Source organism: Colossoma macropomum, unplaced genomic scaffold (genome assembly GCF_904425465.1).
Source record: "Colossoma macropomum unplaced genomic scaffold, Colossoma_macropomum, whole genome shotgun sequence".
NCBI lineage: Eukaryota > Metazoa > Chordata > Actinopteri > Characiformes > Serrasalmidae > Colossoma > Colossoma macropomum.
This window is the reverse complement of record NW_023494799.1, coordinates 13,559,812-13,703,990: the sequence shown is the minus strand read 5'-3', so window position 1 is coordinate 13,703,990 and position 144,179 is coordinate 13,559,812. Positions and strand designations below refer to the sequence as shown.

Here is a 144,179-nt window from a genome sequence, read left to right as displayed (position 1 = left end):
TTTTTTCAAATCGAACTGCCAAAAAATGATGTTACAAAGTATCACTCTGCTCCTTATAGACATTACATACAGACTCACATACACACTGGCACATGTATATACACATATTAGCAACCACCTGGGATAATATAGCAATAGCCAAACAACACCTTAGTAACCACCTGGGATAACATAGCAATAGCCAAGTGACTCCTTAGCAACCACCTGGGACACAATAGTAAAGGCCTAGCAAAACCTAAGCAACCATCTGGGATAACAAAGCAATGGCCTACTGACACATTAGCAACTATGTGGAAAGAGTATAGAAACTCCCTTCAAAAGCCTGGCAACACCTTAGCAACCACCTGGGATATCGTAGTAATGGCCTAGCAGAACCTTAGCAACCATCAAGAATAACATAGCAACGGCCTAGCAAGACCTTTGCAAATACCTGGATACCCTAGCAACAGCCTAGAACACCTTTGCAGCTGGAATACCACAGCAACAACAAGCAACACCTTAGCAACCACCTGAGATTCCAAAGCTATGGCCTAGCAACATCTTAGTAACCGTCTATGACACCATAGCAACAGCCTAGCAACACTTTATCAGCCACCTGGGATACCAAAGCAAAAACCATCAACACAGTAGCAACCACCTGGGATTCTAAAGCAATGGCCTGGCAACATTTTAGCAACCATCAAGGATAACTTTAACAAAGGCCATTGATATGGTGGCCTATTAACATCTTAGCAATCATCTAGGACACCATAGCAACGGCCTAACAATACCTAAGCAACCATCTGGGTTCCATAGCAACAGTCTAGCAACACCTTAGCAACCACCTGGGATACCACAGCAAAAAACAGCAACACAACCACCTGGGATTACAAAGCAATGGCCTATCAACATTTTAGCAACCATCTAGGATACCATAGCAAAGGCCTAACAATACCCTAGCGACTATCTGGGTTCCATAGCAACAGCCTAGCAACACCTTAGAAACCGCTTAGCAATGGCCTAGCAATACCTTGACAGTCATCTAAGATACCATAGCAATGGCCTAGCAACACCTTAGTAACCACTGGATGGCAAAAATGCAACATTATTTTATTCAACATCTGTTCAATTTATTGCAAAATTTTACCGGCAACATGAATTCACTGCTGTTTCTGGAGTTGCATTGGCGACAACCATGATGCCACTTGAACTGTATCCAAGCATTTAGAACTTTTTACAAACGTCAAAAGGATTAGTTTGTTGTTCCCATGTGAGCAAACACATAATGTTTCAGCTCCTGAATGAGGTGATGAAACTCAGCATGCTACTTTCGCTTTTGCGAATTGGAAGGTAGCCTGCCCAGTGTCAACATTTGCCCGTATAAGAAGGAGCAAAGGATGTCTTTTTGTCACTTGAAGACATTCTGCACATTTGTTCTTAATTTTGCTCTTGGAACAACACAGCAAAATAAAAAAAAATTGCATTATGTTGGGTGTGTGTAGTTATGATGTTCTGTGTGTAAAGGCCTTATCACATAAATACTAGTAAGTTCTCTTTTTTTGGATTTTTACCTAATTTTCTCGCCAATTTAGTCATCTCCAATTCCACTCGCTAGTTAGGACTCCCCCAACCACACGATACTACCAATGCTAGGAGGGCGAAGGCTAGCACAAGACTTGTGAAGCCAGCCACTGTATCTTTTCGAACTGCCGCTCACGCAATGTCATTGGACAGCCGAACGCACTTGGAGGAAAGCGCCAACTGCCAGATCTGTTACGTCAGCTAATAGATGCCCTCATGATAGTTCTTATCACTTCTTATCATTGGTATTGTTGTAAACAGCAAATTGATGAATAAATAAGCTATGAACTAATAAATGATCAGTTAATAGCAAGCTCAATTACTGATGACTCAACCAGCTCTTAACTAGTTTCTAAGTGATAACTTATGTTCAATGAACAGTTAACTGATATATCAATAGTGGTTTACTAATATATCAATGAAGTGCTACTAATTTAAACTTAATGTCATTGTTATGTTCAAAAAATCCCTTTGGCTACATTTTTGTCAAGGACAACTGGAGAAAAGGCCGACTCAAACCTGTTGATACAAAATGCAATTTAAATGAATGTGAGTTAATTAAATTGAATGAACATGATGTAAATAAATATGTAATTGTGCAATTACATTTGAATAGTATAACAGAATGAAAGTAATATCTCTAGACTTCTATCTCTCTCTCTAACCACTCTCCAATCAGATGGAGACTAGAGCCGATTTTGAGTGCTTGTATTCATAGGTTTGAAATCCTGATGGTGGGAAATACCTGTATGCATATTTCAGCTTTTCATTTCAAACAGGGGAAAATTAGAAGGCATAGAGCAATGACAGCTAACCTTGACTGGCTTCTCACTTTGAATTTTATTCATAATATGAAGTTTGGCAGGGAGGATTTTCCATGGATGCTGCACCTCAAAGCATGAAGTACCACTGACAGCAATTTCTATATTCTGTACACTCTTCAGTGCCCTAAAGAACCATTCAACATATTGTTTAAAAAAAACATTTATGTAAATGAGATGTGGGAGTGTAAAAAAATCTGTTTAAAGTTTAAAGAACCTCTACATAATCTAAAGGTTTAGACCAATTAAAGATTTTACCTCCATCAAAGCCAAGAGGCAATTAAGAACCATCATTTTTAAGGTTGTTGGGGTTTTATTTTTGACATATTTTACACGTACAGTATGTCCCGTCACTCTCTTCAAAGCCAACGATGGGTCAATCTTATTTTACCCATCTGTGACTGCAGATCGCTTGCTTAGTATGTCAGATTTCTAAATAAAGTGAAAAGTTCATCTCCAGTCTGTTAGCTTCTCCAGAACCAAATGAAAGACGGGAGCACTTTCTCAACTTTTCAAAGTTTTCTGGCCCTCGGCTATAGATGAAAGAAAACACAATCAAAAACCGACTCAATAACAGTCTGCGTTTGTTTGGAAGTCTTTGCAAAGTCTTTGAAAGCTGGCATCCCATGTCTTGTGTGTCCCTTATCGAGCTTGGAAATGTGAAAATTGCATTATCTAAATTAATTTGCAAGGATAAAATGTTTTTCATTTAGAAGAATAAACGCTCCTCACACTGTGAGCATGTGTATGTGTGCATTCATTATCGTGTTTGATATACTGCTGTGTGTAAAGATATTTAGGTGTATTATGGTGATTTGTGCTGGATGAGAACACATCACCTTCAAGGAGACTTGTATGTAGGGCTGCAGCTATATGGGAATTCTGGGCCAGTGTTGATATCTGGTAGTTTTTAGGTACATATCTGCCAATGCCGATAAAGAAACGTTTACAAAATGTAGAAACTGGGACTACATCTACTTTGATTAGCTTTAGGTGCACATACATTTTGGGGGGCAGGGTCTCAAAGGAAAAGCCTGAATGTGAATGAAATTTAATCTCATTTACAGCATATGGCATGTACTTTTATTCAGTCTGATCATGTTTCAGAGGAAAGCAAATGCATTCTTGTCCTCAAGGACTCTTATAGGCAGCCTAAAGTAACACAGTTACATGCTGATATAACGTAGCTGTAGCCAGAGAAGGGCATCGAACCCAATATACAAGTGTTATTCACTATTCCATTTACGTGCTTAATAAAAATTTTAGTTGGAAATCAAGTTAGTTAGTGGGTTATCTCTTTAAAAGCTCCACCAAGCCTCGCACAAATCACTGTTTTTGTATTGTTTTTCACTGTTTTTTTACTGCCAACATTTTGGGGTTGTTCAAAATATCTACAAGAAGCAAAGTGGTGCACTTTTCAAGAAATTATCTACACTTATTGCAGGATGTCCAGTTCTATGATGATGAGTGTATTAATGACTGGTCGGAGTTACTGAGGTGAAATCCCCACAGGCAGTCAGTACCATAGATATACATACATAGATGCTCTGCTGGGTTCAGCCACGCACGTCAACAGCACCGCCATCTTGGGGAGGTCAACATCGCTGCCGGACTGCATTCAGTACTACAGAGCGGCAGTTTAAGAAAGATACTATCAATGTGGTGTGTTAGTGTGTGTTAGGCTAGTACAAGTGGATCAGACACAGCAGTGCTGCTGGGGTTTTTAAACACCTCAGTGTCACTGCTGGACTGAGAATAGTCCACCAACCAAAAACATCTAGCCAACAGTGTCCTGTGGGCAGCGCCTGTGACCACTGATGAAGGACTAGAGGAAGACCAACACAAACTCTGCAGCAACAGGTGAGGTGGACAGTGAGTGGACACAGTGTTTAAAAACTCCAGCAGCACTGCTGTGTCTGATCCACTCGTACTAGTGCAACACACGCTGAAACACAGGGTTTTAATCTGGACTCTGACCAGCCCAAAACCATCAGTAAAAAACATTACATTTTGGGCATTTCTTTTTCACCTGGGAGTGTATAAACACACAAATGTCACAGGTGGAAAACATGCAAGATAAGTGTAGAATATGGGCTCTTTTAACAAATGCTGTATGTTTATTTCGAACAATTTGTGTGTTGTGAGTAAATTGACCTTTAATGATGTTAAAGTTCATGACTGTGTAATATTACTGTGTGTGGCTGAAGTGTGGTTGGTGGACTGTGTGCAGCTATTACGTGCTCCTTTCTCCTGCGCTGAGACCCTCACCAGTGCCCCATGTCCTAATTGAACAGTAATTGACTCAACAGCAGGGGAGGTCAGCTCAGCTTGTCACTGAACACCATGATTCATCACCTCATTCACGGCGCTGCAGCACACACACATACACATATACATAAGTGACGCAAAAACAAGCTAATTTAAAGTGATTCATTTGAATAATTTATTCATATCAAACTTACATGATTCTCAAAGCAACATAACACATATTTCTGTATTAAAACATGTTGAAAAGCTACATTTTTACTAACAAGGGTCCTGTGTAGTACCAAAAAGGGTTCTATGACTTGTAACAATAGACCAAATCAGAATGTTTGTAAACATAATGGTTGACAGTACGTGCGGGTGGATAACGTACATCCTGTCAGCATGGAAGCAGCTGAACCCTGCTGAAAAAACAGCACAGACCAGCAAGCATTTCAGGCTTGTGACTTCTTGGGAATATATATTGTGTCATATGTACCCAAGTATGTAATAGATTTCACACACACATTGCTGTTGATTGCTGATTGCTGTTGTTATAATTATTACTTTGTAGGGAGTTTGACATAAAGGGACATCAGCTAGTTAGACAACTACAGCTACTAGCCTTTAAGCTAGCAGCCATAAAATGTGTTTTCACTCGTATTTTCACACGTGAAACAGAAAAAAATGAAACTTTGTTTGATTCTACAAATGGGTAAATGTCAGTGGCGAACAATGCGGTACATATTTCATATCAGCCAGTAAGATAATCTTACTGGTAAGCAAGGAAGCTAATTTGCCGAGGCCAATAAATTATTAATTGTGGTTATTATAAATGGCTCCAGCTGTCTCTAGAGCAAAACTAAGACTGTAAATTCAGTTGGTTTACATTTGGGTCAGTTCTTGTTTTTAAATGCAAGGTGTGAAAAGACCTTTATAAAGTGAATGCTTCCTTATTAAACCCTGTAATTAAATGTGTGGCTTGTGCAAGTTCACAATTATAATTATATGATAAAAATTAGCCACACAAGATAATTAAATTTCGCTGTTGTGGGATTAATAAAGGGTAACTTAAAAACAGAAAACTTTTTTTGAGTTACCCTTTATTAGTCCCACAACAGCGAAAATTCACCTCTGCATTTAACCCATCTGTGCAGTGAAACACCCACATACCCACTAGTGAAGGCACACACACTAGGGGGCAGTGAGCACACTTGCCCAGGGCTGTGGGCAGCCCTATCCACAGCACCAGGGGGGCAGTTGGGGGGTTAGGTGCCTCATTTAAGGGCACTTCAGTCATGTACTGTCAGCTCAGGGGATCGAACCAGCGACCTTCCATTCACAAGCGTGGTTCCCTAACCTCCAGCCCACGACTGCCCCAAAAGTATCTTTATTGAATACGTCTCTGGATGACTCCAAAATTCTGTTGTACCAGTGCAGCGCTACCTCTCTTATCTACCTGGAAGTAAATTCTTTGCTGTTGTCAGCGCTGATTTGTCTTATTAAGAAACGCTTTCTGATGATATATAGAACCCTTTTTTAAAAGCCATGTACAAGTACTCTATCATAAAAAGGAACAAAAATAAACACAGGTGCAACTTTGAAAAAAAAAAAAACATACAATCAGAGCAATGTAAAACCTTGTTTGGCTCAGTAGGTGCTACTCTATAATAATCTCCTCCCAGTATTTTGCGCTTTGACTTTTTTATAAATGCATATGCAATGAGACAAAACAGCAAAAAAGCAGTGACCACCTCTTTGAAGTTACTGTGGGTGCTAATGGGCTGTTCTGTGTATTTATCAAATCATAACCATCACTGAGTGCATTTACATGCCCTTAATAATCCGAAACTGAAAATCAGATTTTGTCAGTAATCTGATCAACGCATTTATATGCGTTTGAGTAATCAGATATTGGGAAAACTCCAGGTCCACATGAGTCAGGCAGTGACTGGCCAATAAAGTCACAGAAGAAGACGTGATGTAAATGTAGTGCAAAACTCAAACTTCATGCTGCGGCTTTAAAAAAAAACATCGCACCAATTTACCTGAAAATACAAACATACAACATCTAGAAGATGAAGAACATTTAAATCCTCTATTTTATGAAATTTTGTGTAGTTGGTTTTAGCATCTCTCCAGAAGTGTTTTGCTGCGTCTCGCGGCAGCATTACTTGCTTATTTCCGGTACAGCAGTCTGTTTTTGCACATGCGCAGACTGAGAAATCCGCAAGGAATCAGAGTAAAAGTTTACATGCACTGAGCAATTACTGAGCTAAATCTAGCTCTCTTTATCAGATTCGATCAAAGAAATTGGAGTATGGTAATTACATGACCATTTGAATAATCAACTCCAGAAATTCGATTATGATTGGATTATTGAGTGCATGTAACGCACTCACTTTCTAACACCAATATAAGGTTTGCAACAATGTAAAATGTTGCAAAAAGTAAATCTACCCCTTAGTACTGCAAATACTGAAGTATTATGAGGCTCATTTCAGACTAATACATGTAAATCATCTTTATTCTGATTGGCTGCGCTGTATTGTGCCTCATGCAAAAATTTGAGGGCCTGTTTACACCTTGCGTGAACATGTGTTTTTAGTAATTGGATCACGTTAGTATTTCATTTGACCAGATGAAAAATCAGGTGTAACCACCTCCAGACGCATCGGATCACTCAAACTACATTTGGAGGTAAACGGAATGAGTTTTTGTTATCCATATGCAATTACATGAGTGGAAATGCATCTTCCAAGCACTGACTAGCAGATGTGAGCCTAAACAATGAATAGAAAGTTGGAGGATACACAAGGCTGGAGTTCCCCAAACCAAATTCCTTCTTGCACTTTGAGCCGATAAATCGACTCAGATTGTAACAGGGAATAAGTAAACAAAAGTAAAACGAAAATGAAAGGAAAGTGAAATCGGATCACGTCTGGTCACACTGGGGATGTATTTCAGGAATGCAGCTAAAGTATATTCAGATACAATGCGGGATACAAAACATGTTAATGCAAGGTATAAACAGGCTCAGAGTTTCCTAACGAATCCTAATTGAGTCAAATTGTTTTAGTAGTAGTTATTCAATTATAAGTCTTAAGATTAAACTAAATAATTAGACTACTACTTAAGAGGTTAACCTACTCACAAGAAGAGAAGAAGCATTTTGTTGCGTCCTTGTCCTTCATTTTTTATGAGAATATTAAAATATACACCTACAGGAGGTTAATGCTGCAGTGTGTGTCTGGAAGTCCCTATCCAAGAATCAATCAGCATAAAAGATATGCATAAAAAAGTTTGAACCCCTCTAACCCACAGAATAAAGTATGGCGTTTTCTGCAAATGAAACCACCACACTGAAACCATATCACTGCTATCGGAACAAAACCTCGTATCTCCATTTTTGTCATTTTTCAGTTTTAGGCATAATATGAAAGAACCCCCTGTCCTATAAGTTGTATAAGTTGTGCAAATTCCAGGATGATTGGACCAACAGAAATGTCCCAAAATTACTTGGAAAAAAGTCTGGTTCCATTGACTTACATTAACAGTAGAATATGATTTTTCCTTCTCCTGTAAAGTTCTCAGTTTGGAGATAAGAGGTTTTGTTCCACCACAGCAATATATTTGAATTGACCTGGTAGGTAATAGACCCAAAGTTCAGATCAGATTTTTCACAAACTGACCCCAAAAATATCTCCCCAAAAATCTTCATTCACATAATCACAGCAGCTGCAGAGAATCTCCTCTTGCCACTGAAGTAGGAACAATCCAGACAACCAGACCTGGCACTCTTTAGAAGTATGTGCACGTCTTGGAAGATTAGGAAAAATATTAAACATGCTTCTGGTAAATGCGAAATACTGCGTTTACTTAGTAACTGTTCTGACATGATGAGATCAGATCTGAGCTGATGATATGCCGTTCTCTTCAACTATGCCATCCAGGTTTCTGGGTATCGTTTGTGGGTAATCTACCATGGCACTGGGTTTAGTTCCAACACCTGGTTCTGAAGCGTTTAGTGGCAGTAGCAGGTGTACTGCATTAGGCTTTAGATCTCAGGATGATAGATCTCCAGGTGTTAGATTGGACACTTGGCCCTATGATATACATACCAAATACATGGCCACTTTACCAGAAACATGTTGTTCTTTTTTGCAAGTACATTTTGCTGGTTTACAGTTGTAGACTGTAACCCATCTGTTGGTGTGAATCATTTCTGTCTAGCTCTTCATCGGACGTGAGTTTCTGACTGCAGAGCTTCTCTTGGCTGAATTAATTTTGGTATTTTGGGTATTAAGTTAATGATGTTTTTTCAAGTGATTTTGGAGCATTCCTGTTGACCCATTATCATGAAATTTCACACAGTGTAAAAGACAGCCATGTTCAATGATTTAGGAAAATAAAAACCAATAAAATTAAGTTATGATTTTTTTATATGTTTAATGGAAAAAGCTATGCAAACAAGCAAAGCTTTCAAACTGTATTTGAATTATTTGTATAGTACAGTCAAACTGAACCTGAGTCTGCAGATCTCTGCTGAACGTTTCACTGAGAATTTGATGTGTTCTGTAAGAAATTCTTCAGTTGCAGAGTGATTCCCAGCTGAGGAATTTCTTACTAGCTGTACACCCAAGTGTCACAAACTCCAAAGGAGAGAGGAATACAAGAAGAGACATGCCTTGATCTTTTCCCTTGACCAGATTTCTTAGTAAAACAGGAGAGAGAGGGAGAGAGAGAGAGAGAGACAGAGAGAGAGAGAGAGAGAGACTGCTCAGATGAGATCAGTAAAATCCACCGTTCAATTTATTCTCCTGGTGTCTAATTCATTTAGCTGACTCAGCAGCCTCTCTCCTCCCCATTCAGAGCCGTGAAGTGATTTTCTATTTACAGATTTTGTCACAGGCAAATGTTTTTCACTGCAGGGTTCTGATCAATATTTGCAGACTTCATATGATTCGGTGCGGCGCCAACCATGGATCTTATGCAGTCTCCAGTAAGAAAATGACATTTATGCTATGAAGAGTAAAGGAAATTGGTCAAAAACAGGACTTATAGTTTTCTCTTTTTTATGTTTTAAGGATGCGTTTAAATTACCGCTCCAAATATGTTACTATACACTATGGTTCAAAGGTTTGAAATCACTGTTTTCTGAAATATAAAACAAAAATGGGTTGCAAATACATGTTTAAAATTATTTTAATATGATGCTAATTCTCTACAACTTCAACGGTTTAAAATTATTAGTAGAAAGATGGTGAACAGTAATGATTTCATAATAACAGAGAAAGCTGTATAACATTGAGGATAAAGTTACGGGTAAAATTAATATCCATAATGCCTTCACACACTTCTGCACATTTTAAAGCTCTGTTTATTACTGTTTATTTGCTGGTTTTAATATATTGGTAAAGAAATGTAGCCAGTGCCAACATTATGACACATTTTATATTGTTTGTTTTGTTTTTTTTCAGTATGTTAAATTAGGCAAATAAATAGAATTTGTTCACCTAAATTAAGCAAAAATCAACAAAACGTCATTTGACTCGGGGTGTTCAAAGTTTTGCAGATGATGTTAATGAAAAATGATGAGAGGAAGGAAACTCTGAGGAACTTGGGCTGGAGTTCTGAGCAGCCTCTGCACGTTGCTAGAAGGCTGACTGCTACTGTTCTTTTAGAATTGAGTGTGGGCATGGAGAAACTGTGGGAGATAGTGTGGTGTAAATTGTGTCATAAGAAGGAGTAAAACAAGTGTATTTATAGGATGTAGGAAAGTGAGAAGGAGGACTTTCAGGCATAGTCTTTCCCCAAACTTCAGTTATTATATAATTTGATTACAAAATTAAGCACATAGCCATTTACAGTAGAATGGGTTGCACTAAAGAGCCCAATGATTTTAAACATGGCACTGTCATAGGATGCTACAAGTCAGTTCTTGAAGTTTACACCCTGCTAGTTCTGCCTCTGTCAACTGTTCTATTATTGTATAATTATCATAGGAGCAACAACAGCTTAGCCACGAAAAGCAGTAGACCACCCAAACTCACAGAGTGGGGTGGCTGAGCTCATAGCATGTAAAAATTGTGTATCCTCTGTTGCAACATTCACTAGAGAGTTCCCAAACTGCCTCTGGACGCAACCACAGCACAAGAACTGTGCGACAAGATCTTCATGAGCTGAGTTTCCATGGCTGAGCAGCTGCACACAAGCCCAAGATCACTATGCATGATGCCAACCATTGACTGGAGTGTTGTCAAACATGCTGCCACTGGACTGAGCAGTAGAAACATGTTCTCTGGACTGATGAATCACACTTTGCTATCTGGTAGTCTAAAGACCTAATGAGGGTTTGGTAGATGCCAGGAGAATACTACCTACTGCAATGCATAGTGCCAACAGTAAAGTTTGTTGGAGGAGGGATAATCATCTGGGGCTGTGTTTCAGGGTTTGGGCCCTTTGGTTCCAGTAAAGGGATGTTAATGCTACAGCATACAAAGACATTGTAGACAATTATATGCTTCCGACTTTGTGGCAACAGTTTGGAAAAAAACGTTTCCTGTTCCAGCATGATGGTGCCCCAGAATAAAGGCTCTTATAGCCACAGAGGGGGGCCATATTAATGTTATATTAATGTTTTGGAATGGGATGTCCAAAAAGCTCACATAGGTGTGATGGTCAAGTGTCCACATACTTTTGGCCACATTTTGTGTCTAAAAATACTTTTCAGTGTCTAGTTTATAATATCACATATAATATCTACCACGTATCATTACTTGACAGTTACTGCTATAACAACTATTATTAGCTGACAAGTGATTCCAAACCTTTGAATGGCGATGTATGTCTAATTTTACTCTGTAAGTATATTCAGTATGCCATTATTTAGACTCTTCTGATGACTAAGTTACGAATAAATACCCTTTTTCACTGAAAGTCCTTTCATAAACCAGTAATGATTGATATGATCTCTCGCATTTTGCTTTTTTTTACTGCATGATCTCCGCGCAGTTCAGCTGGAATGATGGTAGGCACTTCAGTGAAAGTGAATTATCTTGATAAAGCGAGAGGGTTGGGCTTTTCATAAGGATGCAACATCTGTGCTAGGGAGAGATGCAATAATGTGAGATTAATTTGGGTCTCTTGCAGGTTAATTACAACAACGGCATTAATGATGAGGTTAGATAAAGGTTGCCTGTTCTGGTATTTGGAAGTGTGAAAATGAGAGTGGCAAAAGGGGCTCTTTTTCTTCCAGGAGTTTGGCCGTGACGTTCAGCAGTGCAGATTTAATTAACCAAATGAGGAAGCACTTCAACATCTGGATGAAGAGCAGCTCTTAAAGATAAAGGTGTCCAAATGGTTCTTGGCTTGGATTTAGAATATACTGTAATTGGTATAGGACCATATTTAAATTATGTGGACGTTCTTTCAGCTTTTAAAAGGCTCTTCACACTTGCATGTCATTTACAAAAATTGATTCCTTGGAAGGTTCTTCAAGGAACCAAAAGTGGCTCTTCTAAGCCATTCCTACAGCAAATTAAGAGAGCAAGAAGGTGCACAAAGCTTCTGTGAGAATCTCTTAGTGGCCTATTTTCATAATTCATACTCTATACTGTCGTACAGTAGAAGCCTCAACAACTAAATATAACCCCTCTATTTTCAGTATTTAGCCTGTAAACCCTTTGTCTTTATTACAGCTTCCATTCTTTTCAGGAAACTTGCTTTCAGATTTTTAAAGATATCTGCAGGGATATTTTCCACATCTCCAAAGTTCAGCCTTAGAAGTTGGTTGCATTTTCTGCTTCTCACCATCCAGATATTCCCAAACACATTCAGTGATGTTGCAGTCTGGGACTCTGGGATGGAGCACCAGCAGCTTCTTTGTGTAATTTGCCAATTTGTTCTGTTTTGTCTTCTATTTTGTCCAATTCCTTTTCTCAGTAGGGGCTTCTTGACAGCTGCACATCCTTTCAGACTCATAGCGTTGACTTATCTTCTTACAGTGGATTTATGCTGAACTGAAGCAAGAGTGGAGCTTAATTTTCTCTCAACTGTCAAAGATGAAAGTTTGAAGTACTGTGTATCTAATGGTGAATGTTTTGGTGGTCTACTAGGTCTTGAATGTTTGTTAGGAGTCACATTTTCTCTATATCTTTTAACCTTATATAGACCACTGTACTGGTATGACACACTTCCGTCAAAGTGTTCAGTTTTGGTCTTTTAAACATAATTTTTATGCGTCAAATCGTGCAGCAATATGGTAATGCAATGCATCTTTAGAAAGCTTGAAATCTCAGGATTTGATTCCCGCAAACCATTTCGTCTCATTTGCAACATAAGCACTGAATAAACGCTAGCAAATCTGTGGGTCCTTACCTTTAAAGCCTTGCTGCTATCGACAGAGACATCATAATCCAAAACGTGGTCTTGACCACACGGCACGTGTCAGAGATCAGTTAAGAGGTCTATGAGTCAGGTAGAAATAAACTCCTCCATTCTAGCCTCTGTTAATCTGTGTCAGTAGTTCATAGACTTATTCTGACGGGGAGTGTTGCCTTTCAAATGAGACCGAGTTCATGACTGTAGCCCAAAGTATGTAGGAACAGCACTCCTTTTACTTTGGGTAGTCAGATTCAGGACAAAATGGGGCAACACTTAACAGGTTAATCATTTTTTGAACTCCAGTTTTGGAAACTTTCACTTTTCACTTCCTAATGTAAGTGGATTATTTTATATAGATATTTCAAGAAATTCAAATTTCCTGAAAAATGAATAATTTGTACTTAATAGTCATTTTGACTGGAAATTAAATGAATGAGGTGGTCTCTGACTTTTGTACAGTATTATATGTTTGTATAATTGATAAGTGCATTGGCATGATACTTTGCTTTGCATACAAACTGTCTTGAAGTTACCGGTATAAATGTGTATGTATACGGGTGTGTTGTAATGCTTCCGTGTGCACCTTAGAAATGAAAATAAATTGGAGCAATATTCATTTCTTCGCTCCACCCTTCTCCCCACAGCCCCTCGGAGACATTTGTTTAGAGCCTCTGTGTAATGAAAAGAATGTGTGCCTTTAATTGGTCAGACAAACTATTTAATTAAACTTTCTAACTGATACTTCCGCTTTGCAACCTTCAGAAATCAATTTAATTAAAAAAAAAAGATTGAAAGTTTTAATCAAGCAATATTTTGGAGAGGCCCAGTAGGTCTCTCTCTCTCTCTCTGTCTCTCTTTCTCTCTCTCTCTATCTCTCTCTCTCTCTCTCTCTCTCTCTCTCTGTCTCTCTGTCTCTCTCTCTCTCTGTATGGGAATGGCTCCTTGTCTGAACTGATTAGCTTTGTAATTACTCAGCCTTGGCTGGGAATCTTGTGAGTGTGTAGTCTCGAGGCATCGTGCTAACAGCCGCGCTTTAAAGCTGCGTGTCAGTCCGCAGTCTCAGAGTGATGCGGAGGCAGACTGAGATAAGGCGGAGAGCCTAAGAGAGCCGGAGAAAGCTATTACCCTCGTGCCTCGCGTCTGGAGTCCCACTCGCACTCTAAAGAACTTCTCTAATTGTGCTGCATGCGTCCATGAACAGCTCATTGAACATGTTGTTTTCATACATGCTCTTAAAAATGAAGTTCTTTGGAGAGATGCAATAGAAGAACCAAGTTTGGTTGCCTAAAGAACCTTGCGGTGGATGGCTCTTAAACCAGTTTTGGAAATGATGTACGCCAATTGACCTTACCATGCTCTGCCTACAAAAGCAACCTTCCTTCATAGCAACCGTTGCTAGGTTGGACAAGCTTTGCAGAACAAGCATCAACTACATTCAACTTCATGAGCGACTGCCTCACACTGCCTTCAATTCTTTAAGTTATGTGAACTTATTTGGGCTTACAGTGTGGTCTCAGTTAGGTCAACAAAACAGTTCAATTTGAGCTTCCTGAAAAGCTAAAATTGTTTAGATTTAATGCTTGATTTTTACTCTGTTTTCCCCACCGTTGAGTCAATGTGAGGTCCCACCCACAGCCTATAAGCAGAGGCAGGGGTTTCGTCATCTCAGACTTGCATGGAGGACTTGAGGCATCACCTGCATTCAAACTCATCATCTCTTGGTGAGCAGACAGTTACACATTTCGTCTCTCAGGAACCACAAAGTTGCTTAAAATTTCTGTCCAAGAAAGAATGAAAAGGTGAATAAACCCAGAGCAGTGTGACCTGTGCTGAAATAGCTCCTGATACTGAGACAGAGAGCACTGTCTGTGCTTCAATAAAGAACAATTACCTGTGTGAATAAAACTAGAGCGACGTTTTTCATTGTCTTATTAAACATTTTGATATCTTCTCACTGTGCCTTTCTGTAATTTCATGCCTTTCAGAGTGGTGTAACAGTCTAACTAGCTGATCATTACAAGATGAAACCATGGCTTCAAATCCTGGCAACATCTCAGCTCCCTGTGGTCAGGAGGGGGCTCTCACCCCAGCACTCTGGGGGAGTTACAGTCTGTGGGTGGGAACTGGCATTGACTAAACTGGGGGAGGTTTAAGTTTAGCTTATAAGGAGGCAAAAACATTCATGTTTTTTCTAAGTAAGCTTAACTTAAACTACATTTTGTAGTCATAACTTAGATGCAGTACTAAATGTTTGACCTTAACTAAGACACCAGTCAAATAAGAAAAAAAAACTATCCAGAAGGTTGATTTAAAGAGGACCTATTATGCATTTCTGTTTTTTTTCCCTTTCTTTTAGTGTGTTAAATAGTTTTTTGTGCAGTTAGACGGTCAAAGTTGCAAAGCTCAAAGTACACTCTAGAGGGAGTGACTCTCTCCCACAGAAACCAGTTTTCTCAGCTGCCTGAAAGTGATACGGCAGAACCAAAGCCATTGTAAGAATAGCCACAGCAATGTTTACTGCTGCTCAGGAGAGAAGAGTCTACCTGAAGACTGCAAGACAGGGGCGCAACATATAGGGGCGGAACTTGTAGCAGGCGGATGACTAGTCAGAACTGAATGGGCTCATCTGGAGGGGGGTGTTTAAAGACACAGGAGCGCTGACAGCATTTCAGACAGAGAGTGAATAGAGATGTACAGTATATTAAAAGCATTAAAGTATGTAAATCTATTCTAGTAGACCCCAAAAATAAAATGATGAACACTAATAATAAGCATAATATATTCTCTTTAAAATCTCAAGCTGACCTGGCTGTTACTTTTTTACAGTGTGTAAGATGGATTAGTTTTATGAGAGGAGGTCCAGTAAATGTCGTTTGTAAGAGATTTGACTGGTCGATTCAAATGGGATAAAGAATGTGTGTAACTTCCCCAAATTACCCCAGCATAGCCAGAGGGGTGGCAGAGGTGGCAATGGCTATCCCAAAAACCTTGTTGGCCACAATGGCAGAATAAACGCTTCTACCCATTCAACCAAGATAATTCAGTTCAGTGCTACACACAGACACACCAACAGAGAGAGACGTGAAAGTGAGTTTTTCTGGGTCAATTTTGCCTTGGTTACCCAATGGCCACCCCATTTATGTACCCTCAAAGGTACAACAGTGGTTTTAAGGTCCAGTTGTGTACCTTAAATAAGTTTTTTCCCAGGTGAAAAGTACACACTTGTGCCTTTTTATAACCTAATGTTTTAAAACAGAGCAATAAAATAAAAAGCCTCGAGATGAGATGGAGTTTGTGGAGTCAATACAACTTAGAAAATATAATTTCAATGGATTATGGTACAATTGTGTTCCCTGACTAAAGGTACTGAGATGTACCCTTGGGGGTACCACTTCAATGACAAGAGGGGTGCTGCCCCAGTGACAGCTTTGTTCCTTTTTTTCTGAGAGTGTACAGTCCTAGAATCGCCACTGCTCCAGATAGCCCAGATTGAAACTTCACAGCCTGGATCTTCTCAAATTTACATTTTTAATCATTCAAATTTCAGCACTGCCCCAGGGAAAACTAATCTAGCTCCAATAGGGCTTATCAGGAGTACTACTACCAAAGGAGCAGCGGGTTTGGCAATTTTTAGAAGATAATCCACTTCAGAATTATTACTTATTACTTTTAAAACCCGTGTGCATTTCAGGTTCATATAGGATTAAAGCTAAGGATCTCACTCAAAATACAGCACCTCCCCAGGTAAAAGTAATCCAGCTCAGATAGGGCTTTGGTTTAGGCAGTTGTGTGCAACAGTTTCTCAGAATACCGAATAGGATTCTTACCAACATTCTGTAAAGCTTGCTACAAAAGGTTTGTAGGCAGAGCATGAGCATTTCAAAGGTTTTTCCTTGAACCGTACGTCCAAGCCAAGAACCTTTTAGAAGCCTTTACTATAAAGAGTGCAGATGAGTTTAGGTGCTTTTGGAGTGATGAGAGGGCTAGAATAGAAATAGAGTGAACAAGTAAAGGCGGAAAAGAAAAAGTGGAAAAGAAAAAAAGAGATAAGGGACGGTCATTCTGAGCTCAGAATGTAATGGTAGAGCAGTGTCACTCAATGTTAGAGAAGAACAGTTGTTTTCTTCACTCAGTGTTAGAGAAGAAATGAGGTATGTAATAAACAAACTTCAGCTTTTTTTTCTAAATTATGTCAGTGCCTAATTACATCCACAAGTGTTGCTTTAGCCATGCACATGTAATGAAATGGCTATATTTCAACTAGTTTGGGCATTTACATAAGAGAAGAGAGAGACAGAGAAATACTCAGTCACACAAAACACTCTTGCATTCATTTAACTGTACATTTCTCATGGAATTCAAACATTTTACAGCTTTTCTCATAGCTGATTTTAGTACTTAGTGAGACACTTTTCACCCTAATTTGGTATATGGCTGATATATCAGCTCCTCAAAGCTGGCAGAGTCACAGTACTATCACTCCAGCACAGGCTAAAGACAGCCTTAAGCCCTATTCGGATGGGATTAGTTTTACATAGGGAGGTGATGTAACGTGTTTCTCAGTGATTTTAGCCCTGCTTGAGTGCGCCATGTCAGTCAAAAAGTGTTCTGCTATTGTTACGATATGAGCTTGTAACAATAGCAGTACCCTTTTTGATCCTATATAGAACCCTTTTCAACAATGTTCTGTATAGAACAAACTACAGCACATTCTCCATCAGTCTGAAGAACATTTTCAAGATGCAAAGAACCCTTTAATCATTCAAAGGGTTCCTTGAGTGTTCATGGTTCTATATAGAACCATTTTCTAAGCTAAAAAACCCTTGAAGAACCACCTTTTTTAAGTGTACAGTCTTCAAAATAAAGTTGCCAGAAAGGTACTTTCAAGATGCCATAGATGAAACTTTCGGTATGGCAAACCTGTCGATGGATGGTTTCTTGACAAACCTGGGACTTTCACATAATGTGAAGGTTCTAGGAAGAACCCTGAAAGCAATGCAGGACTTTTCCATTAGGTGAAGGTTCTTCAAGCCTTTAAAGGCTCTTCACACTCACACATCTCTTTTTTAAATATGGTTCTTTGTGGAACCAAAAGTTGTTCTTTGCAGTACCGTTTCTTATACAGCTTTATATTGTATGTAGCTTTGCATAGGATGAAAACACTGCCTTTTGTTTTTGACCCCCAGTGCCTTGCAGAATTATTGGCAACCTTGGTTAAAAAAGAATTTTATATAATTCATATAATAATTAATATATTGTATATATAATAACTGGTGAAACTTTGATTCTCAACAATGGTAGTTTAGGTTTAGGACCAAGGTTAAGTTTAGGATTAGGTCTGGTTTGAGGTTAAGGTTGGCGTTAGTGTAAGGGATAAATTTAAGATTAGGAGAAATTAAGGTGAATTAAACATCTACAAAGTAAACATCTACAAAGCATCTACAGGGGATTATTCACTTCACATTTCATATGAGAAAAGGTTAAAGCAATATTTTGAAAAGAAAAAAAAAAAAACCTAATGCCTAATTTACCAGTTTTCCCGCTTAGCCCAAATGAAGTCGACCAGCTAAGAAATGTTTGGTGTCTGGCGTTTGTTTCTTTGTTTTTTTCTGTGTTTTTTTTTTTGACTGGAGCTACGAGGCAAAAGTAGCTAATGAATATTTAGTGAACTGCATGCCTAAATCATCACACACTTACCTCAAACCATGTTGGGTTTTTAAGTAATCTGAAATAGACTTTCTTATGTGGTTTCTGACTGTTATCTGTAAAACTGGACAAAGATACTGACAAAATGGGGGTTTTCAGGCAGCTGCTACTACAGTTTTTAGCTATGCTCTTTGTGCTTTCAGCAGGAACACTTTAACAAGGTGAAATTACCTCTCTCATTAAAATGTTCTCCTGTGAACTGTTTCAGACTAGAAGTGCAGTGTTGCTCACATACATGAGACAAAGAACAGGTCTGACAAAGTGAAAGGTCAGTAAAAAATGGACAATGGTCCAATTTTTGTTAACAGCTAATGCTGCCTTCCAGTCATGTCGGAAATATCATATTTGTGAGACGAGCACACATGAACACCTCTACAATGACATATTTATTAGTGGGAACTGTTAGTAATTATTAGTGGGGTTTTTTCAGTGAGCCCTGAGTTTCTGACTCAGTGGAGTCTCAAAAAAAGAAACATACATAGAGATTAACTGACAAGTCAACACGATTAGAGTCAAGAATGTGATAAATTTAGGTATTCAGTTTGCATCATGCTAATTGCTGTGGTACAGTGTAAAAATATATGTAAAAAAACAGAAATGTACTTTTGCTGGTACATTTTCCATAAAGTTAACAGACAGTTCTGCACTCATTTAAAAGATAGTCATGTTGAATTACAGTTTATACTATGTGTCTGTACAGGACCGTTCCTTCACTTCATTTACGGAACATTCCATAATTTTACAGTTTTATCTGTAAAAAATCATATATGTTTCCTTCACCTCAAAAGAGGAAAATCTTCTGTATCCACCACTAGAACTCAAACAATATACCAGTTCACTGATAGTACTAGCCGTTATTGACATCCTGCAGATTTAGCAGTATCAACAGAAAAATTAGTAACTTCTTTTGGGCTGTGGCAAAGATTCAAACATGTGATATCCTAACAATGAAGCAAAACCTAAGATTGCCGACTGAGAGCCCAATTAGCCACTGCTAAGCTTAAAGTCACCACCTGTTTTCTTATATTACAGCAAGACAAGCTGTGCTGATGAATTTGAACACAAAACATCATCATGGAGAACAAAACCAAAACATGTTAAATATATCCAAACTCTGCTTTAGCGTGGGGTAACATGCTATAACACAAAAAAATGTTTTCTATGAAAAGAAATAAGAAAAAATAAGAAAGTAAGGGGTAATTATGAGAAACTAAAACCTCAAAGTTTTTATTACAAATAAAAGATAAATTCATTACAATTAAAGTTTCTTTAGTTTCAGCACTTGCCTCAATATATCTGACATTTGTAAAGCATGTTTAATGTTTATCACTGAGGCTAACCAACCGCTGTTAATTATCATTAGCTAACTTAGCTAGCTGGCTTTTATATTCCTTTCATGTCTAGTTCATGGACAAAATATTAACATTTCTGGGAAAATAGCACACTAAATAAGGTAGTTAATATTGCTGTAAAAAGCTAAAATCTAAAAAAAAAAACTGAAATCTAATTAAAAATATATATTGCTAACCTTATGTGTGTGTCTTAACAGCTGCTTTATTCTGACTTCAGCTTTAGTTCAATAATGTAGCCACATTTCTAAGTTAATACTATATTAACATTATCATAAAGTTGCAACGTTGTTAACAACACATTAGAATTTATTTAAACATTTGAAAAGTAGCTACTGTCTCTTGACGAAGGTGCAGTACTCTCCTCTTGTTTGACTGGCGTGCTCTCTGCTGCAACTGTACACGTAAATTACCCGGCATATGATGCATGCTTGGAAATACGGAAAAGTTACAGTGAAATGCAGAAACTGAAAAATTCTGTTTAAATTACACAAAGGAATAACTCATAAAAAGAACTATTTTTATACTGCATTTATACTTCCATTTCTTGGAATGGAAGGAAACATTTGGGTACCAAACATTGATGATGAACTGAATGGGGGTAAGAGAAAAACTGTGATTATGTGCCAAACTATCATTTCAGTGAGACCATGTCAGCTTTGTTGAAGCCATAGGAAGTTAGTCTTTTGTTAATTTTAGCACTTAGAAAGCTTGGCTTATCCTGGTTGAACCAGCTACATGAAACATCTCAAACACATTTGTCAGAATTTGCCTGCTGCTAGTCTGAAAAAGATTTTCTAGAGGACATCTTTTTAATGATAGGATCAGTACTTCAGTCTGTTTGTTCAGCGCTCCTGCTGACAAGAGCAAACTAAGCCTCATCATTATGTGGCAGCGTGTTGTCTCTCTCTCTCTCTCTCTCTCTCTCTCTCTCTCTCTCTCTCTCTCTCTCTCTCTCTGACCGACAGATTGGACAAGGCGTGAATGTGACTCATGTATTTTGCTGAATGAAAATCGGTGTACCTCTCTGCACTGCTCCACTCTCGCCGAGTTTTCTTTTCAGCTCCTAAATATCACCTCTCCAGCTGGCTTTTCTGCAGCAGGGCTCGAACAATTGCAGGACTACATGCAGATTGTTTTTCTCTAGAAACATGCCCGTATGTGGCTAGTCCATAATGAATCAAGCAGCTGTTTTTCATCTCTTTCCCTAAAGAGAAAGTGCAGCAGTCGAGAATCACTCAATATCCTGAGCTGCAGATTTAGCTGTTTGGGATTTGCTTTGCTTTCTTTGGAGAACATTTCTGGTATTCCTTATTGATTCATTTTCTTCATTTGCCTTCTGTTATATAATTCCGCTGAAAGTTGTCCCACAAGGGCCATTAAAAGCTAGCAAAGATCAAACTCTAATTTTGGACTCATTCATAGGCTCACTCCCTGAATTCTCTTTAACAAAGCTGCTGTTGTAGCACACTAATTCTGACTCCTGTTATTTTTTGCCTTATTGTTGTGAGGAGATCATTTTGCATTTGCTCAACTGCATTGGCTCTTGTAGATCCACCTTGCTGGTGTAGAGACTGTCACCTCTTCTGATCCTTAATCTTCTGATCCACAATTTGTGTTGGCCATTTTCTAGCCGAGGGGTTGGCAACCCAAATGTTAAGAAGAGCCATTTTGTCCTTTCAACAAAAATTAAACCACCTTGGGAGCCACAACATTTATGTCGATTTTATTGAAGTAATGTTTTACCATCTTGGCTGACAATATGCCTTAATATGTGCTAGCTAATGTCCTAGTACAGACTTACTGTGCTCTGCTTTAAGCTCAGTTATAGCCACTTATCTCACATCTCTGGCAGCAAACTGTTTGACAAAAGTAAAACAGTTTCGGGCTCCCGAATGGCGCAACCATCTAAGCGTTGGCCCTATCGTCAGGAGATCGCGAGTTCGATCCCTGGTGATGCTACAGCCATCCGTAGCCGGGAGTCCGAGAGAGCACAATTGGCCTCGCTCTCTCTGAGTGGGTAGGATGGCCCCTCCTTCTCCCCCCATCACTTAACGCGATGCTAGTCAGCGCAGGCATCTGTTAGCTGACGTAACAGATCTGGCGGTTGGCGCTTTCCTCTGAGCGCATTCGGCTGTCCAATGACGTTGCGTGAGCAGCAGTTCAAAAAGAAGCGGTGGCTGGCTTCACAGGTCCCGGAGGAAGCCTGTGTTAGCCTTCGCCCTCCTAGTGTTGATAGTGTCGTGTGATTGGGGGAGTCCTAACTAATTGGCAACGACTAAATTGGGGAGATAATTGGGTTAAAAAAATCCAAAAAAAAACAGTTTCTTGTAAAATGTCTCTCAACGTTCGATTTTTTTACAAGTTTGATTTTTTCTATGATTGTGCCTAAGGCGCCAGAAAGTAACTGCTGAACCATTTAAGGTGGAACAGGAAAATTTGAATAAGAAGCTGGCGAACGAGAAGCTCACTTCAGCTTCATGACTTTTGGTGTTTGACAGTTTCTCATTTCGGATTAAACGAATCAGGAAACCAGCTGGAGTGATTATAAATGCAAATCAGTCCATTCGTCTCCAAATTATCGATGTTTGTCTTAAATCTTTCTCTTTGCCTTTTCATTAGCCTCTAGCTAGGTGAGATTCTTGTCTGCTTTGCTGTGATGACCAGCAGTCTGTGTGCCAACCTTCAGGGTTAAACGTTGGTGAATTAGCAGTTATACATACACTCCAGCATTTCAGACCATTTATTGTTAAAACTGTGTTGAACGATCAGCAGAGCTCTGGAGCTGCATGTTGCCAACTCCTGTTCTAGCCCTTCATCAATGGTCAGTTACTGACCACAGAACTGGTAATGGCTGCATATGTTTGGGTAGTGGACCACCCTAGGAGTTGGGCTACAACTCAGCCCTGTAAAATTACAATTCTCAAGCAGTGGCTTGTCTTGTGGATTTTTATTAAATTCAGTGGCATACTGAGTCCGTTCAGTTCAAAAATATCTTCTCAGTTATCATGCTGAAAAGCTTCCTGGTACTTAAACATGTCACCAGCAGTGCACCTTACCCAAACAATTTTCCCTACTTTGAGGGAAGTCTGAACCAATCAAACCCATTCTTTATTCAGATAGATTGACTGGACAAAAAGAAGGCATTGAAATGTAATAAGAATGCAGTTATTTGCGAAAGCTCGAACACCCCTGGTCAAATTACATGTCTTGTTGATTTTATCAGTAAAAATAATTTAACATTCTCTTGAGACATTTTCCTGCAAAAAAACAATCCAGGGAAAAGCTTGACAATCCAGGGAAATCCTGGGGAGCAGCTGATAACAGATGTATAGTGGATTTACTCTTAAAAATAAAGGGGTCATAAGTGTTCTTTGGAGAGTAAAACTGCTTCTAGTTTTCTAAAGAACCTTTCAGTTGATGATTCTGGAACAGAAGTGCATTTTGCATTTTACATGTGTTCATAAATGGTCCATTTAGGTTCTTTCGTGCCTTACACTTGGTCAGAATTCTTGTCTTGTGTTGCTCTGCCTGGCCTTGTTTGCAGTATTTAAAAGTATTACTTTACTTTTATCAGCTCCTGCTTGTTCTTGGGGCATTTTTACCTTCAGTTTTGCCTCCAGTAAGTGAAATGCATGCTTGATTAGACTGAGGTCAGGTTATTGACTTAACCATTGCAGAACATTGCCCTTCTTTACCTTAAAAAACATCACTTGCTTTCCCAAAAAGCATCAGGTCATTGTCCATCTGCACTTTGAAGCACTATCTAATGAGTTTTGGAGCATTTCGCTGAATCTGAGCAAGTAACATAGCCCTCTGCACTTTAAAATTCCTCCTGCTGCTTTTTTCAGCAGTCACATCATCAATATATAAACAAGGAACCATTTCCATTGGCAGTCAAGCATGCCCATGCCATAACACTACCTCCACCATGCTTCACAGATGAGGCTGTATGCTTCAGTTCATGAGCAGTTCTTTCATTTTCCATGCTCTTTTGTTCCCATTATTTTGGTTGATCTGGTTAAATAAAGTGCATCTTGGTCTCTTCTGTCCAAACAGTGTTGTAGCAAAACTGTACAGCCTTTTTTTTTGTCCTCCTATTTTTAAGGCTTGCCAGTGGTTTACATCTTGTGGTGAACCTTCTGTATTTACTCTGGTGATGTCTTCAATTGTTGACTTTGACACAGGCACACCTACCTGCTGGAGGGTGCTTTTGATCTGGCTGACTGTTATGAAGGGGCTTTTCTTCAGCAGGGAAAGAATTCTTCTGTCATTAACTACAGTGGTTTTCCATGGTCTTCCAGGCCTTTTGGTGTTTCTTATCTCACTATTATGTTCTTTCTTATAAAGAATGTACCAAATAGTTGATTTGGCCACACCTAATGCTCTCCGATGGCTTCCTTCACTAGAAGTGACAGCTCATTGGACTTCATATTTAGAGTTAACAGCACCAGATTGAAAATGCAAATGCCAAATGCAAAAGACCTTTTATCTGCTTAATTATAAACAAAATAATGAGGGAATAGCACGCACCTGGCCATGGAACAGTTGAGCAGCCAAATGTCCGTTCTGAACCCCTAGAAATGCGGGGCTGTGTATGAAAATGGTTGTAAATCTTACACTGTTTACCTGGTTACCTATAAAATCTGTAACTCTGCACTAATTTATTTAGCATGCGTGGTAGACAGCTAAAATAACAATAGCTTAATACAAATATTTATGGACCTGACTGTATGTCCACGTACAAGGTAGGTGGACCTCATAAAGTGACCAGTGCATGAAATACATGGTAAGTATTTCTAATAAAGTGTATAATGAGTGTTATCTATTCACACTTCTGGCGCTTTGACAAAGTGGGCTTGTTCTCATTCAGGTGGTGAAAGGCTTAAAGATAGAGAAGGAAGTAAATTTGTGTCGTAGAGAATAAAGAAGCCATGCAGTGATGTAAAACCCAAATGTTTCATGTGTATCTCTGTGTCTGTCAGGTGTGAAGAGGGAGCGAGCGAGTGAAGATGTGGTTTTTGAAGCATGGCCTGGCCTTTGTCTCCTCCATCCGGAGTGCTCTGCTCTGCCTTTCACTAATGGCTGCCGTGGTGGGAGCAGACGTGCTGAAGAGGAGTCCGTTCTCATGGAAAACAGGTGAGACTTTATTCCTCGTCTTCGCCTCCATCTCAGACATCTCATACACTGCCAGAAAGACGAAGCTGGTCAATAGACAGCCGGCTGTGGAGCAATTCAAACTCTCAGCCTCTCTGTGCTGAGGACTGGAGATCTGAGGCAATTTTGGTTTAATGAGGTGCTTACGTGCTTATAAGGCACAGATCTGAAGCCGGAGTCATTTTGCATGCTTAGAAGACAGTTAATGCCAGCGATTACAAAAGCTGATGCAATTCAATATTAAATATCTCTTTTTCATAGCTAATTGAAACAAGCTGAGATATTTTATTGGAAGTGCAGACTCTTTCAATCAATACTGCATATGAGTTTGTAAGTAGAGGAGGAGATATTTTGGTATGATTTGAATTTGATGAAAAGTTATACAGTCTTACTTTTGCAGGAAGAAAAAACATCCTTTTTTTACCACAGTTTATTCATATCTTGACATCAAAACAAGGAAAAATGTACAGATTCGGACCTGACGAGACAGAATGTAAATCAAATGTAAATGCAATTCATTGTATTACTCATCATGCAAACACATTTGAGTGGCAGAAGAACAGCAATATCTCTCAACTTGTTATACTTATTCTAACTTGTTCTATAACCTAAGAATAGCTCAGCCACTTTGCGTTGAAGTCCCTGTAGTTACTGAATAATAAGCCTTAGTATGTAATAAGCCTGGGATTTTATGGGGTTAAATCATGAATTTTGAAAAATTATACCACTTTAAAGAGTAGCTATGATTTTGGAGGTATTTCAGCAACCCTATTAGCATTCAGAAGTGCCACATTTTGGAATTGCATAATTGTACTGTATGTGTAATTCACAAGTTCCATTTTTCAGTGGAGTCACTCTGTTTGGGTGTTGAGGCAGGGTGTGAATCTTTGTCCTGTTTGTACCAGACAGAAACATAACAAATCTGCTGAATGCAGCTAAAAATCTTTATATTCTATCTGGTATTGACACCTACCTTACACTTCCAGTAGTTGGTCACTTTATTAGTCCCCCTAACTTAATAGGTAGAGTGATGACTTGTTCCAGATTTCAAGGTTTGTCCAACTTCCTGCACAAACAAAACTGTGTCCTGCATTTCAAAGAGTATAATAAGAAACTGAAAATATTCTTGCTTGAGATGTAAACAGTCATTCAGAGTAGTTTGATGTGCCTCATCTTCATTAATATATTTTGAAAAATACATTTTAGACCAAAACCTCCCAAAACTATCGTGAAAAGATGTTTCAGACATCAGGCGGTGTATCCGTAGCCATTACATGTTAGAACTTTCTGTGAGGGAGCTTTCAGAGATATTAAGCTCTTGAGATGTCTGGTTTCTATCACCACAGCTGTGAACAATGCTGACTCCGCAAGTATCTTCAGTACTTGATGTGAAACTGCACTATTTGTTTGTCATTTCTTTTCCTGCAGAAGATGTGTTTTAGACTGTTCCCTATAGGCTTAGAGTTCATATTTTTCAAATATTATATAAAATTTCATATATTTCATGCATAGATTTACAGCAGGTAAAACAAAAAATGTTCTGAGTCCTGCATTGTCCTGCAAAAGCAGCTCTACTATCCTTCAACTGACCCACTTTGATCTAGTCCCCCTAATTACAGGTCCACTATATAAGTGTCCAATTACAGGTTTTAATCTATCTTGTTATGCACAATTAATCAGCCACTGTCTACCACATTCAGTATTGGTCAGTTTCTAACCACAGAACCACTGCTAACGAGATAATATTTCAATACTGAGCACAGAAGAGACACTGACATGGTAGAGTGTGTGCTAAGCTGGTACGAGTGTATCAGGCACTGGTGTTTTCACATACTGTACTGTGTAAAGGTTTTAGGCACCTGAGGAAATTAACAGATGTGATGGCTGGGGAAGTTAAAGAGAAATCTGGAACCAAACCTGTGTTCTTCTAACTAGTTAATAAGATATCAACCTCTTTTTTGAAAACAGGGAATGACTCTTTACTTACTTGCTTTATTTTTATAGTATATCTTTGCATTTGTATTTTTTTCTAATGTTATATAGAGTTTTTATAAACTCTGGTAAAGCAGATTGACTGCTGAGAAACATAGTTGTAAACTGTGGTTTTGGAGTCCAAGACCTTTGTTCAGAATTGTACCGTATGTCAGTGTGGAGTGCAGGGTTGTTGACTGGGCATGTAAAGGTCCAGGGCTCAGCCCAGTTCGTTGTTGAATAGTTTTGGTATATCATCCCCCAGAATTTTTTATTTAATATGAAGATTTACACATCAACATAAAACTTGCATCGATTTGGCAATGTTGACTGTCATGGTTTATAAACAAAAACATTAAAAAAGAAAAATTTCCCCAATAACGCCTTCAGTCCTCTGCACATGTCCTCTCTCTCCACTAGCCATCTCTTCTGCACATCTCCTCTCAAATATCCTGCTGAAACATTTTATGTGTAGTTTTTATATATTTAACAGCTGAATAAGCAAGTAAATAATGAGTTAACAGGACATAACACACATGATAACTGTTAATAACTTTAATAAATTAATATAATTATTGTAGTACAGTGTAGCTTTGCCTTTTTTACAGAAATTTCAAGCACTCATGCATTTTCTCCACTGCTCTCACATTGCATGCTCTCTCTCTCTCTCTCTCTCTCTCTTTCTCTCTCTCTCTCTCTCCAAGTTTGCGGAGTGGGTGAAAGTAGACCTGTTTTACTTTATAAGGTTTGGGGCTGGTTAAAAAATCTTTAGCCCCAAAAGCCCAGGCTTGTTGACGCCCTTGGCTTCTACCCAGTTAAATATCCAGCTAAAAGTGGCCCTGTGACCTGAAACTGACCATCAATGAAGGACTTGAGAAAATTTGTGCATCAACAGATGGGCTACAGTCTCTGTACAAACAGAGTTCATATATAATATGCAATATATGCATAATACATATGATATAAAAATGTTTGTTGAGAGAACAAACATGTTGTCACTGTCATAAGACCTTGTTTCTTTGTTTTTCATTATGATTCATTATGATTTCATGTTATTTTTCATATGATTGCAAAACACCAGTTGCCCTTTTCATTGTGCCAGAATTTCATGATGAATGGACCAATGCAAATGATCCAAAATGACTAAGAATAAGATTTTGTTTCAATTTGCATTCAAAGTTAATGATTTTTTTTCTTTCTTCTTAAAAGTTTAAAGTTTAAAGTTATCTTGTTTGAATATACAAGGTTTTGGCCTGACCGCAACAATAATTTTTAATTATATGTAACTTAGTAACAGATTACAGTGTACTGTTTCCTTTCTCCTTTAATAGAATGAATAGAATTTTAAAAAGTGATGTATAACTGTATAAGCAAGGTGTTCCTAGTGAATCATTTAATTCCTCTAAGCTTCATTTTCCAGTAAAAAGCAGACACCCAGAGTTTAAGTGAGTTCTTTTAGGATTGTGGCCATAATCGGATCTCGTTAGATGAACTAAATCATATCAATATGTGAGTATTTTAGTTAAGAGAGCCATTTAGATGCAACAATGGCTCTTAAGTTTGATTCCAAAGCGTGCCTTAACTCCGACTGGCACTCACAGAGCCCTCACAGTTGGTACAAAAGAGCAGCCGATCTGTCCTGCTAGGGTATCGATCACTGTCATCACACATTCTGGACTGGGATAAATGTACAGCAGTTGTAGAATTGTGGTTTGGAGTGTTCGTCCATCTGTCTGTGTAATCTGAGGAGCCTGCCAGCCTGCGACCCAGCTGGAGCTCCACTGAGCATGCTCCACTCGGCTCCTTGGCACCATGGAAACTAATGTGTCGTTCAAGAGTGACAGCTGTGAAAGAATGAACCATTCTGGGCCAATTAGTGTCGTTCGCTTGTGTTCCAAACTGCCATGGTTTCACTGTCTCACAGGAACATCTTGGGAGGTTTTGGTGCTTCCAAACCCTGCGATTCTTCAGGAATTCCCATGGTTGTTATAGTTTGAATACGGATATGAGTATCTTCCTTTACACATAACCACTGTAAATACTGAGTTTTTCACACCACAGCACCAATTACAGACTTCTGAAAACAATGGTTCCTAAATGGTTCTTGGCTCAAGGTTCTGCACACCAACACAGAAAAGCTTTTTCAACCTCTTAAATGGAAAGGGCCGACTGGTGGGTGCAATATTTTATTACACACTTCTATAACCCGAGAACAGCTCAGCCAGTTTGCATTGAAGTCCCTTTTTAAACTTATTTTATCATTTTAAATAAAATCTATAGCCCCTAACCTTGCTTCATTTATGAAAAAGAAACAAGGAACTTCCCACGGATTGTGTTGGAGTTTGTTCTTGAAGTTATTATGTATAAATATTGAATTATTGAAATGTTGAATACACTTTGGGAGCGCTTCAGACACTATAACTGACCTTGTGATGCATGTGTGGAAAAAAAAGTACAAGTAAAGCCTTTGGTTTCCCAACAGAATTGGAAAAAAGGATTTTCATACTGTAGCCAGGCAAAAAATGAAAAGAATGAATTTAAAAAATAAAAGAAAGTGCTTGTTGCCATATGGCCACAATGTGCAGTAAAAGACTTGATAGAATCTTTATGTACATAAAGCTGCAATGATTTGGCCACGTTCTGAAGGTTTTCTAGTGCAAGTTAATTCTTGTAATAGACATTAGCAACAACCAGTATTTGAATGATACAAAAAACAGACAACTTGATGAAAACAAATGAAACGTGTCCAGTGGTACTGCCACCTAATGATATACGTGGGTAATTATACAGCTTATGAATGAACCAGATGCACAGAAGGACCAACAGACGAAGGTCTAGACAGGTAAACAAGCCTCCTATGTGGAGAAACCGCTGTGTTTAAAGGCTTTGAAGATCAGAGTTAGCAGGATTGCACATTACAAGCCTTTTTCAACCCGAGGCTCGCCCCTCCGTACGGCTGGGGAAAGTGTATGAGGGTTTCCTGGCGTGCTTTGTTCAGATCGACAAGCAGCACTGCAGGCTAGCAGAGAGGTGATGATTCCTGGAATGTGAAATCGATATTGGTTTCATCATTAAAGAGCGGCTTCTTCCAGCTCTTGGGTCACAAGGCAGTCAGGAAACGTTCAGCGTCTCTCAGACGTGCTCCTTCTCCTCTGTCTCCTTCATCTTCCTTCTTGTCTCGTTTTTTGCCTTGCACATTTCATCTTCCCTTGCGCAGAAAGCTACACTGAAACTCCACAAAGTGCTTCTGACCTTTTCTGGACTTTTTAAACTTTTTGATGCTCTATAATAGATAATATTACTATACACATACATGCCTCTCAATTCAGTCACTATGTAGACTGTTCTTGCACTATGCACTATATACCTTACTGTCAAGAGCCTATATTATTGTAGGGTAGTATCATCTCAAATCATACACCAGCATTTTAACTGAATGGAAATGACTAATCACAAATTTCCTCTTGTCGTAGGTTAGCAGTTAACTAACATTTGCAAACTAATGTCAAAATGTTACCCTTGTAACATTTTGGATTATTTATCTGCATTCTGTAAATAGTATGCATTTGGTGGACCTTTCATCTCTAATCATTCATTCTCATTTGCTTTCTTTGCCTCCTTTCCTCATGTCGTTGCTCCTTCCTCCACTCACACAGCAGCTAAAAGTGACCCAAATCTGATTTTCTCACCAAATCCAAATTTGTTTGTTTAGCTGTTGACAGTATCTTTTAAAAGTGACCTATATGCGACATCAGTCTGAACAGATCAGCTCCTAAACTGACCCACATGCACAAAAGAGCAAAGCTTCTTGGATTGTTGGATTGATGGATTGACGTAAAAGTCAGATGAATTCCAATCTGGCTGTTCAGACCAAGTCGCATTGATCAGATACGTATCTGATTTCAATACCATATGAAAGTCGGAATTGAAAATGTCAGATTCATTGTGTTTTTTGCTGTTTATACTGCCACACAGAGAACATCTGTGTCACATATGAAGAAAAATATCAGACTTGGGCCACTTTTACTTGCTGTGTGAACAAAGGCTTTTTTACATGACTCTCCCATGTTTTACACGGCCCTCCCTCAAATGCACATGCATGATGAAGAGAAGTTTAGTGCACCAGTTTTGTACAGAACTCGCTAACCAAGTGTGTCCAATTTGGCTAAAAGACACAAAATGCTTAAAACATCAGTCTCTCCATTTTCTTTAAGCAGTAAACTTGAAGAAAGTACAACAATTTAAAACTTAAGCAATAAAGCATTATACATCACTATTATTTAAATGTAGAAAATACATGTGTACAATAGAAACTTTTATTTCTTCTACTTTTCCACAGTCATAGACAGCCACCTGAAACACATAAAATGCTCAGCAATGGCAGATTATTTGGAGTTATTTCTCAAAACAGTCAGTTTATATGACTATATTATTTAACGCTAATGCGAAGGCTTTCAAATATATTTTTTAATTTGCACATTTTTTCTGGTTTTCACTGTATAAACTCAAAAGAATTCCCTTTTTTGCATGCACTTTTTAAAAGTATTGGTATTGATTTGGGATATTAGCTTTGAAATTATATCAGATTGAGAAGAACATTAGTGGTATCGCTCATCATGTTTGGGTTAATGTGTTTTCTGGAACGTGTCCAAGTGTAATCCATTTCTCAAACATGTGAAAGCACAGTCTGAAAAAAAAACACACATTTAAAGTACCCTTACTGTAACACGTTTTACATTTGTTACATCTGTTAAAATCACAGGAACATCCGTGGCTTGCTGTCCTACAGAGATACCACACATATCCAAGTCTTAATAAGTATTTGTGCACTGTTACTAAATTCTGAGTTCCTAAATGTGCAATTAGGAATGATAAGCCATAGAGATGAACAGAACGATGTGGGCAAGCTGGCATTTGACCCAGCAATTGTCAAACCACTGGGGCAATACCCCACCACTTTTGGATTGAGTTCAGTCTGCTTACTTAAAAAAAATTCACTCTCCTTAGCCGCACAGATTCAGTGGCCTATAGGCAAAATCAGAGCAATAGTCAAACCCAGAGGCAGAAGCAAAATCAACTAAATATCTACTAGAAACACTGAAATATTTCTTACTGCTAATTTTCTAAGCTAAAATTTGATGTTCTTCACAGATGGTAACTAGTTAGTTAGCTATCTGAGCTGAACCCAGTGACCCCCAAAACACTGTTTTGAAAAGATTTGTTACAGTAGAGCTCTAATTCTATGTTATGTAAGTTTGTATTTTGTTTTTTTTATACTTCCAGTATATCTTCCAATATTAGTAGCTCCAAGTCTAAGCTGGATTTCTCTATAGCAGAAATGAATTGGATTTTCAAAACTCGCTACTATCCTGCCCTGTTGCTAACAAAATGGTTCTAAACTTGATACGCTTTATCCTACATACATTTTTCTACTGAATGTCATTGGATCCTCTGAATTATGAGGTTGTGACAAAGCCAAAATATGAATTTTGCTACTTGTGAGCTAACACTGGTGCGCGCTGAAGTGACATCACAGGACCAGCTAGTAGGGGTGCGGGAAAAATTGATTCTTAGATGCATCGCGATGCGGACGTGCACGATTCTGAATCGATTCATTCAACGTCAAAAAATTTTTGCTAAATATTTAATTTATAACGTAATGTTGACGGAACGCAAAAGGCAGAACTTGGAAGTGGGTAAGTGCAGCACCCGGACAGTCTGTGGCGGCACATAACAAAAACACTACGGGATGAGCGAGAAATCCGACCAGCTCCCTCTGCATTAAAAGCCAGGTTAGGTCAGGAGTCACAACACAAATGATAAGAAGAGCCATTTTGTCCTTTCAACAAAAATCAAACCAGCTTGGGAGCCACAACGTTTAATGTCCAGTATGTCTCAGTGTGTGTTAATGTCCTAGTATAGACTAAACAATATAAATGAAAACACGGACTTACTCTACTCTGCTTTAAGCTTTAGCTATAACACTAGCCACTTTTCTTCCATCTCCGCCAGAAAACTTTTCTTCAAAAGTTGAATAGTTTCTTGTAAAATGTCTTTCAGCTTTCGGCTGTTTTACGAGGCTGAAGTTGCTTCTCATTTGCCAGCTTCTTGCTGAACTTTCCCGTTCCACCTTAAATTCTGACTGAGATGCCGAAGGTAAATGCGGCACCATTTAAGGTGGAACGGGAAAATTAGAAAGAGAAGCGACTTCATCTTTGCAACTTTTTACTGTTTGACAGCCTCTCGTTGCAGATTTAACGTATCAGGAAACCAACTACGTTGCTTATAAATGTGAATATGTCCATTTATCTCCAAACGTTCGTCTGTCTTTCTCTTTTCCTTTTTCGTTCGCTACTAGCCAGGCGAAACCTCGTTGCTAGGTGACCTGCAGTCTGCACGCCAATTCTCAGTCGTTGAGAAACAGGGCTTTCGCGCTATGCTGCACACGTCCCATCTTGGAGATATTATACTGACACAGCGACCCCAGAACAAAGCAGCAAGCTATGTCAAGTGTGATAGTTAAGTTGCTTTGGCAGTAGTCAAGTATCTTAGGAGTAGCTGGTGTTGGTATATACTGGTGTTGAAGTTCAAAAGTAGAATTGCTTTCATGCAACTTCATTTCAGTGTGCAAGAGCATGCTATTAGCATGGATGTTCATATTTCAACTCCTAAGTGACCTCATAATTCGGAGGATCCAGTGACATTCAGTAGAAAAATGTATGTAGGATAAAACGTGTCGATTTTGGTACCTTTGTATGTACCACGGAGCACGATAGTGTCGATTTTCAAAAATCCCATTCATTTTTGCCTTAAAAAAATCCAGTTTAGACCCAGAGTTGCTACAGAATATGCTGACTACAGAATGACACACAACTTCAGAACTCTATAGCAGCATAAAAGAATAAATCGCTTGTCAAAATTTCATAGGTGCAAAGAAAAGGAACCAAATAATTAATCCTTTATACAAATAATTAGTAGTTACCTTACTCAGTCTCTGGTTCCTCTTTTCCTCCTTCTTCTTTACCTGACTTTTTTGTATTTAAGTTTTCACTCCTGGTGAGCTTGACCCCAGCTCTATCAGGAAGCCCTTGTCCCGGTAGCAGCAGGATAAGAGGACGAGGAAAAACTGCAGATGAAAGTATAAATGCTCACACCATTACCAGGTTTGTTCGGCCACTCAAGGACCTAATTTTAGATCATTTCCTCCAGCTCTTCGCTCAGGCTGATGTCATTAGCAGGACGCTGCAAATGGCCTTGTCTGTCAAAACAAAGGGAAGTGGGGGGCAGTGGGGGGCAGTGGGTAGCGGGCTGTGGCTGGTGAAGTACTAGACAAGGAGAGAACAGCACCACTTATTATTGATCTGCATGTAAAAGCAAACAAATGACCAAAACAAGGGCTCTTTTAGACATTTTCACAGGTTCTTTCCAGCATAGTTATAGAAACAAACATGATAGAAAAAGGACAGAGGGAATAAAAATTCATGTTGATGCGACCAAAACCAAAGTGATGAAATATATTTTATTATATTTTGATATAGTGGTCATCACCACTAGAAAATGGACAAAATGGCTGTGCATGGTTGCTAATGACATAAAATAACATTTAAAAGTTCAGAACTTTTCCAATAATAGAAAAAAACACTTTGTTACAAATACACATATAAAAAGTATTCTAATATGATGCTACTCTACAACTTCATAGGTTTTGACTCGAAAAAAAGCTGTAAAACAGGTCTCTGTTCAAAGACATTACTAAACATGGAAGCTAAAAGTGGAAAGTCTGTGAATTAACTTTAACATGTCTTGACAAAACTGTTGCTTTGAGATCCCAGGTGGTTGCTAGGGTGTTGCTAAGAAGTTATTATGCATGTATAAATGTGTGCTAGCATTTATGAGACTATATATGTAATGTCTAAGGAGCTGTGTGAGAGATATCTTTATGACATTATTTGTGCCAGAACTTGAACTTTCTCAACATTCTGCCATTCATTTCCTGTGGTCCACTGTACAAAATCTGTAGGTGCGATCGGTCCCAAAAGCACAAGCACACTATTCCTGTAGAGTCTATGATAGCACAAAGTGTAAGCGGTACAAAAATAATAGAACAACATAAAGAAGAAGATAATAAAGGACAGTAGGTTGGCTTTGTCAAGCCAATTTAATTAACTCACATGTTAAACCAGGTGTGTTTGAGGAGAGAATTAATCAAACTGCCATGGACAGTATAACTACTACAGTATAACTAACTATCTAAAGTTATCCTACAGTATAACTTTAGATTATATAAGTTATCAGTGTTGGGGTAGTTACTCAAAAAAGTAATTCATTACTGATTACTAATTACATATCTCAAAATGTTATGATAATCATTTAGCATGCCGTTCTTCTCACCAAGGAACAGGTGCGATTCTGGCTAACTGAAACTATACTGATGCAAGTTTAGATGATAATGACTCAAATCTGAGGGAGCAAAGTCTAGCAGCTGGTGTTGGCGTGACAGAAGGCTGAAATTAAACGTTTCATGGTGCTTGGATCTGTAGCCTCCTAGCTAGGCTAATGATAGCTGGGCTTGCTTGGTTAGCAGAACTCATTTCTTAAGAGAGCAAAGTCAAATGACTGGTGTTGGAGCGACAGAAAGCCAGAAGGAAACCTGTTTTGTTGCATTTTGAGCTGTAGCCTCCTGGGCTAAGCTAACCTAGCTTTAGTAGGCTAAAGGTGCCACCTACAGCAGTACATGTTCAATTCCAGCTAACTGCTGCTCTAATAACACACATTTGGAGGGTAAAGATTCGAAGAGCAAAAAGTTGAATAACTTATGAGAGTGAAATTGAGCGTGTTCTGTGGTGTGTGTAGCTATTAGTCTGTCAGCTGAGCAACTTGTGTGTAGTTTTTCGAAACCGGTCTCATGAGTTGACACCAGCACGGAGCAGCACAGTACAGCCCTCGGAGCCATTTGGTTCTACAGTTGAAATGAGGCCATTAACTGCAATGCAGATGTAACACATATAGGTATCAGTTACGAGTAGAGTATAACCAGAAGTTGTACATGGAGAAGAGGAGACCACTAGTGTGAAAAATATCTCTTCACCAAATTAAAGACAAGGCAATGTGTCTAATATACATAAAATAAACCACCGGCTTATTCAAAACATATAACATATACTGTCACTGTGCGAATTTGTAAGGCAAACAAGTTGCTAGCTAGGTTTTACCTTTTTGGCCCTTGGCTCACCACAAATATTACACTTTAGCCCCTAAAGGCAAAATGTTTGAGCACCCTGTTCAAGGCAGATCAGTTGACAAGAATAAATAGATAATTACAGTATATTCTTTATCATGAAGAATATAAAAATTTGTGTCTAATTTGTAATATTTCTATCTTTACTAGGTAAGTTATAATTAGGTAATAGTTAATAATTAGGTAAAAGTGCAACTGTTAGTATAACAAGTCAGTCTAAACTTTTGTAACAGCACACATAATTAAGACGTTTGATTGGTGGCTCCATTTATGTGGTCGACGACTCTTGTTGATGAAGACACACCATTCTAGCTCACTTTCTTAATCCCATGAGACTTTGTGCTCCTATGTTTCATTACCAGACTAGCCGCCTCACTACTTACAAGACATCTCCATCACCATGACAACTTTAGACAGACAGCGCCGGCCTGTCTCGTTTGATGTTAAATAGCAAGTGGTGGGTTTGATGGGTTTGACAAACTGACAGGCAGACATGCATAAAGTGGGCCTATAATGGTGGCACTAAGATATAGATTTAATTCCATCTCTCTCTCTCTCTTCTCTCTCTCTCTCTCTCTTTCTGTCAGTCTACCTCTCTCAGTACTTTTTCTCAATGCTTTTTCTATATCTTCGATTCTCTGTTTTTGTTTTTATTTCCTCCCCACCATTTCCCATTAGTTTTTCTTCTGTCTGTTCTCTTTGTTTGAGAGTGTGAGAAAGAAAGAAAGAAAGAAAGAAAGAAAGAAAGAGATAACCTATCCTCAGAGGAGAACAGGAGTGACTTCGAAATGAGCCCCTGATACAAGCCGCATATCGGGCAGTGCAATTATCTCTGTCCGTCTTTTGTTTTACTTTTGATTCATTAATTAAGCACACCCCTTCTTTTCATTTTCTTGCATGCATTAATTAATGTGGTGGCTGGGATAAGAAGTAATCAGTGCCACCTACACACACACACACACACACACACACAGTTTTTCACATGGCTTAGGGTTTGAAGTTGTTAGTGATGTTCCATTGTCTTTGTTTCCCAAATTGGGCTGGTTCAGAAGAAATTCTTAATGGACGCTGAGAACAAGCTTGTCCTTAAATTGGCAGATCTCTCCGGCTCTGTATGGCCCTGTCTTATAAAAGGTTTGAGAATGGAAATGAGGTTGAGATTGAAAATCCTCTGCGCTCCCTGGAGGCTGATTGCAACAATCTTACAGTCTTGATGTTTACTCATTCCTCAACAGCTGAAGGCCTATACTGCCCTCTAAAAGTTTGAAGATACCCCAACCTTCTGATATTTTAATTTTTTCAATGTTATGTGTCAAATAAGAATACATACATATGTTTAAATGAGATTGTTGAGTTGCATTAACATATTGAAATTTTGCTTAGTCTGTTGCCATTAGCAGCTGGAGAGAACAGCACAGGAGACAAGATTTTATTAGCCATCTTATTAACTGACAAGCTCAAAAAAACTGCACTGCTGTTGGTTTTAAATCTTTCTCTCTTGCTCATCTAACAAATGATTCATTTCAATGAATTTGTGATGCTTCCCTGATAAATGTTTGTTTGGTCAGTTTTACATTATTGAGTAAATCCTGTATCTTTCCTGTTGGCTCCTGACTCCATCTGATTGCATATTGAGCATCTCTTGGCTGTAAGAATGTGTCACCATATTCTCTATTACTGACTGTGGTTCTAATCTGAATAGGTACTACAGTAACCACTAGTGAGATCAGTTGGACCAATACATCAACACTAATCAAGTTTAACAAATCTAAATGAGCTGAGTTTGAAATATGATAGCAGATTAAGTTTATGCCATTGTAGTAAGTTATGTTGGATTAAAAAATGCAGTATTTTGAAAGAAAGCCTTTTAATTGTGTGGAAATCTTTTCCATAATTTAGTTAAGTTCCTTTTTTGAAGTGCAAGGATTTCATTAAAATGGTTGCTTACGCAGAGTATATTTTGCAGCACTCATCAGTGTTGAGCTTCATTTTCATCAGTGTGTCTTTGGTATAAAGAGCAGGTTTTGCCTAAATAATGATTTGAGAGTTTTCTTTTCTTAACTATTGTTGTAAGCAAACAAAATTATTTTGCCCAAAGATGGTTAATCGCCTGAAAGGCTTGAATTATGACATTACAAAGATAAGAAGATGAAATATGTGACAACACGCACATCATACAAGACAGCAGTGTTTTTAGTTATTTTGCATTTCAGTCAAACAGCCCCTTCCTGTCAAAGTTGGGTGGTTCTTAGTTATGTTGAGCAATGAATTTTACAAGATTCTCTAATGATGATCAGAAAGCAACTGCATAAATTGGTGTCCCCAAAACTGTTGACTTAATTGACTTTCTTTAATAGTGTCTATAGCTAAGTTGCTATCTAAAGGAGTTTTTACAAAAAAATGTTTTAATGCTTCAGAAGTTTTGCCAATGTAGGCTATGGTAACAGAATTTGTGTGTAATATTTTTTCCATTCAGCTTTAGCAGGTAAAGTGTTTGTTGATGAGAAATGTTGCGAAAATCTCATCAAATGTTCTGGAAAAAATAGTGCATTTCACATACATTTAGTGTCATATAAGATTTCCCCTTTGTACCCTTACAAGAAATAAATTATGTACCCTTATACAAATAAATATAAACAGCATGGTGGAGAGGTAGAGCTGGACTGAGGAGGAGACAAGAACATTTTTAAAAGGAATGTTTCCACCTTCAGCACTTCCATTGAGAGATATCCAGACTGCAGCTTTTTTAAATAGAAAGTGCTCAAACAGCTCTATATGGCAGAGAATTGACATCCCTTGTTCCACTGAACATAATAAATAATAACAATAAAAATAAAGTAAAATATACAAATGTTCTTGTTAGTTAATTTCTAAAGAAGTCAGGGAGGCCAAAGGTACACAAGTTGACACATGAATTTAAAGATTGAAGCATGTTAACCACCATTTTTTTAATTGACCAAGTAAATGAATGTAATTACATACACTCAGTCTGATGGAAACAAGCCGCTGGGCAGCGAGTATTGCAAAAAGAAAATGCATTTTCATTTTGTCATTTGCAATTTGCACAAAAGGTTGATGAAAACATATAGCTAGTATCATATCAAACCATTATTTGAAAACCCCAGCTTCCCTTTAGATTATGTGAACATTATATCTTGTTATATTATCTCACATTAAAGGTTAAGAACATTTTTCTTCATTCTGAAAAGCTTACAGTTGTAATGTAGAGGCTGAGGCAGGTGTCAAATGCAAAGTAGCTTTATTAGGGGCATTCCAGTACTAATTGTCCATTAAAACAGGCAGGGGTCAACACACAGGCAGGAAAGAGAAGATTAAAAAAAATCGAGAAATAAGCAGGGGGTCAAAACCAAAGGAACAAAACAAAGAAAACTCAGCATGGTACATAGGTAAAGGAAACACAGAGACTTTGCAACAACTGAACCAAACAAAGGGACATATATATATGTATATTTACATAATAATTTGGAAAAAGAAAATTTGTGATGAGGCAAATGAAGACTAAATATTCAGGATTTTCTATGTCACTTATTAAATTTTAGCAAATTTGTAACATTGTGTTTACATGCACTTAATAATCCGATAACTGCAGAAAATCTGATTTTGTCAGTAATCCAATCACATGTTTACATGCACTTGGGTAATCAGATAATGGGGAAACTCTGGGTCTACATGAATCAGGCAGTAATCGGATTTCTGTTTTGCTACCAGCCAATAAACTCACTGTTGTGCCACTTTACCTGAAAAAATTATCATGCATCATCTAGAAGATGAAGAATATTTATATCCTTCATATTGTCAAGCATGTAGTTTCAGCGTCGCTCCAGAAGTGTTTTACCTCCATCTCGCAGTAACGCTGCTTGGTCATTTCCAGTAATGTTGTCTGTTTTTGCACATGCACAGACTGAGAAATATGAAAGAAATCAGAGTAAGAGGTCACATGCACTGAGAAATCTGATTATACGTTAAAATCCAGCTCTTTTTCTGGGATTTCTTAATCGGATTTAAGAAATTGAAGTATGCCGTTTACATGACATTTGAATAATCACAGAACTGCAGAAATCCGATTATGATCAGATTATTGAGTGAATGTAAATGCACTCATTGACCATGTTAAAAAGTTAGGTGCCCCCAGACTTTTGACAGATAGTGTACTGGGTTTATCAAGAGCAACTGCTCAGATCCTTGACATCCTTGACATCTAAGCTACACTCACATTCATCTCTCCACAAGTTTTTTTTACATCGCTCTCTCTGGCTTTAAGACTCTGAACGTTCCTCTCTCTTCACCAGTCAGACATCACATTCAAACCCTCCCTTTACCCATGACAAGACAAAAGTGTCTACATCTCCTCTGCCAAAAATCTCAGCGAAAGAGAGAACACTGTAATTGCTTCTATGGCCATTACTGGGTAATTAATGTGTCATTCGCCCTATTGTTGCATCCAGCAAGTGCTGAGCCATCCTATTCTTCAAAGAATCCAGTGTGGTGTGCATGAGAGAGAAAGAGAAGGACAGTCAGAGAAAGAGAGAGAAAGAGAAAGAGAGAGAGAATTTCCAAAGATCTTCAAGCTACAGTAGAGAGACCTGTTGGTCTCCTGAAAGTTTTAATTTGTTGCTTCTGCTTTCCACCTGCTGTCGAGGGTCCTCATAATAGTCGCTGTGAGTTTAAAACGTCTTTTGCATCCCCCATCTGGGAATTCAGAGAGCTCTTCATTGTGTTTGCCAGGTCTCAATGGAATCTCATCAGCAGACAATCAGCAGCCCTCCCACGCTCTAAATAAAGGCCTTTAGTCTTGACTAGAAAGCACACAGGTTATTCAACCTATAGGAAGTGAGAACTGAAGCAGTAAAGCTGCTATTTTATTGTTTTCGACATCCCTCTATGGCATTTGATTGGTAATTTTGTTCACACTTCACAGCACTAAGTATTAAAATAATTCCCTTAAAACAGAAATCATATTTTCCTATTCTCTGAGAGCCTCTTAACAAAATTAGATTTCATGCATTCCTTTAGAAATGGGCTCAAAAAGGTTTCTGCTGACGCTGTGTATTCTGAATGCAATCGATTAAGCAGAGAAAAATGTTCATGATTAAGGATTCCTTGAGTTTCTTTGCAAACCCGCTACCCTATAATGGTCATCTTCTGAATGGTCAATTAAGAGTTGATAACAGTAAAATACAAAGAATTCTGGAAGAAGTGCACTACTGCAGATTCAATGGCTCTTATATTGGCAAAGAAGCATAAAGAGAACATAAAGACTTGAAGATAACAATGGAGAAGGTAAAGATGATAACAATGAAGGTACAGACATAGATGAATCTGAAGATGTAAATAAAGATGAAGGCAAAAATGAAGATGAGGATGTAGATAAAGAGATGAACTAGATAAAGAGGAAGTGGAAGACGTTAATGAAGGGTTTCATTTCGAAACGCATTAACAAAGGGGGACCCTCAGGGCCGTCTAGGCCTTCACAGAAAAATGATTTCTGGGAGCTAAAAAAATACATGTCTGTCATTTTTGCTTCATTTTTATTTAATAGAATCATGCTTGTGTTTGAGCTCTGCAAGTATAGCAGTACTACTCTTATTTCACTGTCCTTTTGGATGGAAACAAAAAGGGGTAAATTCTTAAAATGCTTAATGGAAAATTGGCCAATCAGGAATTCTTTTTCTCCATGATCTAGGTAGATATACAACCACATTGAAAAACTGGGATTTATTTCATTTAAACTTAAAAATAAACAACAGAACATTATTGACATTATGACAAGTGAAATGAAGAGGAAATATCTCTATATCACTACTGTCCATGTTGAGGCCTTTGTACAAAAAGGTCAGATTTTTTTAGTCTTATCTCTCCCAGTGAAGCTTATGTTCAGACGACTCTCAGGAGCATTTGATCTTTTCATCAGAGGCTTTTGTACAAGCTTGTGGAGTCCATGCCAGCTCGAGCACGCTCTGACTTTAAAGCAAAAGAAGAACATATCAAATACAAAGAAATTCTGAATTATTAAAAATGTTAAAGTGTGATGATAGAAAATGTAATGAAAATATTTCTAAAAAATTAGAAAGATATGCACACTAGAAGCATTTTACTAATAGTCTTTAGACTTTTGGAACTGACTGTAGCTAAGCGAGCTCTCCTATTGATAGAATGTAAATATAGTCCTTCATGTAGTAGAACCGAACCTCCAAAACAGAGGGAGACAGGTCTGGTTCATTGGTAGGGGTATGGGGATGGGGAGACAGGGCTGGTTCATTGGTAGGGGTATGGGGATAAGGAGACAGGGCTGGTTCATTGGTAGGGGTATGGAGATGGGGAGACAGAGCTGGTTCATTGGTAGGGGTATGTGGATGAGGAGACACGGCTGGTTCATTGGTAGGGGTATGGGGATGAGACCGGGCTGGTTCATTGGTAGGGGTATGGGGATGGGGAGACAGAGCTGGTTCATTGGTCAGGGTATGTGGATGAGGAGACACGGCTGGTTCATTGGTAGGGGTATGGGGATGAGGAGACAGGGCTGGTTCATTGGTCAGGGTATGTGGATGAGGAGACACGGCTGGTTCATTGGTCAGGGTATGTGGATGAGGAGACACGGCTGGTTCATTGGTAGGGGTATGGGGATGAGGAGACAGGGCTGGTTCATTGGTAGGGGTATGTGGATGAGGAGACAGGGCTGGTTCATTGGTAGGGGTATGGAGATGGGGAGACAGAGCTGGTTCATTGGTAGGGGTATGTGGATGAGGAGACAGGGCTGGTTCATTGGTAGGGGTATGTGGATGAGGAGACAGGGCTGGTTCATTGGTAGGGGTATGTGGATGAGGAGACAGGGCTGGTTCATTGGTAGGGGTATGGAGATGAGGAGACAGGGCTGGTTCATTGGTAGGGGTATGTGGATGAGGAGACAGGGCTGGTTCATTGGTAGGGGTATGTGGATGAGGAGACAGGGCTGGTTCATTGATAGGGGTATGTGGATGAGACAGGGCTGGTTCATTAGTAGGGGTATGTGGATGAGGAGACAGGGCTGGTTCATTGGTAGGGGTATGTGGATGAGGAGACAGGGCTGGTTCATTGGTAGGGGTATGTGGATGAGGAGACAGGGCTGGTTCATTGGTAGGGGTATGTGGATGAGGAGACAGGGCTGGTTCATTGGTAGGGGTATGTGGATGAGGAGACAGGGCTGGTTCATTGGTAGGGATATGTGGATGAGGAGACAGGGCTGGTTCATTGGTAGGGGTATGGGGATGGGGTGGAGGGCTGGTTCTTTGGTAGGGGTATGTGGATGAGACAGGGCTGGTTCATTGGTAGGGGTATGTGGATGAGACAGGGCTGGTTCATTGGTAGGGATATGGGGATGAGGAGACAGGGCTGGTTCATTGGTAGGGGTGTGGAGATGGGGAGTAGGGCTGGTTCATTGGTAGGGGTATGTGGATGAGACAGGGCTGGTTCATTGGTAGGGGTATGTGGATGAGGAGACACCGCTGGTTCATTGGTAGGGATATGGGGATGAGGAGACAGGGCTGGTTCATTGATAGGGGTGTGGAGATGGGGAGTAGGGCTGGTTCATTGGTAGGGGTATGTGGATGAGACAGGGCTGGTTCATTGGTAGGGGTATGTGGATGAGGAGACAGGGCTGGTTCATTGGTAGGGGTATGTGGATGTGGAGACAGGCCTGGTTCATTGATGGGGTATGGAGATGGGGAGTAGGGCTGGTTCATTGATGGGGTGTGGAGATGGGGAGTAGGGCTGGTTCATTGGTAGGGGTATGGAGATGGGGAGTAGGGCTGTTTCATTGATAGGGGTGTGGAGATGGGGAGTAGGGCTGGTTCATTGGTAGGGGTATGTGGATGAGACAGGGCTGGTTCATTAGTAGGGGTATGTGGATGAGGAGACAGAGCTGGTTCATTGGTAGGGGTATGGAGATGGGGAGTAGGGCTGGTTCATTGGTAGGGGTGTGGAGATGGGGAGTAGGGCTGGTTCATTGGTAGGGGTATGTGGATGAGGAGACAGGGCTGGTTCATTGATAGGGGTATGTGGATGAGGAGACAGAGCTGGTTCATTTATAGAGGTGTGGAGATGGGGAGTAGGCTTGGTTCATTGGTAGGGGTATGTGGATGAGGAGACAGGGCTGGTTCATTGGTAGGGGTATGTGGATGAGGAGACAGAGCTGGTTTATTGGTAGGGGTATGGGGATGGGGAGTAGGGCTGGTTCATTGATAGGGGTGTGGAGATGGGGAGTAGGGCTGGTTCATTGGTAGGGATATGTGGATGGGGAGACAGAGCTGGTTTATTGGTAGGGATATGGGGACGGGGAGTAGGGCTGGTTCATTGGTAGGGGTATGCGCATGTCTTATTTTGTTTCGTTTTTGAAAGCCAGATTTTTCTTTAGGAAGCTGAGACATGATGCTCCACCAAAACTCCTCACTGCAATTAATTGCTAGCAAACACCATTCGCTCCCGGTTTGGGGCCTGGACAGAACCATTTGATGTAAATAGAGGAGGTGGGGGTGGGCAATACAGACGCTCTCTGGATGTGTACTTTTTGCCAAAAATAAGAAAAGATAAAGAGTTTGTGTGTACCCAGTTTCACGGCTACATCGCAAATAAAATATTCTATTACTGATAATAGGCTAATAATTTAATATTTCAAAAAATTACCAAATGTTTTGTAAAATGTTTTAGGGCTTTTGTGAGTCACAGGCCCTTAGAATCGTCCCATAAAGCAGCCCTGCACACAAGCATGGCACATCAACCCAGCATTTGGTTTGTTGTTGTTTGTTGAAGAACGTGTTCTGGCCTGATAATAATTGTATCTGCTGTAACTGTAAGTTCCTAACCTAAAACTAAAATCTTACAAAGATTGCAGGCAGCACAGTTCATTAATGGTTCTTCCTTTAACCTCAGTTTACTGTCCACACAGCTGGCACTGGGAGGTCAGTGCACAAGGCAAGAGACAAGAGAAGCAACAGATGAAAGGACACTCATAACAGAGTTGCAGTGGCACTTTACACTTTGAGTATTTTGTATGGAGAAAGAATTCCATTTTAAATCTGCTTGATGCAAGAGGGAAAGAGAGAGAGAGAGAGACAGAGGCAGAGTGCACATACGTTTCTTTTGAATTGCTCTGGCTCACTTCAGAAAAAGCTTTCTCGGTTGGAGGGGTGGTATTTAAGGACTGAAAAGGAAAACTCAGTGAGAGCAGCGTGGCACAGCGAGCCATTCTGATTTCATTCTGCAAAATAAATGAGTCACATTCACACCATGTCGAACCTGTAAAAGACAGACTGAGAGAGAAACAGTGTGCGAGATCAAGAGTGTAACAGGCTGCCCCAGCTACACATCCATCTAGCAGTAATGGTGAACATCCAGTTTGCTCTTTTCAGCAGGAACACTTAAACAGGGGTAAAATTACCTCCTCTCTCATTAAAAAGTTCTCTGCTAGAAGAACTGTTTCAGACCAAAAGTGAGCCAACTCTGCTCACGCACACACAAGAAAGAAAATAGGTCTGACCTTAAAGTGAATGTTTTATGTGCACAATTTTCCACTTTTATCAAATTAAACCAATCAGCCAAGACGTGATCAATGTTTGAAGTTTGCTTCTTTAGTTTTCCATTGAAGCTACAAGACTAATGGAGCTAATAAATGACAAAAGCATGGTAGCATCATGCAAACTGCATGCCTAAATCATCACACGCATACCTCAAATCATGTCAAGTTGTTGATTAGCCTCTTGTAGACCTTATTATGTGGTTTCTGACACTGAATAACATACTTTAAAAATGGACAAAAGTATGTGATGTGGCTAGAACAAGTAGAAGCAGCAGCAAATTTTATCTGCTCTTATTAGCCTGCTTGTTAGCTACTAGTGCAAAACTAAAGATGCAAAGCAATTTTGGCAGAAAACCTTATGTTTGATTTTTTTGCTGAACTTGCTTTAGCCTACAGTACTGTGCAAAAGTCAGAGATCATCCTTCATTCATTTAATTTCCAGTGAAAACGGTCATTAATTAAAACACTGTTCATTTTTCAGGAGTTATTTCTAAGAAAATAAGATAATCCACTTGCATAAGGACAAGAAAAGTCAAAAGAGCTGTAGCCCACCAAAAACCTCCCCCATAGATAAACAGTACTTAAAGCTTTCATCTTGAGTGGAGAAAATCAAGCTCTACTCTTGCTTCAGATCTTCAAAAAATCTGTTCATCCTTCCACTGTGAGAAGACAACTCAACACTATGGATGTTAAAGGATGTTTAGCTGTCATGAAGCCATAACTGAGAGTAGGAAATAGACAAAAAAGAACAAAACAAAGAGACTACTGGTGTTTGGCCTTCGCAGATTCCAGACCTCCACATCATTGAATGTGTTTGGGATTACTTGGATCGTGAGAAGCAGAAAATCCAACCAACTTCTAAGACTGAACTTCGGAGCTGTGTAAAATATTCCACTATTCCACTATTCCAGTGTTTTCTTTACAAAACTGAGTTTCCTGAAATGAATGGAAGCTGTGAAAAAGACAAATGGTGGTACATACTAAATCGGGCTATCCAGTCTTATCTGCGAAGGGTGGGTGTGGTTGCTGGTTTTCATTCCACCAAAGTAGGCGCACAGATGATGAGTTGCTTGAAGACTGAGACCAACTGATTAGTGGGATCAGGTGTGCTCCAGATTATTTGGAATGAAAACCAACCACAATACCAACCCTTTGCAGATAAGATCAGACATCTCTTTACAAAATACTGGAAAAGTTGAGATTATATATATATATATATATATAGAGAGAGAGAGAGAGAGATAGATAGATAGATAGATAGATAGATATAGATATAGATATATTATATACTTATTAAGGCTTTGTGTAATTTTTATGTAAACATAATACACACAATACTCTCTGATCTTTGCACAGTGCTATATGTTAATGCCAGGTGTGAACAGTGCCTAAGTGAAACTTGACCATCTGAGAGAGTTTGTGCTTTTTGTTTCTGTGAAAACTGATGCAGCTGAAAACTGGCATGTATTGGAAAATGTTCTGAAATTAGACTAAATTGCCTCTTTTATCACCTAATTGGTTTCCTTGCATGAAAATCACTCACAGTTCAGTGAACATATACAGTGATCTGAAACGTGTGAAATATCTGGTGATAGCCCAGGTCAGACCTTTTTTTTCCTCCTTTTCTGTTCCTCCATGCACTCCATTAAAACCCAGTGACCCAACCAATCCCTCCCAGTAACATCACACACCCTCCTCTGTCCTCGGCGTAACCCCATCAGAGTGCACTGCTTTAACCCTCAGTGACACCCACTGTGGTAGGGGAACGCTCCTCTTACCCTCTCCTTCTCACTCCATCTGTCTGTTCACCGTTGCCATGACAACTGCCTGATTGACGGAGTAGAGATGGAATATCTTCCCCCCCTGAGACGCACAAGTTAGTCGCTGTGTTAGAACAGGGCCTCTCGAGTGCAGGGCTGACTTCCAGCAAAGGCTGAGCGCCAACACAATAACGATTTTCTACAAAAGACTCTTATGGGCATTATTCGTTTTGTGATTATTACGCTTCTTCCATTGTTACAGCAGAGTCCACTTCATTTTGCATGCATTTTGAAACTGCTGTTCCTACTGCTTTTCACGCCTGCGGTAATTGACCTTCCTGTAGCCATTAGTTTAATCCTATTGTCCACTTACAAATGCATAATGATGTAGGCGTTTAAAGTAATGGTGTAAAACGTAGATATTACAAACTTAAAAATTGCTTTTTTTCTGGGATTAGTGCAAAAAGTGCAAGGAGTGGAACAAGTTAGCATGTGCCTCGAGGCATGTTGAGAATTACTACACACTTCACTGTAATGAGCTTCACTGAGAAAAGGAACTGATTAAATTCCTGCAAGTAATAATTATGGGTTGCAAAAGTATACAAGTTTTTCTTAACACACTACTCAGTGATTTTCAGTATATAGCAGATTAAAGGCAATTCAGGGACTCTCATCAACAGTATAATGTGGGCTAAATCAAAGCTTAGGTACAATGGATGGAAGATTAACTAGCCTGGATTTCTCACTATGTCACCAGTGTGACCAGCTTTCTTTCAGGTGTCTTGAGTGATTCTTTTCTGAGAATGCTGTTTGTTGCAGTATTGCTCAAAAATGCATTGTGTGTACTGTATGTGTTTATGTGCACTTACTAATCTGATAACTGCAGAAAATCAGATTTTGTCTGTAATTCGTTCAATGCATTTACCTGCACTTGGGTAATCAGATAATGGGAAAACTCCAGGTCTACATGAGCCAGGCAGTAATCAGATTTCTGCTTCTGCTCTGTTTTTCGCACATGTGCAGACTGAGAAAAATGAAAGAAATCAGAGTAAGGGTATACTTGTGCTGAAAAACCCAATCACTGAGCTAAAATCCTGCTCTCTTAATCAGATTTCTAGAAATCTGATAACGGCCTTAATGTGATCTAGGAAATCAGAGTATGCTGTTTACATGAGCGCTTGAATAGTCACATAACTGCCGAAATCTGATAATGATCGCATAATTGGTGTCCATGTAAAACAAACTCACTAATGCAAAAAAAATATATGATGCAAACATGGAATATAACCAGTCAGAGCTGACTAGACCATGATTGGGCTACAGCATAGCTAAATCACAGCCCTATGTCTAAAAGATGTTTATGTTAATAAGTATTATTATATTTTTTTTCTTATTTAATGCAAAGCTATCGTTGTGTGTACTTGTTTTGTGGAAGTACTAAATCTGTCCATATACAATGTACATGTAATTAATCACACACCACCCTATGTAATTGATTATGTAATTATGTAATTACATTTAAATGGAATGTAATTACATAATATCAAAAACAAGGCATTCTGGATGTTAATTTGAACATAACTCCATTCTTAATGTGTACTGATTTCAAAACTATTATGGAATCATCTACTTTTCTGTTCATTGTCTATACAGTTTGCTTATTTTGAACCTATGAAATTATAAAGTACCACTATCATATTACCAATATTGTATACGCCATTACTAAAAACAGTGAATGTTAGTATAAATGTGTCCAAAAGTCTTCAACAGAATAAATGTCAGCACCATGTTCTCACACAGTGCCACGTAATGGATATGATGCTCTTCTAAGCTTTACAGGTCTCTATGCGATGCATGTTACGGTGATCTTTTGCCTCCTGCTAGCATTCTGAAAACAAGAGTTTATCCCCCCATTAAAATGAACAGATCCAAAGATCAGGCCGCAGGTCCCTGTATGGTCTGTCACAGCTGTGAATCCAAATGCAGTGGAAATTGATATTGGACTGAGGCATGATGAGCTTGTTAAGAGTAATTAGCAAGCTGTAATCAAACTTAATGCAGTGAAATGAGTTAAAAGGGTTAGAGGGTAGCGTGCAGACAGATAGTCACGGGCATGATGAGTGGGCCAAAGTGTCTCTGATACTGCTGTGATGGAAGATAAACCAGCCTAGATTTCTGGCAGTGACTAGCTTTGTTTAGGTGTCTTGAGTTACTATTTCTGAGATAAGGATGCTGTTTTTCATTATTTTTATTATTTAAAATTGTGCACAAGAATGAGAACAGTACATGATGCACCCATGCAGTACACACGTATCATAAGTCAGATGAGTAATTGGAGCTGATCAGACCTTGGGGTATACTATAGCTGGCTAGCTTGCTAAGTTAGCATTTTAAGGAATATATAGGGAAACCACGGCCAAGGTTTTTATGGGGTGTGGCTAAAATAAGGCTCCGCCTATGGACTAAAACGCTGTGTGTTCGATTGTGACATGAAAACGTGAGACAGCATTTTTTAAATTATTTATTAAACTTATGATATATCTAAAATCAAAAAGATATTGAAAAACATTGATAAAATACAAGCGGGAGGTGGGACAGAATGGGGATGTGATTTTATGATAACATGCATGCTAACATTATGTTAAAAGACAATAAAACAATTGTAAAAAAAAAAACACTGAAATACAAAAATAGTGAAGTATTATTTTCACAAGTTGAACTTTCAACTTGTCAGGGTTTGGAACAGCCACCTTCTAATAGAAAGTACACTATAAATATAGATTACATATATATTAAGCCTTGGTTACTTAATGCTTAATTTTTAACTCCTTAAAATCCCAGGCTTATTGCATACTAAGGCTAATTATTCAGTAACTACAGGGACTTAAATGAGAACTGGTTAAGCTATTCTTAGGTTACAGAAGTGTGTAATAACTTTAGGTCCATTGGCGGGCCCTGGCATACAAGGTTAAATAGATCACAAAATAATCCTATAAATGTCTAAGGATTCAACACATTAACTTCATTGGGTTTTTTTTGTTGTTGTTGTTTTTTTTCTGTGGGTAGTTTGATCTAATTCGGTAAAATGGTTCAAATATAACAAGATATGAAAAATGTAACTAAAAAAGCAAGCAGTGTTACCTGTTATCTCGATTCTTAGATGCATCGCGATGCGGACGTGAACGATTCTGAATCGATTCATTCAACGTCAAAAATCGATTTTCTAAATATTTAATTTATAACGTAATGTTGACGGAACGCAAAAGGCTGAACTGGAAGTGGGAAAGTGCAGCGCCCGGACAGTCTGTGGCGGCACATAACAAAAACACAACTGGAGGAGCGAGAAATCCGACCAGCTCCCTCTGCATTAAAAGCCAGGTTAGATCAGGAGTCACAACACAAATGATAAGAAGAGCCATTTTGCCTTTCAACGAAGTCAAACCACCTTGGGAGCCACAACATTTAATGTCCAGTATGTCTCAGTGTGTAATGTCTTAGTATGGGCTAAAAATGTAAACGAGAGCGCAGATTTACTTCGCTCTGCTTTAAGCTTCAGCTACAGCCGCTTTCCTCCCATCTCCGCCAGAAAACCTCCAAATGTTCGTCTTAATCTGTTTTTTCGTTCGCTACTGGCGAGGCCAGACCTCGGGGCTATGTGACCTGCTGTCTGCTGTCTGTTCTCAGTCGTTGAGAACCAGGGCTTTCGCGCTATGCTGCACACTTTGGAGCCGAGATTCAGCGTCCAGTCTCGAAAATACCCCCCCCACTCTCTACAACGAGACCAAAAGGGTGGCTGTAACGCGCTGCGTGGACACCCATTGCCTCTGGATCTTATTTCAGGGCAACAGCGCATTTTTTTGCAGATGAGTGGCAGCAGCGTCTCTGAATGAGGGCCTTCTAGTCCACTTGCCACATCACTTCCATTTGATTTATTAATAAAAGATATTTTAGATATTTAAAGCAAAGTATTTGTAATGATCCGTAATGCATTTACATTATGGATCATTACAAATACTTTGCTTTAAAACTACCAAGTCCTCAGACAGTAGGAAGACAGAAATCATGTATAGAGAAAAAAGATGCATCTCGATGCATCGATAATCGTTTTATAATCGCATCGCAGCCCTCTGAATCGTAATCGAATCGAATCGTGAGGTGCCTAAAGATTCCCACCCCTAGCTCACACACACTTTTACATTCTGTTCCTATTTGGGCGCTAAAAACACGCCCAAACAACACTGTTTATCACTCACAAATGCACGACTGCTGTAGCGATCAGTAGTTCGCCCTTAAAAAGGTTTTAGTAATGCTGAGCAAAGCCATCAATTTGACATGAATTTATAACCTATTCAGCAATAGAAACTCTGTAAACGTGCATTTCAGGCCTCATCAAAAAGTCATTTATTGTAGCAATGCCCCATCATCCAATCATCATTTCCCACTAAACTCACTGTTCTGTTCATGCTTCTATAGTGGCAAGTAGCAAAAAAAACAATCAAAGTGAAACCAAACTTCGTGACAGCTTGGGCACTGCATGCCTCATGTGCCGATGCATGCAGGAGAGTTTGCATGCATTACTTTGGGTTGGTTGCTTTGTAGGGATGCATTATATTTTGTAGGATCAGCAGACAGATTTCCTAAATGGGTAGATCTTTGCTGATTTACTGTAAATGTGGCTCTCGTATTCATTCTGTCTTGAATGTGTGACACCTTTGGACAAATCTTCCACACGGTTATTGTTACGTATTTACCTTAGCTGCTTTTTTTCTGTTATGTGTACGCTTTTTCCTGGCATGCTCCAGGAAAATGTGTTGCAACCCTAGTTCTGGACCTCATTATTTATAAGTTAAGCCCTGGTCAACTCATAAAGTGGAAAAGAAATTGTCAATTGTTCATCATAAAGATAATAGATAACAAGACATTCAGCCCGTAATTTGATTCAAATCATAATACTGGGTTCACAATTCGGAATGCGGCAAAATCCGTGGCTAACAAGGGTACGCCCGCTCTGAAAACCTGCCCCCAAATCCCACTACTTTATGCTCTTTTTACATCTGAAATACAATTACAACACAAGCCAAACAAGCTATCCAGCAAATTACTATCCTTAGCTAATAGAACTGTTTTTTTTTTTCTCGCAAGAAGAAAATGTTTATTTTTACAACACGTAATGTGTTTTTTCCACACACAAGTCACACATCTACGTACTCAATTAGCGTTTTTGGGGTACTTTTCAGCGATGATCACTTACATTACATTCACAGGCTAACAGCAGGCTTGTCATTCATTGGACGATGTTGACCAGCGAAGCCTCGTTCTCTACTTTGAGCTCTACCTTCACAAGGCACATGGACTAGTTTTACAAATTTCACACTCAGTTTGTTCCCACCTTAATAAGTCTATGTTCCCATCCACATTTAGCCCAGTTTCTCATGGTTGTCCCCAGACGGTCTTGTTACAATGGCCCAGCAAGATTAGAGTGAGTTGTTAATTAGCACTGGTTGTTTGCATGCTTTGTTGTTCAAGCAATGCAGTTTCATTATAAAGCATAATAAACAGAATATCTATGCTTTATGAAGTATTACGATATCTCAACGATGCATATTGTCAAATTTTTGCATCACAGTATCACATCGTGCAAAATATGTAATGGGTTGCTTGTTGTTGGTTTGCAAATGCTGTGAAAGGCATTGGTCTATGGTATGTTTACCATTAATGCTTTGTTGTCCAGCTTGGTCTGCTGTGTTCATGTGGTATCAGAGAATGTACTGACTAATGATATATCACTTATAATTTGGTAACATGTAACTTTCTCAAGTTTACCACTTGTATTTAGGCCATTCAAGTGCAACATATTTTCAAAAGCGTCCACATTTACACAAAACTTCTGAACAAACCATAATATATGTACTTTATATATCTAAATTGATATGAGCCCCACCTCCTTTGTCCTGCAAGGCATCATGTCTGGAAGTGGATTCTTCCTGTGGGCCTCATATGCGCAACCAATCAGACTCACTCCACTCCAGTCCCACAGTGAAGATGTCTGGCATCTGGGTTCAGTGAGGCTTGTAGCTTAAATGAGTGGCCAATTTAAGGCTGAAAACAGTGGTTTTGTATCCATATGCCTCTCTGTATCTTTTCTCCATGTTAGAGAAGACATTCAGTACCACACAGACCAAGCGGCTCTTTGATGACCTCATGAATGGTGCTGTTTTGGGAATTGGGAGTCATTTGAGGCCTGGACCTTTGACTCTCCATATGGACATATGGTGATGTCATGCTGTGTGAAGCATTCACTTTCGATGTCTACCTCATCCCCCCCTCCTCCTGGTCTCATGGTCTCATTGCTGTGACATTGATATATTAGTCAGTGTCATATTGATGTATTATTCTGTGATGATGTCACTCTCCTGTCTGTATAGTGGCAGGAAGATTCTCATCTTATCATGTGCTATTTGAGCCCTACTTTCTTGGCCTGTCATACAGTAATGAGATTGGTCTTACCTTTCATACAAGCTCCACTCCCACTGTTTGACAGTGACGTTCTACAGCCAGTGTCATCCTCCTTCCTGTTCTGAAGCTACTGTTTGTCTATGTTATACTATAATCAGAATAAGCAAGGCTTAGTGAACTGCTGTGAATGGAGATACTAGCTAAATATTATGAGGATAGCCATTGCTCCCAAGGATTTTACTCATCCTCCACCAGAAATTCAAGAGTAGTCAATGAGGTAGAATATTGCAGGGTGGAATAAAAAAAAAAAAACAAGGTTCAAACAGTTTTTTGTTCCAGCCACTAGAAATGTATTTAATTATATGTAAATTAAAAATTCAATGTGTTTTGGCCTGGCTGTGCTATCTGCTAATATTTTTATCTTCATATTCAATTAACACATGTTAGTAATTTTGTAAAAAATGTTCTTAAAAAAGTGAAAATATAGTGATTTTTAGTCTTGTTTTATGCTTCGTTTTTGTTGTGTTCTTTTTGTGTTTTTATATTTTGCACCAGTGACCAACCTTCTGAGCCGCAAAAGCAGGGGTCATCAGATCCAGTCTTGGAGGGTCGGGTTTCAGCACAGCCTGGTGACTTCTCTGCTTTAACACAAACCTGCTAAACCTAGTAACTAACTGAAGAGTTGATTCAGGTGTGTTTGAGCAACCACAATGCTGTGCTGGACTCCAGCTCTCCAGGAGTTTTAAGAGCTACACTATATCAAGAAAAGTGTTAGGACACACCTCTTAATAATTGAATTTTGGTCCCATTGTTACATGTGTATAAAATCAATCACCTAGCCACGCAGTCTGCCTTTACAAACATTTGTGAAAGAGTGGGTCGTTCTAAAGAGCTCACTTAATTTGAGCATGGTACATGGTACGATGGCACCATTGAAACAAGTCAGTTCACAAAGTTTCTTCTTTCCTGAATGTTCCACGATCAACAGTTAGTGGTATTATTGAAAAGTGGAAGCGTTTATTCCAGTGGTTCCTTTATGGCAAGGTTCTTCAATTCCAGTCCTGGAGGGCCAGACAGTTTTTAAAAATGTCTACAAGTAAATGGTTAAGATGTGAGCAAAGTCATTCAGAGTGGTTTGGTGTGAAATGTTCTGTTCTAGAGAGAATTACAGAGTCAGAATTGTTTACAGTGGTGAAGATAGGAACCAGGCGTCATCTTGGCAACTCTGCAGGGTAGTTATTTCCAATCATACAAGACCAGGCTCCTATCTCTGTAAATAAGGAATGACCAAAATACTCAAAACTGAAGGTCAAATTACCATTATAAAAAAATAAACATATTTGAAATAACTGGTCAAATCTGGCAAAAATCTGTAGCGTTTGGCTCAAATAATACACAAAAAGCATTTTTTTCGGGTTGTTCTGGCTATTGCGCTTGTGCAGATCTCCACAGTTGAGGGGTGCTTTTCCCACTTGCGGTTTTTCTTTATTGAAAGGAGGGACTCTACTCCTCTACTCTACAGACACTATGTTGAGCATGACAAACTTTCCCACTCATTTTCCAACCAATGACATGTCTCCTTGTTTATATCGTCTCTGGTTTAATGTCACTAAAAGCTGCCTCACAGAAAATTAGTACATTAAATGGTTATGAATCCGCTGCCTGATGACTGACACCATTTTACTATAGAATTTTAACATGTTTTTGACTTAAAATCGAAATCTTATAAAATGTTAAATTTATTCATGGCGGAGAGGTACATGCAGGGTGATTTAAGGCAAAATAGTCCCCAAAGAAACTTATTTTTTTCAGATTCACCCCTGTTTTACCATAGTCAACACTGCATATAATCACTAAGAAGACACTTGTAGGTTCACTGGTGGTTTAGGATAGTAAATAAAATCTCTACAACCCAGTACTGGTGCAAATTAGAATCTATAACCATCCCTGCCAAGTTATTTGTTTCACTCATTCAGAAACAGCACTTAGTGGCTGCTTGTATCCTGTGTGAGGATACTGCGACTTGAGTTTACTTCTCACTCCAGTAACTGAGACATTTGCGTGATGTCTTCACAAAAGAGCTCACATAGTTGAAGTATTAGCATTAGTGGTATTAGGAGTATTTGATATTGGCTCACTTTGACAATTTTGCCTGTCATTATTGCATTCGACTGGGAACTGAAGTGTTCCCAAACAGCAGATGAAGAGAATGACTTTGCTTCTTCCAGCTAAAGCTTGATCTCTCTGCTCACCATTTCAAACAGGTCTGATAATCAACCTTCCATGGTAGACAAAGCTGAAGTTAGTTTCTTACTCAAATTGTCCTCAGGTGCCAGAGTGTAACTGCAGCACCATGCACCACTTAAGGTTGATTAGAAAACTGGAAAAGTCTCACTTCAGCTTTGTTCAAGGTAGGCTAACCAAACCAGCTTTTTCCAGTTCCAAGCGTTAAACAGTGGATTGTTTTTTTATGTTGATGGTTATAATATCATGAATTGTGTTGAATAGAACTGTAGAAACTGTTCCTGGAATTATGCATTTCACAGCATGAAATCTAACTGTATTTGATTCACAGCGCATTTTGTCTAGCGATCCCTGTATAAAAAAAATTAATATGACAACTATTACCTACCACCTATCACCAGTGCTGTAAAGATGTCAGAGTCTGCAAGTTTCTCTACAATGAACAATTTCACACCAAACTACTCTGAATGACTTTTTTTCACCATAACCACTGAATTCTGTATCATTTCTAAAACAAAAAATAGGTGGAATTCTTCTTTTCTTGCCAATTTTAGTGGAAGTGTTTGGACGATAAACTTGGCCCTCCTGGAACCAACTCGAAGAACTCTCTTTCTCCTACTGTATTTCCTGCTTGTTAAATAAAACTGAACTTGACTCTCTCTCTCTGTAGGTGTTTGGGGTGTATGTGTAGCTCAGGAGTGCAGCTCTCCTGGCCTGCAGGTGCGATCAGTGTGGTGTGTTCACTCTGAAGGCTGGAGCACACACCAGTCCAACTGCCACCTCTCCGAGCGTCCAGCACAGCAGCGCACCTGCATAAGGGTATGTGAGTGGCAGAGGCAGCTGTTTGAGTGGCAGTTGTCCCCGTGGGGTCCCTGCAACCCGTCCCCGCCACTGCTGCCCAACCGGTGTGTGACGGCGCAGCGTGGCCTGCAGAGACGCACCATGACGTGTGTGCGTCGCTCTAACGGCACAGCTGTGAGCGCACATGTGTGTGAGGCGTTTTCTCCCTCACCGGAGCTCGAGCAGGCCTGCTTGTTGCCGTGCCCGCTGGACTGTGTGGTCTCCGCCTTCTCCGATTGGTCACCTTGCAGCCGCACGTGCGGCCCCGCCCTGCAGCAGCGCACACGGCAGGTGCTGGCCCCGCCCCTTTATGGTGGAGCAGAGTGTCCCAGCCTTACTCAGACCCGATCCTGTAGCCATGACAACACCCACCCTGCACACTGTCCCTCCGACCAACAGGAGCACAGCTACAGCTTGTGGGCGGGGCCTTGGAGCCCCTGTAGACGCAAAGGGACACTGCCCAGCGGAAGGACCACAGTGAACTTTAGTAACGGCCTGAGTGGACATAAAGCAGTCACACTTTCACATACAGTTAAACGGCATTCTGAGAACATCCAGTTTGAACATGATCACCATGACCACCACAGAGGCCTCAAAGCATCATGGGACATTCACATCGGCTACCAAACGAGGCAGCTTCGCTGTACAAGGAATGACGGCAAGAATGCCATGCTGAGGTGAGCTTAACCCTTTGTTAGTAAGCCATGACGACTGTTTTGGAGGAGCTCCCTCAGTTGAGTTGTACACTTTTTCCTGAAAAGCGTTGATGGAATATATTTTGATGGAAATATGTATGATTTACAAAACCCAGAAGCGATCTGGATTTTCATCTTCATAGATGAGCAAGCAAGTCAACATTATAAAAATGTTTTTGTGTTAAAAAAAAATTTGTTCATATACGTTTTTTACATAAAGAAAGCTGCAGCTGCATTGTCCATTTATCTCAGCACATCTTGTTGCCTGAACTGTTTTCACTGCAGGGGATTCTCAGCCCTCATTGCTCACTAGCAGTTCAACACAGACTTACAACATTTCATACTCAGAGCAGCAGCAGTGTCCTAGTTAATCTGCTAACAGATTATATTGATGAAAATAATCCAAGTCAATTTCCATACCACTGGATTGGCCACTAGGGAGTTCTGCAGAAACAGTTTAATGAGAATCAATCAATCAACTGAGCTATCTGTGCTCCGCCCACAAAAAGCACCTTTTGTAGCTACTGTTGCAGAGTTGCACACACTTAAGGGATCATCAGTGTAGTTATGCTATAACTGAAGTATGGGGGGAGGAACATGGCTGAAACCCCTCCTTCTTCTAATCCAACACCCTATAAATTCACATCCTCATCCTCCATTCCTGTGACAAAGTGTATGCAATGCCCATCACCACCCCATCTCCTCCCTGTTCTTCAGTCCTACATCAGTCCTACTACAGCTATGAGGGGGTGTCTGGCCTTCTAGCTGCAGGCAGAAGCTGCCCAGAACTCTAGCCCAAGTTCTCAGAGTTCTCCCCCTCCCTCAATCAGTCTTCTTTTATACTACCACCACATGTGGAGGGTATGGTCTGAACCAACAAACTGTCAAAAATGTCTTTCAACCTAATTAAAAACTGTCGCATGCAACACAGCATATGTCAAAACACCAGGGCTGTCAACCAATTAAAATAATACATTTTAAGTAATTGCACTATTTTTTTGTAATTGACTGTGATTAATCACATTAGTCTTATTTGCCCAAGTTTGTCTCTAAAAAAAGGTTTTTCCATTTAAAAAGCTTTGTGTTTTGCATTTCCAATAATTCAGTGACATTATTTTTTGTGAGCACATAAACCTGAATATAAAAGTCTTATTATGGTTATATCGCCCAGCCCTAATGCTAACTGAGCTGGACTATATTGTTGTAGATAATCAGGCAAGAACTGGTGATGCTAACACCAGCTCAATTACACAACATCAAAAGAAAAACAAACTGATCTTTCACATGCATACGATTTTAAACTGTTAACTCACCATAAATTGAGGTTTTTTGGCGGCAAAAAACTGAGTTGTGCACTACAGCTTCTCATTAGCTTGTAAGGGATTATTGCCAGCTTGCTTCAAACCTTGTCCAACTTGGGAACAGTTGCTGCAAAAGCATGTTTGTGGGCGGAGCATGAATAGATCAATTAATCAATCAAGCAAGCAATAAATCAGACACATATTGCACTCATCTCAGCCACAGAATCTTAGTTCCTGCAGTGTATCTGAACAGGCTAAATGGCTGATGGATCTCATATAAAAAGCCATATCATTTGCCACTGCCTTTCAATTACATTCACTTGCACATTCAGAGTTTCGGCTCAGAATGCAGTCAGTTTATGGCGTGCTCTGCAGTTACGAGGGCCGCCCTCCTCCACTGAATGCGTGAAGGTATGAATAAATCATCCAGGCCCCTTTGGCACGCATGGTTAATGCCAGCCGCTGCTTTTGCTTGTTTTATAAAATGCCATCTGGCTGCAGGGATATTAGTGTCTACCTTGTTTACAGTGCTGTGTCTCCCTGCAGGCCCGGGATGTAATGTGAGTGCAGTGGGTGTATGTGTGTGTATGTGTGTGGGCGTGTTTGTATGCACGTCTTAATGTGTGTTACGATCACAGCCATATGAGCTTTTCCATATTCGCCAAAGACTTTTTCCCCTCATAAACAGATTTTCGGCTACGGTATTATTTATCAGAAATAGATTTGACACCTTAGGACTGGTAATATGAAATATTAAAGTTGTGGTATATAGGAATAGCCCAATATTCAATCTTTTGCTTCCAGCACCTGCTGCTGTTATTGATAATACAAGCTGAGCTTTTTGTGTCTGAATATTTGAGCCAACTCCTTAATATTTTGTAATTTGATCAGTGAGCCGGTGACATTTGTAACATTCCACAGCATCACAGCACTTTTTCCTCAGATTTGGACGTTTAATGAAAAAAACACAAAAATATTTGTTGATATGAACAGAAATCTTAAAATTTGCTGTCCCAAAGTAAAAAAGCATTAAAAAAAATAAAAATTAAAAATATTATATATATATATAAATATATATATATATATATATATATATATATAAATATATATATATATAAATATACATATAATATATAATTAACAAGGAGTAGAAGTAGTAGTAGTAGTAGTAGTAGTAGAAGTGGTAATAAGAGTACAAGTAAAAGTAAATAAAACAACTAAAGAAATCAAGTGAGAAAATCAAGTAAGAGTAAAAAGTACTTTGTGGGAAAACTATTTAAGTAATTAAGTTACTTTTTTGTACATCCATAGTCACAACCTAAAAAATATGAGCGAACCTGAGTTCACTTGGCTACATCACTTGAAATAATCTGTAGAAACTAAACCAAAGCCAAACATATTACATAAGAAAAAAGTGCTGAGTGCTGAGTGATCACAGAATGCTCTAGTAGTGCACATTTACACATCTGAACTGTGTACTAAGCCTGATGATTATATAAGGGTTCCTAGTTTATCTGTTTCCAACAAAGTAGTTTGGAATCCTTGAAAGGCTGTGTAGAGTTCTTCACTGTTTAATTAAGTCTACATTTAAAAAAATTACTTGATTAGAAGTGAAAATAAGAAGTAGGTCACACAATTAATAATGTCATTTTTGCAATTTTCATTGTAAATATTAATCTCTTGTCGGGACCAAGGGCTATCCCCCTCAACCCCAGACCTCCACCATAATATTATTTTAAAAAAATCTTAATCCTCTTAATACTGGCTAAACACTTACACTAATAACTGTTTATGTCTAAGTTCCCAAAAGATGTCAAAAAGAAAAAATCTTCAGATGCTGAGTCTGTGGAAAGACGGAAGAAGGCTTCTTCTTTATTCCAACATCAGATGGCATAGTGCAAATACAGTGTTCAGTCCTTATATAGCATTATCAGGGGTGTAAGAATGTCACCTCAAACTTGATGTTCCTTTTGTCCCCATTCAAAACATCACTTGGCCTCTCTTAAGTTCACTGCGTACAACACCTCTTTGTTTTAAAGGCTGGTTTCAGCCAGTTCGTACCAGTTTATCTCATCCTACAAGGTCCTACTGAAGCATATATCACATGGACTCATATGAGTTCACTGAGAGTGCACCTGTAAGTAAGGTCATCTAAGTTCATCTGCTTTTGGAAAGCCCCTGAACGGGCAGACTATGGCCTAATGCATCCTACATTACCTCTTAGTGAGACATTTATATTCCCTTTTAGCCAATGCTTAACTATTTGATTATTGATTACATGTCTAATCTATTTACTTATTGATTAAGGGTGTATTTATTCAAAATCTTCCCGTCACTCTGCAGACAGTAAACATTACTTTCATAGCTTTCAACGTGCAAATTAACTGATGCCTAAATAGTACATTTCTACCATTAAAATCATTAGCAAATCAACAGCTGTTTATCCAGTGCTAATCTTCTTTACTGATTTATATTCCTCTGGTAATCATACTAATTACTTGATTCACAGTCAGTGAATGTATTTTTAATTTATCTCACAGTTAAAGTTAAATAGCTTAACAGCCTCTCATACAGTTAAAGACATATACATAGGCAGAGAGAGAGAGAGAGGGATCGAGATGAACTGACAGAAGTCTCTGATGCTGTAATATTATCTGTCAGCTGAGACTGAGGAGTAAATGTATTTTTGCAAATGCATTTTTAAGTAAGTGAAAGTCCAGATGCGGCAACTTTACAGTTTTTCATTACAGCACAACACGTTTTAAGCTTTGAATGATGCTCTGGTTTCCTGCTGGCTCTTTATAGATGTGAGATAATCTCTGTTTTGTTTTGTAAAGTTGCCACGACAAACAGACTTTATAATCCAGAACCTGCAGTCTGATCGGATTACTGTTAAGACGAGTAAAGTCTAAAAACAACGAGTTATAGTCCACTTATAGGGAAAACTGCATTACTAGACTTCCTGTATCACACGGCCATATATCAGCAAAACTGCTACATAACCGTGTTTTAGCTGTAATATAGGTAAACCGTCTGGGTGACACCAATTTTATCGAAGTAACTAGACACTTGCAACAGATGCAACAGATTAGAAGTTTAATAAACATGTTCTAAAACAACAAAGTAGGAAGAAAATAGCCTGTTTAGCTGGGATAGATAAGCAGTCCGCTAACTACTTGCTCCTCAGGCTGAAGCTGAGTTGTTTAATCAGAGATTTTAGCAGATTTGGCAGCTGATAATAACACTGCTTTATTTAGTTTATTTGAAAATGATGACGGTTTGGAGAAAGTATGTTCCTCTTGTGTGTAACGTTCGTATCGTGATCTCAAAATGAGAATATACATCTGTGGACTTTTGGTGCTAGACTGTGACGTAATTCACCCACTTCCATTCCATGCTTGTGTAACATTCTGTTTCGGCAGATAGTTTGTTAATAATTTGAACATCTGTATATGATCTATAGGGGCTATAGTGGACTATCCAAATAACCTTCAGTTCTGATAGAGATGGGTGCAGATATGATCTCATAACGAGAGCATATAGGGACAACCACCAGAAATTTTGGACTAAACATTGGTGATAAAGTACACTTATTAGGGTGGTAACAAACTGAGTGTGAACTTTGTAAACCAGCCCAGCGCTTTGAGAAAGTGGAGCGCAAGGTAGAGGGTGATGGGGAGATCGTCAGCAAGCCTGCAATTAGCCCATGAATGTAACGTAAGAACATGGCTGAAAAGTCCCACTAAAAAACTCCAATACAGATGTTTCATGTGTGTAGAGAACACATTACATAGATCACATTACCTGTTACAAGGGGAAAATAGTTCCATTAGCTAATACTAGTTTTTCACTTGTTATCTTGTATTTTGTAGCATGGACTGTACAGAACATTAAACTAGTGTGGATTGAAGGTGAATTATGTCACAATCTAGCACCAAAAGTCCATAGGTGTGTATTCTTATTTCAAGATCACGTCTTGTCCCGTGAGACTACTTGAAAAATCACAGAAATGTGTTAAGCTGCCTCAAAATAGAGGTGTATTGGTGCGTTATTGTGTAATATTTATGTCATCTCTATTATGCTAAAATGTGGAAAATTGCAGGAAAGAAGAAAATCATCTCTAAGAGTACAACTCCAAACTTCTGACTGGTAGTGTAAGTAGCATCATTTGTTTTGAAAGTGCTCATCAAGCTGTAAAGAGCTTCAGTCAGAATCATGCTGTCACATTTCATTATGCTTGTCTACTGACACTCAAACGTAGTGTTTGATCCATTATTCATTTAATCCAAGTTTATTATCGAATAGATTCCACATTCAGAACCTACAAACAAGATGTTGATCAAAAGACTAAAACAACTTTTAAGAGACAAATAAAATGTTTTTGTTATTTATGTTTGTTTTAAATATAAGCTTTATTTTTTAACATAAACTCTGATTCGTGAACAAGCGGAAGACACGCACAACACTGAAATATAGCTCTTAAGCCCTTCTCATAAACCTTAAAGCAAACTCCTTTGGAGTAATTAGGATGGGCCTAACTACTAAGATGGTTAAATAAGAGGTTAATCTTATTCAAACACTTCTAAATTTAAATATCCCACCCAAGCTGAGTTCTTAGCTTTTTAATTATAAGTTAATTACCAAGTGAACTGGCTCAGAACGTATTGCAGACACACAGCCGATTAATTTGCTTGATTAATTATTGTTTGTTCATGAACTGTATTAATGATTACTATTATTACATTAGTAATCTTTTCACTTGCCTGGTGAATAAACTGAGGCTGTGTGAAATGCATCTTTTCTGTTTATATCTTTTGCTCTGCATAAATCGTGTTTTTGCTTAATTCCTTGATGAAAGAATATTTACACCTGTCAAAGATATTTGATGTGTTGTTCATTATTTATAACACTCTACCTTTTATGAATCTGTATTCTGCTAATAAGACCCACTTGAGTTTGATTTAAGGAGTAACTTAAGTTTTTCGTGTACTTAAACAACACTATCTTTTGTTGAAATTAGGTTTTCTACGATTAAAGAGTTTCTGATGTATCAGCTTGTTTTCTGGATTGTTGTTGGTTCACAAAAAAAAACACCAGACAGCTGATAAGCAGTTGAAATTTGCGACAGCATGACTCATATGCCAATTAAATAGATGACTTGTAGGCCACTTTAGAAGTTGACTTGATCGCTACTTTGTAAGATGATGTGTAGACCACTGTGTCAGATGACTTTATGGCTATTTTGTAAGATTACTTGTAGCCCACCTTGTAAGCTGACTTTTAAGCCACTTTGTAAATTGACTTGTTGACCACACTGTAAGCTGACATTAATGCCACATTATAATATGGCTTGTAAGCCACTTTGTAAGGTGATTGTAGGTCCACTTTCTAAGATGACTTATAGGCCACTCTGTAAACTGACTTGTAGGCCACTTTGTAAGTTGACTTTAAGGCTACACTGTAAGTTGACTTGAAGGCTACTTCGTAAGTTGACTTGTAGGCCACTTTGACTTGAAGACTACTTTGTAAGTTGTTAGGCCACTTTGTAAGTTGACTTGTAGACCACTTCATAAGATGATTTGTAGGCCACTTCATAAGACAACTTGTAGGAGACTTGGTATGCTGACTTGTAGGCCTCTTTGTAAAATGATTTTTAAGATACACTGTAAGCTGATTTTAGACTAGTTTATAAGATTGTTTGCATGCTACTTTGTAAGATGATTGTAGGTCCACTTTGTACAGTGACTTGTAGTCCACTTTGCAAGTTGACTTGTAGACCAGTCTGTAAGCTGACTTGTAGGGCACTTTGTAAAGTGACTAGTAGGACCACTTTGTAGGTTGACTTGTTGGCCAGTTTGTGTGCTGACCTCTAGGCCACTTGTAAGCTAACTTATACACTACTTCAGAATATGACTTGTAGGCCACTTCATAACATGACTTGCAGGTTGCACGCTTTGTAAGATGACTTATTGGCCACTCTGTAAGCTGACTTGAAGGGCACTTTGTAAGTTGACTTGTAAGCCACTTTGTAAGTTGACTTGTAGGCCACTTTGTAAGTTGACTTGTAGGCCACGTGGTATGCTGACTTGTAGGTCACTTTGTAAGTTGACTTGTAGGCCACTTTGTAAGTTGACTTGTAGGCCACGTGGTATGCTGACTTGTAGGTCACTTTGTAAGTTGACTTGTAGGCCACTTTGTAAGTTGACTTGTAGGCCACTTTGTAAGTTGACTAGTAGGCCACTTTGTAAGTTGACTTGTAGGCCACGTGGTATGCTGACTTGTAGGTCACTTTGTAAGTTGACTTGTAGGCCACTTTGTAAGTTGACTTGTAGGCCACTTTGTAAGTTGACTAGTAGGCCACGTTGTGAGCTAACTTCTAGGCCACTTGTAAGCTAATTTATACACCACTTCAGAATATGACCTGTAGGCCACTTTGTAACTTGACTTTCATGTTGCACGCCTTGTAAAATGACTTATTGGCCACTCTGTAAGCTGATTTTAAGGGCACTTTGTAAGTTGACTTGTAAGCCATTTTGTAAGTTGAGTTTTGGGCCACTTTGTAAGTTGACTTGTAAGCCACTTGGTATACTGACTTGTAGGCCTCTTTGTAAAATGATTTTTAAGCCACATTGCAAGCTGACTTTTAGACCACTTTATAAGATAGTTTGTTGGCTACTTTGTAATGTGATTGTAGTCCACTTTGTAAGCTGACTTGTAGGCCTGTTTGTGTGCTGGCTTATAAGCCACTCTGTCAGCTGAATTGTAGGCCACTTTGTAAGGGGATTTATATGTCCCTTTTGTGTGCTGACTCGCAGGCCACTTCATAAGCTGACTAGTAGTCCAATTCATAAGATGACTTGTTAGCCACTTTGTGTGCTGAACTGTAGTTCACTTTGTAAAATGACCTTTAAGACATGTTGTAACTTGACTTGTAGTCCACTTTGTATGCTGACTCATAGGGCTCTTTGTAAAACGATTTCTAAGCTACATTGTAAGCTGACTTTTAGACCACTTTATAAGATGACTTGTGGGCTACTTTGTAAGATAATTGAAGATGATTGTAGGTCCAGTTTGTATGGTGACTTGAAGTCCACTTTGTAAAAGGACTTGCATGCTGACTTGCAGGATGCCTATACTTACATTTAGGTTTGCTGTAGAAGTAAACACTGGTAGTGCTATGGAAGAGTTGTGGCCCACATCACTGAATATCATTGTTAGTAAATCTCTCACACTGCACAATAAATTCTCTTTTGTACAGCTAGAATTGAAAAGATTGCCTCCACATATCACACTATTTTTGTCAGATGCTGGAAGGCTGACAAAAATAACACCTTGGCTCCTGAACACATCTATTTTTGGCCAGTTGAGCTTTTGTTTTCCATTCCACTCTCTGATATGCTGGTTCACATGCACACATTTTTTTTCCTTCCTTGATTCCACAATTCTGTTCATTTTGGGACACAATGTCAATATATTCAGTGAGCTTTACTTGCTGTGTGAGTCGTTTACCCTGATTAGCATTTCCAGAAAAGTAAAAACATTACAGGCTGTTTTTGGAATCTTTTGTCAGACATCCAAGAGACTAAAAGACACGTGACTGCTGGATGACCGAAAGCTAGCACCTTGAAGTTCAAAATGCAGTGTGGAAAAGTAGTAGCAACTCACAGCAAAAGTCAATTATCAACTTTTCATTTTGGATAAATATAATACTGTGAATGGAGATGTTAATGTGCTTTCTCTCTGCTTCCAGTCTTTGTGACCACGATCACGCCCCGGTGAACTTTAGATCTTGTGTGATGCCCAGAGACTGTGAAGTCTCTGATTGGTCAGCGTGGAGTCCGTGCTCTAAAAGCTGCAGAACGGCTGACCAGTTACCAGGCTTCAGAAGTAGAAAGCGCAGCATGAAAAGGCTCCCTGTTGGTGGGGGAGAAGAATGCCCTGTTCTAGAAGAGGCTCAGACGTGCAATGCTCTCGGAGACTTACTCCCATTCTGCCCGAGGTAAAGTGCAAGAGTTCGCTGTCGTAAAAAAAAAAAAAGAAAAAACAGAATCTATGTATAAATTTACGTGTAAAGGTTTTAATTATTTTACAGTATATTTCTCTCAGGAACACTGAAAAAAGTGGTTCAATGTATTTACTTGATTCAAATGTGTACATCATTTTTAGATGAATAAGAAAACATCAACATAATTATTAAGCTGATGTAATACATCGTTGCTGTCAGAACTAAACCAAACCAAAATCCCAAATTAAAACTTTACAGGAGAAGAAAAATACATTCTTAATTTATAGAAGAAGTTAATGTAAGAAGATATAATTTCAAGTAATTTTGGAGCATTTCTATTGGTACATCTATTTTGAAGATTTTTACACAAAAGTAAAGTCCAAATTAGGCAAAAAAAAATTTAGACAAAAATGGAGATTGAAGCGACAATCTGTTCTTCATACACACCCCTGACTCCAGTAAATTCAGTGCATCAGTTTAATTGAAGCAGATGGTGCACTGGTACACTTACAGTGTTCAATGTGTTGAATCACAGGTATGACTGGAAGGTGACAAACTGGGGTTCATGCCAGGTGAGGCCACTTCTCAGTCAGCAGGATCATCGCCATGGCAACAGCAGCTTCCTGTGCGGAGGCGGAATCCAGACCCGGGAGGCCTACTGTGTTAGGATCTCTGAAAACACAACAATGTCCCATAGTAAGTATAGCTGATAGGTGCAGTGAGCTTTTGGGGAAGTTTATCAGGACATTGAAATGTCCGTACCAAGCTTGGACATCACTGCTACTTGTGGCAAGAACATAAGGGGAATAACTGAAAGTAAAGATGGCATGATACCACTTTTTCACTTCCAGTGCTGAAACTGAGTTTGATCTGATAGTTCTTATTTAAAAACTACTAAGCTTTAAAATTAATTGCATTCAATTAAAGCTCTTCACTTAAAATAAGCATCTAAAAGTAGCATCTAAAAAAAGTCTCAAACTGCTCGAATACTCTACAACCCCACAGGATGAAATGTGTAGCTAACGATGTGATATTAGACAATAGAACAACTGTGTCATCATTCTGTAGTCAGCATCTTGTACAGATGAGAAACTCTGGGTCTAAGCAGATTTCTCTGTGGGAAAAATAAATGGCGTTTTCAGAAGTTGCTGCTGTCATGCCCTGTAGTAAACAACAACGTTCTAATGATACGTTTTCCTGTTCATAAATTTTTCCTCAGAATGTCACTGCATCCTCTGAATTACAAGGGTGGTGGAATGTCAAAGTAGGCATCTTGCTCAAGGACTCTTTTTGGTGTCACAGAGAATCAAAACTCTATCCTGTAGTGTAGTCAGCAGCAGTGTTACCCTCTATACTACACCAATCCCTGCATAATTACACTCCAAGTACAGAAACTGACATGCTAAAGACAGGCCTTGTGACTGTTGATATTTGTACGTTATGAAGGGTTGAACTTTGCATGATGGACTGTAAAAATCGAATTTACGTTTTTGGTGACACTTCCTATGTATCCTGTATTCACCCAGACACATCCAGATAAACATTTGCTGGGTATTGTAGTGTGTTCAGCAAATATGGCGCATGTTTATTCTGGGTATTGTTCTCTTGCAGTTATTTTCTATGGCGTCAAATCCAATTCAAAATTCACAAGCGAATAAGACCGTTCTAGCACCCCCGCGGATGGAAAAGTGCTCGCACGTGAGGAAAATTAGCCCAACACTCCACTGTTCTTTCTGCTCATTTTGATAGCAAACACTGCAGCAGACTGACAGTGGTTAACATGAACAAGCTCCTCCCCAATGTCAAGTTCAACACCTCACAGTTAAAATCTATCTCATGGGCAAACTTTTAATCTCTCTTGCGCAGTTTCACTCTCTCTCGCATGGATTCAGTCTCTTTTGTGCAGTATCTCAACCTCTTTGGCGTCCTAAATGTTCATTCCGTCTCGTGTTTCCTCGCACGTCTTTTGTCATGTTTGGCACCTCAAACTATTGAGCTTCTGCTCCCAAGAGTTTAATTCATTTTTGACAGTTGTGGGCAGGTCCCGACATAAGATTGGTTATTACTGAATTGGAACTGTGTTGTGATTGGTTGGCTGTCAGTGGTTGTCAGAGCTTTTGCTGCATGTAAAAAACCGGGAACAGGGCAATTACTTAATTGTAATTACTTACTTCTGTCTTTGTGAATGTTCAGTAATCATGATTAATCACTCTCAGCCAGCCTGAAACCATTTTATTACATTATTCTTTTATATTACATTATTCTAATATTATATTACATTATTCTTATGATTGATTCAATGATTATGATTATTAAAACATTTTTATTTTTTTAAAAGGGCATGTGAAAATGTAAACTTACCTATGAAATAAAAGTTCATAATATTTTAGTGCAAGAAAGTGGTGCAAGAAGCCTTCTTGATGCTGCTCTACAATTATTGCATTCATTATATTACATATAAAACTCTACTCATCACTACCAACTACTGGCAAAATATCCTCTGTAAAAACAGTATTTAAGGTGGACTGGAAAATTTGTATAAGACACTACAAATAAGAAGCCAGTTTCAGCCTGGTAGACAGCTGTGTTTAAGTAACTGCCATGTTTCTCCGGAGCTCAATAGAAAATCGAGTCTAATTTCTATCTATGAATAAATAAACTATTTTACCCTATTTCTTTAGGAGTGACATGAATAGTATAACCTCCATATGTAGCCACTGCAAATTGTTATGTGTGTAATGATAAGTACTTCAGTTAACAGCGATTACCTTAGAATAGGAGTTCATAAAAATATAATGTGATTTTTACCTTTAAAATGACCAAGATATTTTGTATAAAACCTTTCTTGTCTGAGACTATGTAGTAACCACAAAACAAAGGGTTAAACCACATTGGGCTGGTCAAACTCACATTAACCTGAAAGAAGAGGGGTTCCTAAAATAATGTGACTTGGTTTCAGACTGGCTGAGAGTGAATAATTATGATTACTGAACATTCACAGAGACAGAACGCAGCAAGTACAGACAACACTTCGGCTAACGCCATTGTACTGATGTTCTGTGAAGTTCGTCTTTCAATCATATGTTGGGACCTGCCCACAACTATCAAAAATGAATGAAACTCTTGCGCAAGCAGAAAAAAACAGCTGAGTGTCGGGCTAATTTTCCTCACGCGCAAACACTTCTTCCATGGGGGTGCTTTTCCTTGTGCGAGATGTGTTCCTCACTTGTGAATTTTGAATTGGATTTGATGCCATAATTTTCTGGGTTTTTTCTATAAGGACTCTTATTCTAAAGGTGAGGCTAGCCCATAGCTTTATGAAGCACTGAGCCAGTTGGAGCCAGGAGCCGAGAGAGCACAGACGTGAGTCCACCACTGATGGCTGGGAGAGCAGAATGTAGTTTAGGCTTAGAGCAAACTGTTAGACCAAAATTGAGCTTATGTACGGCGTGGCTGTGGCCATCAACAGCTCATTAATAAAGCACAACAACCTGTGCATAAGCTGTGTCTTTTTTCACAGAGGAGCTGCAGTGTAATCACCTCAGCCTCTGGCAAAAAAGAATTAAATAAGAATTTGATTTTTAAAAACTGTTATTTGTAGTTTGAATTGAATAGTTTGTTTATTTTCAGCTAACTGGAAACTGTAATGCTATGCCAGCTGGCTATAAAAGTGTTATAGTGCATTACAACATTAGTGTTCACACTGCTCTTATGAACAGATTTTATAGTGCATTATTTAACCTGATTTTCTAAAGTCATATACTCCTGCTTTATACAGTGTTGTACATGTAAATATAACTATTTAGAAACATTGCATTATACAAGCTTATGATTATAAGGCAGTGTGTAAGCCATATAACACACTGTAAATGCATTATGAATACACAAGAGACACAAAAGGGCTGGGTGAAGTGGAATATTAATAAACTGGATAGATTTTTTTTTACTGATATTTAATTGAAATTTTCTAAAGTTGTTAGCCAGTCGTATTACTCATCCGACGCCTCTTAAATAGCCACACTAAATGCAATGACACACACAGGGATCCCTTAAAAAGTCCGAAATGGGTGCTTTAGAAAGATATGAAGAAAAGTAGATGTAGCCAACTAGCAGAAAATCTGAGGTCAATAAAAGGCTAATCTTTCTCAGTAGGGTGGCAGTACTGTGAAAACAAAAATAGAACTTAGGAGAGCCTAAAGTCTGTGGGACTACAGGGACTACACACCCAAACACACCTTGGACCTTCAAGTAGCGTGATCAAAACAACACATCTAATTCAAAGCTACTCCATATTGTGTCACGCCCAGCCAAGGTCTATGCGTTTACAGTATTCTTTTAGTTTGTGCCTGCTGGTGGAATCGCTCAGTGATTGACTGGGTCATAAACAAAACCATCTATTGGTTAAATATATATTTCTTCTGAAGGTTCCACCTCCATCTTTGCAAAAAGGCTCTTGAATAGAATGTTCAGCATTCCCGTCAAAACAGTCTCGCAGGATACAAATGGTTTAGTATAATTGCGAATCAGATGATATGGTACTGCATGTGGAATAACAGATGAATAGCAGTTCTTCAGAGTTTAACTGACGCCCACTTTGAGAATATGTGTTGACATTTGAATGCCTGAGGCTGGAGAATTTGACTTTCTCTTTCATCCTATATGTGTTGTTAAGACTTTGAGCAGAGTGCTTTAGGGGATTTAGTGTTCTGTACATGCCTTTGCTGTAATTAAAATGGTAATCTGAAGCCTGTGTGCTGTGAAAAGACACATTTAAATTACTTTTACTTTACGGATTTTTGAGAATGCAGAGCTCGTATAGAGTCAGTATCTCTCTTTCTCTCTCTCTCTCTCTCTCTCTCTACCCCCCTTTTCTCTTTCTCTATCTATACAGTGTCCAGGCCTGTTGGGCAGAGCTTGTGCTCTTCTCCTGTTCCTCTGCTGATCCAACCCTGCTCTGTCCCGTGCTCCAAACCATGTCGTCTCTCACCTTGGTCACCTTGGGGACCTTGTGTCCATGACAACAGTGTAGAGCATCATGGGAAGAAAGGTCAGAGAAAGATCATTGCACCAGAAGCTCAGTAGAGCATTAACCTGCTAAGCTGCAGTGTTATTCTTTACAACTTTAATCTCAATTATTCAGTAATTACCATAAAATAATATCATAATATCTTAATATATTATGAAGTATGGGTCCACATGTAGGTTTTAGGATTACACCTAAGGTTTAAGTTTAAAGGCTTAAAAGTATGTAATATAAAATAAAATATATACATTTTTATTAAGATAATGCTGTAGTTGTTAAGTGTATTTTGATGAATTTACAGTTATAGGGTATAATATTCATATTTCAACCCTGTTTCCAAAAAAAAGTTGGAACACTGTGCAAGATGTATATAAAATAGAGTGCAATGATGAGCAAATTATGTAAACCCTATATTTAATTGAAAATAGTACAAAAACAACAAATGTTGAATCTGAGAAATTGTATTGTTTTTGAAAAAATATATGCCCATTTTGAATTTGATGCCAGCAACATAATCCAGAAAAGTTGGGACCGGGACATGTTTACCACTTTGTTTTATTACCTCTTCATTTAACAACACTCTGTAAGTGTTTGGGAACTGAGGAGACACTGCTGTAGTTTTGAAAGTGAAATGTTTTCCCATTCTTGCTTGATATAAGATTTCAGTTCAGGGGTCCACTGTCATATTTTTTGTTTCATAATGCGCCACATGTTTTAATGGGTGACAGGTCTGGACTGCAGACAGGCCAGTTTAGCACCCAGACATTTGTACTATAGAGCTGTTGTAATTCATGCAGGATGTGGTTTGGCACTGTCTTGCTGAAATAACCGAGGCCTTCCCTGAAAAAGACATCATCTGGATGGAAGCATATGTTGCCAAAACCTGTACATATCATTCAGTATCAATTGTGCCTTCACAGACATGCAAGTCACCCATGCCATGTGCACTAATGCACCCTCATACCATCATCAATGCTGCCTTTGGAACTGTGCTCTGATAACAAGCTGGATGGTCCTTCTCCTCTTTAGCCCGGAGGAAGCGGAGTCCATAATTTCCAAAAAGAATTTCAACTTTTGATTCGTCAGACCACAGGACACTTTTCCACTTTGCGTCAGTCCATCTTAAATGAGCTCAGGCCCAGAGAAGGCAGCGGTGTGTTTGGATCCTGTTTATATATGATTTCTTCTCTGCATGGTAGAGTTTTAACTTGCGCTTGGATGTAAAAGAATTTTTAGGAATTGTTCCTGAGTCCATACAGTGATTTACACTACAGTTTTTAATACAGTGCCACCTGTGAGCCTGAAGATCACGGCCAACCAATGTTTTTTTGGCCTTGTCCCTTGCATAAAGAGATTTCTCCGGATTCTCTGAATTTTTTAATCATCAATAATACCTGTTTTATATTGTTTTCCGCAAAATAGCCCTGGTTAGATGCAGTCGTGTGCAAACATTTTGGCATCCCTGGTCAAATTACAAAATAAGTTAACACACCCTCTACAGAGAATACGCTTCTGCCCATTTCAGTGCTCAATAACTGTTTATTTGCTGACTGGTAATATAAAATGTGGCCTGTACAAAAGTTATGGCACATTTTATATTTTATTTTTTCCAATATTAAACTCAGCAAATAAATAGAAATTGTGCACTGAAATTTGAAAAATATGGCATTTTTTAAGTTTATTCACTGTAGAGGATGTGTTAACTTATTTTCATTTAGAAAATCAACAAAACTCAAAATATGTAATTTGACTGGGAGTATTCACACTTTTGCATAATGCATGAGCTGTTATAAGCAAACAACAGAGAAAACATTTAACTGTTTACAATACAACATTTATTTCAAAAGTAAAGATTGCCAAGTTGCAGATCTTTCTGCACAATAGTTATCATATAAAACTAACAAAAATGAAAATTAGTGAGAGCTATAAACAATATAGAAATATAAAGAATGTTCCCAGATGCCTGTGGTTTGATCATTGACACTGAAATCATTGATTTCTGCAAAAGACAGTAAATGAGAGACCCTCAAAAGAGACAAAGGGGCTCATCAGTGAAACAGTTTTAAATTTTGATGCAGTTTCAATGTTAATTTTTAAGTTTTTCACAAACACACAGACTTAAAATAGTTAAAATAGTTTTTTGTGTTGGCTGATGTTGAGATGGGGATGGGCTCAGTGTCCCTGACCTTCAGCTGCAGCATTGACCCTTTACTGGGGCTGCAATTACAGCACTGCAGAAACCCCTCCATCATTCACCATCAGCCCCTCACTTTTCTCTCTTTTCATCTCTCTCTCTCTCTCTCTCTTTCTCTCACTCTCTCTCTCTTGCTGTTAGTGAACCTGTTGTGCTCTTTCACTGATGTTTATGCCTGCCTGATCAGTCAGATTATTATGTGGACATAAAGCATTCGATTACTCTGTCTGTGTGTGTTTGTGTGTGTCTGTGTGTGTGTGTGTGTGTGTGTGTGTGTGTGTTCTTCAGATGAGTGCAAATCATTAGATGAGTGCAATTTCCCCTGGAGTGTTTGTTCCTCTTTTTAAATGCCTCTAATTTGAATTTAATAGTGCGAGTTTAATGAGAAGAACACTGATTTTCAATGTCTGTAGGCGTGTGCTGATATAAAACATTTATATCACGATAATTACGGTTTGTTACGGTTCACGTTATTGTCATGATGTTGTATTTGAAAAAAAAAACACTACATGTATACAGTTTTCTCCATTCAGGACATTCAAAACAGTTAACACATGGCCAAAAACACACACTTTCTTTACAAAATGGTCTAACCTCCACACTTTGAACACATACCCCAGATAGAAACCATCAAACACTACAAACACAACTTACAATCAGGCGAGGAAATTCTTTTAATCAGTCAATTCTTTCAATCAATCAAGCACACACAGCAATTTAGGAAAAAATATGTTTTTCATGAAAAGATTTAGTTTTTTCTTTGTAGTCATACCTTTAATAAAGTATAGATTTTGGCTTATATTTTGAATAAAAGAAGATGTTACCTTTTCTCAATGTTACATAGCATTCTCAATCATTATGGAATCACTGACAGCACTGTTTAGAATTTACTTCATCATTTTACATCATTTTTTACAGATTTGTTCTATTTGATATCTTGTATCTCCTCATAAATACCTCCTGAAAGGTGAATATTTCATAGATGATGGCCATTTTGACTGTAGATTAAATACATAAAGGGTGGTCTCTGACTTTTGCACAGTGCTGTATATGCAACCTCACACACACACTCTTGCACAGACACACCTTCTGATGCAGTTTCTCCTTCTCAGGTTTCATGTTAAGGATGCGCTTTATAGTTGAGGAAGCATGGGGTCAGTCTGAGAGCTGCCCTCACATTACTGAAGCTATGACCTGCCATGACCCCATAAGCTTCCAGTGGCGGGTGACAGCACAAGGTCTCTGTGTGCCTCGGGATGGAGCCTGCGGCCGTGGAACACAGGAGCAGGGCGTGGAGTGTGTTGCAGTGACAGGTACAACACGCGCCTCGCTATCTGTCCTTCACTCTTTTATTTCTCGGACATTTCAAACACCACAGGTCAAAAGTATGGAAGCAAGCAGGAATGTTCTTAAGTCTTAATGTACATTTTAATAGTCAGTTTATACAACCAACAAGAAACAACATAATTATTGATACCTAGTTTAATCTTTTGAGAAAAGAAAAAAAAGAAATGTTTTTTTTTCTAAAATGTTCCATTTGTTTGCAGTAAGGTAGGCCTACTCACTCTAATGTATGGGAAAAGTTTATCAACAAGTCTTCTACACTGATCATTTTTAATTATTTACAATGTAACTTAAATCCACTTAAATATTTACACTAGCCACCTGTGACCTAATCTCCCACCATATCCATATTCTTTTCCATAAGTGAATATCATGTGAACATTATGTGGATCATGTATGGATCAATAAAAAAGGTCTAAAATTGCTTAGAATAGAATATTACATTAACTTACATTAAACTTAAGAATGTTTGTTCTCCTATAAAGTTACTATTTATGAGGTTTTGTAACTACAGTGATATTTTACTCATGTGGACGTGAGACATTTAGCGAATACACAGTTAGCGAAAACAATTAATCAAGCCTTCAGGAGCATCTGAATGTGAGAATCAGGTGGATACGATTAGGGCTGCAATAAAACTCTGCAGGATAATCAGCAGCAGCAAAACAAATTAACCCTTAAAATCTCTGGCTCATTATGTATTAAGACTTATTGTTCAGTAACTACAGGGACTTCAGTGCAAACTGGTTGAGCTATTCGTAGGTTATAGAGGAGTGTAATAAAACTCTGGGCCCTGTCAGCAGGCCCTGACCATTTAAGGGTTTAAGACTCAGGCTTTTGTTCTGTGTCAAAGGGGCTGTGAAGTTATTTTGTTCATCTGTTTGTGCTTTCAGCTATAGGCTCTTGCATAAATGTAATGTTGACTGCTAAATATGAGCAATACTGGTCAATTTGATTGAGATATTTTTCAGTTATGTGTTTGCTCTGTTGGGTTTCAGTTGGGTGGGCCTATATTGGAAGAGGCTTACATCAATGCTCCTTTGAACCAATCAGAGTTATGGTGTCTTTTTTGTCAGTGGCTCCTTTCCACTGCCCCGCCCCACACATTCTGAATGCTGTTCAGTTGTGTCATAACATGTACCAGTGAGCGAACTAGCTAGCATTTCAAAAACAGCTTTTGGGTAAAACTGTGGTAAAATGACTGTAACGTGTGGCTTTAATTATAATAAAAGTAAAACATGTTTGCAGTGCTTTTTTTAAGGAACATATTGGTTTCCTTCATTTTCTTTCTGTCTCTGCTGTCACTGGATGTCTGAGATGCCGAATAGAGTTATAACTAGTACATCACCTGAATTCTTTCTGCACTATTTGTTAGCCAGCCTAACCTAGCCAACAAATGCACACATTGCTTGAATGCTGCCTTGCCACAATGCAATATTTTAGCAAATGCTAACAGTGTTTGGATGATTGGTTAAATTCCTCCTTGCATTCACTAACACTCACCACTATGGCTACCAAAGTCACCCCTGATTATATGAATTATATGAATATAAGGCTTTACCTCTGTGATCTAATATCTCATACATTAAAAGTTTGACCTCTGCCAGAAACAGTCCTGACCAGGCCAGGCAGGGAAGCAGGCATCTGAAATCTGTTTTATTTTCCACATTCAACTTATTAAGATTATTTTTTTTTAGATTTTTACCCAATTATCTCCCCAATTTAGTCGTCACCAATTCCACCCGCTTGTTAGGACTCCCCCAATCACACAATACTGTCAACGCTAGGAGGGTGAAGGCTAACACAGGCTTCCTCCGAGACCTGTGAAGCCAGCCACCACTTCTTTTCGAACTGCCGCTCACACAACGTCATTGGACAGCTGAACACGCTCGGAGGAAAGCACCAACCCTCACCAGGGATCGAACTTGCGATCTCGTAACAATAGGGCCAACGCTTAGACGGTTGCAAAAAAAAGAAGTCATAAATATTTAGACAGTTTTATATATATATATATATATATGTATATATATATATATATATATATATATGTATAATTTTATATATTTGCATTTGAGATGTCAAATCCTTTAATATGCATATTACTGTCCATTATCTCTTGAACTGTTTTCTGTTAGCACTCATGTTACTCATGTTGTTTTGCTTTTCTTAACAAAATTCTGGCACGAAACTCTGCCATCACTGTAACAGCCAAAACCGGATTGCTGTGTCCAGTGTTATTAGCCAATACAACCTCCTCAATCTAAATGGCTCACAGTTCTTACCAAAGTCTACAGGTTTTCTATCGACTTACCTACTTATTTCTCTCAGGTTTAGGTTGATGAGTATGTTTTTACAAAGTTATAGCTGCATCCACACTTACCTAGACCTAGATCATAGCTGTCATTTCACAGTTAACGTCTGCGGTATCAGCCTGTGTGGGCAAGCACAGCAAGCTTCTCCAATCTCTCCTCCTCTTCGTCTTTCTCTGGCGTGGACTGACTTTGTCCCCACAGAGATAAATGTGGCTCATCCATCAGAGCGCACGCAGGTTTTGAGAGAGCGGGACGTTGTGGGACACACTGCTAATGACTGTCATTATACACACCCACAGACACACACACACACGCACAGCAGTCTTGGTAGCAGCATGAGCTCCAGTTACATACCTTGTTCTCTGAGCTGTGTATTGTGGCCTTGAGATGATAGCTGAAGGCCGCCAGGTGTTGACGGCTGCTCTTTCGGGTTTTAGTTCAGGGGTAGATGTCTCATAACTGTCTCCTGAGCCTTGCGGTGAGAGCTGGAGCAGACACTGTCCCGGGGAGACGGTTCCAAGCATTGTCTCTCTCGCAGACACAAGCTATGCAAGCGTCTTAGGCACTTTTGAGTCCTCAGATTGCATGAATCCTGTCATAAAGCTGCCCAAATGTCACTCATCCATGGCCATGGACACCGAGTCAAGCTGCTGTTCATGCGAGTCTGGATAATCGCCTCCGAAGATATGAGCTTTAAGGCTCTTGTGGATTTAGAAGCAGATTGTTCTTGCATGTGCAATTGGAGTCTGTCTCAGTGCACTGTCCATTCTACCACCAGGTGTGACTGTCCATGGCATGGACCACTGGTCAGCGAGTATGTGCATGGGAGCATTTTTGTGCCCCTGATATATGCCTGGTGCCTGCAGAATCTTTATTTTTTCAAGCAGTATATTTTTTGTTATCTTATAATTTTTTTTAATTTTTATAAAATCAACAGTTGTTTAAACAATATTTAAACAAAAATAAATTCTGGAATCTAAAACTTGGAAAACTTGAATATAGGGGTTTTTAGTTTCAAGCTTTTACTAACTATTACTTTTTGTTAAACAATGCATTAATTTATTCAATTACATTTTAAAGAAATTAAAAAATATTCAGACACCATTATAAGTGAAAACTAACAGTGGAACACAAAGCTTAATTGAGTTTGCCATGACAAGGTAACACGCCCAATGACAAGGTAACACGGCCAATGTCCAATTTCCTTGAGAGCCTTGAGACTGAAGCTTTGACATTAGCAAGAAACCAGTTGCTAAGTTAGCACTGTTTATTCCAAGATACATTCATTTATTACATAGACAGATTTCTGACACATTTCTCTGTGCTACGAAGGAATTTGAACCTACAATCTTGTGGTTAAGCCCTCAAAGCACAGAGGCCCATATTGTTACTGCTTGAACTATTTCCTGCATTTTTTTTTTACAGAAATTGAAATGCCATAAGCCCTTTACAGAGTGTTCATGATGAACGGTCCAGTAGAACAGGCTCAAAATGGAAGGAAATCTTGCTACATTAACTTCTGTTGAAAGTTAAGACCGTTTTTTTTCCTTCTACTGATAATTTACCATTTTGGAGTTTTGTCATGACAGTGATGATGTCTAGGCCTACACACTTAAAAAAGACAGATCTTCAAGGTTTCTTTAGTAAAGGCAATGGTGCTATTTACAACCATGAGTTATATATACAACCAGTTCAGGCTTAAATGGTTCTTTTCAACATGAAATGACTCTTCAGATTGGAGAATGTGCTGTATTTGGTTATATATAAAACTTCTTGAAAAAGGTTTATATACAGCACCAAAAAGGGTTCTGCTATTGTTACAATGCCAAGCTTAAAACAACAGAAGTACCCCTTTTGGTGTTATACAGAACCATATACAACACATTATCGATAATTCACCATGCAAAGAACCATTTAAGCATGAAATGGTTCTAAATAGAGCTCACGCTTCTAAATACAACCATTGCCTTTACTAAAGAACACTGGAACCTTGAGTGTATACTCAGTTCCTCACTTTCATAAATTCCATATTCATTTTAGAGTAGTTACTAAATAATTCCTAGTAGTTACTAAATAATAATTCTTAGGATTATAAACTGAACAGGTGAACTTGATGCCCCATTACTCTCTACGTTTGTTCCACAGTTTTCCACAGGATTCTTTTAATAGCACTGTTCCTCCAAATCACTACTATTTTGGCACAGCTCTTATAAAGAACACTAAAGAACTATATTTTTACTATAGATTGTAAAAAAAAGGTTTCATGACAAAGAACATTTTCTTTGAAGATCACAAATGCTAGAAGTATGAATTAAGCATGCACAATATCATCCACGCCACATTGGTACACACCCTTAAAAATATGGTTCTTCAAGGGTTCTTTAGTAAATATAGAACCATGAACAAATGCATGATCAAAGAGTTCTTTGCATGGTGAAAGGGTTCTTCAGATTGACGTAGAATGTGCTATAGATGGTTCTATATAGAACCTTTTTGAAAAGGGTTCTATACAGCACGAAAAAGGGTTCTTCTACTGTGACAAACTTGACATTGTAACAACAGCAGAACCCTTTTTGTTGCTATATAGAACGTCTTGTTAAAAAGGTTCTATATAGAACCATATGCAACACATTCCCATCAATCTGAAGAACCCTTTCATGATGCAATGAACCTTTTAATCATGCAAAGACTTTTTTGAGTGTTCATGGTTCTATATAGAATCATTTTCTTTACTAAAGAATCCTTGAAGAACCATCTCTTAAGAGTGTAGGTTAGACCTCATTGGTATTTAAGGGCTGTTTTGAACCAGCTTAATGATGAATGCAATGGGAGTTCCAATTCTAGGTTTGAGATGAATGAACATGCACTGATCCCTGATCAGCTTAGGCAGACTACAAAATGAAACTTCATTCATTTCTTTAGCACTGTTGCTGACTTTGATTAATATGAGCTATTATTCTCCTGGTTTAAGCTTAAATGCAGAATCAGCTTGTAGGAACTGTAGGAACCAGCTCTGGCCGTATGTACTGATAACACTGTTTTTCTCTCAATGAACAAAAATGATTCCACATTGTAATGTTTTAATGGAGTTCTGCCAAAAGCCAATCAATTTGTATTCTTCTTCCTGCGATGAATGGTGTGTGAAATGTAATTGGCAGCTATTCAGAGCTCACGTTGAATTTTAGAGTATGCAGGGCTCAAAATGATCAAACTCATTTAGAGAGCATTCAAACACACTGGACATGATGGGTTATGGTGGGTCATGTTTATGCTATGAAAGAGTTGCCATAAACGCCCACCTTGTACCCACAGTTTTATAGAACAATTTGTCAGATACACCTACCGAACAGGTCAGCGGTGTCTAGTCTTATCTAAAAAGGGCTGGGTTTTCATTCCAACAAAGTAGAAGCAGACATAATCATCTGACTGAATAAACAACTAGAATCAGAAGTGCTTCTGCTTGATTAGAATGAAAATCTGCAGCCAAACAGGCCCTTTCCTCACCCTTATATGGACCGCTCTACCGAATTAGTTCAAACTGCGGCCACTCAGTTAAAAAAGTCATTTATAGAGTACTTTCTATTTCTAGATCTTTTTGATTTCTTTTAATATCTATTTTAAATTTATTATGAGTTTAGTTTATAAATAAAAACTTCAAAAAACAAAAAAATCCTGTCTCCCACGGCCACATGAGCAGTTAGATCCCATTGTTTTGAAATAAGTGTGTCCCAAAGTGTGAAAATCAAAGTGTATCATTAGGAATTATCACTACTGAAACACATAATATGTTTTCTGCAATTAAGTAGCTTGTTTGTGTTTTAATGAAAAATCCTATGATTTAATGTGTGTACAGCTGTTCAGAGCTATGTTTGCTAGTCATGTACTGCGTAGCATTTTAAGTTATGCTCAAAATTAGCTAAAAATGTCCAGCCAGCAATGGTCAGAAACTGACCAGTGACGAAGGGGCTATTCAGCCAAAGCTCATTCAAAAAAAAAATGAGCCAAAGCTCCAACAACCTACCAACAAAGTAAGTATTTCTAATAAATTGACCAGTGTACCAATGAGTGCATCTGTGCTGCAACCTAGAGTACATGAAGTTCAATCTTTTATATGATACCTATTGATTTATTTTGTGTATTTTTGTCATTGCATTTTATTGTTTTACAATGAAATTTGGTTGTGAAAGAAATGGGCGTGCAAGTGCAGGCACATCTGTAGAATAAAAGCCATAACCAAACCCAGATAGCATCTTTTCTGCTCCAGCTTCTCCCATCTTACCGTCCTTCATGTTTTCAAATGTCAGTGTGAGGTTTCTTTGAAGCAGCTCATTGTGCTGACATCTTCTGTCTGTAAGCAGTTCTCGAACCCTATTCCCCCGTGACTCCTTGATATGCGCCGGATATCCTTCCACTTAATCAAGCAGGAGAATAGTCCTCTCCTACACGCAAATAGACTTTTTTTTTTAAATCCAGGGGCTTTGCTGTGACTGAGAGAAAATAAATTACATCCTCATAAAATAACAGGCTCAATGAAAATTTCAGGGGTCATAAAATGTACATTTGAGAGTGGCACAGCTTTAAATTGGTCTTCAGCTTTCAAAAAGGCTTCCATTTGCGTATATATTTATTAGGCTCAGAGATGGAATGGCTCTAAGGGTCATAGATCAGCTGGTGTGATGTGGTCTTCCTTGGGTTTCTAGCGATAAATGGAAGAGCAGAAGTGAATAAGAGGCTTATCACTCTTCACTTCATCTGATTCTATTCAGAGAGTCTGCCAACATGTGTGAAATCGATTTCTCCTCTTCACTCCGAGATGGGGTAGTGCATAGATGTGTGTGTGTGTGTGTGTGTGTGCATGATACGTGTATGTGTGAGAAAGAGTGGTGTGAAAAAGTATTTTCCCCTTCTGGTTTTCTTTATTATTGCATATTTGTCACAATGAATGCTTTAAACAAAATGTTGCATTACACAAAGAGAACTTTATCAAACACAAAGTTATCCCATGTGTTAATCACCCGTGTAATTGCCCCCTTAAAATGACCTGTTTCATGACCTTCAGCAGGAGTAACCGCAACCAACGTTTCCTAAAAGTTGATAGCAGCCTTTCACATTGTTGTGGAGGAATTGAAGCCCACTCTTCTTTGCAGAACTGCTATAATTCAGATATATTCATAGATACTGGTAGGTTTTCCAGCATGACTTGCTCGGTTGAGACCCTGAAATTTTTTTTGACTCCTCAATAATTCCTTAATGCAGAACAGAATTCATGATTCCTTCAGTAGTAGCAAGTTGTCCAAGTTGTGAGGAAGCAAAACATCCCCATGCCTTCCCACTGCCACCACCATGCTTTAATGTTGGTATGATGTTACTTTTGTAAAATGCAGAACTTGCTTCACAGCAGATACAAATGGACCTGTGTTAAACAAAAGGATGACTTGTAGTGAAGACAGCCCAGCCTGTCTATAGAACACTATCCCAAAAAACCTAGGGATTGTCCAGGTGTTTTTTTTATTTTTTATAAACTGTGAGACGATCATTGATGTCTCTTTTGGTTAGCAGTGATTTCTATCTAGCTGATCTTACATGAGTGCCGCTTTTGCCCAGTCATTTTCTTACAATGGAGCCATGAACACTGACTTTAGCTGATGTTGGAAAGTACTGCAGTTTCTTGGATGTTGTCTTGGAGTGAAAATAGTTGTTGTCTAGTGAAAATAGTTTCCTAACCCTTTTCAGACTGATTTCAACAGCATTTTTAATCACTTTTGGATTTGCTTTTGACCATAGCCTAGTGTGCTTCTAAAAACTTTGTGCCGACTACATTACTCTATGGTGAACTTCAATATGACTGTTGTTTACATTCAATAGGGCTGGCTGCATTCAAGCCTGGCTCTGTTCAATTACGTCAATCTCAGTATCAATGAAATTTGGTTACTTTGTGCTTGAGTAACTAAGAGGGCAATTACGTTTTTTACGTTTGATTGGCATACTGGAAAACTTTGTTCCTCAAACAAATAAAATGATCATTTAAAAATAGGTTTAAAAAGCTTTCCATTGTCTAATATTGCATTCTGTTTAAAGATCTAAATTCATTCATTGTGACAAATATGCAGTAATAGAGAAAATCACTAAAGGGGCAAATACTTTTTTCATGATGCTGCACACAACAGATGAAACAGAACACATTTATTCACATCTACTTTAACCACTTAAAATGCCAGGTTTTTTGTACACTAAGACCAATTTGTCAGTAACTACAGGGACTTCAGTGCAAACTGGCTTAGCTTATAGAAGCGTATAATAAAACTTTGGGCCTGCTGACGGGCCCTGTGCAAGGGGTTAACCAGAGAGGGTTTTTCCCAGGATATTCCATCGGTTTGCAGTGATGTATTCTTACTCTAACGTATTACATGAAAAGTCTTCATGGCCTTACAATGCCCAATTTTTAATTATGTACAGTCCCCTAATTGGACATCGTTGATTCAGCTTTTAAAGTCTTCAGGATCTTCTGAATGTAAGAATAAGGTGGCTCTGATTAAAGCTACAATAAAACTCAGCAGGAGCAGAACAAATAGATAATGTGTTAATTGCATGCTGCTGCTGCAGATATTTCAATCCTTCATACATTATCTCTTGAAACAAAAAAACTAGGCAAGCCTAATTTTTGCCAAACTGCCATCAGTTGAAAGGCATTTGTCAGGCTAGTGATAAAGTATGTGATATTAAAAACTGTGCACTATGTGCAGGGATTTTTACACAAGTACATTACTAAAAATCTAAAGCCAAAATAGAGGAGTAAAACTGAATAAAATGCTTCGCTGTTTGTTTTTATTTCTTCTCTGACTTGCTTGATCCTAAGAATTACACCTGGCCTTTTCTCCCCTGTTATTTTTCCACCTAATGAGGAGTCGATTCCAAAGCAGGACTCCAACACATCTGGGGTTTGACTCTTGGCCAGTGACTCTGAGACTCAAAATGCTAGGATTTGACTCTTTGATTCTGTGTTTTTTCACTGTAATTAGCTTGAAAGACAAAGTTTGAGTAGTGTGAGTTACTCGGCTTTATTATCAGGTTTTATGATGTGATAAAGCTGCTTACTAGCCGCTGTAAGAACAAACTCTGGTAAAAAAAAAGTGTTTCTGATATGTCTGCCTCTATACTGCATCGTCCTGCACCCTAATTTTGCTTATGAAACCAAACTGATTAAGGTTGCAATGATCAGAAACAAGGAATGAAAACCAGAGCCAAAAATAAACAACTCTTTTCACTCAACACCATAGAAAAGAAGATGAAGCTGGAGTTCTTATCAGCTTCACATTTTCCGTTCCACCTTAAATGGCACTGCAGGTACATTCTGGCACCTGAGCAACTGCTGCATCATTTAAGGTGGAATGGAAAATTAGAATAAGAAACCAACTTCAGCCCTGTGAAAAGAGCAAAAGAAGAAAACATTCAGCTGCTCCAGAACTAAAACTTCACTTTAAATCTGGGTAATAATGATTCATTTTCAAAGAATTATGAGCTCAGTAATGACTCTCTCAGTACGACACTCCATTTCCCCTGATCCTATAGCCGGCTTGAGCGCTCATTCAGCAGCCTCTGTTAAATAAGCTAGCTTATCTGATGGTAAGATGTGTTCAAACAAGTCAGCAGTCAAGCTACCTGGTATGAATACAAATTGTCAACACATCTCTATAACCTGCTTAAAACTGGGTAAACTATGGTTAGAATGGTTTAATCTCTGTTGCATTTTTTATCACTGGCTCTGGCGCTGTCTTGGTTCAAATTAAGTGGAGTTGAGGAGTCAACTCCCTCGACTCCAGTGGCAGGAGCCAGGAGTTCAAGTCGACTCCAGAATGCCCAGAGTTGTGCATCAATACCTGACATTCACACAGTGAACACGGGTTTTCAAACTGTTATACAGTTATACATTAAATGGATATCATAATGCACTTCCTTCCCTTCTGTGACGTATTCTAAAACCGTATATTCAGGAGACAAATATGACTCAAGAAAGACTTGATTTCATGAATGGGATTTGATTGGATTGTGAAAAGCTAGCATTCCAGAACATGGAACTGTCAGATAATTAACAGGCTTCTCCAGTAACATTGGTCTTCAATATTTATTAAAGCATTTACTGAACAACTACAACATACAAAGCAAAGAGCATGTTACATGCATGTTATGTCAGTGTTTAAGCTAGAACTGCTGAGTAACAAGCTATTAAGCCCAGTATAAGAAAGTGAATGTACACCACTGTTAACTTGGTGCTACCATAACACTGCAAGTCCCATATTGTCATAGTGCTGGTGACTGGATATTCACAGGCTGCTTGCAAAGTAAAGATTTCTTCATTAAATACTGCTATATGCCTTCCACCCAGTGAGTGCTGGGATAGGCTCCAGCACCTCCCACAACCCAGGATGATAAGCGGCTTAGATGATGAGTGAGAGAGTGAATACTTCTATATAATATTCATGAATATTTGGACAATTGTACAATTGTGGATTAGTTTACGGCAGTCCCTCAGTTAAAATGTGGCTTGTGCAAAAATTATGGCACATTTTATATATATAAACCTATTTTCACTTGGTAAACAAACAAAACGTGTAATCATACAAACTTTTATAGTACCACTCCTCATGGTTCCCTATTGAGTGTTTTGTTCATACGTATGACATAGACTACACCTCGTCTTGTCCTACAGGAGAGACTGTCCCCAGCGTGAGGTGTCTGGGAGACCCTCCTCCACTTCAGCAGCTGTGTGAGATGCCCTGTCCTGGGGACTGCGTGCTGGGACCCTGGAGCTCCTGGTCATCCTGCTCACACTCCTGCTCTGACAAACATGCAGAGGGCAAACAGAGTCGCTCCCGCTCCATCCTCGCACCTCCAACAGAGCGTAAGATACCTCGCTTCGCGTTAATTTTTGTCAATTTACACATGGTGCTGGATAACCCCAAGTGAGAAAATAGCCTTGAATTGCAATGCTGACCATTGCTGTGACTAAATAATGGATGGAAAAACACGAAAACAGTGGGTGGATCTCACGCAAATAAAGTAATTTGCAAGTCTTATGTGACTTATTAAGGCTGAAAGCAATTATTAGCTTGTTCTTTTTTTTATATGTCCAGGAAGCAAACATGAAATGACACGCAAACGAACAGTAACTGCTGTCAGCCATTAGATATTACCATTACTATGGGCAATTATTTTATTTAGAATAATTTTCATTTTTTATACCACAGACTATTCTGATGTATGACTTTCGAACCGACTAGGCTAGAGTGAGTTAAAAAGGGAATGAGTACAATGCCACCACTGAAAGGCCTAAAAGGGGGGAAATAAGTCTGTTTGTAAGGCTGTCAAATTAGCCTTACTGTACCCATGTGCATTAAAGGCCTTTTGCGAGAGTTTCTGACGAGTTATTCACAGCACGGCTTTTAAAAAGCACAGCACAATGGTCCTAACTCTGAGTGAGCCCTTGTCATTGACTCTAATGCTTCAGCTACCCATTCACTGCTAGGTTCCCCAAAAGCAGCTTGCAGTTATGAATTATGCATGTTCTTCTCGTGACAAACTCATGCACGTTGTCTGACCCGATAACATCAGCTTGCCCTTTTGTCCTTAAACATGCATGCACACACACATGCACACACACATGCCCATGTGAAAGAAAATTATTGTCTGTGACAGTGTTGTGGATGGAAATGGATATCACTCATGGTTATTTTAGGGAGCTGTAAAATAGCTGGGTTATTTGCGTTATACAATACTGGGCAAAACTCAAAGACCAGCTTTCATTTATTTAATTTCCAAACTTCTAAATGTTTTAGTAAAGTACAAGCTATTCAATTTTCAGCAGTAAGAGAAAAGTAGAAAACATATATTTAAGAGAAAATTACAAAGAAGCCTCAACAATAAATATAACATCACATTTTCAGTGTTTAATGTGTTCACTCTGCCTTTATTACAGCTTCCATCCTTTTCAGAGGCTTTTTTTCAGTTTTTCAAAGAACTCTGCATGGCTATTTTTTCACATCTCCAAAGTTCAGTCTTAAAAGTTGGTTAAATTTTCTACTTCTTACAATCCAAGTAAACCCAATCACATTCAGGGATGCTGAGATCTGAGCTTTCGGGTAGCATTGTCCATTAATAAGTAATATATAGCCTAAAACATTCTAAATTATTATTATTATATTACAGTCTTAGTCAAACTGTGTATTTTCTTCTTCTCTAAAACTTCAAATGAACAAATGAACATGAACTAAACTACATTCATTTTTGTTATTAAATGAAAAAATGAAACATAGTAATAATAGGTTTCTGATCTGCCCTGGATGTTTGAACTTTTTTAAAATGAAGCTTTAAAACCCAAGTAACTCAATTACTTAGAGTCTAAACACATCACTTAGATATCTAAATCTGTTGTTTTGGTCCAGAACGCTGTTCGCAGCTTTTCTCTCTTCAGCCCGACATCCAGCACTTGGTAGGTGCCAAATAAGCATCATTAGGTGAGTCCGAAAAAATAAATCCGTGGAAGCTAATTCCCATAACTTCAGAGAGACATCAAACTCTGCTGGACTCGACAGTAATTTCCGAGTCCACCTTACCCCTGAGTCTGAGACTAGACTGAGATGAGAATGAGACTGCTACTTTATGATCCTGAGACCGGTCTCGAGACTGAGTCTGGACACAAGTACTACAACATTACTTCTAGGTCTTGCATGGTTGATAGGAGCCCCATTTTCTCTATATCTTTTAATCATTTTTTGACCAATTTTGGAAACTTCACTCATTTTCCTTTGTCTTTCACTTCCTCTTCCTTATGCAGATGGAGTATTTTATATCTAATCTCCTTCAAAAGAAAAAAAAATGCTAATTTTTATGTAATGGTTTTGACAGGAAATTTAATAAATGGAGGGTGGTCTCTGACTTTTGCACAGAACTGTGTATTTCTAATAATATATTAATCTTTTATTTTTAAAGTAGGTTTTATCAACCTAGGTGCCTTAAGTCTTTAGACAGGCAGCTTTTTTATCATTTCAGTAATCCTTACTCAGCCATTAGTCAATAAGTGCATTGTCTGAATATAGAAGGGAAAGGATGCTTGCCTGCCCCTGTTCTGGAGCAGTGGAGACCATGTGGCACCCACCCATGCGTGGTGTCCTACTGGGTTACTTCTCCGTGGGGCCCCTGCACTCCAGACCTCAGTGTGGAGCAGAACACCACAGCCCAGGAGGAGGCAGTGGAGAGAGGCTGCGGCACTGCCATACAAACTCGACAAGTCTTCTGCAGGAGAGCTGACAATGAACATGTGGCGCCAGAACGGTAAGCACCGCAGAGGACAAAAGCTCATAAAGTTGCTGTGTAAAAATACTGAAAGAAGTACAAAGTTGCTGACAGCTTTGTAAAGTACTGTAAGTAAAGTACTGTAAATATACAAAACTGTACTGTCAACATTTTACTGTGATTTTCCAGCCTTATAGTATCTATTGTAAACACCATGAATCTTCCTGTAGACTAGACTTTTGATTGAAGAAATTACTCTTTGCTTTTGCTAATTGCTGATACATCAGGGCCCAATACCCAGAAATCCTCGGCCATGCTAACCCGAACATGTGGGGTCATATATAACTGCACTTCATGCACAACTACAGCATTACCCACCAACCTTATAGTTCACTAATTCTTAAAACTCCAAGTCTTGTAACTACACTCCACAGATAACTGATACAGATTGTATATCAGGGGTCAGCAACCCAGGAGAAGAGCCATTTTGTCTTTTCAACAAAAATCAAACCATCTTGGGAGCCAAAACTTAGTAAAGCTATAGCCGCTTTTCTCACATCTCCGCCAGGAAACTTTCTGCAAAAGTAGAATATTTTTTTGTAAAATATCTCTTAACATCTGATTTTTTACGAGGCTGAAGTCAGCTTCTCATTCACCAGCTTCTCGTTCAAATCTTGATAGAGATTTTCTTGGGAATTCTTAGATAGCTTATTTTTACAGGAACTTACTGTAATTTAGCTTTAGCATTAGCTCATCTAAAGTAGCAGCTTTCTAAGTCTTAATCTTCTCGTTGTTTGACATGAAAACCTGGTGCTTTAATGGCCAGTCACTCATTTTTGTAATGCCAAATAATTTTTTCCGCAAAATTTTTCCTAAATTTTGTGTATTCTCAAACAAATATATCTGCACTGAACATGTAAAGCCAGTTTATTTTTGAATAATAAAATGAGTTTGGAGGTGTTCCTCTGTGTGCCTGTAAAGGTTTCTTGGTGCTGCTTAGCTTTGTAGTCTGTTAGCAAAAGTAATATGGATGCCTGCTAGCTAAATGTTTGACAGGCATAGCAACAATAACTAAGGGAGGTGGGACTGGTCATCATTTTGCAAACAGTCAATTGCAAAATGCAGTAATCTTCTGTAATTTACATTTACTGTAAAATTACAGCAGTTCTTTACAGTGTGGGGTGACAGTTGCAAAAGAATGTAGGAAAAGAGGGAAAAGAAGAAGAATGAAAGGAAAGATAGACGTATGAATTCATGGGTGGCTAATAGAGCAGCGAGAGACATTGAAAGAGAAGTTCATTTCCACTCTAAGAGTGACACTCTATGAGATAATGAGGTCAGAGGCTATTCAGAAGGAAGAAAATTAACATCTAGGGGTTACAAAAGCAGCCAGATCTAAGTCACTCATGAGAGTCTTTTTAGAACCAGTGCACAAAAAGGTTCTTGAGAAACATTTGGCTCCAAGCCTGCAATCTTTCTCTCTTGCCCAGAAAGGTTATTGAAGTGTCTAGCTAAGCTGTAGAGATTGATCATGAATAGTGTTTCCACATGAATGCACCAGATGAGGTTCTAAGGGTCAGTGATGTATCCCAGAGAGAGTCAGACTGAGAGTGGAAACAGAAGATTTCATGTCTAAGCTCCATGTGTTTTTGTCATTAACTGTCTGACCTCTTCTCTAGGTGTCCTGAATCCACCCGTCCAGATGAGGTCCAGTCCTGTACTCTTCCATGCAAAGTGGACTGTGTCGTAACCCCCTTCAGTGAATGGAGCCCATGTCCAGCTTCCTGCTCACCAGGTGCACTGTGGGAAAATACAGCTTAACAAATGTTTAAGCAACTGTGGTCATCTGATTGGTTGATTTAGCTTAAATCAATTAAATTCAGAGCAAAGGTTTCTTAAACTTTACCAAAGATTTATTTCTTAATTGAAGAAGAAGAGTTTGGTGAGTTCATTCAAAATGCATCTGACAGAATACTTAACAAGGAATTCATTTAATTTCATTTAATTCCATTAAGTTTTAAAAATATTTCTATAAAACTAAATGGTTCAGATGTAAACAAAGTCATTCAGAGTGGTTTAGTGTGAAATGCTTTAAAATATCCATGGTGGAGAGATACAGGCAGGGTCTTGTAAGGCAAAATACACTTTATTTTTTCAGATTTACCTCTATTTTACTGTTACTTTACTGTTATCGATATAACACTGGTGGATTTGGATACTGGATAAAATGGCTGTATTGGGGTTCTAGACATCATGACCCCTGGTTTCCATCACCACCACTGTAAAGAAATACAAGTCTGTAAGTTTCTCTACAGTAAACCAATTCACATCAAACCACCCTGAATGACTTTGACTTTTTTCACACATATTGAACTTGAAATGTTCACATTAAATTGAACTTGAAGTCAATTGTTCTGTCAAATACATTGTAAACCCTGATATCTTTATTCCAATTATTATTGTGTTATAACATGTTATCCACATGCTAAAGGTTAGGTTTGGATGCATTTTACAGATTTTTGCTGTTTTAACCATGATAGTGTTTTGTGGTCCATCTGTCTATAACGTATTGTCCTCTGTGTTTACCAGTTAAGTCTGTGTTGTTGTTATAAAAGACAAGCATTTAATTATAGTCAGCCTCCTAGACAGGCACAAACTGAGTTCTCTGAAATAAGTGATTGTGTTCAAATAATGAGAATGAAACCAAGCATTAACATATTTCTGCCTATTCAGCCTATAGCAGTTTAGTCCTGCCCATTCATACTGAAGTTATAAAGAGGGTTTCAATCCAGACTGCTTTTTTGAATGAGGCACAACATAAGGCAGCCAGTAAAAACACAGCTCACAAATATATATATATATATATATATATATATATATATATATATATATATATATATATATTTATGAGTATATATTTATATGGCACGGTAGCGGAAAAAGAGTGTTTAATTAGAGGTTGGAAAATTGTCATGTTAAAATTAATTATAATAATAATTATTATTATTACTATTTTTGGTACAAAAACACACACAACTATCATAAACAGACCATAAAGGCAAATATAAAACAGAAGAAAATGTATGGTATTAACACTTTTTAAAAACAAAAAAATCTTGTTATGCTTTACTATAATTATGTTTATTTGCATTTTATCTAACTCCGGTTTCCTCCCACAGTCCAAAAACATGCAGGCAGGCCAACTGGACATGCTAAATTGCCGCTAGGTGTGAATGTGTGTGTGAATGTGTATGTCTGTCTGTCTGCCCTGCGATGGACTGGTGACCTGTCCAGGGTGTATCCTGCCTTCCGCCCAATGACAGCTGGGATAGGCTCCAGCACCCCACCGCGACCCAGAAGGATAAGCGGTTTAGATGATGGATGGATGGATGGATGCATTTTATCTAATGTTATGCAGTGTTTTTACTGGCAATACCAAGATATATACTTACTGCCAAGAAAATAGTTTTAAACAATTTTCTCAACTGCCTAAGACTTTTGCATAGTACTGTGTGTATAGACACACACACACACACACACACACACACACACACACATGCAGAACAGATGCCTTTTTTTGTCTTTCTTAGAATTTTATTAACTTCTTTTTTCCCTTCAGTGAATGCCACGATCAGCACCCAGTCACGCCACCGGATTATTATCCAGAGGCCAGCTAATGGCGGTCAGGAATGTCCAGCCACACTCTTTGAGGAGAGAGAGTGCAACCCACCACCTCTTTGTCCAACATACAGGTGGGTCAGTACCATACAGCCAAGGTGTTCAAGCTGAAAAATATCCCATTCTGAAAAGTCCAATAATAAGTAAAAGTTTAAGCTGCAGTTGTATGAAAAGGTTTGGACACCTTTGGTCAAATTACACATTTTGCTGATTTTCTAAGTGAAAAGAGGTTAACATCCCCTCTGCATGGAACAAACATGAACTTAACGTATTTCCACAAATTTTAATTCACAACTATTATTTATTCGCTGAATGTAGTATTTTGTAAAAATAAAACATACAGTGTGGCTGTAAAAGTCTGTAAAAAAGATATCTAAACACTTTTCTTATGTAATTTTTACTAAAGTTGGGAAATGGCATCAAGAAATGGAAGTTAGGAAGAAGAAGAGATTTAATGACCAAAAAAAATCTCTGGTAGAACTGTTTTAGATTGGTCAGGCATGCAAAGCAAAACTCCCACATCACTGCCAAGGACAAAGAAGTGGCTTTGACTGTCGCCAGACTTTTGTATTATTGAAATTTTGTGGGAGTATCTCAAACACGCTCTGCATGCAAGCTAATGAATTTCTGAACTGAAAGCATTCTTCAAGGAAATATGGGGAAAAATCCTAAATCAAGGGGATCTTTACAAAGGGGATCTTTACTAAGTACTGACCTAAAATGTGTCCAAACGTAAACATGTGTTATTTGTTTTCCAATATGTTAAATCCATTAACTAGTAATAAGTGTCCATTGAAATTCACAGAAATATATGATATCTAATTTTGTTTAATGCCGAAGTGGTGTTAACTTCTTTTCATGTAGAAAATCAACGAAAATATATGTATACAGTTGTATGCAACATATAACACTTTATTTTTAATAGTACTTATGAATAATATTTTGTATCAGAATTAAGCCTCTACGTGCTCTTTTTGGTTACTATTATCATTCATATTTTAGCGGTAGATACTGTATGTTTTTTAAGAGTGCTGATGTTTTTGTTGCTGACTGGCTGGCAGATGGCAGACGCACCGCTGGCACCCATGCATTCTAGTACCTGATTCAGTGAGGCAGGCTGTGGGAGGCCATACTGAAGCTTGTGGGCTTGGTCTGGAGACCAGAGGTGAGTGACTATTGATTTCTGTTAAGTTGAATCACTGCGATCACTGCCGCTTTCTTTGCAATCTATTCAATTCTATGTGATTTTCAAAATGTAGCACTTTTTACAAGAGATAGCAGGGGAGAGTGCATGTAGAGGCGAGTCTTCAGACCACGGCAGACGGAACTGAGTGACTGTGCAGTGCAGAATTCAAGGAAGTTTATTCAACCACTGAGGGACTAGGACACTGACTGAGCATACTGTAAAAAATGTCTCGTCAGATCTACCTAAAAAAACGACTTCATGTGGTAACAAGTAAATTGACTAGTTTTATTCAACCTAAATAACACGTTGAATGAACAATTCATTCAATCAAAGTAATTTTTTGAGTTGAATAAAACAAGTTCAATTGCTTGTTACTACATGAAGTATTTTTTTAGGTAGATCTGACGAGCCACTTTTTACAGTGTATAAAAAGTTTGAAAAACAGTAACTATTTTGAATGTAAATGGGGGAATATGGACAGCTCTCATTGTTTAATTTGGCATAGTACACAAATGGTCTTCATGGCAGTGTGTCTCAAGAAACACTGCTGTGACTGCTAGGAATACGAGTAAGTGACCCAAAGCACTTTGTACAGGAGCCTGTTTTACTACATGAACAACTGCTGTTATATTTTACCTGGCATTATGTTGTGTCCTACACAAAATTGTAGGCGGTATATTTTAATGGCCTAAATCACCCTCTCAGAAAATGGTACCAGCGTTGAAATCTCTGGGTAGGATATTTTGACAGTCTAAACCTCCTTATCAGAAATCGTTATCAGCATTAAAGGAATAATCAGCATATTTTGATAGCCTAAATCGCCTTATCTGGGCTAAGTAGTAATATTAAGCTGATTCTGTACTGAATTTACATTAAAAACACAAAAAATGTTTGAAATAATAATTACTGCACCATTCTAATAATATGCATGTGCTCGGTTAGACCTCTTGATGGGTAGGACATATTTTTAGAACACAGCGTTTTGGGCCAGTCACAAGTGGTACACCCCTGGTTTGTTGACTGTAACTGAGTCTTACGCAGTGGACAGAGATTAGATAAAGCTGAAGTTGGCTTCTTATTCTCATTTCATATTCCACCTAAAATGTAGCAGTTACATTCAGACGCCTTTGATGGCACTAACGTCTAAATTTCGAATAAGAAAGCTTTGGTTTGTAGCATAATGACTGTCATGATTATGTCGTTTGCCAGTTTTCATGTATTCACTAGCTAGCCACCTTGGTCATCTCAGTGTAACATATAAATAATAAACAAGATGTGCAGATTTTAGCAAATTTGATGTGCATTATTTTGCCTGAAGGCAATGCTGTGTCCGTGTGTGTGTGTGTGGAGTTTGAGGTGGGCTGGTCTGTATCATGTAACTCCTAAGAGCTCCCTAAAACAAAGAGAGGAAAGGGGAGTCCAAAGGGGAACCCGTCCTCCTCTAAGTGACACAAGATAAAAGATAATCTACTGAACTAAAGTCAAAATGTCAATAAAGGTGGGGCGGTCTTTATGACCCAAGAGCCCCTGAAAACACTAATTAGATGTACTGTACATGTTGATGTTTATTAACCTATTAAGCCTGTTGTTTTTAATTATTGTTTTTATTAGATTACTTATTATTTATTTATCTTATTATTTCAGAAATTGTATTAAGTAAAATTATCCTATTTTTGGCACAGAGTTTTGCTTGTTTCAAAATGTCTTAAAACGAGTAAAAAATGTTTAGCATTAACTTAAAGGCCCCATATCATAGAAAACCAAATTCTCCTGCTTTTTTTAAATAAAAGAGAGTAATGTAATATGTAAACATTGTTAAGGTTTCAAAACATACCATTCACTTCCCAGTTTATCCAGTCCATATATGGAAGCAAAGCTGCAAAAACAGCTCATTTTGAATTCATTGTTTGTGTGATGTCACGAAAAAACAACACATTTACATTTACATATATCTGCCCCTTCAGCTTACAGCAGTTTAGCCCTGTCCATTCACACTGAAGTTATAAAGAGTGTTTTAGCCTGAACTGCATTTTGCATGAAGCACAATATAAGACAGCCCATTGGAGCAGAGCTTATTTACATATATCCGTCATAAAGGCATAGTAATAAAGACAAACTGTTTAATTTTATAGGATACAGAAAAGTTGGAAAGTGGTTATATTGAGTTATGACTGTTTTTGGTACATAATCCCACACAGACATGTTATATGGATCTCAGGGACAAAAGCAAAATATGATAAAAAATAAAAAATAACTTTCCATTCCTGACTAGAGCCCTGGAATCACTAATTCCACCCCTGAATAAAGTGATTCTACAAAATGATGTAGTGATTTGTTGTGGCCACTTACTGAAACCTGTAGAGGAGTACAGATATTTGCAGACGAGTCCAGCTGTTTAAGTGTCCTCCCTGAGGACTGTGCTGTGTGCTGATGATGCTGTCCCACTGTTGTTGGGCCTGCTGAGGGGTTATGCGTATTTAAAGACAAAAGCAGGCCAATCAGGACGCAGCGAGTAGCCTGTCAAGAGTGTTAATGCACCTGAATGTGTAACCTTGACAACGGGAAGCAGTCTGACAGCGTCTGGAATGATGAACAGCTGCCAGAGAACAACTGAAACATCAGGACTGCATAGAAGGTATACAGCTAAGTTAAATTAACCCTTCAGAGTTATTATGTTGTTTTGCTGTACATTCAGGTAACATTTCATAGTCATTTATATGTAACTGTATAATTAATTACACAGTAAAGGTATTTGCTTTTCTCCTCTGAACTCAAATGTGGTATTAATTGATCGACACTTTCAACAGAATTTCTCCATTTGTTTTAATGAGCTACGTGTGAAAAATAATTAAACTTAAGGAAAGTTGTTTCAGGGTGGATTCACTGTGGGGAATGTGTTTATAAGTTTCTCTAGTGAGAGAGAGAGAGTGCACCACCTGTGATGTTTCTTATCAAAGAAGGTCATTTTACACTAGGCTTGTGCCACAGTGATGGTAAAAACTCATTTACCACTGGTTTAAAAACAAAACTTGGGAAAAAGAATCACTCCGTCAATGTTTTTTAACTCTTTAAATGGCCAGGGCCCAAAGTTTTATTACACACTTCTATAACCTATGAATAGCTCAGCCAGTTTGAAGTCCCTGTAGTTACTGAATAATAAGCCTTAGTATACAATAGGCCTGGCATTTAAAAGATGTAAAACTCAGAGTATGTTGAGGGTGTCCTGCTGTTGGATGATATGAAAATCAATTCAGTTTGATTCAACTTTATCATCTTTATGCATGTACTGGGGTACAGTAACACAAAATGAATGTTTGGGCTACTTTTCTGGTGCATAAACATTGACCCCTTAAAATCACAGGCTTATTACATACAAGGCTTATTGTTCAGTAACTACAGGGACTTCAATGCAAAGTAACTCAGCTATTCTTAAGTGTGTAATAAAACTTTTGGCCTACTTAAAAAGGGTTAAGACAGGTACATGAGTGCATGTGTACTAGTTGGATGACAGACAATATGACCATACAAAATAAGTTCAAAAAACAGTAAATAGACAATAGACAATAAATAAGGAATAAACTAGAGACACATTAAACTGTTAGTTGTGTTGGTTGTTAGATATGCTAGACATGGCATTGGACGTTAAAGTTTGTGTGACATTCACTATTCCACTCTGTATTACTAGATTTATTAGAATTTTGTGGCGGAATTAAAGACAAAAATTGAGGTGAATGTTATGCTCCAACAAGGGATGAATCCAAATTTTGGCCACCAACATGGTCACACTTTGATTTTTGGCCGAAAGAGAAAAAAGCAGAAATTTTGGTGAACAAACAAAACATTAAATAGGTCTACAAAGAAGCAACAGAACCATCAGAAATACTGTTTAAAAATGCTGTTTGTTTTCTGTGCTCTTATGCGCAGGTCAGCACAAATGCATTGAAACAGTTTAAGCAGCAGCAGATCAACAGTGAAACAAACCTCATAGTACTAACTGATTTAATGAAGATCTTTAAAGGAAATCACATCAATAATGCTGAGTAACTCAATATCTTTTGGTAAATAACTTTTTTGCCTCTGGTTTTGAAAGTTGTTACTGCAAATATGTGCGTTTGTTAGATCTTGGCTATGTCTAAATGACGGTCACTGAAGCGACTTGGCTAAAAGCTCTCCCTGCTGGAAAAAATTCAGACACTTGGTGGGAGTTCCAAAGCCACGCCCATACGCTTTACATGTTAAAAACAAAACATGATAGCATGTTAATCTAAAGCATAAAGAAAACAGCAAATTGTATATAAAAGAATAATTTCGGTTTTTAGTTTCAGTTATTTCCGTAGTTGGAGTCCATCACTAACTACTTCTGTATCTGCATCTGCTGTTTTTGTGCTTCTGTATTATACACAACTCCTCATTCCTGGTACACATGCACATACATACTTTTGCTCATGCTCTTTTTCTCTTTCTTTTTCTCTCTCTGTCTCACAGCAGTAACATGCGTTGGTGTGGACGATGCCCCTGCAGACGTGGCAGAGTGTGTGAAGTGGGCAGGTGTGATGCCCGCTGCTGTGCGACAGTGCCGGGTGGCATGCAGAGACGACTGTACCTTCAGCTCTTGGAGCAAATTCTCTCAGTGCCAGGGCTGTGGAAGCTGGCGCACTCGCACTCGCTCACTCATAGGTAACACACCCACACACAAGCTCACACACTCATTCATGTGTATGTAACATATTCATATTGATTCATAGGTACCACACATACACGCTCTGAGCCACATTTTCAGCTGTATGCAAAAAGTTAGGGCACCTTTGGCCAAATGTCATTTTATGTTGATTTTTAATGTAAAAAGCGCAACTAAAAAAAAAACAAGTGTCCGTAAATGTATGCATAGTTACTTTATATTTGATTGACTAAAAAATTGACTTGGGACCATATTTTCTGGACACTCGGGTGAAGAGAGGTGCTGAGCTGTCAACTGATCACCATCTGGTGGTGAGTTGGATCAGATGGCAGGGAAGACTGAGGGTTAGACCCGGTAGGCCCAAGCGAATAGTGAGGGTGTGCTGGGAACGACTGTCGGAGGCCCCTGTTCGGAATGATTTTAACTCCCACCTCCGGGAGAGCTTTTCTCATGTCCCGGAGGAGGTAGGGGACATAGAGTCTGAATGGACCCTGTTCAAAACCTCCATTGTGGAAGCTGCCAGGCGCAGCTGTGGCCAAAAGCTTGTTGGTGCCTGTCATGGCGGTAACCCAAGAACCCCCTGGTGGACACCGGTGGTGAGGGAGGCCGTCAAGCTGAAGAAAGAGGCCTTTAGGGACTGGATGGCCCGAAGGACTCCCGATTCAGCAGATAGGTACCGACATGCAAAAAAGGTAGCAGCTGCAACGGTGGCAGAAGCAAAATCCAGGGCGTGGGAGGAGTTTGGTGAGGCCATGGAAAAAGACTTTCGGTTGGCCTCGAGGAGGTTCTGGACAACTGTCCGGCGACTCAGGAGTGGTCGGGGTGGCTGCGCCCAGGCTGTATTCAGCAGGGGTGGAGAAACTCTGACTTCAAATGAGGATATTGTCGGTCGGTGGAAAGAGCACTTTGAGGAACTCCTTAATCTGGGTGACATGCCTCCCTCATGGGAGTCAGGGCCAGAGGCCTCTGGCGTGTCAAGCTCCATTTCCCTGGTGGAGGTCACTGAGGTAGTTGGCAAGCTCTGCAGTGGCAAGGCACCGGGGGTGGATGAGATTCGTCCGGAGATGCTTAAGGCTCTGGATATTGTGGGGCTGTCGTGGCTGACATGCCTCTGCAATAGTGCATGGACCTCGGGAACAGTACCCTTGGACTGGCAGACCGGGGTGGTGGTCCCTATTTTCAAGAAAGGGGACCGGAGGGTGTGTGCCAACTATCGGGGTATCACACTGCTCAGCCTCCCTGGGAAAGTCTATGCCAAGGTGCTGGAAAGGAGACTTCGACCGATAGTTGAACCTCAGATTGAGGAGGAACAATGCGGATTCCGTCCTGGCCGTGGAACAATGGACCAGCTTTTCACCCTCTCACGGATTGTTGAGGGGGCATGGGAGTTTGCCAACCCAGTCTACATGTGTTTTGTGGATTTGGAGAAGGCTTACGACCGTGTTCCCCGAGATATCTTGTGGGAGGTCCTCCGGGAGTATGGGGTGCCGGGGTTACTACTCCGGGCCATTCAATCTCTGTACGCCCAGAGTGAGAGCTGTGTTCGTATACTCGGCATTAAGTCGGACTCTTTCAGTGTTAGCGTTGGACTCCGCCAGGGTTGTGCCCTGTCTCCACTCCTGTTTGTGATATTCATGGACAGGGTGTCAAGGCGTAGCCGGGGTCAGGAGGGCATTATGTGTGGAGGCCGGAGGGTGGCGTCTCTGCTATTTGCAGATGATGTTGTTCTTTTGGCTGGATCACATGGATGCCTCCAGCGCACACTGGAGCGGTTTGCAGCTGAGTGTGAAGCGGTTGGTATGCGGATCAGCACCTCCAAGTCTGAGTCCATGGTCTTAGCCCGGAAAAGGATGGTATGCCCACTCCAGGTAGGGGGAAAGGACTTGCCCCAGGTGGAGGAGTTTAAGTATCTCGGGGTCTTGATGACGAGTGATGGGAAGAAGGATCGTGAGATCGACCGCAGGCTGGGACAAGCGGCAGCAGTAATGCGGTCGCTGTACCGGACTGTAGTGGTGAAGAGGGAGCTGAGCTCTGTTTACCGATCGGTCTACATCCCGACCCTCACCTATGGTCATGAGCTGTGGGTAATGACCGAAAGAATGAGATCGCGAATACAAGCGGCAGAAATGAGCTTTCTTTGCAGGGTGGCGGGCTACACTCTATTTGATAGGGTGAGGAGCTCGGCCATCCGGGAGGAGCTCGGAGTAGAGCCGCTACTCCTCCGCATTGAGAGGAGCCAGCTGAGGTGGTTCGGGCATCTGATCCGGATGCCCCTGGGACGCCTCCCGGTGGGGGGTGTACCAGGCACGGCCTACCGGAATAAGACCCCGGGGTCGTCCTAGGACCCGCTGGAGGGATTATATCTCCAAGTTGGCCTGGGAGCGATTTGGGGTCCCCGGGAATGAGCTGGAGGAAGTTGCTGGGGACAGGGTCACCTGGGATTCTCTGCTCTCCCAACTGCTACCGCGACCCTATCTGAACTAAGCGGTTAACAATGATGATGATGATGATGATGATGATGAAAAAATCATGGCATGTGCGAAAGTTCACAAACCCTACTAAGTCAATACATTGGCAGATAGCATCACAACTAGTAAACGCTTTTTGTAGCCATTCAGGACTCTTGCTAGTCTCATTTTAGGAATTTTCACTCTCTGTTCTTTGCAGAATGATTCTAGTTCTGCACTATACTTGGGCTGCTTTACATGCACAGCATGTTTAAGATCTACCCACAGATTTTCAATAATGTTTAAGTCATGGCTAATGAGGGCCTTTCCAAAAGCTTCATCTTGCGTTTTTTGAAGTAGTTCAAGATCAATTTTAAGGTAGTGGTTTGGATCATTGTCCTGTTGTAGAGGCCAGGCCCTTTTCAGTTTCATTTTCAGACTGACTGTGTCAACTTTGACTGAAGAATTTGGTGACGTTTACTGGAAACCATTCTTGATCTATCTGCAGTGTTTCCTGTGCCACTGCCAGCCAAACAACCCTACACCCCCATGCTTAACGGTGGACAAGGTGTTCTTGTCATCAAGTGCTGCTCCTTTATTCTCCAAACATAGTTTTGGTGATTGTGGCCAAAGAGTTCTATTGTTACTTCATCCATCCATTTCACTTATTTCTAACATGCCTCTGGCTTATGTATACGTTGTTTTGCATACTTGAGATGTTGACTTTTGTTATGATGTTGCAGGCGAGGTTTACTGTTAATAACTCTTCCATGCAGATCATGTTTGTTCAAGCAATACTACACAGTAGAACGGTGCACCCCCACTCCTGTGTCAGCTAAACTGACACAAAAAAATAATAATTAAAAAATTGGGAATTAGAAAATGATTTACTTAGAAGCACTCAAATGCAACTTTATGTGTATTATTGTAATAAATGTTACTTAGTATATATTTATGTAATAAGAATTAATAGGACAATTAATTTGTATTTTAGCTTACTAAAAATCCAAACCATGCATTATAACAGAAGGGTTATTCCACTGAATAGAGGCTAACTGACACCCCAGTGGCATGCAGTATACACTATGTTAATAGCATACAAACAATATTTATTAAATAGCTAGAGTGTAAGCAGAGATTTTGTCATGCTGAGTACAAGCCTTCTGCTTCTTAGGATCTTTTTTCCTCTGTGCTGTGAACATTTGTCTTATTTATGACTTGGCTGTAGCATTCTGTGTGGAATCCGGTATGAGCTAGTGCATCCTGAAGCTTATCTGACACATTTAATCACTATATTTTTGGCAAGAACATTGTCTCTAGTGTTAAGGTCCAGACACTGCGAAAATTTACATATTACAAACTTTTTTTCTGCAAAACCAATGAAGGGCTCATTGTACTAGAGGCTACAAGCATGCAATAGTCCATCTTAGACTCTTCATCATGCTAATATTTGCAGATGGTTAGCATGCACATTTGGATAGAGTGAGACAATACGTTGCGCAGGTACAGCTAGACACTACATCTACGCTGGAAATTCTTTTGAATGCATGCATAAAATTTACTATATCCTTCTTTGTGTGTATAAAAAGGAAAAGTAATACACACACACACATTTGAACAGAGTGAAGCCATTTATTAAGAAATTATATAGGCTGTCATTATCTGTCACTGCTGCTGCCATGCTAGACAAGACGAGTAGCATGAGAAAGTAGGTCATAAATGTGTTTAGCAGATGTTATGTGTAACATTAGATTTGATCACACTTCATATCGTTTCTACTGTAGCCTACCTTTTGCAATTGTTGGAAATCAGAAAGATAATAATTAGAATTCTGCAGTAAAAGGTACTGTCCACTGTACGGTAAATGTCCCATGTTCCATCTTGTTTAGGCTCTGGTTTTGTCCTGCCCAGATAAGGAATCTGATTGGCCTGCTTTTTCTCGACATATCATAAATGAGCTCTGATTGGATCGCTCTGTGGGAAGTTGCATGCAAAATTTTGAGCACTCCCGGTTAAATACATGTTTTGTTGGTTTTCTAAGTGAAAGTGTTAATGCACTTAAATTACTGTTTATTTGCTTAATCAAACATACTGGAAAACATCTAAAACATAAAATGTAGCCAGTGCAAAAGTTGTGGCACATAAACCCCTTAAAAGGCCAGGGCCCGTCGGCGGGCATATTGTTTTTTTACACACTTCTATAACCTACAACCAGTTTGCATTAGAGTCCCTGTAGTTACTGAATAATAAGCCCTAGTATGTAATAAGCCTGGGATTTTAAGGGGGTAAACTGTATCAGAAAAGATAAAGGGGCATCATGTCAGAGCTAGGTCCGAACAGTATGTACAGGCTATAGCCTCTTGATATTGGTCCTCCCTACTTGTCAGGTCAAATTTGCAACCCTGGTGTATCACAGACAGACACCAACTATCATTTATAAGAGTTAAACATAAATTTAACTCTACCAGAAAAATGGCATTATTAATCCCTGATTCTGGCATTAATGTAGTATTAATACAAAAATTAGAATACAAAATGAAAGTAATACATTCAGAGGCACCTACAATGCATTCATTGATGAACAATGATGTCACTGCTTTATAACTGCCTATCCTCTGCTTTCCTCCAGGCCGCAGTAAGAAGCGCTGGCGCTGTCAGAAGGAGGCACTGGTAGAGAGAGAGGCCTGTCCTTGCTCAGAGTACCACACACGAGTCCATGGATCATGGTCACCCTGCCTGCTCCCTCAGCAACATCACAAGGCTGAATTTACACTCACGCGTAGGGGCTACCATCAGAGCAAGGGGACCACCGAAGGCTGGCGGGCTCAGAAAGAGGAGAAGGAGTGCGGGCAAGGGTGGCACTACAGAGCTCTGGCATGTCTGGACCACCAGGGAGATCTGGTTGAGCCAGCTCACTGCAATAGTAGTGGTAAAGCCATACTCTAGCATGATATCTAAACTAGACAAAATGTATGGAAGCAAGCAATGAATTCTTACATTTTTTGGCCACCTGCAAAAATCATATTTAAAGATATTTATATGTACAGTAAGGGTTTTTTACCTTGGAAAAACACCAACATTAGAATAAATGCAAATAAGAAATGGATACATCAGACACTGACGCTGTCAGTGTGTTAGCTTAACTATTTCCAAACCTCCCCTCATGGCAGTCCAGTGTTTGTAATTGCTATCCAGTACCTGATTGGGCTAATACTTCATTAAGTTAAATGAGGTGTGCTGATGGCGAAATGAAAACTACATCAATAAAAAAGTGCAATGGCTAGCAGGCGTCTAGGAGAGGAATCGGAACCAGTGTTCTTCTAAGCATGTCACAAGATATTATGAAAACAAGAAATTCTTGTTGCGTTTTACTCTAGTATATTTAATTTTATATTTAAATTGATTTGAATCACATTCCAGGTATTGAAAAGGAAGTGTGTGTCGTGCCCTGTCCTCTGGACTGCAGGCTGAGTGAGTGGTCTGCCTGGTCCTCCTGCAGCGCCCCCTGTGGTGGGGGGGTGAAAGTGCGCTCTCAGTGGCTAAGAGAGAAGCCCTTCAATGGAGGTCGACCCTGTCCGAAACTGGACTTCAAAAATCAGGTGAGAGTGGCACTGCCCCAGTCCAAGTTCTGATTAAATATTATGTTTGTGTACAATTTGCATCTATTTGTGTTGCCATATTTGTTTAGATTCAACTCTGATTTCTTTATTGAAAGCAACTGTCATAGGAAAATGTTTTTTTTTTATAATCTTTATATGTAAATTTACAAAGAAGGGGGGACCTAAACGTAGGAAAAATAAAATAAATACATACATTAAGAACATAATACATATTCTATGTAAACTATTGATCATCATCAACTTTTCATTTTTGTCATTACAGTATTTCAGTCGTATTTTTTCTCACAATGGCCTATTCTCCAATCTATTAATGCACTACGCATTGACCCACAGCTCTCACAGCGACCAAGTCACAGCCTTGATGTAAATCATGGTAACATGCTCCCTCTATTGCTTAATTATTTCCCAGTTGCACAGAAGTATTTCTGAAAATATAATGAGAGACCGCTGGACTATGTTAAAAGGCTCTCTGTAGGCTAAATGGACTATATTCTGCCCTTACTAGAGTAGACTGAACAAAAGTCCTAATTGGTAAGTCTGTTCACTCAGTGACCATCTTGGCAAAACCCCTGGGCAGTTATTTCCTCTCATACAAGACCAGGCTTCTATCTATTCGAATAGGGAGAGACCTATAAACCTTAAACTAAAGGGTATATTAACATTTAAGAAATATACTTGAAATCACTGTAAAATCTGACAAAAATTGCATAAATAGTTTGTAGCATTTGGCTCAAGTAATGCACAAAAACGTGTTTTTTCTCAGTTGTCCAGCCACTTCACATGCACAACAGAGAAGCTTGCACCTTTATCAACACAGCGATTTAAAGGCAGGACTTACTGTAATACAGCCACCATGTTGAGCACAATGGGCTGTCCCATTCATTTTTTACCCAGTCTGCTCCTCCTTTTAATAATAATAATATTTCTGGTGGAACAGTTCAGCAGACGGCTAACTGAGTAGCCAACACTTCTTTAATATTTGGAGGCAGGCTTTAATATGTATTCTTTACTGAAGGAGTCATTATAAAACTACATACAAAGTAATCTGAATGCCTGTTACATGTTTCAAATGTCAATATTTAATGCAGCTTGGAGTAAATGCCAAAAAATGTGAATATACAGCTTAGCATAAGGCAATCACACCAGGGTACTAACAGAAATTAGCACTGTGCTAGCAACGGTAAACACACACACACACACACACACACATATATATATATAGTACATAAAAAACATGTTCATGATTTTATAGCTGTCTGATTCAGAGTAAACAAAATTAAAAAAGCAAAAACATTTCAAGCCCTTTGCGACTGAGCAGCTGGCAGGATAACACGTCAGCAAGTATGTCTAAAGAGTCTGTCTTTTTAGGAAGTGGAAAAATACCCTAGTCAACAGGTGGGTGTGGTGGTCCCTCAACACAAAAAACTGAAGATGTAAAACCAAAATGCGCCTCGGGTACGATGCTGTTGTTGCCGATCTACTTTAATGGGATGCTGCTTGAAAGAAGACAAAATGTTTATGTACATTACTTGTAACTGTATTTACCATCTGAGAAATTGTGAAACGTGAAGTCTCTGCTATTTTGCTGCATTTTCCTTTTCCAGAAAGCATGCCATTCTACGGGCTGTAAAAAAGTAATCAACCCTTCACACCACTCTAATAAACACACCCCCTGGCCCACCTTCATACTTTTGCTGCCACAGCTGCCATTTCACATATGAACATCTCTGGTGGACAGAAGAGTGTAAAACAATGATTTAATGTCACCTATTACAAACATTAAATTTCTGTGTTAGTGACTGATTCAGCATATTTTTTTTTTGTTGACATCCTCACTAGAGCAAGTTTGGCATATATAGTACTGTGCAAAAGTTTTATCATCTAAGCACATTATTTAAACCCATAAAACCATTTATCTTGGCAATATGTGTATTGTAGCTTGCAAAAACACTATATATCACCAGAATAGATGCAAATTAATGTAAATACAGTAAAAAGAAGAAGAAGAAGATTTTTTACAGGTTGTTGACAGGTTGTGAGCTGATTTAAAGAACAAAGTTTGCTTCCAGATTTCTGCTTGATGCCACAATCGCATAGATTTGTTAAATGCCCTGACCAGCACACCTGATTTAATGTAATAAAGCACTGATAAGCCAAACCAGGTATTGGATAATAACTACAATAAAAACTGGGCTGTCATGAAGAGAGGTTTGGAAATAGTTACCATGTTTTTTTACGTATGCTACATTGACATATGTAAAACTACTGCTTATTGTATTCATTTTATTTGTATTAATGTAACATTACTGTTTTTCAGAGCAAATAAATGCTTACTGACCAGATAAACAGCTGTTTAAATCTTTTGCACAGTACTTTATCAAAGCAAACAGGCTTCATTAATATTTTGAGACATGCTTAGAGTTTAAATCTTTAGTCAAGATCTAAACCCCATGTTTCAAACACAAGGCCCACGGGCCAGATCAGGCCCACCACACAATCCTATCCAGCTGGCATAAGTATTTTAATTTTCTATTAATATTAGCCCGTTTCACAATGTGCTGCACTACAGTCCCCAGCATGCACTGCAACGTGATGCGCTCCGACTCTCCGACCCTAACAAACTGGGACAGAGGTTACACCTCAATTTTACATAATTCTGCGCAATTCCAAACCAGTCATATCACCAAAATGCATTTCAACTGCAGTTTAACCAATATAAACACTTAACATTAGCTCTGCAGCTCGGAGACTGAGCCCAAGCATTAATGAACTTGCAGCAAAGAAAAGATGGCAGGTGTCTAGTTTAAGCAAATAGGTAAGTTTAAAAGACTGAGTACCCGGGGACATTTAAATTTTGAATATTTCAAGTGTCCATGTAATATTGCAAGGTCTATTACAAGTGTCTGTATTTTACTGTTGAAGTTTTTGCATATTTTGGATAAAAAATGGCTAGTTATAGCACAACATTAATTAAACATGAAATAAAAACTTTTTTGTTCTCTCGCCCCCAGATTTGATAAGATTTTTTAATGTGGCCCTTTTACTGGTTGAGTTTGACACCCCTGACCTAACTGTAACTGTTCCCATGAGTTTAATATAGAGAGCTGTTATGAAATGCAAATATTAACCACTTTTTCTTTAACAGTGCAAATCTAATGAAAGAATTGCCCAAGTACAGACAGTATGTCTCTTGTGCCACAAGAGAAGGGAACATTTTGGATCATTGTTACACCACTGTTAAAAATGTCTATTGCGCTGTCACATTTGCAGCTCTCGGTCATTCCAACCACAGTCTCATTGAACTCATCCCAGCATACAGGCAGAAACTCAAATCCAACAAGCCTGTCATCATAACATTGACGACTGTTAGTGATGACGAAAGGAGTGGACCAGTGGAGATATTAAAAAGCTACAGGGCTGCTTTGAATACACAAACTGAACTGTTTTTGAAGAAGCGACAGACAGCCTGGATGAATATACAGACACTGTGATGTCATACATCTGTTTCTGCAAGAACAGCTGCATTTCAACTACGGCACAAGTGAAATACAGCAATGACAAGCCAAGGTCTTCAGCTGAACTCTTAACTTCATAAGGAAATGGAGGTAGCATTCAGGAGTGGGAAAAGAATTCTCTACAAAAAGGCCGAATACAAGCTGGAGAAAGGGGTTAAAACAGCAAAGACGAAATACTCAGAAAAGCTGAAAAGCCACATTGCTGCTAACGACCCAACTTCAGTTTGGAAATGCCTCAAAGAGATCACCAGCTACAAGGTGAGAAAAATTCCACTTCTCCCAAACGACCGTCAACTCTCAGACAACATGAATGAGTTCTACTGCAGCTTTGAACACACAGAGGACAATCTTTGGCCTCTCTCCGCCGGTCAACCCTGGCTCTTTCACCTCTGCCCTCTGTTCACCATTGACAAGCAGGACGTTAACAGGCTTTTCAGCAAACAGAAGGTGTGAATAGCTCCAGGGCCGGACAGATTCTGTCCATCCACCTTAAAGCACTTACAGCGCCAATATTCACCAACATCTTCACGAACCCCACATGCTTCAAAACATCCATCATTCCAGTCCCCAAAAAAATGACCATTACTGGAAGACTACAGGCCAGTTGCCCTGACCTCTGTAATCATGAGGGTCTTTGAACGCCTGGTCCTAGCCCCCAGAACGCCATTACAAACCATCTGATCCCTGCAGTTCGCGTACAGAGCTAACAGGTCTGTTGACGACACAGTCAACTTGGTCCTGTACTTCATGCTACAGCATCTCGACAGTCCTGGATCCTACGCTAGAGATCAGCATTTAACACCGTAGTGCTAGGACTGCTGTAGGTCAAGCTGTTCCAGCTGTTTGTGCCAGATCACATCTGCTGGTAGGATTTTCTGACAAACAGGAAATAGCAGGTGTAGCTAGGAAAACACAAATCAGATCCGTGGACCTTCAGTACTGGAGTGCGACAAAGTTGTGTGCTCTCACCCTTTCTCTTCAGTCTCTATACCAATGACCGTGTCTCTAGGGAACCAGCTGTGAAGATGCTGAAGTTTGCAGACTACTGTGCACCTCTACTGTGGTGGGCCTCAAAGCCAATGGGGAAGAGTCTACGTACAGAGAGATAGTCGAGCAGCTGCCTTCCTGGCACAGTGTCAATCACCTGCTGCTCAACACACAAAAGACTGTCGAGATGGTGGTGGACTTCAAGCACAACCTCCCTCCCTATCCCCCCTCACCATCAGTTCCTCTGTGATTGCCACTGTGGAGTCACTCAAATTCCTGGGCACCACCATATCCAGGGACCTGAAGCGAGAGAGAAACACGCTCTCCATAGCCAAGAGAGCACAGCAGAGAATGTTCTTCCTGAGACAGCTGAAGAAATTCAACCTGCTGCGGAACCTGATGATCCAGTTCTCCACAGGGATCATCTAGTCTATCCTCACTTTATCTATAACCTTCTGACCTGGTTCCTCCACCTCACAAGAAGGAGCCAAACTCCAGCGCATAATCAGGAAAGCGGAGAGGATCATTGGATGTAGTCTGCCAACACTTCAGGACATGTACAACAGCGTGTCAGCAAAATTACAGCTGACCCCTCTCATTCTGGACATCACCTCTTTCAGCCGCTCAACTATACCGCTGTAAAAGCAGATAAACAAAAGCTACATTAAACGTTGCTAGGGAATGACATGTTTGGCACATGGTTATAATTTTGTGACTGTATCTGGCTCTCAGTGTAAACAAGTACTCCATTGTTGAGCTCCTTACTAGAAGTCTGTTTTTTCAGTCCCGCTCCCACAAGATTTCATCCTGTTCCCACAGAAAATTGGAATTATTTGTCCTGCCCCCAGCCCACAAACGAAACGTTTTGGCCCACTGCCACCCACGCAGTTCCCTCAAGACAAACTGACATCCAATATCTGACAAAGTCCATTCATAACTACATTATCCTCTGCTGAAATAACATGGCAGTTATGGTCATCAGGCTCACTTCACTTTATGCCATTTATTCCCAGTAAACACAAAGCAGGAATTAAACCACAGAATGGTTATTTTTGGTGTTTTTCTGGGCAGCTGTGTCTGTCGGACTGAAGGCTCTGCCGTCTCTGTAAGCTACAGCAATTTGCATGTTGTTAAAATGAACGGTTGCTGCCGCAACTCTTTAGAATGACTTCATTCGTTTGAACTGTTTTGCTATTAACATTTTATATTGTTTATATATAGGATTTAGTGATCGTTCTACTGTATTTGTGCTGATCATTAATTTGCATGATTTCTCTTCATGCGTGCTTCGGCCCGCTCCCGCAGTGGGCTGATTTCCTGCCGGCTCCCGCACGCAACACTCAAAATTAGTCCCGCATTGTGGCGGGTGCAGACCTCTACTCTCCACCACTACACTATGACCGCACCAGAGCACACAACGTCCATTGTTTCCAAAAACATTCTCAAAAGTTGTCTCATCAGACCACAATACACATTTCCACTGTCCATCAGGCCATTTCAGATGAGCTCAAGCCCAGAGAAGTCAGCAGCGTTTCTGGACGCTGTTGACGAATGGCTTCCACTGTGTATAGTACAGGCTTAACCTGCTTTTGTGGCGGACGGTGTTTATTGATAACATTTATTCAAAACGTTCACAAGCCCATGTGGTGATATCCATCACAGAAATAGGTTGTTTTTAATGCTATGTAAGGAGTCAGTGGTCATAGGCATTTGTGGTTTTTGGCTTTTTCCTTTACGCACAAAGATTTATAAAGATTCCCTGAATCTTTCGATGATAGTATGCACTGTAGTGGGTGAAAAAATAAAATACTTGCAACCCCTGGTTGAGGAACATTATTTTTAAACTGTTGGATTTTTTTTGATGATGACTAGCCTTGACCCATCTCTGCTCATAAAAGCCTTTCCTGGACACTCCTTTTTATACCCTAGCATAATTGCACCAAATGTTTAAGATGTTTTTTTTTAACATTTTAGAGTTCCTAGTCTTAAATTGCTGTTCCAACTTTTTTGGAATGTGTCGCCGGTATCAATGTCCAGAAAAAACATATATTTACAAAAAAAAAGGAAATAAAATAAAAAATAAAAGTTGATGAGGTAAAATAATACATATCTTTTCTTGTCTTGTACTGGTTTGGTCTAATACTGGTCAAAATAGATTAATAAATCACTGCTTTCCGTTTTTTTGTATTTAACCTACTGTCCCAAGTTTTTTGAAATTGGGTTTTTAATTGGAAAAAGGGGTAAAATATGTGTCCTCTAATAAGAAATTGAATTCACACATTAATACATATTGTACCTACATCCTTGTACTCTGCATCTCTTAAACAATAGACTTTCCTTTATCTAAGCATACTCGTCATTGTAGCTAGTTTCTGTGTTCATGAGCATGACCACAAGTGCATTTCTGTGTGCATGTGTGTGTGTGAGGGCGTGAGCCACACAGGAGACAGTGGTGTGTGAAAGCCTCATACATAATTGATGTGTTAGGACTAGGCTGGTGCCCCGGCTGCCCACTTTTAGCCGCTTATCTGAAGTTCCCCCCCCTTACGCTCGTGTGGTAAAACAGGACTATAGAAGCTATTGTCCCTTCGGAGCTCGCGCCCCACATCTTCTCATCTTTCCCCCTCTTTTCCTTTTATTTCCTGTGCCCTACAGCCCTTTGTACTGCGTTCCATCAGGCCAGATCAAACAGCATGAATGTTTTATTGGATCCAGGCAGACCTTTTCTTCAGCTCACTTTCACTCTTATAAATAAACCCTTAACCACTGACCTCAGGTCACCCAGAGAGGGGGACAAGTCTCAAAATAGACATTAATGGAAACTCTTTCTTTATCTTTCCCTCTCGCACTGCTATATGGACATCGACAAAGGCTCAGGTGAGTAAATATATTATATCTTCCCTTTCCAAGTGTGAAAGCATGTATCTGACCCTTTTTAGGCTGGTCTGCGACTCACCACATGCTTGTCTCCCAGGTGTCTGAGGTAGTGCCTTGCTACTCTGAGTGTAATCAGTATGTTTGGGAAGCCGAGCCTTGGTCTGCATGTGTCATCAACCCACCCAGCACCTTAAACAGTTCTAGGACGTCTCAGCCATTGTGTGGAGAGGGTGTCCAGACGCGCAAAATCCGGTGAGTTCAATTCATCACCATGCACCACTTGTTTGGACTTATGTCAGCTTTGTTTAATCATTTCTGATATTATCAACCAGTTTTAACCAAACCCAAATAAAGCCAGAGAACATTTGGCCTGAGTTCAGTTTGCAGTAGTCAGTAGCTTAGTGGCCGGAGAGGTGAGTGAGCAACCAGAAGGAGGGGCGTTCAAAACCCACAACTGACTGGGTATGCCTTGTTTTGCCTTTGGGTAAAACACAAGACACCCTGCAGCCCAATAAAATTCTTTTCCACTCTTTAGTTCATTGTGTTAATATGTTTTGATCAGAGGTGGGTAGAGTAGCCTAAATCAATACTCAGGTAAAAGCATTGATTCTTGGGTAAAAAGATGACTCAACTAAAAGTAAAAGTGACCTCTCAAACACAACGTGAGTAGAAATACCAAAGTTTAATGTAAAAAAAAATACTTAAGTATTGAGTAACTTACAGAACTGCAGAGGAACTTCTCAGTACATACAGCTTCTATCAGCATAGGAGCTAAAGTTTGTTATGCTCTAGTCTTCTCTATCACACATACTTAAGTAAATTTAGGCAACATATTATCCATCTGGCTTCAATCCTTCAATCCTACAGTATTTCTTAAAGGTGCTTGGTTTGCTGTTGGCTCAAAGATTTATCTTCCTAATATACCCAACCTGATGCTGCTGTTTTACTTCACTCACATCCATTTTCATATTTGTGTTGGGCTTGTGGGCCTCAGTGAAACAACACAAGTGACTCTACTGTGCCAGACTAAAAACTGTTAAAGGTAATACAATTAAGATGGAAGAATAAATTAGGGGTGGTTCCGTTGATGTAACATTGGCGAGTCGTTGTCAGGATGCAATTGCAGATCAGTTGGGCCCTGATTTATTAAGATCCCAAATACATACATACATACATCATCTAAACCGCTTATCCTTCTGGGTCGCGGTGGGGTGCTGGAGCCTATCCCAGCTGTCATTGGGCGGAAGGCAGGATACACCCTGGAAAGTTCGCCAGTCCATCGCAGGGCAGACAGACAGACACACACATTCACACACACTCACACCTAGGGGCAATTTAGCACGTCCAATTGGCCTGACTGCATGTTTTTGGACTGTGGGAGGAAACCGGAGTACCCGGAGGAAACCCACGCAGACACGGGGAGAACAGGCAAACTCCACACAGAAATGACCCTGGTCGCCCGGCCGGGAATCGAACCCAGGCCATTCTTGCTGTGAGGCGACAGCACTACCCACTGCGCCACCGTGCCGCCCCAAGATCCCAAATAAAGAGTACTAATTTGCTCTTGAAGCATGACAGATTGTCCGTGTAGTTATTGGGCATTTGCACATGCTAATTGTTCCATGACAAGCAAGGATGTCAGAGAGAAGCATATATTTATAAGGTTCAGTAGTTGACTGACCAGATAAGAGCTATTATTTTCAGCCAGGGGTCATTTGGTCATTTTCTACATAATACATTTTAAACTAAAGCACTAAAAATACTAGGCTGAACACTAACAATACAGTGACAGCAGCCATGGTTCAAAAAGGAAAGTGCCGTACAGTTGTATTAATTTACAAATGCAATTGCCATCCTCAGACTTACTTTCAGGCTTAGTGAATCACACTGTGGGTGCTAAATTAATCTATTTGCATTGACACCACTCTGTGTTTTACACATGCAAACCTTTAGTAAATCAGGGCTTGCTTTTGTTAGGGGCAGCCTAAAAAAACTTGGTTTACAGTCTAATATCAAAAACCAGGGAAGCAGATAGATCTTGCTGAGATACAGAAAAAAAAAACATATACAGAAAAAAACAAAGAGAATAAACCAGATGGAATTGGACAAGGAGAGAAGAGGTAGCAGTCAGATGAAAAATGGACTTACACTACAAATTAGATTAATATGGCTGAGCAACTCATGCAAGACACACCAGAGACTTTGCAAAAACTAAACAGAAACAGTAGGGTAAATTCAGCCTATGCAGATCAATAAGCTGATAATCACAAACAGGTTTGTACAAGTCACTTGAGGCTCCAGGGAGGAACTGCACAGAAACGGACCAATTCTGGATGGATTAATCCAGTAGTTTCTAAAAGGGGGGACAATGTGTCACTTAAAAGAGCGAGACAGGTTATGAGAAACTGACCCAAGCCTGGCAAATATTTGAAAAATGTTCCCAACTCGACCAAAGCTCAAAGTTACAATACACACGACACTCCACTGTGTGCTGTGCCTTTGAGAGTAACTATAAAGTCTTAGCTGCAGCTTTAACTGATTGAAATTCAGCTCTGTTGGAGAAAGATTGGAGACATCGTACCTGCGTCACAATAATAGATGGGCTCATAAGTCTGCGTTCAAAAAGGAGAACAGGTCATAACACTGACAAATAGATTGATGAGGTCATAAGCCCGTTCTACAAAGAGGAGTGAGGTCATAACTCTGGACTGCAGGCTGAAGTGAGGTCATCTAGAAGATCTAACATTGTGGCTGAATGTTTGTCTTCCCACTTCCCGTTAGCCTATCCACTGTTGTCACAATGTTTTTCATTTAAAAATTGAACACAAGGCTTTAAGGTGGAGAGGTCAAAAGGGGTTGAACATAACACTGCTCCCCCAAATTTGTAGATAAAGCTCTTGAAAGCAAACCAAAATCTGTTTATTTAAATCGTTGAATACAATTCTTCTCTTTATTCATTGTGGTCACTCACAGTTGTAGACCAGTGGGTTTTTGTTTTTTTTGTTTTTCTTTAAAGAAATGTGATTGCTGTTGTTCTATATTTTTGCATGTTCATAAGAGCTGACTCTAAACATTTCTCCTGAGTTTGGTTTGGCTCATTTTTGCTTACATATAGGGCCAGTTAATTGCAGACATGTGCTGATATTTTAAAATATTGTATGCTGCCATATTCAACACACACAATATTGTCATAGAAGATATTTTTGAAATATGGTCACAGCATTTTAGTTTAAAACGGTTGCAGTTTAACCTCTTTCTGCCAGCTCCCTGCCTGCCATTCCGCCAGCAGAATGCAAATCTAATCTGATATTTTTAGTTAACCCCCTAAATGGCCACAACCCATCGACAGGCCCAAAGGTTTACTACACACTTCTATAACCTATGAATAACTCAACCAATTTGCATTGTTGTTCATGTAGTTACAGAAAAATACACCTTAGTATGTAATAAACCTGAGATTTTAAAGGGTTAACATGATCAAATAAAATATTTTCCCTCAGAATTCTGTTATCATATTAACTAGCATACTGTTGGCTTTCCATGTGTGAAATGTTAGGCTCTATGTTGAGCTTCTAGTGAGCAATGAGGAAAGGGGAGGGGTAGGACACCCAGCTGTGAAAGTAATTCACACCTCTCCAAAAAGCTGGCCATGCTGAGAAAAAATGGACAGCACGTCAAAATCTGTCAAAAACAAACAAAAAAAATCATGTACAACTACCACAAAAAGCATTTAAACACAATAAAAACTTATTTATAAAAGTTGCCTTGCTTGCTAACCTATGAAGCCAAAAATCCAGCTTTCTGTTTCGTAAATAATTTCCGCTGAAATATACTCCATCAGGAAAAAAAGCCTAATGCAACAACCAAATACCTCCAAAACAGGCAGAAATGGTAACATCTGAAAAAGTTAACAAGAGTTTTTTTTTTTTAGATATGCAGAGTAGTTCTGGTTTCATAAGCTCTTGCTGTGAATTCACAATGTGATTTTATGCTTTATTTGATGTCCGTATGGCTCTTGTAGTTTGTTATTGGTCTGAGCACCTTCACAGCTCGCAGTAAAAATTGCAGTGCTATTCTTTCATACTTGATGTGCCAGCTAGAGGGTCTGCCACCTGGCCTGAAAAGAGACTAGTGAAAACTAAGCACTTATTAATAAGTTTTTTCAAAGACAGAAATACCCTAAAGGTACAACCACCACTACATTATTGCTATTAAAACATGAAATTCAGAATACTACATGACATGCATATGTATTACCTTATACATGCAGTGTTTTTTTCTTAATTGTAAACTGTGATGCTAGGTCACAATATTCATTTTTTATATCAGCACATGCCTAGTTAGTGGTGGACAATGAGATGATATTTATCATTATTGTGATAAATAACTTCACATCACGTCACAATACACTTTTTTGTGGATATCAGCAAAAAATAAGAAAAATTAGTTCTGTTTAATAGGATATGGTCAGTAAAATGTTAAAAAAACAATTTTTAAGTTTTTGATATGAGTAACTTTTAATGAGGCACTACTGGCCTTTTTTGTCTGATACTAACTTAACCACCCATGGAAAAAAACAAATATCATGATACATTTTGCATATTGCAAAAGTATCCTGGTGTTATATTTTTGCCATGTCACTCACACCTAGGGCCAGATTTACATCCATATCAAATATTTGAAGTTTCAACATATTAATTTCACGTAAATTCATTTAATTATAACAATTACCATATATACGTATTATTTATTTGAATGCTTTCATTACACTGCATGGACAAACCTAGCTGTGTGATTGAGCTATGAATAAAGTTTGCGTTCTCTCTAAATTTCTTCATTGCATGGTGGAATTGTCAGGTGCATGAAAAAGGAAGAGGAGAGACTGATCATTGTGGATGGCTCTCTGTGTGACCATGGAGAACAGCCAATTGCTGCCCAAGCCTGCCTTCTGCCTTGCCCTGGTCTCTGTGTGACATCGGAATGGAGCCAGTGGAGTGAATGCCCTGTGGTTAGTAACTGACCGACTGATTAACTTAAAATAAATCAAATCTGTCGCTGACCAAAAATAAACTGTACAGCTAAAACAAACTGCAGCTGCAGAAAGTGAAAGAGTCCGTGTGTTTGTGTTTCCAGGGCTGTAATGAGAGAGAATTGAGGTGGAGGAGTAGGACAGTGCTGAGAATGCCAGGAAGTGGACACACCTGTCCTCAGCTAAATCAAACTCAGTCTTGTGCCAACACCACCTGCCTTTCATATTCCTATGCTTACTCAGGTACCCACACACATGTACACTTACCAGCCACTTTATTAGAAGCCCTCACCTTGTAGCCAGTGCTCACGCAAGTCATTTTGCTGCTTTAGGCAAAACAGTCTGAGTAGACTGATAAATCAATATGATGATAATTTAATAACCTCAGTGTTACTGAGCTCTGTTAAAGTCTGAGTAGACTGATAAGTTAATATGATGATAGTTTAATAACCTCAGTGTTACTGAGCTCTGTTAAAGTCTGAGTAGACTGATAAATCATTGTGATGGTCAGTTATTAATCTCAGTGTTACTGAGCTCTGCTAAAGCCTGAGTAGACTGATAAATCAATGTGATGATCAGTTATTAATCTCAGTGTTACTGAGCTCTGCTAAAGCCTGAGTAGACTGATAAATCAATGTGATGATCAGTTATTAATCTCAGTGTTACTGAGCTCTGCTAAAGCCTGAGTAGACTGAAAAATCAATATGATGATCAGTTATTAATCTGTGTTACTGAGCTCTGCTAAACCTGAGTAGACTGAAAAATCAATATGATGATCATATATTAACCTCAGTGTTACTGAGCTCTGCTAAACCTGAGTAGGCTGAAAAATCAATATGATGATCATATATTAACCTCAGTGTTACTGAGCTCTGCTAAACCTGAGTAGGCTGATCAATCAATGTGATGAGCCAGCTACTTATCTCAGTGTTACTAACACCTTTCAGGGATGATTGAACTGAACGGTCTCCTCTGTAGTGAACATGTTCACGAATGATAAGCTTGGCATCTGTGTTGTACTGGATAACATGTTGTACATGCATTCCTTTGTAAGTTATACACATGCTATTAACCAATAATCACATAGCTACCCACTTTATAGTCTCATTTGCAAGATTTACCTAGTAGGATATGACTAATTGTTTTAGTTTGCTTAATATGTAATATTTCTAAACGTTTTCTGAATATGTTGCTTTATATGTATTGTAATGGAATACTTTACTGAATACTTTTATGACAGCATATTTAGTATTCAGTCATCTCGACTTTTTCAAAATACTTTGTCCAGTGCTGGAGCTTGGTAAAGTGGTGTACTTTTTAATTAGGCTTCTCATTCAATTGAGAATGATTTAGTACATTTAGCTGCCCTTCCTTAAGTGCCTCTTCAGGCAACTGCCTAGTTCACCTATATGGACATGCCAGCCCTGCTTTTTTCTCTACATGCTGGTCTACAGTTAGCCTATGTGTAGCCCCTCTGTTGTTGCACAATTTATATTAGCCATCCTATAGCTCCTCAACATTGATCAGTTTTTGACCACAGAGGTCATGGTCATGGCTTATCGTACTCTGTTGGCTATATTTTAATGGTGGACTGCTCCAGAGTTTACTGGCAGCATGTTTTACACCACTCCAGCCAGCACTTGGCATTGTGCATAGTGACCTTAGGCTTCTGTACAGCTGCTCAGCAATAGAAACCCATTTCATGACACTCCTGACTCACAGATCGTGTGCTGATGTTGCTTCCAGAGGCAGTTTGGAACTCTGCAATGAGTGAGGCAACAGACAATAGGCGATTTTTATGTGCTATACACTTCAGCACTCAACAGCCCCACTCTGTGAGTTTGTGTGGTCTGCCTCTTTGTGGCTGAGCTGTTGTGGCTCCTAGATGCTTCAATTTCACAATAATATGACTTACAGTTGACTAACGATCTAATAAGGCAGAAATTTCATGAACTGACTAATGGCAAAGGTGACATCCTATGACAGTGCCACATTTAAGGTCCCTGAACTCAATAATTAGGAGGGGTGCCCACATACTTTGTCCATGTAGTATACATTAATATGCACAGACACATATGGTCTGACTTTTCTGCAAATTACAGTAATGTGAGACAATATCATAACCCCACATGTGTCTGATTCAAAGACTGGAGCAGTTGTCAGCTCAGTGACAATGCTGTATGTGGTCAAGGAACTAAGACACGCCTGCTGAATTGCGTCCGCAGTGATGGGAAGCTGGTGGAGCTTAACATGTGCAAAGAGGTGAGGAGCCATTCTCCCTACTGCACTCTTTACATTCAACTAAGTTTTCAAAAGCAGGTGCAAAATGTTGAGTACTGATATATGTATAAATCTTATATGTATTCTTTTTTCTCTCTCTTTTTTGGGTCAGTGGGGTCCTTCACGAGGGAAGCTCTCTGCTCCGTGTGAAGTGAGCTGTCCAGTCGACTGCCTGCTGTCTGACTGGTCACTTTGGTCAGAGTGTTCACACACCTGCGGAGCCCAAAGTATGACCTGTCAACCTTCTTTACATGAACACTTTTCATTCAAACAATAAACACATCCCCAATATTTTTTACCCATTTACCAAAATTGCACAAATACTTACCAATCTTCTTATTACTTAACTGCCTTTTAATCTATTTTAACCCATTTTTTATCAAATATTAGTTTTAGTGTTTGCAAAACATCACTTGAGTCATGCTGCAAAATAGGCCAAATGAACTTAAACTTGAATATAAAATCACTTGAATGCAGAGTGAACATAAAAATGGGGTGAACATAGTTTTCAATTTTCATCACCAAAGTCCAGTGAGAGCAGCAGTGGCTGCATGTTCCAACTCCTCCTCAATTGTAGTCTCTCATACTGCTACGTATCATTTAGAAGGGAACTGTAGCTTTCCTGTTCTACTTTCCTATTCTTTTTGTTTGCAGATTTTTGATCTATCCGTAGTTCTCTGGTGGCCCAGCATAGTCTCCCAAAAGCATCCATCAGTGCAAACATTGCGTATATTATTGATATTACACAAGTTTGTGCAAAAGCTCCACAAGTTTGTGCAAAAGCTTCAGATCCACCTGAGAGTCATCTGATCACAAACTTTAATGGAAAGGATAAGCCTTAAAAAATCCTGACCTTTTCGTGCAAAGGTTGCAAATTTGCTTACATTTGCATAGTGACCTAGAAATAATTTGAATATTTCTTCTTCATTTTACCCACGACAACTTTCCTTTACTTTAAATTTTTCAAGATTCCAAAATTTGTGGTTGTTTTAATGGAAAAAAAAATCCCAGTGTGGTATGACATATATGGACTGCACAGTATACGGTCACTGTCATAACAAAACCTAGTATCTTCTAAATACTAGGAGGACGACAATAAATTAATTCTAACCCATGTATTTTGAAACTGATATCCTTCCATACATTAAGAGCTTCATCATGTCATTCAAAAGCAGAAACTTTGAGTGCTTCTACATATAACTCAGACGTTTGTAGCCCAGAGCTCTGTTTGAGCTGATTTTGGAGATTCTGACATCTGGGGAAATGTTCTAGTTGTCGTCATGCCAACACCAGAGATGGCTGTGATTGGTCAGTGAGTTCATGGGCGAAGAGGAGAGGCACTGTTTCCCATTTACATTTGAATTACTTTCTACCCTGGTGTTGTCTTTGATAATGCAAAACAATCAAAAACCTTTTCAGAAAGTACAAATGTATGTAAGTTAAATTAAATTTTACTCATCATTTTAACCCCATTATTGGATAATCACACAAGGCATTAATATGCAGTTCTGGAAATACATTTAACTTTGAATAAAGCTACTGGTAAAGCATCTAAAACTCAATGTAATTGAAATGTTAATACTAGTGCACCAAATGAATTATTGAATTTTAATTTTCATTTTTCCTTTTTCATCACAGAAAAATTGTGTCTGAATATTCTGCATTTTTGTGTTGTTATTTGAGTCGTGTTTGGTGTAACAGCCTTTAGAATTAAACAGGCTGTTTTTGTCACTGTGCCGTTAATACTGATATATTTCAGTTTCTAAAAGCACTTGTGTTCAAATAAAAAGTAACATGGTTCGACAAGTCGAGAGTTATCAGCTGACTCTTGTTTCCGCTCTATGTTTGCGAGCTTTAAGTGCATAATTGCTCACTTCACAATCAGAGTTTTGGAAAATGCATAGAGTGCTCCATTTGATGAGAATGGAAACAAGCTTTGGCTAAAATGATTATATTAGGGTGCAATTATTAGCCACTAAAAATGTATTCGTTTGATAGCATGTGCGTATGTGAGCAAGAAGGGGGAGGTTATAAGAGCACAAAATGTGACTTAGTAATTAAGAAACAGCGCAGCCTTTCAGGTCCCACAGAGGCCCTCCCCTCTGAAGTATTGACTCGTTAGTGGGTTAATTAAAAACTCTAATCTGGCTCATTCATCTCCATTCAGGCCTCCGTGAACCCCACTGAGGAAACTCTGCCCCAGGTGCTTATTACAGCTAACTACATAAACACTGCTCCCACTAGGAATTGGACTCTGCTAACAGCTCTGTGTGTGTGTGGATGTGTGTTTTTCAGGTCAGATGACTCGCTCCAGATTAGTTCTACAGCAGGCAGGAGAAGGCGGCCGCCCCTGCCCCTCTCAGCTCTCCCAAACCAAACCCTGTCCCATCAGGCCCTGCTACAGCTGGAGGCTGGGAGAGTGGAGCTCCTGCAGGGTCGAGGTACCAGCATCTGCCCTGCTGCACAGTCCATAGACACACATCAGGCATAGTAGTTTGGACTATGCACAGTCCATAGACACACATCAGGCATAGTAGTTTGGACTAAGCAATAGACACATGTAGTACACTATACAGTATAGTATGTAGTATGATATTTGGACATTGACAAAGTTATTGTTTTTTTTTTAGCTATTTACCACAAATTGGAGTTGGAATTAAATAATGATAATGAGCTCAAAGTGCAGACAGCTTTTATTGAGCATATTTACATCCAAATTGTTTGATCAGTGTAAGAACTATTTTCATACATTCCCAAACCCTACCTGCCCAAAATGGGGGCAAATCCTTTGCAGACAATGACTGCCTGAAGTGTGGGAACCATAGACATCACAACACGTTGGGTTGCTTCTCTGATGAAGCTATGCAAGACTTTTACTACAGCTGTCTTAAGTTCTTACTTGTTTTTGGGGAGCAGTAAGTGAAATGTATGCTCAACTGGATTGAGGTTATGGGATTGGCCTAGTTATTGTTGTTCTGTCGTTTATCTGCACTGTCTGAAGAGTTGAGGTATTTAGCTAAATCTGAGCATTCTGTGTATCTCTATACACTTTAGAATTCCTCCTGCTGCTTTTGTCAGCAGTCACATCATCAGTAAATACAAGGGAATCAGTTCCATTAGCAGCCATACATGCCCATGCCATAACACTACCTCCACCATGCTTCACAGATGAGTTGGTATGGTTTGGATAATGAGCAGTTCTTTCCTTTGTCCATACTGTTCTCCTCCCATCATTGTGATCTTGTTCTCATCTGTCCATAAGATGCTGTTCCAGAACTTTATTGGCTTTTTCAGATGTTTTTGGAAAACTCAAATCTGGTCTTTTGAGGCTTACTAATGGTTTCCATCTTGGTTTCCATCTGGTTTACTCTGCTGAAGTCTTGTTTTGATTGTTGACTTTGACACAGATATGCCTACGTCCAAAAGGGTGTTCTTGATCAGGCCACCTTTTGTGAAAGGTTTTTTTCAGCAGGGAAAGAATTCCTCTGTCATCCACCACAGTTGTTTTCCAGGCTCATTTCAGGTGTTTCAGAGCTCACCAGTGCATTGATTTGGCCACACCTGTAAGTGAAATAAGGAGAGGCCATGGACCAGCTGATCAAATTACTCTTAAGTCCCCAAAAATGGAGGTGCTATGAATGTAAATTTCTTTTTCCTACACTGTTCACCTGATTTGGATGCAATTACCATCAAATGTAAACTACAATTATTTTTTTTATTTAATTTCAACTCCAATATGCTGGTACACAGCTAAAATAACAATAACTTTGTTGACCACCAAAAATGTATTGACCTCAGTGTATGTCCAAAAGTTTGTAGACATTACTCATTGTGCATTTCTTCTGAAATCAAGGGTATTAAAAAGGAGTTTGACCACCCCCCGCCCCGCTCCTTTGCTGTAGTAACGGCAAAGTTTAGATAACAAACGCCACTCCAGCTCATCCCAAAGGTATTGGATGGTGTTCCATTATTCTAGAGATTGCAGTTTTACTGCTCCACAGCCCAATGCAGCTCTATACCTCTTTAACAGTTTGGCATTGGCCATGGTGACCTCAGGCTCATGTGCACCTGCTCCAGAGCATCCCATTCTATTGGGAGTGCTTTTTTAATGGAGATAATACAAGCTATGTGTGAGTAACTGAACTCCTGTGGCAGCAGTTAGCGCACCTTAAAGTAAATAAATTCACTAATTAGAGGGTGTGTCTACATAGTTGTAGTTTATGCAATGTTCCTTTTACCCCAGAAGTAGTTGATCAGCCAAGATATGTTTTACGTCCATATTTTGCTTTTTAGTTTAGCATTGGAGCTACAAGGTTGACATTGCTAAGAAACACTAGAAGTTAATAGTGACTCAAATCTTTTCTGGAAATACATCCCCAAAATTTCTGTCAATTTATTCAGGCTGAATACAGGTCTTCATTAAGGTCACAGAGACTTGTTGATATGGTTTAGAACACAGGTTGACTGTGAACTATAAAAATGGACCAAACTTCACAGAGTAGCTGAATATTTTTTCCTACAAATGCATCATGTTGCCTCTTCCGCATTCGCCAGCTGCCCCTTGTCTGGCTCATAGCCAAAATGTACCCAAATCGGTGACATAACATTTGGCTTAGAACTAGATTTGTGGCCATTGTTGAATCGAATAATGTCAACTGGCTGGCATCAACAGTATGGGCAATGCCACAAGAGAAGCATTGCTTATGAAGCCGAAGTGACCAGTGACTGATGGATGACAGTCAATGATAATTAAGCAATGGTTATTGTGTTTATATTTCATATTACACACCATAAGCACTCTGGTAACTTTCACCAGCAAAAAAAAAAAAAATACAAAATAAATAAATAAATAAAGATGTTATCCTCACAACCCTAGTTCAGAGTATGTGCACTTCATTGCTGTCTCTCCCTGAACGCTTAAATTGCACCTCATCCTTACTGTGCAGCCCCACTGCAACCATAAAACACACAGAATGAGAAGCAAGCAAGGCAGTTCAGTGCATCGATATAAACCATAATAACTCAGGCTGCAAACTGGCGAGCTGGGATATGAGCTGACTGCCAATAATAAAACCTTTTGAATGTATGATCGATAAAAAGCTACAGACAATCAGCACAGCGTCCAACACCGTTCCCTCAGCCCTTCCTTACAAAAGAGTCCTGCTAAAAAAAAATCCTGCAGCTTTAAATTTCATTTCATGGTTTTAAATAAACAGTGATTTTTGTTTTTTTTTTCAGTTTCACATTTTAGCCATGACCAGCAATTCCCTGACCCTCATCTCCTACATCAGAGGTCTTCAAATCTGGACATTCACTCCCATTTCTGGCAGTCTATTGTTAGTTAACTGACCTGCTGCTGTTAACTAAGTGGTGTAACACCTTTTGTCATTGTGACTGCAAAATCCAGACTGGGATCTGGATTTAAAGAGCTCTGTTCTACAAGATACAGTACCTTGTGTAGGCCATCCTTAATGACTTTATCATTTAACCAGCCAATGCAAGTAGTGTATTCACATTGGGAAATGGAACAGGATGTAGTGTGCTTTTATTCATCGAACGATGTACTAGAACCACTGGAAAATCAAGTACTGCACTGCACTACTCCATCACAGGTTGCTATACGTAGCAAAAGAAGAGGAACCATCAGAAAATTTCAGAATGGTTGACATGTCAAGGAGGCTACAGATAAAATTTAGGAGCAAAACGTTTATTGCAAACTTTTTTTTTCCCAGATTTTTTTTTTATTTTGGTGGCTGTTTATCATTGGGTCTGGCTTTTATAATGCATGTTGCTTTTATTGAGCTGGTTTTATAGGTATATATAACCTTTTGTCTATCTATGCTAAAGCTTCAGTCTCTTTTGTCTATCTATACTAAAGCTTTCAAGAACACCATACAAAAAGGGGTGTGTTAGTGGCTTCCATCATAAATAATATAAAATATTTATTGAACATTTGTTAATGGAAAATATGGCTCAATTAAAAATTAATAAATTACTTTTTGAGCAGATTCTGTATGCATGTAATAGGAACCAATATGCCCAAATGCATGTACAATACTTGTAGACAGTGTAAGAATGTAGTGCATAGTGTCTGAATTGAGGATTTGTGTATCAAAAGACTGTAATGAACCTACTTCTGTGTATGTGTGTGTAGGGTGCAGAGTGTGGGGAGGGGGTGAGGGAGAGGAATCTGTCATGTGTGGTGCACTGGGGCTCCCTCTCTGGGCCTCCTTTTCCCAAAGCAGTGCAGGGGGAGCGCTGCATGGAGAGCAGACTGAGCAAGGCTATTGGGACAGATCTCCGCCAGCCCTGCTCCATACCCTGTCCAGGTCAGACACACACACACCACTCACTCACACTCGGTCCCAGAGAAGAAACAAAATAAAGGAAAAGGCCCCAAAAAAAGGACATTAGCTAAGATGAGCATCTCTGAGTATTGGGTCTGTCCATGAGCATGTATGAGTATTTTGTCCATATGTGTGCATATTGTTGCTGTTGTGCAAAAAAAAAAAAAATCTCCATTTTTATTGTTTTTCACTTTTTTGAACCAACCAACAGAAATTGTCCAAAATTTCTCAGAAAATAATCTTTTAACATTTAATACCATTACACATTACACACTAGCTGTAATTTGATAGTCATTGTTGTGCTTTCTTTACATTTTGCCATGTTTTGTTACTGTTTGACATTGAAACAAACAGAAGAAATCAAAACTTAACCAGTCAATGCAGAACATAAATTCACTGTAGCATGTAAGTCATTACATACTATGTATGCATTACATTACTTTGTAATTATGCAACTATGTAACTACATTTAAATCATTTGTAATGTGAATCAAAAATATGGCAAAATGACAGTAATAACCCATATAAGGGATCCCTTAGAAAAAGATTTCTAAGGAATCAGTCTTAGTTTTTTCCCCAACGCTATCCTTGTCACCTGTCCCATTAGGAGACTGTCACTTGACTGAGTGGTCAGCATGGAGTGCGTGCCAGCTACTGTGCCTGGACGGGAGGAGTTTTGAGACTTCGGGGCGGCAGGCGAGATCCAGAGCAGTGGTTATGCAGGTTCCAGAGAGCAAGGACTCATGTCCCAGCCAAGTCTATGAGACGCGACCATGCCGAGGTACATGTTTATGGGGTCAGCCGCAATGAAGGCAGCCACAAGTCTGCCCTTGCCCTGGATTTACATTACTAACATGACATTGAACAAGATAGCAGAAAATATTGCATTTCTCTGAAATGAGTGTGTAAATCTTGTAAGTACATGCACTGCCCGTCAAAAATTTGGGCACACTTAGCCTTTGTCATGTTTTTGATGAATAGGCAACTTCTTAGATTTTGTCATTGTTTTTTGCAAAAACTGCAAAACTGACAAAGTATCTTGATAATAGTGCTATTCTTATGCATTTGCCATGCTGTTGTGAGGTCAACACTAATCAGCACTCACACATCTGTTTCTCTGCATACTTTCACCCTGTTCTTCATCGGTCAGAACCCCACAGAGCAAGTACTATTTGGGTGGTGAGTCATGCTCAGCACTGCAGTGACACTGACGTGGTGGTGGTGTGTTTGTGTGTGTTGCACTGGTATGAGTGGATCAGACACAGCAGTGCTGTGTCCACTCACTGTCCACTCTATTAGGCACTTCTACCTTGTTGGTTCACCTTGTAGATGTAAAGTCAGAGACAGTAGCTCATCTGCTGCCGCACAGTTTGTGTTGGTCATCTTCTCGTCCTTGGTCATGGGAACGCTCCCCACAGGACGCCATTGTCTTGGTATTTTTGGTTGTTGGACTTTTCTCAGTCCAGCAGTGACACTGAGGTGTTTAAAAACTCCAGCAGAACTGCTGTGTTTGATCCACTCAAACCAGCACAGCACACACTAACACACCACCACGACGTCAGTGTCACTGCAGTGCTGAGAATTATCCACCACACTCAAATAATACCTGCTCTGTGGGGATCCTGACCATTGAAGAACAGGTTAAAATGAGCTAACAAAGTATGTATAGAAACAGATGGACTACAGTCAGTAATTGTAGAACTACAAAGTGAACCTAAATGATAAGTGGAGCTGATAAAATGGACATACAGGCACCTCCTGATTTTACCAAGTTGCAGCTGTCCTGAGGGCAACAACTGCGATGAAGCCCTGAGGCCAACAAAACACATCAGCCAATAAAAATCTCTTAGTGTCTGTGACATCATCAGTGTGAGCCTGTTTTCTTTTCAAAAGAAATTTGAAAGAAGGAGCAGAGCTAAATCAGGAGCTAAATCAGCAGAGCTAACCGACCTGCTAAAGTTTCTAATCTTAAGGTAGGTACACTTCTATCAGACTCCTGCTTATTTTCTTCTGCAAAATGGGTAGTTAGGCACAGATATGTGTAGGTTTTGTTAATTTTGTACAACTTTACCACGAAAGATAGCAAATGTTAGCTAGCTAGCTAGGTGAGCAGTTAGCCAGTCTTACAATGAAAGTTATTAATGTTGGCTGCTTAGAACAAAAGTTACCGTGCTCCACAACGCATAGCAACATAATATCTGTAAATTTGTACATTATATGTCAATTTGTGAAGGTATCTATTTTTAATGTAGAGTTAAGTTTTGAGAGTTAAGAGTCCATCATCATCATATGTGTTGTCCTGAGTCCATCATCCTCATATGTGTTGTCCTGAGTCCATCACCATCATGTGTGTTGTCTTGAGTCCATCATCATCGTGTGTGTTGTCCTTCAGCATCATCTTCATCATCTGTGTTGTCCTGAGTCCTTCATCATCATCATATGTGCTGTCCTGAGTCCATCACCATCACGTGTTGTCCTGAGTTCTTCATCACCATGTGTGTTGTCCTGAGTCCATCATCATCATCATGTGTGTTGTCCTGAGGGCATCATCTTCATCATCTGTGTTGTCCTGAGTCCATCATCATCACCATGTGTGTTGTCCTGAGTCCATCATCATCATCATATGTGTTGTTCTGAGTCCTTCATCATCATGTGTGTTGTCCTAAGTCCTTCATCACCATATGTGTTGTCCTGAGGGCATCATATTCATAATGTGTGTTGTCCTGAGTCCATCATCATCATCATGTGTGTTGTCCTGAGTCCATCATCATCATATGTGTTGTCCTGGATCCTTCATCATCATGTGTGTTGTCCTGAGGGCATCATCTTCATCATGTGTGTTGTCCTGAGTCCATCTTCATCACCATGTGTGTTATCCTGTGTCCATCATCATCATCATCATCATCATCATATGTGTTGTCCTGAGTCCATCATCATCATCATGTGTGTTGTCCTGAGGGCATCATCTTCATCATGTGTGTTGTCCTGAGTCCATCTTCTGTCCTGTGTCCATCATCATCATCATATGTGTTGTCCTGAGTCCATCATCATCATCATGTGTGTTGTCCTGAGGGCATCATCTTCATCATGTGTGTTGTCCTGAGTCCATCTTCTGTCCTGTGTCCATCATCATCATCATATGTGTTGTCCTGAGTCCATCATCATCATCATGTGTGTTGTCCTGAGGGCATCATCTTCATCATGTGTGTTGTCCTGAGTCCATCTTCTGTCCTGTGTCCATCATCATCATCATATGTGTTGTCCTGAGTCCATCATCATCATCATGTGTGTTGTCCTGAGGGCATCATCTTCATCATGTGTGTTGTCCTGAGTCCATCATCATCGCCATGTGTGTTGTCCTGAGTTCATCATTATCATCATGTGTTATCCTGAGTCCATCATCATCATGTGTGTTGTCCTGAGTCCATCAACATCATATGTGTTGTCCATCATCATCATCATTTCATCTTTTGTTGTCCTGAATCCATCATGATGTGTATTATTGTGAGTCCTTTATCATCAACCTCATTGTCATGATTGTTTGCGTTGTCCTGAGTCCATATCATCATTTATGTCATTTTGAGTCCATTGTCTTCATGTGTGTTGTCCTGAATCCATAATTTTTGTTTTCTTTTTCCCTGTCTACATACTACTACTACTACTACTACTACTATCACTACCACTACCACTAATAATAATAATAATAATAATAATAATAATACTTTCTTTGCTTGTGATGCTGTTTTTTGTTATGTTTAAATCTAATTTCCCCTTCAATAGCTTCAATTAATGGTCAAAAATAACCAAAAAAAAGTTTAGTTTATTTGCATCTATTGTTGTCTTGCTTTTGTTTTGTTTTTTTTTTTAGACAAAGATGGAGTCTGATGATGATGATGATTTTTTTAATGTAATTTATGTTTAGTATGTATTTAACCTCTTATTCTCCAGGGTATATTTGGGTTGGTCCATCTGAATTTACCTGACCAAATTGTAAGGCAAGTTATTCAATAACTGCATGAAATAAATGCATATTTTTATTTTATTTATTTATTTTTTTAAACGCTCCCCTCAAATTAACAGAAAATGTTTTATGATCATGCACATATTGCTATATGCTTACAATTTACTGCTGAAAGCCAAAAATCTTAGACGCTCTTTGTATTATTTTATAAAAAATAATTTTTAGAAAGCAGATCACTGAAGAGACGCCATCTGTTTATAGTTTATAGCCCAGATTTGTGGAAAAATGTGTCGACTTAAAGTACAAAAAAAATTGTGAGTTCAGCTTCTTCTATTATAAGGGTTTAAAATTACCCATCTATTTGACTGGAAGGAAGACAGTTACAGCTCTCATATGACACCCACCTTTTGAATGTAGTTCATCAAATATGAAAGTTATTAAGAATATGACAAAATGCATTTTGGAACCACCGGTTTTACTGACATAATGACAAAGAATGGTGGTTTTATTTAGCTGAAGTTGACTACTTACAAAATTATTTGGGTTTTTAACATGTTGGAAAGTGAGTCTTTCCCTGGGAGGCACTTGCACAACCCAGGAAGACAAAGACCCAGGCTTCATGATGATGCAAAAATCATGAAGTAAGTTGATTTACATGAAAAGATCACAAATTTGTTGACAGGTTTAATTAAGACACACAGTAGCATCATTCAAGTACTTTGTATCCACTTTATTTTCCATGTTGCTGCTTAATTTTACAAACCTTGGTGACTTTTTTTGAAAAAGTGTGACATTTATGACGAACAGCCAAAAAGTGTAACAAGAAGCAATCGCTAAAGAAGAAAAATAAAATCATACTATCTAAATATGTAGAAAGTAAAGTATTTATACCTTATAAGTTTATAAAAAAGATCAAGCTTAAAGTTAGCTGGGTAAGAAGGAATGTTGCATGATGAGAGAGAACCCTGGTTTAAGAAAGCTGAGAAAGTCATCTGTAATTTAAATTGTAGTTTAAATAATTAGAACTGCAAACAAATGTTCAGTCATCAGCAACACACAAATTATCCAGTTATAAATTTGTATAATTTAGACAGTTTGTGCTAGTCATTGTTGGTGTGGCTTTTAAGCAAGTTAGTGGTGTGGACTTGTTGATTGTGCGCTAATATCTGAAAAGTTTTCTGATCATCACTTTGTAACAAATGTTTCAAAAGCACAGATTGGAATAACATTAGCTGGCCAAGCTGGCAAAACCTATAAATTTAATTGTACAGTATATGACTGTATTAAATTCACTTTACCAATCAAATAATTTTCTCACACTGTTTGCATATTTTGAAATGTTGTATTGTTCTGCCTACAGGGGATTTAAGACCCGTCCAACTGCTTGTAGATCCTGTATTATGTGGTATCTTGTTTGCCTTCCACAGAAGCTCATCAGTGAGGTCATCCCATCTTCAGTTTCTTACTCTGCAGAGAAACTGGGACTTGAGGTGGTGAAAAAAGTGTTATGACAAATGATAGAAATTAAATTTTAAAACAAAATACAGCAGAATAGCAAACTAAACATTCTCATACAACCTACAGAATATTTTACATATGCATTTTGCAGACAACTGCTGTCCCCTTAGATATGGATACATTTCAAGAAAGCATTTTTGTGACAGCTGAAAATCACTATAAATGGATTAGCAAAATCATCTAATCACATCATAATGAAATAAATTACTGTATTATAAGACTAAATATTCTAGATTTTTTCAGAAGTATATACATACCTTTACAAAGTTAGCAACCTGGAGGAGAAACTTCCATGATGTTTCTTCAAATTCTTCTTTCTGTCATATAAATGCATAATTTGAATAGATTAATATGTGGCTTTATATCAGTGTTTTTCTGTGTTAAAACTTACTGGGCGTTGTCTATATTTACTAAACATTTTTGTTCATTTATCCACTTACAAACATCAGAACAGAGTTTTAAAAATACTAATGAATGAATAGCATTACATACCGTGAAGAATGATTTCAGTATTGAGAAAAACTGCATGAAGTCCTGTCTTGTCTCTGTCTTATCAGGCCATTCATGCCAGATTCTCCTCTTGACAGCCAGTGCATCATGACTATGGCATTCTAAACTGTTTTCTAATGGGCAAAACATGTGGAAGTGCATAGGTTGTGGTCAGTATAATGCATAATTGTGGTCAGAACATAAAACAAAACAAAACAGAGCAAATTACAATTACTAATAGTAGTTGCAGTAGAATTGAAATAGCATACTGAATATTGTAAGTATTATGTGTCACATCAAAATAGTGTGATTAGAATTCCATCATTAAATGAGGCAGATAGAAAGAACAGCAGATAATTTTAGGCTTTATACAAATAACAAATAATTTACATTTCACATTAATAAAGACTTAAATTTCATATTAATAAGGACAACATATATGATGATGATGATGATGATGATGATGGACTCAGGACAACACATGATGATGAAGGACTCAGGACAACACATATGATGATGATGTACTCAGGACAACACACATGATGAAGATCATGCCCTCAGGACAACACACATGATGATGAAGGACTCAGGACAACACACATGATGAAGATGATGCCCTCAGGACAATACACATGATGAAGATGATGCCCTCAGGACAACACACTTGATGATGAAGGACTCAGGACAACACACATGATGAAGATGATGCCCTCAGGACAACACACTTGATGATGAAGGACTCAGGACAACACATATGATGATGATGGACTCAGGACAGCACATATGATGATGATGAAGGACTCAGGACAACACATATGATGATGAAGGACTCAGGACAACACAAATGATGATGATGGACTCAAGACAACACACATGATGAAGATGATGCCCTCAGGACAACACAAATGATGATGATGGACTCAGGACAACACACATGATGAAGATGATGCCCACAGGAAAACACAAATGATAATGATGGACTCAAGACAACACACATATGATGATGGACTCAGGACGACACACTTGATGATTGACTCAGGACAACACACATGATGATGAAGGAATCAGGACAACACACATGATGATAAAGGACTCAGGACAACAGACATGATGACAAAGGACTCAGGACAACACACTTGATGATGATGCCCTCAGGACAACACACATGATGATGATGGACTCAGGTCAACATATATGATGATGAAGGACTCAGGACAACACACATGATGATGATGGACTCAGGACAACACACATGATGAAGATGATGCCCTCAGGACAACACACATGATGATGAAGGACTCAGGACAACACACATGATGACGAAGGACTCAGGACAACACACAATGATGATGATGGACTCAGGACAATACACATGATGAAGGACTAAGGACCACACATATGATGGTGATGGACTCAGGACAACACACATGATGATGAAGGACTCAGGACAACACATATGATGGTAATGGACTCAGGACATCACACATGATGGTGATGGACTCAGGACAATACACACAATGATGATGATGGACTCAGGACAACACATATGATGATGATGGACTCAGGACAACACACATGATGGTGATGGACTCAGGACAGCAAACATGATGAAGATGATGCCCTCAGGACAACACACTTGATGATCAAGGACTCAGGACAACACATATGATGATGATGGACTCAGAACAGCACATATGATGATGATGAAGGACTCAGGACAACACACATGACGAAGATGATGCCCTCAGGACAACACAAATGATGATGATGGACTCAAGACAACACACATGATGATGATGGACTCAGGACAACACACTTGATGATTGACTCAGGACAACACACATGATGATGAAGGACTCAGGACAACACACATGATGATAAAGGACTCAGGACAACACACATGATGACGAAGGACTCAGGACAACACACATGATGATGATGTACTCAGGACAACACACATGATGATGATGGACTCAGGTCAACATATATGATGACGAAGGACTCAGAACAACACACATGATGATGAAGGACTCAGGACAACACACATGATGAAGATGATGCCCTCAGGACAACACACATGATGACGAAGGACTCAGGACAATACACAATGATGATGATGGACTCAGGACAACACATATCATGATGATGGACTCACAGCAACACACAAAGACATTAATTTCAATGACTAAACATGTTGTTGAAAACATGCTATTATAGCCTGAATATTTCAGTTTAGCTTATTACTCAATTCATAAAAATACTATTTCTTTCCATTTTGAGCTCACAAAGGACCAAATGAGAAAATAATCTGTTTTTTTGTGATGGAAAAAACTTAACTCTCAAAACTTAACTCTACATTAAAAATAGATACCTTCACAAATTGACATATAATGTACAAATTTACAGATATTATGTTGCTATGCATTGTGGAGCATGGTAACTTTTGTTCTAAGCAGCCAACATTAATAACTTTCATTGTAAGACAGGCTAACTGCTCACCTAGCTAGCTAGCTAACATTTGCTATCTTTCATGGTAAAGTTGTACAAAATTAACAAAACCTACACATATCTGTGCCTAACTACCCATTTTGCAGAAGAAAATAAGCAGGAGTCTGATAGAAGTGTACCTACCTTAAGATTAGAAACTTTAGCAGGTCGGTTAGCTCTGCTGATTTAGCTCCTGATTTAGCTCTGCTCCTTCTTTCAAATTTCTTTTGAAAAGAAAACAGGCTCACACTGATGATGTCACAGACACTAAGAGATTTTTATTGGCTGATGTGTTTTGTTGGCCTCAGGGCTTCATCACAGTTGTTGCCCTCAGGACAGCCGCGACTTGGTAAAATCAGGAGGTGCGGACATACAGTGTAGACACAAGGAGATGTGCTTAATAAAGTTGCTGCTTGATGTATCTGTGTGTTCATGTGCAGGTGGAACATGTCTCAGTTACGAGTGGGTCACTGGTGGATGGAGAAATAATCAGAGAGCTGTGTGGTGCCAGCGGTCTGATGGGGTTAACGTCACTGGTATATTTACATTACTTTTTACATTTATTCTTTTAGCAAACACTTATTCAGAGCGACAAAGTATAAAAATCAAACCAATCGGGGGGCAGGGGAGGGAAGAGAATATGGGGGGATCTATGATACACAAGATTGCTTTGCCTCTTTGAGACTAAACTATAAGAAAGTTGCTTCTAGTTAAGTACATACAAGTGTAGACCTTGAGGATTAAAATAAGTGCTTTTTTAAATATATAAATAAATACCAATGTAAAGGGCAGAATATTATTAAAGAAAATTGAAAAACGATTTAAAAGCAGATGACAGAACAGCGGCAGACAAACTATTTACTTTAAATTATTTTGATGGTATGCAAGTGTTGTGTGCATTTATTGTCCATTGTAAGCCATAAAGGACAAGTGAGAAATAGCACTCTTTTTGTAGTAGCTGATAAACAAATTGACAGATCTTAAGCAGTTATTACAATACTCAGAAAGTATGTCTAAGACTGTTTGGCTAATGGTTTAATTTACTTAATTTCAGTGGTTCCTAATTCAGTTCCACATTGTAAAATGTTTGCATTACAAAAAAATGATGTCCTAGCAAGTAATGTATATGTAAATGTAGTAAATATAACTAAAATTTCTCATTCTGAGATTGTTGTAAGAATATTAGATAAAGATAGAACTTATTAAACTGTAGATTCCAGCTTGTTTTATGGAGTTTTATCTGATGAAAGTGTTTTATTTCATTGCCAGATAATTTGACTTGTTTCATTTTTTTTTTCTTGAAACATGCAAAATTATCTGCATTATTTCTCCAAACAAGTAAAATGATTGTGGTTTTGGCTGCATGATATGGACAGAATACCATATTGCAATTGCATTACTACACCTTGCAGTCACAGTATATCTTCCAATATATTGAAAACATCTATCTATAGAAAATTGAGCATTTATATTTAACTGACATATCTTTGTGTCTTCCCATCAGGAGGGTGTTTCCATCAGAACAAGCCTTCTACTGTCCGTCACTGCCACCCACCCTGCACCAAACCCTTCTCGTTCTGCACACAGGTAACCTTTTCAGAACTGAGGCACTGGGACTGATTTATTCCTTATCCCTTTGTGCCATATCAGCACTGATGATGTGAGAGTAACTGTGAAATGTGGCACCTTTGCGATGATCTTGCTCTTCTGCCTAAAGTTCACCTACAGATGTGTTTCATTTGTAAGTGTTTATTAATTTGTAGAATAACCAATCAGTAGCAACATATGCAAACTTTTGAACAACAGAAAAAAATTTTAAAACATGGAGAAGTAAGATTTCTGCCAGAGGCTGACAGGTTACTGTGTGCGGTGTTATGTGCTAGAGTTTTGCACGATTTCATGTGACAAATTTACAAGCATCACATTCACACATGAGTATTAACATAGCACTCTATTCTGTATAAAAATCTAATGCCCCCAAAAATTACAGTTGCAACAGGAATCAGCTTGTAATCTGAAGTATTACAGCTAATTTTACACACAGCGCAAAGCACAACAGTCCCCCTCTTTTCATCCTTTTCTCTCTTTGTCAGAGTGGGGTTTGTGGTTGTGAGAGGGGTTTCACAGAGGTCATGACATCTCACGGCTTCCTGGACTACTGTACGAGAACACCAGGGCCAGATTATAAGAAAGCAGATGTGAAGACCAGCGCAGGACGCCTAAGGCCCAGCCACGTCCAGCACAAGAACCACCCAAGAGAGTGGGCTCTACAACCCCTCGGCCCAGGTGTGGAAATCAGCATTAATAACAAATTTTGTAAAATAAAGGCATCAAAGAGGGTTTTTTAGAGAGATGCAATAAGCTTACAATGGTTACTTCTTTGAAGCAGTGCTTCTCAAAGCCAGTCCTCAGGTCCCACCAGACGGTCCACATTTTTGCTCTTTCATAACTCCTAACACATAGTAATAGAGTCAGATTGTTCCATATCTGGTAGCAATGATGACTGATTTAAGAAAAAAAAAAAAAATTGCAAACGAGATATAAGAGTGTGAATAACTTTTTGAAATTTAAAGAACCTCCACATAATGAAAAGGTTCTATACCAATTAAAGTTGTTCCAAGCAGGTGCACACAAGGCAACTCAATAATCCAATAACATACATACATACATCATCTAAACCGCTTATCCTTCTGGGTCGCGGTGGGGTGCTGGAGCCTATCCCAGCTGTCATTGGGCGGAAGGCAGGATACACCCTGGACAGGTCGCCAGTCCATCGCAGGGCTAATCCAATAACAGGAAAATCAAAAAACAAAGACAATGGCTCAGAAATGTATAAGGGAACTGCAAGATTTTCCAACACAGACACAAACACCAGTGTATAAGTGTGTGAGCTACACTGTTAGAAATGAAGGTTCTGTTCAGGTACATTTTTCGTTCATCAAGATACAAACATGTTTGTATGTTCCCTCAAAGGTACAACAGTCCAATTGTGTACCTTAAATAAGTTTTTCCCAGGTGAAAAGTACATATTTGTACCTTTTCATAACCTAATGTTTTAAAACAGAACAATGAAATAAAAAGCCTGGAGATGAGACGGGGTGAGTCAGCACAACTTAGACAACATCATTTCAATGGATTATGGTACAATTATGTTCCCTGACTAAAGGTACTGAGATGTATCCTTAAGTGTACAACCCCAGCGACAAGAGGGGTACTGCCCCGGTGACAGTTTCATACATTTTTTTCTGAGAGTGTAATGAGTCCAGCAATAAACTGCAGACATGTGTGGTCATGAGAGGTTGGAGCTTGAGCTGGAGTTGGCCAGTTCCAGACAGGAGAGTCCATGTGCAGTCTCCATAGAGGGAAGAAACCATGACAGAGCGCCCCCACATTAGCGGGAGGCTCCTGAAGTGCAAGGTGGGCCTGGACCATGGAGATGCATGGAAAACAGTGTCTAGTTGAGTGTCCAGAAGAGAGGGCTGTCCAGCAAAGAGGGTGGGGTAGAGGCAGAACCAGCCGCGGAAGTAGGAGTTAACAGAACCGTCATAGATGGTGAATCATTGTACACTCTCTTAGAAAAAGGTACGAAACTGTCACTGGGGCAGTTCCCCTCTTGTCACTGGGGTGGTACCCTCAAGGGTACATCTCAGTACCTTTAGCCAGAGAACATAATTGTACCATAATCCATTGAAATTATACTTTCTAAGCTGTACTGACTGCACACCCCCCGTCTCGTCTCCAGACTTTTTATTTTATTGTTCTGTTTTAAAACATTAGGTTATGAGAGGGTACAAATATATACTTTTCCACTGGGAAGACATATTTAAGGTTCACAATTCGACCTCAAAACCACTGTTGTACCTTTGAGGGTACATTTACATTGTTTGTACCTTAATGGTACAGAGAAAACACAAAATATACAGTGCATTAAATCCTTAAGACTTTAAACAGGTGGGCTACTGACTGGTAAGTTTTGTTCAAACTTTTTGCTAAAGACAGACTGTTTGCCATTCTGTATCTATGGCATGAAGGTAACCAGTTTTAGATGCAAATTTGGTCACAGATCAGCAAGGGTAATTTCTGTACAGCTGCTTTCTCTGTGTTAATTGCCAGATGGACGGGTCAGGCTGTGGGTGTACGGGCTGATGGCGGCGGGCTTCATCATGATTCTCCTCATCATCACAATGTCCTTTCTGCTGTGGTGAGTAGAGTTCCCTTTTAAATTGTACATTTCCACTTTAAGCACCAATCTAAATCTAAAGATTATCAAATTTAAGATTAATGAAACTGGATTGGAAGCCTGTTTAGAGTACTTTATAGTAATGCGCTACCCTCTAGTGGTGGACACTGCAAGTGCAAGAAATATGTTGAGAAGTCTAGTATGTGGCAATATATGGATTTCAAATATGTTACATATATGCCAACATATTTAAAATGGGGCTTTTTCAAACATGGGGAAGACGTATAGACGTACAGCGTATACATGTAACACATATGTTGCTTCTGTCGGAACAAAACTTCTCCAAAAAAATCTCCAAAAAGGTAACTTTACAGGACAAGGAAAAATTCTTACCTCTTGATGGAAATAAATGGAGAAATTTGTTTTTCTAATGAATTTGGACCACTTCTGTTGTTCTATTCATCATGAAATTTTGACACAACAAGGGCAACTGCCAAAAAACGGAGATACAAGGTTTTGTCCCGACAGCAGCGGTATTCACTGATATATGACAGAAAACATTACTGCTATATGTATGATATATATGTTATGCTTTATATAATATAACATAAGGTTTTTATGCACCTTCTTGGTATAATCGCTATAAAACTAAACTCTAAAAACATGCACGTTGTAAGCTGTGCAATAAAATCATTACATTAAAAACCAAAATATTGATCCCTGGCATAACTTAAATAATTTAACATTTAAAAGCTAATAGATAATATATTAACAATTAAAACTGTACTAGGATGTATTGTGTCTCTCTCTTGATATATGTGCATTTATGGCCATACATCAGATGTCCGTATGGGACTACTTAATGCTCTGCTCTGATGTGTACTCTATACCTTTGTGTGTTTTCTCCCAGTAAAAACCCTAAGGACAGTCCAAACGCTGGCAGCACCCAAAAGGCTCTGGCACTGGCCTACGATGGAGATGCAGACATGTGATTCTATTCTGTCACTGGACCACGACTCCAGCTTATGCAACTCCTGAGACCTCCTGAGTAGGTCATTCCAGCTGCAGCAAAAAAGATTTCAAGAACACAAAAGTCAAAGACACCATGCTGTTTTGAACCAAGCCTTGTGCCTCTACATGTAATATGTGGGTTTTGGTGGCTAATCCTTTAGAGCAGTTTTGGATGAGTGTAATCAGCTTTGATTATCACAAAACAGAGAACTGTTGCAAAAGAGAATGTAGATCTGATGTGATCGGTACGTTTTCCTTCAGCATTTGCAAACATTGTAATGTGACGTGTGAGGAGAAAAACGAGTGAGTCCATTTTTGTCGAAGCAGCTTCCCTTTATGCACTATGTTAGTGCAGTATAAAGTGTAACACTCTATATTAGTGCGTTGTCTTTCGGTCTTTACATTGTAAACTTACATTTAATTGTTGTTTTTTATGATGTCACATGTTGCTGGCTGATTATTCTTGGGCCCTTTTGGTTTTTTAATCTGATTTTCACTGACAGTGACTGAATTGCATAGTTGCATTGAATACCGAAATTTCATTGGGTGCTGCTGTGGCCTAATTGAACCCTAAAGCCAAAATTCAATCAGAAATGCTTAAAAAAAGGCCCATGAGGATCAGCAATAGTTAGATAACTCTTTTGTGATAATGTATGTTGTAACTGTGTCTTAAGCGGTTTCTAAATAAATCTGAGAATTCTGAGAAAACGCTGAAATTACTTTCTGTATTGCCATTCATTCAGTACCAGTACTGTGCAAAAGTCATAGACCACCCTTCATTTATTTAATTTCTTTTCAGAATGACCAGTAAGTACAAGTTTTCAGTACATTTTTTCACGTGATTATATCGACAATCCACTTGTATGAGGAAGGCAAAAGACCTGGTACGTTGCCAAAACTGTCACCAGCAGATAAACAGTACTTAACACTTTGATCTTTGAGAGATAAGAGAAAATCTACCTCCCCTGTTGCTTCAGAGCTGAAAGAATTCATAGGTGTCACTATCCACAAAAGCCATTACAGAGAAAAGGAAACAGACAAAAAAGAAAAAAACTTACAATTTAAAGAAGCTGTTGGTCTTCTCAGAACAAACGGAATGGCCACCCCAGAGTCTAGACCTCAACATCAATGAATGTGTTTGGAATTACTTGGATAATAAGAAGCAGAAAATGTAACCAACTTCTAAGACTGAACTTTGGAGGTGTAGAAAAAAATATTTCTTTGGAAAACTGAAAGCAAGTCTTTTAAAAAGATTGGAAGCTGTAATGAAGGCAAAGAGTGGAAACACTACATTGAAAATTTTGATATCATCTTTAGTTGCTAAGGCTTCTTTGTATTTTTCTGTTAAAAATACTGTACTGCTATTAAACGAGACATTGCTTTCATGCAAGTTGTGATGCTTTTTTTTCCAGCTGTTGTCAGCCACAGCCATACCATACATAAGTTGAGTTTTCCTCTAAGCTTGCTCTCTAACCAGGCACACTTCAAAGGGGTCTCTCTCTCTCTCTCTCTCTCCCAGGACAGTTTCTAGCCCCACCCTCTATAATTAGAGTCCATAGCAAAATGAACAGAGTTCTTGAACACGCTACATTTTCTTCTTTTTTTCCTGGATACTGAAATTACATGAATGAGGCGTGATCTTTGACTATTGCACAATACAGTACATTTTTAATGTGACCTCACTCTGTATACAGTTGAAATGTGAGTATATTTAACTCAACACTCTACAGCATGTGAAAAGCTAGAGTGAATCTTGTAGGACACCTTGTTTTTCACCCCATTTTGGCTGAAGTGTATAACAAACAGAACAGAGAATGACTTCAAATCAGAGGACAGATATTCAAAGCTCTTGTAGGCAGCGATGTACGCTAGCCAAAGCAGCCCAAACCCAGCTGCATCTTTCTGCTAATTTAATTTTGTGATTTATTCTGTCAGATTCTCTTCCGTCTGGTGTGAAATTAAGTGAAGGCGTCACTGAGGATTGCGCGAGCCACCCCATGACTGCTGTGTTCTGTCATCTTCCATCAGTCACACACAGCTGAACTGGACCAAGCTCAGTGGTCAAGCTGAGATGAAGCGGCATCTTGCAATTAGTAGGTTCATTAATTATGTGTGAGATCAGGTACATGCAGGTGGGGAACAGCTGTGCAAGCACACAAGTGCCACTAGGTGGCAATATTATGCAGGCTGAAAACACCTGACCTCATGTTGACAAAAATAGGCCACACTTTGGCCTGTCACATCAGTACCAGGGTTATACACTCATCGTCCACTTTATTACAACACCTACCTTGCTCCTCTCCTCAATGACCACTTTATGAGGGCCATCAACCTTATAGGACCTATTCAGCACTTAACTGCCAAGTGGTCAATGCCATCCAATCAGATTTAGCCGTCCTACCTAACATATTTAACCAATGCAATTCTGATTAACAATATTATTCTACAAACACTCTTAGTGAGCTAACCTGGTGGAAATGTAAGTACATTTAGCAATGGTCAGTTAGCAAAACAGTAGGCTGAACATCATCGTCATGCAAGGCTGTCAAATTTAGTAAAATCCCATTTCCATTCAGGCCTACTGTATGAAAAAATGTTTGTTTAAGCTTTTTGAGTTGTAAAAGCTGCTTCTGGCTAATGGCTAGAAAAACCAGCATGGCTCATCACCAGCATATGTTGTGTTTTGGATGCTGCTATGCTGGTCAGCAGCAATGGACGGTGATATGCTGATCACCACCAAAACCTGCATATGCGTTGTTTTGATGCTGGTATGCTAATCAACCAGCATGGCCATGCTGGGGTGGCCAGCCAAACCAGAACCAGACCAGCACTAGACCAACATAAACCTGTGTAGGCCAGTATAGACCTGCTTAGACCGGCATGAAATGCTTGTTGGTCTTTGCTGGAATTACTTTCAAATGGCAAATATTCTAGGCTAATTAAAGGTGAAGCATAATAAACAAATATATTCAGCATGTTAATCACCATAAAACAGCAAAAAGGATTCAATATGTACTTACATGATTGTGAAAATCGATAGCATGATTTGAAGAGGAGAGCTCCCTCACTATGTAATTGCAAATTGTAGCCCATCTGTTGTAATGCACCATTAATCAGCTACACTCTACACTATTCACTGATGAGTTTCCAACCATAGGACCACCGCTGACAAGAATTTTTTTGTGTGGTGGACACAGCAGTACTGGTATGAGTGTTTTTGCAAGTGTAACTGCCTGGCTGAGCACTACTCAAAAATAAATAGCCAAGAGCAGCTCTAGCCAACTGATGAAGAGTTAGACGATAGCTAACCCCTCTTTTAGAGCTAGGCCTTCAGTTTGTTAATTTCAGTAATGTTAATTTCTGCTAGCAGCCTTAAGGGATTCTAGTAGTACGGCCGCTCTAGATTTAACAAGGATTTTGAAGCTTGTGAAAGACATTCTATGTTTTATTTGAAGCTTTTAGCAAACATATTAACATATATTTTTCCTTGTAGCAATTTTACAGCGACTCTCTCAGTAAAGAGTCCTGGCATAGAGCTGCCGCCACTGTTTTCCATTTCTAACAGCTGACTGAAATGCATTAGTCAGGCTACCACTCATATCAGATCAGTCAGTGACAGATCTAGGACTGCTCACAAAATTAGTCCCACCTATTGGATATCAAAACATGATTCCACTGTAAGTTGGATGATGTTAGGCCATGTTAGGCCCTCAGGGGTTGATATTAGGCCATGTTAGGCCACAGTCACTTGGCTGTGTCTACCTAGATACCACAGACAAAAAATGTTGCTAATTTTCCATTGGGCATTTTAGGAATTTAACCATTTTGTTTCCAACCAAAACTTACTGTGATAATTATATTTAAAAAAATAAAAAATATATATTTTTTTATTTGACTGAAATAATTAGGACTTCTCTGAAGGCCCAGAAGGTCACCAGGGTTCCCTACTACCTTACACATTTGCATGGTGAAATAGGCTACTGTACACCAGTAAAGTGGACCTACAAGGTACAGTCGTTTGCAAAAGTTTGGGTGCCGCTGTCAAATGACATGTTTTGCTGTTTCTTTAAGTGAAAATAAGTACACATCCTCTACAGTGAACACACCTCTGCACATTTTAATATAAGATTACTGTTAATTTGCTGAATTTAATATATTGGGGAAAGAAATAAAACAAAATGTGACCTGTGCAAAAATTGGAGCACATTTTTTATATAAAACATGTTTTCCCCAATTTATTTATCTCAGTAAAAAATCTTAAAAAATCAAAAAAAAATCAAAAAAAGTCATTTGAATGAGGGTGTTCAAACTTCTGCTTACAATACGTAAGAATTTCTAATGAAGTAAACAGAAGTGAGTTTCTTAAAATGGGAACTGGATTCTGGATTAAAAGGCAAGGATAATGCTTTGGTTAGCTTTCAACA

At 39.0% G+C, this 144,179-nt stretch overlaps 1 protein-coding gene across 1 annotated transcript; it reads left to right on the top strand.

Moving 5' to 3' along the window:
* The first annotated feature begins 25,077 nt into the window (after window positions 1–25,077).
* Window positions 25,078–140,354, top strand: thsd7bb (thrombospondin, type I, domain containing 7Bb). Its single transcript, XM_036587031.1, has 28 exons — window positions 25,078–25,204; window positions 57,133–57,979; window positions 67,049–67,297; window positions 67,839–67,999; window positions 72,195–72,350; window positions 75,633–75,833; window positions 86,884–87,075; window positions 89,270–89,504; window positions 91,145–91,260; window positions 93,085–93,217; window positions 94,205–94,308; window positions 98,815–99,006; window positions 104,084–104,383; window positions 104,875–105,053; window positions 112,448–112,453; window positions 112,551–112,705; window positions 117,311–117,461; window positions 117,587–117,725; window positions 119,629–119,744; window positions 119,875–119,989; window positions 122,058–122,203; window positions 125,917–126,091; window positions 126,717–126,890; window positions 135,005–135,100; window positions 136,069–136,151; window positions 136,658–136,850; window positions 138,678–138,765; window positions 139,655–140,354. The coding sequence occupies exons 1-28, from the start codon at window positions 25,078–25,080 to the stop codon at window positions 139,734–139,736; spliced, it is 4,911 nt and encodes a 1,636-aa protein (XP_036442924.1). The 3' UTR covers window positions 139,737–140,354.
* Window positions 140,355–144,179: the final 3,825 nt, after the last annotated feature.

What these genes read in the sequence shown, in the direction of transcription:
- thsd7bb (XM_036587031.1), top strand. Translation starts at nt 25,078, where the DNA reads ATGTGGTTTTTGAAGCATGGCCTGGCCTTTGTCTCCTCCATCCGGAGT. An exon ending in TCCGTTCTCATGGAAAACAG is followed by an intron (nt 25,205 to 57,132) that starts GTGAGACTTTAT and finishes CTCTCTCTGTAG; the next exon opens with GTGTTTGGGGTGTATGTGTA. An exon ending in CTGCTCCATACCCTGTCCAG is followed by an intron (nt 126,092 to 126,716) that starts GTCAGACACACA and finishes CTGTCCCATTAG; the next exon opens with GAGACTGTCACTTGACTGAG.